The 144179-nt window shown below is 42.8% G+C and overlaps 5 protein-coding genes and 2 pseudogenes across 6 annotated transcripts; 4 read left to right on the top strand and 3 right to left on the bottom strand.

The window, feature by feature from the left end:
- Positions 1–1092: 1092 nt before the first annotated feature.
- LOC129514695 (uncharacterized) lies at positions 1093–16174 on the bottom strand (the record flags this gene model as incomplete). The annotated part of the gene is made up of 15 exons (XM_055333427.1): positions 15959–16174; positions 15707–15865; positions 15457–15555; positions 14317–14478; positions 13323–13488; positions 9835–10016; positions 9583–9741; positions 9335–9433; positions 8195–8356; positions 7207–7372; positions 3720–3901; positions 3468–3626; positions 3220–3318; positions 2078–2239; positions 1093–1258 (listed from the first exon to the last, which is right to left on the bottom strand). Coding segments are annotated over exons 1-15 (2338 nt in total), but the record flags the coding sequence as incomplete, so codon positions are not given.
- Positions 16175–31929: 15755 nt separating this feature from the next.
- On the bottom strand, positions 31930–60198 carry LOC129514694 (solute carrier family 2, facilitated glucose transporter member 3-like). Its single transcript, XM_055333426.1, is given in 14 exon segments — positions 31930–32200; positions 33389–33625; positions 37819–37888; positions 46152–46336; positions 49594–49832; positions 50123–50285; positions 50576–50677; positions 50679–50817; positions 53086–53103; positions 53105–53244; positions 53818–53951; positions 57511–57590; positions 59338–59402; positions 60190–60198. Coding segments are annotated over 14 exon segments (1797 nt in total). The 3' UTR covers positions 31930–31984.
- LOC129514688 (putative homeobox protein NANOG2) lies at positions 43100–47230 on the top strand (annotated as a pseudogene).
- A 956-nt stretch (positions 60199–61154) lies between the features above and the next one.
- Positions 61155–79129, top strand: LOC129514693 (ELAV-like protein 1). Its single transcript, XM_055333425.1, is given in 6 exon segments — positions 61155–61275; positions 69548–69621; positions 70273–70449; positions 75034–75074; positions 78404–79080; positions 79083–79129. Coding segments are annotated over 6 exon segments (1137 nt in total).
- Positions 79130–79831: 702 nt separating this feature from the next.
- On the top strand, positions 79832–84983 carry LOC129514690 (endogenous retrovirus group K member 13-1 Env polyprotein-like). Its single transcript, XM_055333424.1, has 2 exons — positions 79832–79915; positions 83747–84983. Exon 2 carries the CDS (start codon positions 83873–83875, stop codon positions 84746–84748), a length of 876 nt encoding a protein of 291 aa, XP_055189399.1. The 5' UTR covers positions 79832–79915; positions 83747–83872; the 3' UTR covers positions 84749–84983.
- A 12207-nt stretch (positions 84984–97190) lies between these two features.
- LOC129514689 (heterogeneous nuclear ribonucleoproteins A2/B1-like) lies at positions 97191–99593 on the bottom strand. 2 transcript variants are annotated; one of them, XM_055333423.1, is made up of 2 exons: positions 98018–99593; positions 97191–97897 (listed from the first exon to the last, which is right to left on the bottom strand). In XM_055333423.1, exons 1-2 carry the CDS (start codon positions 98736–98738, stop codon positions 97713–97715), a joined length of 906 nt encoding a protein of 301 aa, XP_055189398.1. In that variant the 5' UTR covers positions 98739–99593; the 3' UTR covers positions 97191–97712. The 2 variants fall into 2 exon arrangements, with proteins under 2 accessions (XP_055189398.1, XP_055189397.1); XM_055333422.1 differs by having other exon boundaries at positions 97191–99568.
- A 40202-nt stretch (positions 99594–139795) lies between these two features.
- On the top strand, positions 139796–142351 carry LOC129514691 (induced myeloid leukemia cell differentiation protein Mcl-1 homolog; annotated as a pseudogene).
- The last annotated feature ends 1828 nt before the right edge of the window (positions 142352–144179 follow it).

The raw sequence follows: 144179 nt of genomic DNA, 5'->3' as shown, positions 1-144179 counted from the left end.
GTTGGTTACTGGAGGGTATTATGCTGAGTGAAGTAAGTCAATCGGAGAAGGACAAACAGTGTATGTTCTCATTCATTTGGGGAATATGAATAATAGTGAAAGGGAATATAAGGGAAGGGAGAAGAAATGTGTGGGAAATATCAGAAAGGGAGACAGAGCATGAAGACTTCTAACTCTGGGAAATGAACTAGGGGTGGTGGAGGGGGAGGAGGGCGGGGGGTGGGGGTGAATGGGTGACGGGCACTGAGGGGGACACTTGACGGGATGAGCACTGGGTGTTATTCTGTATGTTGGTAAATTGAACACCAATAAAAAATTAATTTATTAAAAAAAAAACTCAGCACGTGTCAGTTTTTCCTCCATGAGCAACAATGAAATAATATTTTTCAAAGAACATCACAATAGGGGCACCAGGGGTGGCTCAGTCGGTTAAGTGTATTCCTTCAGCTCACATGACCTCACGGTCCTAGGATCGAGCCCCGCATCAGACTCCCTGCTCAGCGGGGAGTCTGCTTCACTCTCCCTCTGCCTGCTGCTCCCTCTGCTTGTGCTTGTTCTCTCTCTCAAATGAATGAATGAATGAATGAATGAATAAATAAATAAATAAATAAATACAATCTTTTAAAAAATTACATCATAATAATGGGATGTGTTAATGAGGACAACAGATGGAAAGCAATACGAAATAAAAATCCTCCCACTGCTTCAGTGCTCATGGGGGGACCCCTGTATTTCTGCACCAAAACCCTTATCACACTGGACTGAACCACTCATTTTCTTGTTTGTCCTCTCGGCTTAACTTAATATGACAACTTTAGGAAGTACTTAACATTTCCTGAAGAGACATTATTTATGTTCAGCCAGGGACAGGTTACTTCAGAAGGTAACAGTTTGAGCATTGGATCCTCCTCAAGACAAGGTGGGAATCCAAATTTGGCTCTGCCACTTACTAACTATACTAGCTTGAGAAAGTTACGTGGCCCAGTGTAAATCTGTTTCCTCATCTGCATTTTTATCTTGAGGAAGTTTGTAAAGATTAAATCAGATCACACACAAAAAGCCCAAAATGATATTTAGAGACATGCATTTTACCTTTTAGCTGGGGCACAAGACCCTCCTTTCCCGCATAAGGGTCACAACGAAAGCGGTCCAGACGATCGATGGTGCACTGCCCAACAACGGGCTTCCGCCCGAACTGCCTGTGGTCGATGACCTTGATCACCAGCGGAGGCATGTACAGTTCCTCCTTGGGCAAGAACTGAGGGGTCACAGGGGCAGGCATCACTCCTCTGTACGAAGCCATGCCAATAAACTCACCCAAGGGACCAACCCAGACTCATTTTGCCCATTTGGTGTAGCCCCGGGGACTCAGTGTAAGTAGTTTAGGAATTTATGTGCTAGGCAAGCAGCATAGTGCTTAAGGGCATGAGCTTAAAGGCTCTGACAGAGGATTGTGAACCAGATCTGACGCTGTCCTGTTCTTAACAACCAGGGGAGGACTTCCATGGAGCCAAGTGGGTGCCCTCAAACGGTTCCTGGAAGTGGGGCACAGTCACAGGCTGATAGGGCATGGCCCCACCACCCAAATGGCCTCCTCAGCTGCCCCTTCCCTAGTTTGCGTTCCCAATCTGGAAGGTCCCAGCCAATGGCAGAGCTTCAGGAGCAGGGCTGAGGGTTAGAGTTCTATCCTCCTGGGCATTGACCAAAAGTCTGTTCCTGATAGCTAAACAGATGGACGGTTTATTCAAGAAATACCTAAGCATTTCTCATAAATATTTCTGCATTTTTAGAGATGTGTGAAGCTTCAAGAAACCATTACTATAGTGTGAGAATCTAAGGGAGGAAAGTCACTGGCAAGCTAAAGCCAAGGCAGGGTTTTTCTATTTGCTGTCAGAGTTTGGAAATATATTAACTATGTGTCGTGTGTGTGTGTGTGTGTGTGTGTGTGTGTGTGTGTGTTGGCGGGGGGTGATCAAGGGATGTGATATATATATATTATATATTTTATATATATTCATATTTGGTGTAAAATTCAGCTACTCAACACACATGAACTATTACAGTCTTGATACTGTACCACTTTCATGAAGAGAACAGAACTTGGGAAGTTGGGTGTCTTCTTCAGGTTTTTGATCACCACTGATTCTACCCTTTCCCCTCCACACTCCACAATGAGGCTGGGGGAGGTGATAGAAGCCATCTGGTGGTTTTTCATATTTCTTAAGCCCCAAGCTAGGATCTAAGAAAAACAATATAAAGAAAGAGGAGGAAAACTCAGCACATTACAAATAATATTGAAAAGGAAAAATTTCTTCCTTAGTAACTGGCACACTTTTTCAGATTATAGGCAGATTTGCCTAAAATTTCCAGGACTATTATCCTAGAAAGCCTGTAGGTCATGCAGAGAAAGCACTTTTGCCCCTTTTCTTCTGCCTGAGATGCTAAAAGGCAGAGCAGTGGAGAGTGCAGGAATCGAATCCTGACTGTGAACCCTGGCAAGTTAGGACTCTCTCTAGGTCTTGTCTGCAAGCACGACCAACACTATTATCCACTTACAGGGTCATTCTGGGGATCAAGTGTAAACTCCTTAACACAGTGTCTGATATGTAAGCATTCAAAAATGAAAGCTGTTGTTTTCAGCCGTCTGCTTTGGTCTTTGTGAACTGTTACTAAGACAGCCTGAGTAGGGAAATCCCAAGGTAACAGCCACTTGACTGGACCAGGGGAGACCTTAAGAGTGGACCAGATGCTGTCCATGAAGCTACCAGTTAGCTCCATCAGCCTGTCTGCCATGTCACCATTTCCTCTTGCTCCCATCCTTCTTCCCTCCTTGGCCCCCTTTTGGGTCCCCTGCTCTCTGCACACACACACACACACACACACACACACACACACACACCCATATGCGTGCACACACACACACATGTGCACACTGCTCTGTCTGCTTTCCCTCTTCCTTTTCTCCAGTTGACATGAGAAATCCAGCAGTCTCCTAGCTCCTAGTAAATAAGAACTCGAGATTTCCTCAGTAATGCTGGAATTGACCTGTTTTTTTTTTTTCAACAAGCCTTCTGTTTCCATGAATATTTCAAAGTTTTGGACAAATTCTCTTGTTGGAGACAGCAAGCGAATATGTACCAAGATCCATTTCCTATGAGAGAGTACAGTTCTGTAGCTATGAAATCTGACTTGATCAATAAAACTGAGGGAGCGGCATACCTCAATAGCAGTGAGTTGGACCACAGGCCTGATCCCTTGTGGGACCATGTATAGATTTGGTGCCCTTTGTGAGGGAAGGATGGGAAGATTGGAACCATCCTGTAAAACAAACATGGAGACATCAACGTTTCTCCTTAGTTCTAGGAAATGGTGTCTCGCATTATTAGCAAGTTTTTTTTTAATTATTATTACCAAGTTTTTTAAACAGCTACCAGGAAAGAACATATACATGAGAACTCAGCAAGTACCTTGTGCCTTAGAATCAGCTCTGCAGTTACAAGGACATCCCCACAGGCTCTGTCTCCATTCATTACAGGGTGCCAGAGAAGTTTGGGTGTGACATCCATTTCTGAGTTTAGTTTTAGCAGAGGAGAGCACATGCTTTGTCCTAAAAATTCATCTTTGCCCTAGAGAAACAAGCAATCCTTAAATTCCCCAACAAATATCCCTCTAAACCTCCATCATTCCCCAAGCCATCTTAGAAATTCTAAATTATCTACCACTTGGTCATTGTCAAAAAGTTCGATGATAACTTTGGGTGGGTTCTGTAGAACTGTCTGGGGTTCCCCATAGATTTCGATTTCATCAAATATAATTGTCTGGTCCCATGTGGGATTCAGGGTCGAGTGGATGATCTCAGTGGTTTTGCTTCGATGGAGGAAGGAGACATGTGCATATGGATCTAAAACAGAAAAATACAGTACCCGTGAGGCCATGGCTGAAGTCCAGCTCCCCAGGAGCACTCATTTCAATCACATGGTCTACCTCCAGTTGCACTGATCACAGACTCTCACCACCACCTGAGAGATAGACTGCCAGAGCAATATTGAGAAAGAACAAACCTTGAGGCATCACACTTGCTGGTTTCAAACTATATTACAAAACTATAGTAATCAAAACAGTATGGTCTTAGCATAAAAACAGACACATGGTCCAACAGAACAGAATAGAGAACCCATAAATAAATGCATGCATATGTGATCAATTAATCGTCAACATAAGTACCAAGAATACACAGTGGAGAAAGGATAGAATTAATTTTTGATAAAGCCACCAAGAATGCACAGTAAAGAAAGGATAGTCTCTTTGATAAATGGTGCTGGTAAACTGGACAGCCACATGCAGAAGAATGAAACTGGAGCCCTGTTTTACACCATACAGTCAATCAACTCGAAATAGGCTAAATACATGAACATAAGACCCGAGGCCATAAGACTCCTAGGAGAATATATAAGGGGCAAGCTTCTTGATAGTAGTCTTGGCAATGATTTTTTTGGATTTGACACCAAAAACAAAGGCAACAGAAGCAAAAGCAAACAAATGGAACTGCATCAAACTAAAAAGCTTCTGCACAGCAAAGGAAACGATCAACAAAATGGAAACCCACGGGATGGGAGAAAATATTTGCAAACCACATATCTGATGAGGAGTTAATATCTAAAATACTCAAGGAACTCATACAAAATACCAAAAGGCCCAAATAACCCAATTTAAGAATGAGCAAAGGACCTGAAGAGATGTTTCTCTCAAGAAGACATACAAATGGCCACAAGGTACATGAAAAGGTGCTCAATGTCACTAATCACCTGGGAAATGCAAATCAAAACTAGAATGAGATATCCCCTCACACCTGGTAGGATATCTCTCATCAAAAAGATAGGAGACAGTCAGTGTTGGTGAGGATGTGAAGAATAGGGGATGCTTGTGCCTACTGGTGTGAATGTAGACTGAGGCAGCCACTGCAGAAAACAGTATGGAGGTTCCCCAAGAAATAAAAAATAGTGCTATCATATAATCCACCAGTCCCATTTCTGGGTACTTATTCAAAGCAAATGAAATAATTATCTCAAAGAGCTATCTGTATTCCCATGTTCATTGCAGTGTGAGTCACAAGAGCCATGGTATGGGAGAAACTTCAGTATCCACTGATGGATGAATAAATAAAGAAAATGTGGTATTATGTATATACCATACATAGATATAATTCAGTCATTTAAAAAGAAGGGAATCCTGTCATTTGTGACAACACAGATGAACCTGGAGGGCATTATGCTAAGTGAAACAAACCAGACTGAGAAAGACAAATACTACAAGGTATCACTTCTATGTGGGTGTCCCCCCACACCTCCTCAAAAATCAAACTAATAGAAACAGAAAGGAGGAGGATGTTTGCCAGGGGCTGGGAGATGGGTTGAAATGGGGAGAGGTTAGTTGGGGGGTACACATTTCGGTTATAAGATGAATAAGGCCTGGACCTGAGTGAGGACTATAGTTAAGAATGTGTATTGTATAACTGAAATTTGCTAGGAGAGGAGAACTTGAATGTTCTGTCTCACACACATGGAATTAACTACGTGAGGTGACAGGTGTGTTAATTAATGCAGTTTTGGGAACATTTCATAACATATTTGTATATCAAATCATTACTTATACTTTAAGTGTAAAACCTTATTTGTCAAGTATACCTCAATAAGCTGAAGAAAGATAAGGCAAAAAGAAGCAATCTGTTTCTCTTCCATGCTAAATAACTTCACCAAAACTTTTGCAACTGCCTGGGAGCTGACCCTTCTGAGCAACAGCCTAATATCTAACCTGAAAGTGTTGCATCATCCAAAAGGCTGTTTCAGTTTTAGCACTGAGGCATCACACAAATGGGACGCTTTGTTTTTGCTCCGATCATATATCCTCTATCTCAAACTGCAAGGCATGTGTTGAGTTTTATGCAACTCTAGTCAAGAATTTGGATTAGGATTCTAACTTTGACTTTCAATGATCGAGTGCCCCCTGGTGGTAAATATTCAGAAAAAATGTCTTCAAACCCCTTTTGGAGATGCATTTTAGAAGGATAACTTTGAATCTGCTCTAATATATTAGAAAAGGAAACCATGCACAAATGTTGGTTACTGGAGGGTATTATGCTGAGTGAAGTAAGTCAATCGGAGAAGGACAAACAGTGTATGTTCTCATTCATTTGGGGAATATGAATAATAGTGAAAGGGAATATAAGGGAAGGGAGAAGAAATGTGTGGGAAATATCAGAAAGGGAGACAGAGCATGAAGACTTCTAACTCTGGGAAATGAACTAGGGGTGGTGGAGGGGGAGGAGGGCGGGGGGTGGGGGTGAATGGGTGACGGGCACTGAGGGGGACACTTGACGGGATGAGCACTGGGTGTTATTCTGTATGTTGGTAAATTGAACACCAATAAAAAATTAATTTATTAAAAAAAAAACTCAGCAGGTGTCAGTTTTTCCTCCATGAGCAACAATGAAATAATATTTTTCAAAGAACATCACAATAGGGGCACCAGGGGTGGCTCAGTCGGTTAAGTGTATTCCTTCAGCTCACATGACCTCACGGTCCTAGGATCGAGCCCCGCATCAGACTCCCTGCTCAGCGGGGAGTCTGCTTCACTCTCCCTCTGCCTGCTGCTCCCTCTGCTTGTGCTTGTTCTCTCTCTCAAATGAATGAATGAATGAATGAATGAATGAATAAATAAATAAATAAATAAAATCTTTTAAAAAATTACATCATAATAATGGGATGTGTTAATGAGGACAACAGATGGAAAGCAATACGAAATAAAAATCCTCCCACTGCTTCAGTGCTCATGGGGGGACCCCTGTATTTCTGCACCAAAACCCTTATCACACTGGACTGAACCACTCATTTTCTTGTTTGTCCTCTCGGCTTAACTTAATATGACAACTTTAGGAAGTACTTAACATTTCCTGAAGAGACATTATTTATGTTCAGCCAGGGACAGGTTACTTCAGAAGGTAACAGTTTGAGCATTGGATCCTCCTCAAGACAAGGTGGGAATCCAAATTTGGCTCTGCCACTTACTAACTATACTAGCTTGAGAAAGTTACGTGGCCCAGTGTAAATCTGTTTCCTCATCTGCATTTTTATCTTGAGGAAGTTTGTAAAGATTAAATCAGATCACACACAAAAAGCCCAAAATGATATTTAGAGACATGCATTTTACCTTTTAGCTGGGGCACAAGACCCTCCTTTCCCGCATAAGGGTCACAACGAAAGCGGTCCAGACGATCGATGGTGCACTGCCCAACAACGGGCTTCCGCCCGAACTGCCTGTGGTCGATGACCTTGATCACCAGCGGAGGCATGTACAGTTCCTCCTTGGGCAAGAACTGAGGGGTCACAGGGGCAGGCATCACTCCTCTGTACGAAGCCATGCCAATAAACTCACCCAAGGGACCAACCCAGACTCATTTTGCCCATTTGGTGTAGCCCCGGGGACTCAGTGTAAGTAGTTTAGGAATTTATGTGCTAGGCAAGCAGCATAGTGCTTAAGGGCATGAGCTTAAAGGCTCTGACAGAGGATTGTGAACCAGATCTGACGCTGTCCTGTTCTTAACAACCAGGGGAGGACTTCCATGGAGCCAAGTGGGTGCCCTCAAACGGTTCCTGGAAGTGGGGCACAGTCACAGGCTGATAGGGCATGGCCCCACCACCCAAATGGCCTCCTCAGCTGCCCCTTCCCTAGTTTGCGTTCCCAATCTGGAAGGTCCCAGCCAATGGCAGAGCTTCAGGAGCAGGGCTGAGGGTTAGAGTTCTATCCTCCTGGGCATTGACCAAAAGTCTGTTCCTGATAGCTAAACAGATGGACGGTTTATTCAAGAAATACCTAAGCATTTCTCATAAATATTTCTGCATTTTTAGAGATGTGTGAAGCTTCAAGAAACCATTACTATAGTGTGAGAATCTAAGGGAGGAAAGTCACTGGCAAGCTAAAGCCAAGGCAGGGTTTTTCTATTTGCTGTCAGAGTTTGGAAATATATTAACTATGTGTCGTGTGTGTGTGTGTGTGTGTGTGTGTGTGTGTGTGTGTGTGTGGCGGGGGGTGATCAAGGGATGTGATATATATATATTATATATTTTATATATATTCATATTTGGTGTAAAATTCAGCTACTCAACACACATGAACTATTACAGTCTTGATACTGTACCACTTTCATGAAGAGAACAGAACTTGGGAAGTTGGGTGTCTTCTTCAGGTTTTTGATCACCACTGATTCTACCCTTTCCCCTCCACACTCCACAATGAGGCTGGGGGAGGTGATAGAAGCCATCTGGTGGTTTTTCATATTTCTTAAGCCCCAAGCTAGGATCTAAGAAAAACAATATAAAGAAAGAGGAGGAAAACTCAGCACATTACAAATAATATTGAAAAGGAAAAATTTCTTCCTTAGTAACTGGCACACTTTTTCAGATTATAGGCAGATTTGCCTAAAATTTCCAGGACTATTATCCTAGAAAGCCTGTAGGTCATGCAGAGAAAGCACTTTTGCCCCTTTTCTTCTGCCTGAGATGCTAAAAGGCAGAGCAGTGGAGAGTGCAGGAATCGAATCCTGACTGTGAACCCTGGCAAGTTAGGACTCTCTCTAGGTCTTGTCTGCAAGCACGACCAACACTATTATCCACTTACAGGGTCATTCTGGGGATCAAGTGTAAACTCCTTAACACAGTGTCTGATATGTAAGCATTCAAAAATGAAAGCTGTTGTTTTCAGCCGTCTGCTTTGGTCTTTGTGAACTGTTACTAAGACAGCCTGAGTAGGGAAATCCCAAGGTAACAGCCACTTGACTGGACCAGGGGAGACCTTAAGAGTGGACCAGATGCTGTCCATGAAGCTACCAGTTAGCTCCATCAGCCTGTCTGCCATGTCACCATTTCCTGTTGCTCCCATCCTTCTTCCCTCCTTGGCCCCCTTTTGGGTCCCCTGCTCTCTGCACACACACACACACACACACACACACACACACACACCCATATGCGTGCACACACACACACATGTGCACACTGCTCTGTCTGCTTTCCCTCTTCCTTTTCTCCAGTTGACATGAGAAATCCAGCAGTCTCCTAGCTCCTAGTAAATAAGAACTCGAGATTTCCTCAGTAATGCTGGAATTGACCTGTTTTTTTTTTTTCAACAAGCCTTCTGTTTCCATGAATATTTCAAAGTTTTGGACAAATTCTCTTGTTGGAGACAGCAAGCGAATATGTACCAAGATCCATTTCCTATGAGAGAGTACAGTTCTGTAGCTATGTAATCTGACTTGATCAATAAAACTGAGGGAGCTGCATACCTCAATAGCAGTGAGTTGGACCACAGGCCTGATCCCTTGTGGGACCATGTATAGATTTGGTGCCCTTTGTGAGGGAAGGATGGGAAGATTGGAACCATCCTGTAAAACAAACATGGAGACATCAACGTTTCTCCTTAGTTCTAGGAAATGGTGTCTCGCATTATTAGCAAGTTTTTTTTTAATTATTATTAGCAAGTTTTTTTAACAGCTACCAGGAAAGAACATATACATGAGGACTCAGCAAGTACCTTGTGCCTTAGATTCAGCTCTGCAGTTACAAGGACATCCCCACAGGCTCTGTCCCCATTCATTACAGGGTGCCAGAGAAGTTTGGGTGTGACATCCATTTCTGAGTTTAGTTTTAGCAGAGGAGAGCACATGCTTTGTCCTAAAAATTCATCTTTGCCCTAGAGAAACAAGCAATCCTTAAATTCCCCAACAAATATCCCTATAAACCTCCATCATTCCCCAAGCCATCTTAGAAATTCTAAATTATCTACCACTTGGTCATTGTCAAAAAGTTCGATGATAACTTTGGGTGGGTTCTGTAGAACTGTCTGGGGTTCCCCATAGATTTCGATTTCATCAAATATAATTGTCTGGTCCCATGTGGGATTCAGGGTCGAGTGGATGATCTCAGTGGTTTTGCTTCGATGGAGGAAGGAGACATGTGCATATGGATCTAAAACAGAAAAATACAGTACCCGTGAGGCCATGGCTGAAGTCCAGCTCCCCAGGAGCACTCATTTCAATCACATGGTCTACCTCCAGTTGCACTGATCACAGACTCTCACCACCACCTGAGAGATAGACTGCCAGAGCAATATTGAGAAAGAACAAACCTTGAGGCATCACACTTGCTGGTTTCAAACTATATTACAAAACTATAGTAATCAAAACAGTATGGTCTTAGCATAAAAACAGACACATGGTCCAACAGAACAGAATAGAGAACCCATAAATAAATGCATGCATATGTGATCAATTAATCGTCAACATAAGTACCAAGAATACACAGTGGAGAAAGGATAGAATTAATTTTGGATAAAGCCACCAAGAATGCACAGTAAAGAAAGGATAGTCTCTTTGATAAATGGTGCTGGTAAACTGGACAGCCACATGCAGAAGAATGAAACTGGAGCCCTGTTTTACACCATACAGGAAATCAACTCGAAATAGGCTAAATACATGAACATAAGACCCGAGGCCATAAGACTCCTAGGAGAATATATAAGGGGCAAGCTTCTTGATAGTAGTCTTGGCAATGATTTTTTTGGATTTGACACCAAAAACAAAGGCAACAGAAGCAAAAGCAAACAAATGGAACTGCATCAAACTAAAAAAGCTTCTGCACAGCAAAGGAAACGATCAACAAAATGGAAACCCACGGGATGGGAGAAAATATTTGCAAACCACATATCTGATGAGGAGTTAATATCTAAAATACTCAAGGAACTCATACAAAATACCAAAAGGCCCAAATAACCCAATTTAAGAATGAGCAAAGGACCTGAAGAGATGTTTCTCTCAAGAAGACATACAAATGGCCACAAGGTACATGAAAAGGTGCTCAATGTCACTAATCACCTGGGAAATGCAAATCAAAACTAGAATGAGATATCCCCTCACACCTGGTAGGATATCTCTCATCAAAAAGATAGGAGACAGTCAGTGTTGGTGAGGATGTGAAGAATAGGGGATGCTTGTGCCTACTGGTGTGAATGTAGACTGAGGCAGCCACTGCAGAAAACAGTATGGAGGTTCCCCAAGAAATAAAAAATAGTGCTATCATATAATCCACCAGTCCCATTTCTGGGTACTTATTCAAAGCAAATGAAATAATTATCTCAAAGAGCTATCTGTATTCCCATGTTCATTGCAGTGTGAGTCACAAGAGCCATGGTATGGGAGAAACTTCAGTATCCACTGATGGATGAATAAATAAAGAAAATGTGGTATTATGTATATACCATACATAGATATAATTCAGTCATTTAAAAAGAAGGGAATCCTGTCATTTGTGACAACACAGATGAACCTGGAGGGCATTATGCTAAGTGAAACAAACCAGACTGAGAAAGACAAATACTACAAGGTATCACTTCTATGTGGGTGTCCCCCCACACCTCCTCAAAAATCAAACTAATAGAAACAGAAAGGAGGAGGATGTTTGCCAGGGGCTGGGAGATGGGTTGAAATGGGGAGAGGTTAGTTGGGGGGTACACATTTCGGTTATAAGATGAATAAGGCCTGGACCTGATGTATAACAGAGGACTATAGTTAAGAATGTGTATTGTATAACTGAAATTTGCTAGGAGAGGAGAACTTGAATGTTCTGTCTCACACACATGGAATGAACTACGTGAGGTGACCGGTGTGTTAATTAATGCAGTTTTGGGAACATTTCATAACATATTTGTATATCAAATCATTACTTATACTTTAAGTGTAAAACCTTATTTGTCAAGTATACCTCAATAAGCTGAAGAAAGATAAGGCAAAAAGAAGCAATCTGTTTCTCTTCCATGCTAAATAACTTCACCAAAACTTTTGCAACTGCCTGGGAGCTGACCCTTCTGAGCAACAGCCTAATATCTAACCTGAAAGTGTTGCATCATCCAAAAGGCTGTTTCAGTTTTAGCACTGAGGCATCACACAAATGGGACGCTTTGTTTTTGCTCCGATCATATATCCTCTATCTCAAACTGCAAGGCATGTGTTGAGTTTTATGCAACTCTAGTCAAGAATTTGGATTAGGATTCTAACTTTGACTTTCAATGATCGAGTGCCCCCTGGTGGTAAATATTCAGAAAAAATGTCTTCAAACCCCTTTTGGAGATGCATTTTAGAAGGATAACTTTGAATCTGCTCTAATATATTAGAAAAGGAAACCATGCACAAATGTTGGTTACTGGAGGGTATTATGCTGAGTGAAGTAAGTCAATCGGAGAAGGACAAACAGTGTATGTTCTCATTCATTTGGGGAATATGAATAATAGTGAAAGGGAATATAAGGGAAGGGAGAAGAAATGTGTGGGAAATATCAGAAAGGGAGACAGAGCATGAAGACTTCTAACTCTGGGAAATGAACTAGGGGTGGTGGAGGGGGAGGAGGGCGGGGGGTGGGGGTGAATGGGTGACGGGCACTGAGGGGGACACTTGACGGGATGAGCACTGGGTGTTATTCTGTATGTTGGTAAATTGAACACCAATAAAAAATTAATTTATTAAAAGAAAAACTCAGCAGGTGTCAGTTTTTCCTCCATGAGCAACAATGAAATAATATTTTTCAAAGAACATCACAATAGGGGCACCAGGGGTGGCTCAGTCGGTTAAGTGTATTCCTTCAGCTCACATGATCTCACGGTCCTAGGATCGAGCCCCGCATCAGACTCCCTGCTCAGCGGGGAGTCTGCTTCACTCTCCCTCTGCCTGCTGCTCCCTCTGCTTGTGCTTGTTCTCTCTCTCAAATGAATGAATGAATGAATGAATGAATATAATAAATAAATACAATCTTTTAAAAAATTACATCATAATAATGGGATGTGTTAATGAGGACAACAGATGGAAAGCAATACGAAATAAAAATCCTCCCACTGCTTCAGTGCTCATGGGGGGACCCCTGTATTTCTGCACCAAAACCCTTATCACACTGGACTGAACCACTCATTTTCTTGTTTGTCCTCTCGGCTTAACTTAATATGACAACTTTAGGAAGTACTTAACATTTCCTGAAGAGACATTATTTATGTTCAGCCAGGGACAGGTTACTTCAGAAGGTAACAGTTTGAGCATTGGATCCTCCTCAAGACAAGGTGGGAATCCAAATTTGGCTCTGCCACTTACTAACTATACTAGCTTGAGAAAGTTACGTGGCCCAGTGTAAATCTGTTTCCTCATCTGCATTTTTATCTTGAGGAAGTTTGTAAAGATTAAATCAGATCACACACAAAAAGCCCAAAATGATATTTAGAGACATGCATTTTACCTTTTAGCTGGGGCACAAGACCCTCCTTTCCCGCATAAGGGTCACAACGAAAGCGGTCCAGACGATCGATGGTGCACTGCCCAACAACGGGCTTCCGCCCGAACTGCCTGTGGTCGATGACCTCGATCACCAGCGGAGGCATGTACAGTTCCTCCTTGGGCAAGAACTGAGGGGTCACAGGGGCAGGCATCACTCCTCTGTACGAAGCCATGCCAATAAACTCACCCAAGGGACCAACCCAGACTCATTTTGCCCATTTGGTGTAGCCCCGGGGACTCACTGTAAGTAGTTTATAGGAATTTATGTGCTAGGCAAGCAGCATAGTGCTTAAGGGCATGAGCTTAAAGGCTCTGACAGAGGATTGTGAACCAGATCTGACGCTGTCCTGTTCTTAACAACCAGGGGAGGACTTCCATGGAGCCAAGTGGGTGCCCTCAAACGGTTCCTGGAAGTGGGGCACAGTCACAGGCTGATAGGGCATGGCCCCACCACCCAAATGGCCTCCTCAGCTGCCCCTTCCCTAGTTTGCGTTCCCAATCTGGAAGGTCCCAGTCCATGGCAGAGCTTCAGGAGCAGGGCTGAGGGTTAGAGTTCTATCCTCCAGGGCATTGACCAAAAGTCTGTACCTGATAGCTAAACAGATGGACGGTTTATTCAAGAAATACCTAAGCATTTCTCATAAATATTTCTGCATTCTTAGGGATGTGTGAAGCTTCAAGAAACCATTACTATAGTGTGAGAATCTAAGGGAGGAAAGTCACTGGCAAGCTAAAGCCAAGGCAGGGTTTTTCTATTTGCTGTCAGAGTTTGGAAATATATTTACTATGTGTCGTGCGTGTGTTTGTGTGTGTGTGTGTGTGTGTGTGTGTGTGTGTGTGGCGGGGGGTGATCAAGGGATGTGATATATATATATTATATATTTTATATATATTCATATTTGGTGTAAAATTCAGCTACTCAACACACATGAACTATTACAGTCTTGATACTGTACCACTTTCATGAAGAGAACAGAACTTGGGAAGTTGGGTGTCTTCTTCAGGTTTTTGATCACCACTGATTCTACCCTTTCCCCTCCACACTCCACAATGAGGCTGGGAGAGGTGATAGAAGCCATCTGGTAGTTTTTCATATTTCTTAAGCCCCAAGCTAGGATCTAAGAAAAACAATATAAAGAAAGAGGAGGAAAACTCAGCACGTTACAAATAATATTGAAAAGGAAAAATTTCTTCCTTAGTAACTGGCACACTTTTTCAGATTATAGGCAGATTTGCCTAAAATTTCCAGGACTATTATCCTAGAAAGCCTGTAGGTCATGCAGAGAAAGCACTTTTGCCCCTTTTCTTCTGCCTGAGATGCTAAAAGGCAGAGCAGTGGAGAGTGCAGGAATCGAATCCTGACTGTGAACCCTGGCAAGTTAGGACTCTCTCTAGGTCTTGTCTGCAAGCACGACCAACACTATTATCCACTTACAGGGTCATTCTGAGGATCAAGTGTAAACTCCTTAACACAGTGTCTGATATGTAAGCATTCAAAAATGAAAGCTGTTGTTTTCAGCCGTCTGCTTTGGTCTTTGTGAACTGTTACTAAGACAGCCTGAGAAGGGAAATCCCAAGGTAACAGCCACTTGACTGGACCAGGGGAGACCTTAAGAGTGGACCAGATGCTGTCCATGAAGCTACCAGTTAGCTCCATCAGCCTGTCTGCCATGTCACCATTTCCTGTTGCTCCCATCCTTCTTCCCTCCTTGGCCCCCTTTTGGGTCCCCTGCTCTCTGCACACACACACACACACACACACACACACACACACACCCATATGCGTGCACACACACACACATGTGCACACTGCTCTGTCTGCTTTCCCTCTTCCTTTTCTCCAGTTGACATGAGAAATCCAGCAGTCTCCTAGCTCCTAGTAAATAAGAACTCGAGATTTCCTCAGTAATGCTGGAATTGACCTGTTTTTTTTTTTTCAACAAGCCTTCTGTTTCCATGAATATTTCAAAGTTTTGGACAAATTCTCTTATTGGAGACAGCAAGCGAATATGTAGCAAGATCCATTTCCTATGAGAGAGTACAGTTCTGTAGCTATGTCATCTGACTTGATCAATAAAACTTAGGGAGCTGCATACCTCAATAGCAGTGAGTTGGACCACAGGCCTGATCCCTTGTGGGACCATGTATAGATTTGGTGCCCTTTGTGAGGGAAGGATGGGAAGATTGGAACCATCCTGTAAAACAAACATGGAGACATCAACGTTTCTCCTTAGTTCTAGGAAATGGTGTCTCGCATTATTAGCAAGTTTTTTTTTATTATTATTATTAGCAAGTTTTTTTAACAGCTACCAGGAAAGAACATATACATGAGGACTCAGCAAGTACCTTGTGCCTTAGATTCAGCTCTGCAGTTACAAGGACATCCCCACAGGCTTTGTCCCCATTCATTACAGGGTGCCAGAGAAGTTTGGGTGTGACATCCATTTCTGAGTTTAGTTTTAGCAGAGGAGAGCACATGCTTTGTCCTAAAAATTCATCTTTGCCCTAGAGAAACAAGCAATCCTTAAATTCCCCAACAAATATCCCTATAAACCTCCATCATTCCCCAAGCCATCTTAGAAATTCTAAATTATCTACCACTTGGTCATTGTCAAAAAGTTCGATGATAACTTTGGGTGGGTTCTGTAGAACTGTCTGGGGTTCCCCATAGATTTCGATTTCATCAAATATAATTGTCTGGTCCCATGTGGGATTCAGGGTCGAGTGGATGATCTCAGTGGTTTTGCTTCGATGGAGGAAGGAGACATGTGCATATGGATCTAAAACAGAAAAATACAGTACCCGTGAGGCCATGGCTGAAGTCCAGCTCCCCAGGAGCACTCATTTCAATCACATGGTCTACCTCCAGTTGCACTGATCACAGACTCTCACCACCACCTGAGAGATAGACTGCCAGAGCAATATTGAGAAAGAACAAACCTTGAGGCATCACACTTGCTGGTTTCAAACTATATTACAAAACTATAGTAATCAAAACAGTATGGTCTTAGCATAAAAACAGACACATGGTCCAACAGAACAGAATAGAGAACCCATAAATAAATGCATGCATATGTGATCAATTAATCGTCAACATAAGTACCAAGAATACACAGTGGAGAAAGGATAGAATTAATTTTGGATAAAGCCACCAAGAATGCACAGTAAAGAAAGGATAGTCTCTTTGATAAATGGTGCTGGTAAACTGGACAGCCACATGCAGAAGAATGAAACTGGAGCCCTGTTTTACACCATACAGGAAATCAACTCGAAATAGGCTAAATACATGAACATAAGACCCGAGGCCATAAGACTCCTAGGAGAATATATAAGGGGCAAGCTTCTTGATAGTAGTCTTGGCAATGATTTTTTTGGATTTGACACCAAAAACAAAGGCAACAGAAGCAAAAGCAAACAAATGGAACTGCATCAAACTAAAAAAGCTTCTGCACAGCAAAGGAAACGATCAACAAAATGGAAACCCACGGGATGGGAGAAAATATTTGCAAACCACATATCTGATGAGGAGTTAATATCTAAAATACTCAAGGAACTCATACAAAATACCAAAAGGCCCAAATAACCCAATTTAAGAATGAGCAAAGGACCTGAAGAGATGTTTCTCTCAAGAAGACATACAAATGGCCACAAGGTACATGAAAAGGTGCTCAATGTCACTAATCACCTGGGAAATGCAAATCAAAACTAGAATGAGATATCCCCTCACACCTGGTAGGATATCTCTCATCAAAAAGATAGGAGACAGTCAGTGTTGGTGAGGATGTGAAGAATAGGGGATGCTTGTGCCTACTGGTGTGAATGTAGACTGAGGCAGCCACTGCAGAAAACAGTATGGAGGTTCCCCAAGAAATAAAAAATAGTGCTATCATATAATCCACCAGTCCCATTTCTGGGTACTTATTCAAAGCAAATGAAATAATTATCTCAAAGAGCTATCTGTATTCCCATGTTCATTGCAGTGTGAGTCACAATAGCCATGGTATGGGAGAAACTTCAGTATCCACTGATGGATGAATAAATAAAGAAAATGTGGTATTATGTATATACCATACATAGATATAATTCAGTCATTTAAAAAGAAGGGAATCCTGTCATTTGTGACAACACAGATGAACCTGGAGGGCATTATGCTAAGTGAAACAAACCAGACTGAGAAAGACAAATACTACAAGGTATCACTTCTATGTGGGTGTCCCCCCACACCTCCTCAAAAATCAAACTAATAGAAACAGAAAGGAGGAGGATGTTTGCCAGGGGCTGGGAGATGGGTTGAAATGGGGAGAGGTTAGTTGGGGGGTACACATTTCGGTTATAAGATGAATAAGGCCTGGACCTGATGTATAACAGAGGACTATAGTTAAGAATGTGTATTGTAAGGAGGGGCAAGATGGCGGAAGAGTAGGGTCCCCAAATCACCTGTCCCCACCAAATTACCTAGATAACCTTCAAACCATCCTGAAAATCTACGAATTCGGCCTGAGATTTAAAGAGAGACCAGCTGGAACGCTACAGTGAGAGGAGTTCGCGCTTCTATCAAGGTAGGAAGACGGGGAAAAAGAAATAAAGAAACAAAAGGCCTCCGAGGGGGAGGGGCCCCGCGAGGAGCCGGGCTGAGGCCGGGGCGAGTGTCCCCAGGACAGGAGAGCCCCGTCCCGGAGGAGCAGGAGCTGCACCAACCTTCCGGCGGGCGGAAAGGGGCTCGCAGGGAGTTGGAGCAGGACCCAGGAGGGCGGGGATGCCCTCGGGCTCCCGGGGACACTAACAGACACCTGCGCGCCGGGAGAGTGCGCCGAGCTCCCTAAGGGCTGCAGCGCGCACGGCGGGCGGAGCAGCTCGGAGGGGCTCGGGCGGCGGCTCCAGCGGAGGGGGCTGCGGGGCGGGAGCGCGAATCCAACAGCGCAGGCCCCGGAGCACAGGGCGCCGGGACACAGCCCAGGATCCGGCCTCCCCCGGGACAGGCAGAGGCCGGGAGGGCCCAGGACAGCAAGGACGCTCCTGCCCCGAGCTGAGCAGATCAGCGGCCCCGCCCCGGAGCCTCCAGGCCCTGCGGAGGAGCCGAGAGCCCCGTAGTTCCTGCGGAGGCTGAATCCAGGCTTCCAGAGTTGCCATAGCAACTGCGGCTGTTCCTCCTGGGCCTCACGGGGTAAACAACCCCCGCTGAGCCCTGCAGCAGGCAGGGGCAGAGCAGCTCCCCCAAGTGCTAACACCTGAAAATCAGCACAGCAGGCCCCTCCCCCAGAAGACCAGCTGGACGGACCAGTTCCAGGGGAAGTCAAGGGACTTAAAGTCTACAGACAGAAGATACTCCCCCGTGGTTTTTTTTGTTTTTTTTTCTTTTTTCTTTTCTTTTTGATTTCTGATTGCTTCCCCCACCCCCTTTTTTTTCACCTTTCTTTCTTTTTCTTTCCCTTTTTCTTCTCTTCTTTCCTTTTTTTTTCTTTTTCTTTTTTCTTTTTCTCTTTTCTTTCCTTCTCTCTCTTTCTCTCCTTTTCCCAATACAACTTGTTTTTGGCCACTCTGCACTGAGCAAAATGACTAGAAGGAAAACCTCACCTCAAAAGAAAGAATCAGAAACAGCCCTCTCTCCCACAGAGCTACAAAATCTGGATTACAATTCAATGTCAGAAAGCCAATTCAGAAGCACTATTATACAGCTACTGGTGGCTCTAGAAAAAAGCATTAAGGACTCACGAGACTTCATGACTGCAGAATTTAGATCCAATCAGGCAGAAATTAAAAATCAATTGAATGAGATGCAATCCAAACTAGAAGTCCTAACGACGAGGGTTAACGAGGTGGAAGAACGAGTGAGTGACATAGAAGACAAGTTAATGGCAAAGAGGGAAACTGAGGAAAAAAGAGACAATTAAAAGACCATGAAGACAGATTAAGGGAAATAAATGACAGCCTAAGGAAGAAAAACCTACGTTTAATTGGGGTTCCCGAGGGCGCCGAAAGGGACAGAGGGCCAGAATATGTATTTGAACAAATCCTAGCTGAAAACTTTCCCAATCTGGGAAGGGAAACAGGCATTCAGATCCAGGAAATAGAGAGATCCCCCCCTAAAATCAATAAAAACCGTTCAACACCTCGACATTTAATAGTGAAGCTTGCAAATTCCAAAGATAAAGAGAAGATCCTTAAAGCAGCAAGAGACAAGAAATCCCTGACTCTCATGGGGAGGAATATTAGGGTAACAGCAGACCTCTCCACAGAGACCTGGCAGGCCAGAAAGGGCTGGCAGGATATATTCAGGGTCCTAAATGAGAAGAACATGCAACCAAGAATACTTTATCCAGCAAGGCTCTCATTCAAAATGGAAGGAGAGATAAAGAGCTTCCAAGACAGGCAGGAACTGAAAGAATATGTGACCTCCAAACCAGCTCTGCAAGAAATTTTAAGGGGGACTCTTAAAATTCCCCTTTAAGAAGAAGTTCAGTGGAACAATCCACAAAAACAAGGACTAAATAGATATCATGATGACACTAAACTCATATCTGTCAATAGTAACTCTGAACGTGAACGGGCTCAATGACCCCATCAAAAGGCGCAGGGTTTCAGACTGGATAAAAAAGCAGGACCCATCTATTTGCTGTCTACAAGAGACTCATTTTAGACAGAAGGACACCTACAACCTGAAAATAAAAGGTTGGAGAACCATTTACCATTCAAATGCTTCTCAAAAGAAAGCAGGGGTAGCCATCCTTATATCAGATAAACTAAAATTTATCCCGAAGACTGTAGTGAGAGACGAAGAGGGACACTATATCATACTTAAAGGATCTATCCAGCAAGAGGACTTAACAATCCTCAATATATATGCCCCGAATGTGGGAGCTGCCAAATACTTAAACGAATTATTAACCAAAGTGAAGAAATAGTTAGATAATAATACACTTATACTTGGTGACTTCAATCTAGCTCTTTCTACCCTCGATAGGTCTTCTAAGCACAACATCTCCAAAGAAATGAGAGATTTAAATGATACACTGGACCAGATAGATTTCACAGATATCTACAGAACTTTACATCCAAACTCAACTGAATACACATTCTTCTCAAGTGCACATGGAGCTTTCTCCAGAATAGACCACATACTGGGTCACAAATCGGGTCTGAACCGATACCAAAAGATTGGGATCGTCCCCTGCATATTCTCAGACCATAACGCCTTGAAATTAGAACTCAATCACAAGAAGAAGTTTGGAAGGACCTCAAACACGTGGAGGTTAAGGACCATCCTGCTAAAAGATAAAAGGGTCAACCAGGAAATTAAGGAAGAATTAAAAAGATTCATGGAAACTAATGAGAATGAAGATACAACCATTCAAAATCTTTGGGATGCAGCAAAAGCAGTCCTGAGGGGGAAATACATCGCAATACAAGCATCCATTCAAAAACTGGAAAGAACTCAAATACAAAAGCTAACCTTACACATAAAGGAGCTAGAGAAGAAGCAGCAAATCGACCCGACACCCAGCAGAAGAAGAGAGTTAATTAAAATTCGAGCAGAACTCAACGAAATTGAGACCAAAAGAACTGTGGAACAGATCAATAAAACCAGGAGTTGGTTCTTTGAAAGAATTCATAAGATAGATAAACCATTAGCCAACCTTATTAAAAAGAAGAGAGAGAAGACTCAAATTAATAAAATCATGAATGAGAAAGGAGAGATCACTACCAACACCAAGGAAATACAAATGATTTTCAAAACATATTATGAACAGCTCTACGCCAATAAATTAGGCAATCTAGAAGAAATGGACGCATTCCTGGAAAGCCACAAAGTACCAAAACTGGAGCAGGAAGAAATAGAAAACCTGAACAGGCCAATAACCAGGGAGGAAATTGAAGAAGTCATCAAAAACCTCCCAAGACACAAGAGTCCAGGGCCAGATGGCTTCCCAGGGGAATTCTATCAAACGTTTAAAGAAGAAATCATACCTATTCTACTAAAGCTGTTTGGAAAGATAGAAAGAGATGGAGTACTTCCAAATTCATTCTATGAGGCCAGCATCACCTTAATTCCAAAACCAGACAAAGACCCCACCAAAAAGGAGAATTACAGACCAATATCCCTGATGAACATGGATGCAAAAATTCTCAACAAGATACTAGCCAATAGGATCCAACAACACATTAAGAAAATTATTCACCATGACCAAGTAGGATTTATCCCCGGGACACAAGGCTGGTTCAACACTCGTAAAACAATCAGTGTGATTCATCATATCAGCAAGAGAAAAACCAAGAACCATATGATCCTCTCATTAGATGCAGAGAAAGCATTTGATTAAATACAGCATCCATTCCAGATCAAAACTCTTCAGAGTGTAGGGATAGAGGGAACTTTCCTCGACATCTTAAAAACCATCTACGAAAAGCCCACAGCAAATATCATTCTCAATGGGGAAGCACTGGGAGCCTTTCCCCTAAGATCAGGAACAAGACTGGGATGTCCACTCTCACCACTGCTATTCAACATAGTATTGGAAGTCCTAGCCTCAGCAATCAGACAACAAAAAGACATTAAAGGCATTCAAATTGGCAAAGAAGAAGTCAAACTCTCCCTCTTCGCCGATGACATGATACTCTACATAGAAAACCCAAAAGCCTCCACCCCAAGATTGCTAGAACTCATACAGCAATTTGGTAGCATGGCAGGATACAAAATCAATGCCCAGAAATCAATGGCATTCCTTTACACTAACAATGAGACTGAAGAAAGAGAAATTAAGGAGTCAATCCCATTTACAATTGCACCCAAAAGCATAAGATACCTAGGAATACACCTAACCAAAGAGGTAAAGGATCTATACCCTAAAAACTATAGAACACTTCTGAAAGAAATTGAGGAAGACACAAAGAGATGGAAAAATATTCCATGCTCATGGATTGGCAGAATTAATATTGTGAAAATGTCAATGTTACCCAGGGCAATTTACACGTTTAATGCAATCCCTACCAAAATACCATGGACTTTCTTCAGAGACTTAGAACAAATTATTTTAAGATTTGTGTGGAATCAGAAAAGACCCCGAATAGCCAGGGGAATTTTAAAAAAGAAAACCATAGCTGGGGGCATCACAATGCCAGATTTCAGGTTGTACTACAAAGCTGTGGTCATCAAGACAGTGTGGTACTGGCACAAAAACAGACACATAGATCAATGGAACAGAATAGAGAACCCAGAAGTGGACCCTGAACTTTATGGTCAACTAATATTCGATAAAGGAGGAAAGACGATCCACTGGAAGAAAGACAGTCTCTTCAATAAATGGTGCTGGGAAAATTGGACATCCACATGCAGAAGAATGAAACTAGACCACTCTCTTGCACCAGACACAAAGATAAACTCAAAATGGATGAAAGATCTAAATGTGAGACAAGATTCCTTCAAAATCCTAGAGGAGAACACAGGCAACACCCTTTTTGAACTTGGCCACAGTAACTTCTTGCAAGATACATCCACGAAAGCAAAAGAAACAAAAGCAAAAATGAACTATTGGGACTTCATCAAGATAAGAAGCTTTTGCACAGCAAAGGATACAGTCAACAAAACTCAAAGACAACCTACAGAATGGGAGAAGATATTTGCAAATAACATATCAGAAAAAGGACTAGTTTCCAAAATCTATAAAGAACTTCTTAAACTCAACAGCAAAGAAACAAACAATCCCATCATGAAATGGGCAAAAGACATGAAGAGAAATCTCACAGAGGAAGACATAGACATGGCCAACATGCACATGAGAAAATGCTCTGCATCACTTGCCATCAGGGAAATACAAATCAAAACCACAGTGAGATACCACCTCACACCAGTGAGAATGGGGAAAATTAACAAGGCAGGAAACAACAAATGTTGGAGAGGATGCGGAGAAAAGGAAACCCTGTTACACTGTTGGTGGGAATGTGAACTGGTGCAGCCACTCTGGAAAACTGTGTGGAGGTTCCTCAAAGAATTAAAAATAGACCTGCCCTACGACCCGACCCAGCAATTGCACTGTTAGGGATTTTCCCCAAAGATTCAGATGCAATGAAACGCCGGGACACCTGCACCCCGATGTTTCTAGCAGCCATGTCCACAAAGCCAAACTGTGGAAGGAGCCTCGGTGTCCATCGAAAGATGAATGGATAAAGAAGAGGTGGTTTATGTATACAATGGAATATTACTCAGCCATTAGAAACGACAAATACCCACCATTTGCTTCAACGTGGATGGAACTGGAGGGTATTATGCTGAGTGAAGTAAGTCAATCGGAGAAAGACAAACAGTGTATGTTCTCATTCATTTGGGGAATATGAATAATAGTGAAAGGGAATATAAGGGAAGGGAGAAGAAATGTGTGGGAAATATCAGAAAGGGACACAGAACATAAAGACTCCTAACTCTGGGAAACGAACTAGGGGTGGTGGAAGGGGAGGAGGGCGGGGGGTGGGGGTGAATGGGTGACGGGCACTGAGGGGGACACTTGACAGGATGAGCACTGGGTGTTATTCTGTATGTTGGCAAATTGAACACCAATAAAAATTAATTTATTAAAAAAAGAGCTGTTTGTTGAGTGAATGAATTCATGGATTCCCTAAAATATAGCTTGCACAGAGAAAATAAAGTGGCTAACATTTGTGGAGAACTTCCAATATGCTATGTCCACATCCAATTAGTTTGTATGTATTCTAATCCTTACTTGTTACTCATATGAAGGAAACTGAGGCACAGAAATGTGAAACTACTTTTCATACAGCTAGTCGATAAAAGGGGGATTCAAACTGAGGCTGGTGGAGCTCCTGGCTAGCTCAGTCCCTAGAGCATGCAACGCTTGATGGTCAGGTTCCTGAGTTCAAGTCCCATGTTGGGGCATGGAGCCTACTTTAAAAAAGAGGGGGTAGGGCACCAGGGTGGCTCAGTGGTTGAGCATCTGCCTTTGGCTCAGGGCGTGATCCCAGGATCTGGGATCAAGTCCTGCATGGGGCTCCCTGCGAGGAACCTGCTTCTCCCTCTGCCTGTGTCTCTGCCTCTCTCTCTCTCTCTCTCTCTGTCTCTCATGAATAAATAAAATCTTAAAAAAAATTCAGGCTGTCTTATCTCATGTCTGTTTTTTTTTTATAAATTAATTTTTATTGGTGTTCAATTTTCATGTCTGAAACACACAAAAAAAATGACAAAGATCTAAGGACATTGGATTTTGAGATTCCGAACATTTAACAAAAATGCAAGCTGGCCTACTTGTGTGCTGGAAGTGGCTTCTCTATTTGTTTTTATTTTTAAGATTTTATTTATTTATTCATGAGAGACAGAGAGAGAGAGAGAGAGAGAGGCAAAGACACAGGCAGAGGGAGAAGCAGGCTCCATGCCAGGAGCCCCATGTGGGACTCGATCCCAGCACTCCAGGTTCACGCCCTGGGCCAAAGGAAGGCGCTAAACCACTGAGCCACCCAGGGATCCCCTTCTCTCTTTATTTGGACGGTTGTCATTTGATCTGTATATATGAGTAAAAAATTCATCAAGTTGTACAACTTGAGATTTGTTCATTGTATGCAAGTTATTTCTCAATTTTAACTTAAAAAAAAGGGGCTTTGCCTCATCTTTTTGTGCTAACCCTTTCTAGTACAGTCAACAAATGCTTTCCTGAATTTGAATTTCTAGGGTGCCTGGCTGGTTCAGTTGGAAAATCATGCAACTCTCGGGGTTGTGAATTCAAGCCTCAGGTTGGGCCTAGAGATTACTCAAAAAAAAAAAAAAAAAAAGGTTTCAACATCACACAATTTGCTTTTAACTTTGAGCTCTTTCACACAATTTAATTCATTTACTCCTGGAGGGCAGAACACTCTTATTCCCTCTCCTTTTATTCCTCTTACAATATTAGAATACTCTGGTGTCCTGAGATATTACAAGTAAAACATTTAGATGCGGTATTTTGAGGGTTAACAGCTTTATTTCATCCCACTACAGCTAATGAAAGCAACAAATAAGGTGCTAGATTTTTCCCTCATTCTCCCCCACACAGACTTCCTTTGGCCCCTCCCACCCTCTAATTTTTCCAAATTCTTTCTCCTGCTCTCACACCCACTGAGAAACCCAGGAGCCTGTCTCTTTGGGGCCAATTATATCACATTGTTCCAGAGCAATTTTATACTTCCCCTAAATTTTGGTAGGCATTCCTAGGTATTCCTCCCCTCCCTGGGGGCTTGCCCAAATAGGAGTGAAAAAAGGAATCCCTTTTCAAGTTGGGTTGAAGGTCCCCGGAGGGTAGGGTGGGAAAGAGGGAGTCACACCTTGATATCAATAGTGTTGCTCTAGGTCAGGGCTCTTTGACAATTCAGTTTACCCTTCAGAACTCTCCCCAAGAAGAACTTAGAATTTGCTACACGTACAATTTAGTTCTTAAATATGAAAAGCCTTTGGTTAAACATTGACAAATACAAAACAGAATCACACCAAAGAAGTTGGTCTTTGGATTTTTTTTCTTTTGGAATTCTTGTAATTTCCCAATTTTCTGAATATCTGTTTTAAACACAAGAGCTGATTAATTTAGTAAATATGTATTGAGATTTTTTGCTATTGCTAAGCACTGTATTCTAGAGCAGTGGCTTTCTTTCTTTCTTTTTTTTTTTTTTTTTGAACAGTGGCTTTCAAACTTCAGGATGCACAAGAATTAGATTCCTAAAAGACAGATTCTTGGGTCCCACTCCCAGAGATTCTGACTCAGTAGGTCTAGGGTATCACCAAGCCTATGATCTGAATTTCGACTAAGTTCTCAGGTGATGTTGTTGTTGCCGGAAAGGACTATACTTTGAGTCAGCATCACATTAGGTTACAGTAACAAATAAGGCCCTTAAGGAATTATTATTCCAGCCAGTTATTATTATTATTATTTTTTTAAACTGTGATAGACGGGGCGCCTGGGTGGCTCAGCGGTTAAGCATCTGCCTTCAGATCAGGGCGTGATCCCGGAGTCCTGGGATCGAGTCCCACATCGGGATCCCTGCATGGAGCCCGCTTCTGCCTCTGTCTCTGCCTCTCTCTCATGAATAAATAAGTAAATAAAATATTTTTAAAAAACTATATTTTTTTGATAGACTATATTTTTTAAAGATTTTTTTATTTGTTTGTTTATATGAAAGAGAGAGAGACAGAGAGGCAGAGAGGCAGAAAGGTAGAGACAGAAGCAGGCTCCACACAGGGAGCCCGATGTGGGGCTCCATCCTGGGTCTCCAGGATCAGGTCCTGGGCTGAAGGAGGCCCTAAACCGCTGGGTCACCGGGGCTGCCCCACCAGCCAGTTATTATTATTCCAAACACAAAAACTTATAACTAAAATGCATAGTGACCACTGCTGTTGGAGATTTAGGCACAGAAGAGAGACACCTAATTTATTGGGAGAAGGGGGGTGGAGAAGCTGACACCTGATCCATGTCTTAAAAGATAACTAAGGGGGGACTTAAAAAAAAAGTTGGGGATCCCTGGGTGGCTCAGCGGTTTAGCACCTGCCTTTGGTCCAGGGCGCGATCCTGGAGTCTCGGGATCGATTCCCGCATCTGGCTCCCTGCATGGAGCCTGCTTCTCCCTCTGCTTGTGTCTCTGCCTCTCTCTCTCTCTGTCTCTCATGAATAAATAAATAAAATCTTAAAAAAAAGTTTTAATTAATTTATTTAAGTAATCTCTATACCCAATGTGAGGCTTGAACTCACAACCCTGAGTTGAAGAGTTACATGCTTTTCCGACTGAGCCAGCCAGGAACCCCATCACATAGCTTATACTTTAACAATTATTTTAAGTATATTATTTATTTTAGTAATCTCTACATCCAGTGTGGGGCTCGAACCCATAACCCCAAGATCTTCTGACTAGGAGGAACCCATAACCCTTAGTCTTCTAAGCTTGCCAGGTGTCCCTTAGCTTGTATTTTAGTTGTAGGGAAATAGAACATGATAGATGATATAGATAGGTGGATGCTAGGTAACAGAGATACTATGCACGATGGTGACAAAAGATATGAAGGAAAATCAAGAGGAAAATGATAGGGGGTGGGAGATGTTACTGAGAAGGTAATATTAGGGGACCCTGGGTGGCTCAGAGGTTTAGTGCCTGCCTTCGGCCTGGGGTGTGATCCTGGGGTCCGGGATCAAGTTCCACATCAGGCTCCTGCGTGGAGCCTACTTCTCACTCTGCCTGTGTCTCTGCCTCTCTCTCTGTGTCTCTCATGAATAAATAAATAAAATCTTAAAAATAAATAAATAAATGAAGGGTAAATATTAAACTAAAAACAAAAGAGAGAGAGAGAAGGTAATATTAGAGATGGAAAGGAGGTAAGAGATCAACCTGCTTAGATTTCTGGGGGAAGAACAGATCAGCAAGAGATAAGAGTGATAGCAAAAGCCCTGAATCTGGAGATTTCCTGGCTTGTTCCAGAATCAGCAAGGAGGTCAGTGTCATGGTGGGCAGAGGAGAACACAAGGTCACAGGACAGAGGTTAAGTACAAAGCAACAAAAGGGTTCACGTAATCCAGGACTTTAACTTATTCCTTGAAATGTGAGAATGCCGAAAGAGGATTTTGAGTAAAGGAATAGCTTGATATAACTTGTCTTTTTTTTCTTTTTTAAAGATTTCATTTATTTGAGAGAGTAAGAGAAAGAGCACAAGTGAGTGTGCATGAGGGGAGGGCAGAGGCAGAGGGAGGAGGAGACTCCCTGCTGAGCAGGGAGCAGACTTGGACTTGGGGTTTCATCCTCCTGGGATCATGACCAGAGCTGAAGGCAGATGCTTAATTGACTGAGCCACCCAGGTGCCCTTGATATGACCTGTCTTTTTTTTTATTTATATGATAGTCACACACAGAGAGAGAGAGAGAGACGAGAGACAGAGAGCAGAGACATAGGCAGAGGGAGAAGCAGGCTCCATGCACCAGGAGCCCGACGTGGGATTCGATCCCGGGTCTCCAGGATCGCGCCCTGGGCCAAAGGCAGGCGCTAAACCGCTGCGCCACCCAGGGATCCCCCCCAACACATATTCTTAAAGGAACCTGTCCCAAACGCTTTGGCAAGACCATTTACAGGAATATCATTTGCTAAGGGGATGTTCTTCATGACCTCCCTCTTTTCAATTGAGTTGGTTTACAGGTCAATACATTTCATTATTTTACATCTAGGAATGTCCCAGATAAAATAAGAAGGGGGTGCTCCCAATCTATCATGTTGTTCACTATATTAAAATAATAATTGTTAGGTTTTTAGTAACTAAATGGAAATGAGACCGCCAAGGCAAGCGAGGGTCCAAGAACAGATTTTATTGCAGGCACCCTCGGGCGAGGTTCCAGGACTCACGGAGGGAAAGAGTGAGTCGGGGAAGTCGCGCCAAGACAAGATGGCAGGGGGTTTACGTAACGTTGTAAGGCAGAACGGTTTCCTATTGTTTGGCTCATATGCAAAGGAAGGATTGCAGTTCGGTCAGTCAAAGGTGACTTCCTCCTCTGGGGTTTGAAGGGCATTGGGTCCGGTTGGGGAAGTCCAAAGGAGAGGTCTAAGGGTCTGCGTCAAGCTGTCAGCAGGTCATTGATGCACAAACACTGAGCCAACCAGGTGCCCTAAAAAAAAAAAAAGGATTTTCTTTGACAGAGACAGGAGTGCACAAGCAGAGGGAGAGGGAGAAGCAGGTTCCCTGCTGAGCAGGGACCAAGGGCTCAATCCCAAGACTCTGGGATCATGACCCCAGAAAAGGCAGATGCTTAACTGACTAAGCCACTAAGGTGCCCCTAAATCATTTCTTCTTGAGAGTGTTAAGCCCAATGAAGTTTTCTCAGTAGATGGTGCTGGAAAGATACTGTAGAAAGAAGGGTGTTTTCCTGCTATTTCCAGTGGCTACACCATAGATAACAGAACATTTGGTGGCACCCTGCTTCAGCCATGCACCCAGAATGCAAGTTCCCATAATCTCCTCACAGCCCCAGCCCATGTCTGGCAATCACTTCTCAAAAGGCCCCAAGTACCGCCCCCCACCCCACAATATTGGTGCCCTGACTTCCTCTGTACACTCACATATCTGGCCACCAGCTGTGGCTCACCTGGAGTGACCTTGCTTCCCACACCACAGCCTCAGGGGATGCCTGGGTGGCTCAGTTTTAGGTTAAGCATCTGAACCTCAGCCTTGGGGAGGTGGCTTCTCTCCCAAGTGTGTCTCTCCTTGGGTACTCTCCCTTAGCTCTAGGGTACCATATCGAGTTCTGCTATTATTTTTTCTTTTTAATTATAAATATATATATTTGAAGTACACTCCTCAGGGCACCTGGTGGCTCAGTGGTTGAGTGTCTGCCTTTGGTTCAGGTCATGATCCCGGGGCCCTGGGACGGAGTTCTGCACTGGGACCCCCACAGGGAGCCTGCTTCTCCCTCTGCCTATGTCTCTTAAAAAATAAAGTACGCTCTTCGTCCAATGTAGGGCTTGAACTCACAGCTCCAAGATCAGATTAAGAGTCGCACTCGGACTGAGCCAGCCAGGTGCCCCTCCTATTATTTTTTACTTAAAAAAATCAAGTATTCTCTACATCTAATGTGGGGTTCAAATTCAACACTGAGATTGAAGGATCCCTGGGTGGCGCAGCGGTTTAGCGCCTGCCTTTGGCCCAGGGCGTGATCCTAGAGACACGGGATCGAGTCCCACGTAGGGCTCCCGGTGCATGGAGCCTGCTTCTCCCTCTGCCTATGTCTCTGCCTCTCTCTCTCTCTCTCTCTCTCTCTCTCTCTCTCTGTGTGTGTGTGTGACTATCATAAATAAATAAAAATTAAAAAAAACAACAACAGTGAGATTGAGAGTCACAAGCTCTTCTAAGCCAGCCTGGTGCCCCAGTTTGACAATATTTTTTTAAAAAGATTTATTTATTTATTCATGAGAGACACAGAGAGGCAGAGAGAGAAGCAGGCTCCATGCAGGGAGCCTGATGTGGAACTTGATCCCACAAGCCCGGGATCACGCCCTGAGCCAAAGGCAGGGACTAAACTGCTGCGCCACCCAGGGATCCCCTATATTACACTGTTTAAATCATTGTGTGGTTTTTGTCTTCTGATAGGAGCCAGCCATGTTCCGCTGTGTTCACAGTAGCAGTGAGACAGACAAGGTATTTGCTTTTGAGTTTATATTTCAGTGGTTGTTAATTAAGACCTAACTTACAAAATAGACTGAGCCATACAAAATTTTGAGGCAAAATGTTCTTTTTTTATCTTTTAGGCAAAATGTTCTTTTCTTTTTTTTTTTTTAGGCAAAATGTTCTATGCACAATGGGACAAATATAAAAAAAGCTATTGATAATGAACTTGAGAACTATAATGGCCAGTGGGGCTAGACTTCTGTGAGCAGAATAGTAAGAGATGAAGTTGGGGAAGCAAACCTTTTAGGTAGAGTAACCGTTAAGATATCTTTAAAGTGATTTTGATAATGAATGAGAAGCTAGAAAACACCCATTTCACTTCATCCATTAACACCTTTAACACACCCACTTCACTCATTAACACCTTCACACCTTCATTTATGTATTTCTGACATTCTCTACATTTCCTTTCACTTAAGCTATTTGAATGGCTTTTTATTTCTGTTTAGCTCAGGCATGAGCTCCATAAAGACTGCCTTATTGGGATCCCTGGGTGGCTCAGTGGTTTAGTGCCTGCTTTTGGCCCGGGTCCCCACATCGGGCTCCCTGCATGGAGCCTGCTTCTCCCTCTGCCTGTGTCTCTGCCTCTCATTAATAAATAAATAAAATAAATAAAACCTTTAAAAATTAAAAAAAGACTGCCTTATTGGCAAACAGTCCCTCACACTTCTCTGTTAGTGAATGAGAATGAAACCCTGAATGTCCTGAAAGAACTTGGTGACTGCACCATAACCCCCATAATTGTGGGGATCTTAGCTCCCTTTTTCCATCTTTTATTTATTGATTGGAGAAAGAGTGGGAGAGGGAGAACCAGACTCCCCAGTGAGCAGGGAGGTGGAGACACAGGTATGGATCCCAGGACCCAGAGATCACGACCTGAGCAGAAGGAGGAGGATTAACTGAGCCACCCAGGTGCCCCTCCCTTTTTCCATCTTTTAATTCATTCTCCAGGGGCACCTGAGTGGCTCAGTGGTTGAGTGTCTGCCTTCGGCTCAGGTTGTGATCCCAGGGTCTTGGGATTGAGTCCCACATAAGACTCCCTACACGGAACCTGCTTCTCCCTTTGCTTATGTCTCTGCCATTCTCTGTCTCATAAATACATAAAATATTTAAAAAATAATACTGCATTCTTGAATAACCAGAGTAATCAAAACAGATCCTGTCACTGCCCTTAAAGCCTTCCCATTACATCTTGTCACACTTAAAATATCATCCAAACTCCTTTACTCTGGCCTGTAGATTCTGTGACCGTACATCCCAGCTCACTCCTAGTGAAGATTGAAGATACAATTAACTCCAGCATTGGGTTCTTCTGAGTGCTCATGGAGTGTGTGGGGAAGGGAAAGGAATCAAGTAGCAGCATCCAGAAACAGTCCTGGGTTACAACCTGATTCGATTTCTCCCTCATCCGGGAGAGGTGGTTTTTCCATGTTGGGAGGGAGGCGGGAAGGAGGCATGGCTTAGACAGTGGCGGTCTCCTTCACTGGCTGCATGCTGTTCATCTCCACAATGGGGCCCTTCTCCGCTCTGTTGGCATCCTGCGCCTGCCCTTCGAAGGCTCGGGTGACTTCCTCAAAAGTCCTGCCATGGACCTCAGGGACTTTGAAGAAGGTGAAGACCAAGAAGACGATGAGGAAGCCATTGAAAATGATAAATACATAGGCTCCTAAGTAGAACTAGTGAAAAGATACAGAAAAAGGAGTATCAGTGTAAGATCTGTTCATTGCCCAACTCCTCTCCTTCCCATCTCAATGAGCCTTTAAGGTCATGAAGTCATTAACACTAGCTAATCCAAATTGTGGATTTTATTTTATTTTATTTTTAATTTTTTTTTATTTATGATAGTCACAGAGAAGGAGAGAGAGAGAGACATAGGCAGAGGAAGAAGCAGGCTCCATGCACCGGGAGCCCAACGTGGGACTCGATCCCGGGTCTCCAGGATCGCGCCCTGGGCCAAAGGCAGCGCCAAACCACTGTGCCACCCAGGGATCCTCCAAATTGTGGATTTTAAGTGCTGGTTTGGAATCCTTTGAGACTTATCATGATCATTGTATCTAGGCAGAACTATGCCTTTGTAATCACCTCAGACTAGTGGTCTTTCAAAAGTTCCCAGTTTTGGGACGCCTGGACTGCTCAGTGGTTTAGTGCCCACCTTCGTCCCAGGGTGTGATCCTGGAGTTGGGGGATGAGTCCCACATTGGGCTCCCTGCATGGAGCCTGCTTCTCCCTCTGCCTGTGTCTCTGTCTCTCTCTCTGTGTCTTTCATGAATAAATAAACAAAATCCTCTAAAAAATTAAATAAATAAATGTTCCCAGTTTTGGGGTACCTGGCTCCCTCTGTCAGCAGAACATGCAACTCTTGATTTCTAGCTCTTGAGTTTGAGCCCCATGTTATAGGTGGAGTTTCCTTTAAAAAAATAAAAGTTCCCAGTTTTGCCTTCCTGCTTCAATCTTTTTTTACAACCATTCCTTTTTCTATAGGTCATTGAGAACAAGAAAGAAAATCTGGTTTAAAACATTTGATATCTGGGATGCCTGCGTGGCTTAGTCAGTTGAGCATCTATCTGACTCTTGGTTTCAGCTCAGGTCCTGATCTCAGGGTCGGGAGATGGAGCCCCATGTCAGGCTGTGTTCAGTGCAGTGTCTCCTTGAAATTCTCTCTCCCTCTTTCTCTGCTCCCCCTTACCCCTACCTCCACGTTTGATCTCATGCTCTCTCTAAAATAAATAAAATCTTAAAGAAAACACCAAACATGAAACACTTGACAACTAGTCCTGTGGTGTCAGTAACCAGATTTTAAACCTGTTGGCTTAGGTGAGCTGGTTTCAAAATGGACTTGGTTAGTTTTGTTTTAATTTACTTACTGCAGCAGAAGGAAAGAGCAGCCCAACCAGAAAATTGGAGGTCCAGTTGGAACAACCAGCCACTGCCATTGCAGCTGGGCGGGGTCCTTGGCTGAAGAGTTCGGCCACAATAAACCAGGGGATGGGGCCTGGGCCAATTTCAAAGAAGGCTACGAAGACCAAGATAGCCCCGATACAAACAAAGCTCAGGAAGAAACCTCCCCCCTTGTAAGTAGGGCCAGCCCTAATCCAGAGGCAGCCCATCCAGGCGCCTTCCTGAAATTTTAGCAACTAAAAGCATTCTGTTCACAGTAAGAAAACCATTTCCCCCCACACCCTGATTGGAATGTCCCTGAATAGGTTCAAGTTGACCCTCTGTGAAATCAACCTGGATGCTATGCGACTCCCGCGGTTCTTTTGTCTTTAGGGGGGTTCTTTCCTTTTGCCTTTAAAAGATCCCTGTAATTGCTAATCGGGGCTCTTTTCCTCCTCGGAGGCGGAGAGCCCGTTTGGGCAAACGTTCAATAAACCCTCTTGCTGACTGCATCTGCCTGTCTGGGGTCTGAGTCTCTGGGGCGTCCACCGGGACACGTTGGCACCCGTGAGCCAGGGTCCAACAATGATTATGATGGTGGCCTATAGCCCATACTCTTCTAGGGCTAGAGATACCACACTGAACAAAATCGGCAAAAATTAAAATAATTGCTCTCACATAGCTTATATTTATTTTATTTTTAAGATTTTTAAAAAACGTTTTAATTAGGGCAGCCTGGTGGCTCAGCAGTTTAGCGCCGCCTTCAGGCCAGGGAATGATCCTAGAGACCCGGGATCGAGTCCCAAGTCAGGCTCCCTGCATGGAGCCTGCTTCTCCCTCTGCTTGTGTCTCTGCCTCTCTCTCTCTCTCTGTCTCTCATGAATAAATAAATAAAATCTTTAAAAAAGTTTTAATTAATTTATTTAAGTAATCTCTATACCCAATGTGAGGCTTGAACTCACAACCCTGAGTTGAAGAGTTACATGCTTTTCCGACTGAGCCAGCCAGGAACCCCATCACATAGCTTATACTTTAACAATTATTTTAAGTATATTATTTATTTTAGTAATCTCTACATCCAGTGTGGGGCTCGAACCCATAACCCCAAGAACTTCTGACTAGGAGGAACCCATAACCCTTAGTCTTCTAAGCTTGCCAGGTGTCCCTTAGCTTGTATTGTAGTTGTAGGGAAATAGAACATGATAGATGATATAGATAGGAGGATGCTAGGTAACAGAGATACTATGCACGATGGTGACAAAAGTTATGAAGGAAAATCAAGAGGAAAATGATAGGGGGTGGGAGATGTTACTGAGAAGGTAATATTAGGGGACCCTGGGTGGCTCAGAGGTTTAGTGCCTGCCTTCGGCCTGGGGTGTGATCCTGGGGTCCGGGATCAAGTTCCACATCAGGCTCCTGCGTGGAGCCTACTTCTCACTCTGCCTGTGTCTCTGCCTCTCTCTCTGTGTGTCTCTCATGAATAAATAAATAAAATCTTAAAAATAAATAAATAAATGAAGGGTAAATATTAAAATAAAAACAAAAGAGAGAGAGAGAAGGTAATATTAGAGATGGAAAGGAGGTAAGAGATCAACCTGCTTAGATTTCTGGGGGAAGAACAGATCAGCAAGAGATAAGAGTGATAGCAAAAGCCCTGAATCTGGAGATTTCCTGGCTTGTTCCAGAATCAGCAAGGAGGTCAGTGTCATGGTGGGCAGAGGAGAACACAAGGTCACAGGACAGAGGTTAAGTACAAAGCAACAAAAGGGTTCACGTAATCCAGGACTTTAACTTATTCCTTGAAATGTGAGAATGCCGAAAGAGGATTTTGAGTAAAGGAATAGCTTGATATAACTTGTCTTTTTTTTTCTTTTTTAAAGATTTCATTTATTTGGGAGAGTAAGAGAAAGAGCACAAGTGAGTGTGCATGAGGGGAGGGCAGAGGCAGAGGGAGGAGGAGACTCCCTGCTGAGCAGGGAGCAGACTTGGACTTGGGGTTTCATCCTCCTGGGATCATGACCAGAGCTGAAGGCAGATGCTTAATTGACTGAGCCACCCAGGTGCCCTTGATATGACGTGTCTTAATGAAAATTCATTCTGGCTGGTATGTTGAAACTAGATTATGGGAAGGCTAGGATGCAAACACGGAAACCAGTTGGGTGGCTATTGGAATAATCCAAGGGATAGAGAGAGTGGTAGCCTTGGAGATTCTAGAAAAAGTCAAATGCAGCTTGGATTGGCACACTTGCTAGAGGACACAGGTAATCTCAAGCCCCCAGCTCTCCTGGGATGCAGGCAATAACAAATTAAATAAATGTTCTTTAAAAGAAATAACCATTTCTTGCTATTCTGCTGGTTCCCAAGCACTAGTCCATGTGATGATCAAAACTCACTCCAGCAATTGAAAAATGAAACACTGGAGGACACAAAAATCAAAAGAAAAAAGCAATTGCATTCTTTTTTTTTTTTTTACGATAGACAGAGGGAGAGAGAGAGAGAGAGAGGCAAAGGCAGGCAGAGGGAGAAGCAGGCTCCCTGCAGGGAGCCCGATGTGGGACTTGATCCCCGGTCTCCAGGATCACGCCCTGGGCCAAAGGCAGGCACGAAACCGCTGAGCCACCCAGGGATCCCCAGCAATTGCATTCTAAATATATTTTGAAGAACAGTCAACAAGGATGTTTTTAAGGTTTTGGTCTGAGCAGCTAAAAAGATGAAATTGTCGTACACTGAGATAGAGAAGACTATAGGAGGCATATTGGGAGTTTGGTTTTTGAAATATTAATTTTGTGATGCCCTTTAGAATTCCAAGTGGGGAGGTTAAGTAGGCAGTTGAATATATGAGATTGAGTTTGCAGAATAGGTCTGAGTTAAAGATGTACACTTGAAGGTCAAAAGCATACAGAAGGTATTGAAAGTCAAGAAGACAGGGTAAAATCACCAATATAGTGAGTGTGGATAGAAAAGAGGTTTGAGAACTAAGCTTTGGTACACTCTAACTTTTTGATGTCTGGGATGAGAAGAACCAGAGAGGAGACAGAGAGAGAACCATTAAGTTAGCAGGTACAACACCAATAGAGGATAAACTGAGGAAAGGAGATTTAATTAAAAACTTAACAAGGTTGTTTTGCTTTCTTTTTTTTTTTTAAGATGTTATTTATTTAAAAAAAGATTTTATTTATTTATTCATGAGAGATACAGACAGAGGCAGAGACACCGGCAGAGGGAGAAGCAGGCTTCCCACAAGGAGCCTGATGTGGGACTTGATCCCAGATCTCAGGATCATGCCCTGAGCCAAAGGCAAATAAATGCTCAACTGCTGAGCCACCCAGATGTCCCTGTTTTGTTTTTTTTAAGATTTTCTTTATTTATTCATGAGAGACACAGAGAGAGGCAGAGACACAGGCAGAGGGAGAAGCAGGCTCCTCACAGGGAGCCCAATGAGGGACTCATCCTGGGACTACTACCTGAGCGGAAGGCAGATAGATGCTCAATCACTGAGCCACCCAGGCATCCCGAGTTTGTTTTTGTTTTGACCACTAGTTGTGGTCACTTCATTACCTCTTAGGTCTCTCAACTGTACTTTCCAATAACCCGTCATTTTCTCTAAGACACTGATACTGCCTTTGCCAAAAGTGTTCATATTCTGGAATTTGCTTCCCTATGCTCTCAACCTTTTTGCAATCTCTGCCTCAATGGAAAGAACATCCTCCAAGAAGTCTTTCCTGATTCCCCTCCCTGGCCACACCTCCCCTTATTTGTTCATTAGCATCTAATGCATACCTCCTTTTTGGTTTTTTACTTTTTCTCATCACACGACATTATAACTGTCTTTTGGGGTATTTTTATCTACTCTACTGAACCGTTAGCTCCTCAAAAGTGGAGATGATGTTTAATTATTTTTCTCTCCAGCACATGACAGGCACTCATGAACTATTAGTTGAATAAGCAATAAATAAATACTTCCTGGCCAATAAAGTGTTAAAAATCACTAACTATATCTATATACACACATATGTTTGTACATATGGGGACAAGAAACAATTATACACTGGGTTTATTAGGTAGAGTGAAACAATGTAAAGAAGAGAGAAACAGGAACAGAAATGTACACAAGAATTGAGTAGAAACAGGGACACCTGGGTGGCTCAGTGTTGAGCATCTGCCTTCAGCTCAGGTCATGATCCAAAGTCCAGGGATCGAGTCCCACCTAGGGCTCCCTGCAGGGAGCCTGCTTCTTCCTCAGCCTGTGTCTCTGCCTCTCCCTGTGTGTCTCTCATGAATAAATAAATCAAATCTTTTAAAAAATACTTATAATGATTGTCACTTCCTCCTTATCCTGACAGGTCACCAAACTCTGATGCAAAGTTGGGACATCTGTGCTCTTAAAACATCACATTGCCTGCGGTGCATTTCTTACCTTTAAGTGAAAATATTTTTCATTTTTAATATTCAGCTCTTGTTTTTCCTCCCCCTTCTGGATTACGCTCCTAGGAAGACAAAATCTAAAATCACTTTTGCATTTACAGCCCTGGACTCTAAGCACATTATAACACACCCCTCCTCCAACACACAGCCCACCCCACAAATTCAAGGTCTCTGACACCTTCCCAAGCATTCTCAACCTTATTCAAATTGCTTTCCTGGGCAAAGAATGTAGTGAGTTTGCCTTCTAGCTACCAGCCCCCTTCCCTTTGGTCTTTCACTGCAGAGGGCTCTGACCCTAAATACAAGAGACACGGGTGGGGGATGGGGGTGAATTCAGCCCAGGCTTTCAGGCAAAGACCCCCATCAACAAAGAACAAAGCTTCTGGTACCTGCCCTTTAGAGAGCTGCGGGCAAACTAAGGTGTTTGGTGGCCTTGACTGCACTCATTTACCAACTGTGCTAATTGAAAGCCAGGAAGTCAAGTTTTCTGCATTTTTAAAAATTTAAAATTTAAAAAATTTCCTCCAATTTTTTCCTCCAATTTTATTTAGATGTAATTGACATATGACATTGTATTAGTGTAAGGTGCACAACATAATTGTTTGATACACATAGATGTTGCAGAAGGATTACCACAATCAGTTCCCATCCATCACTCATGTTCCCCCTTTTATTTATTTTATTTAATTAATTTATTTATGAGAGACACAGAGGGAGAGGCAGAGACATAGACAGAGGGAGAAGCAGGCTTCTCACATGGAGCCCGATGCGGGCCTCAATCCCAGACCAGGATCCTGACCTGAGCCGAAGGCAGACGCCCAACAGCTGTGTCACCCAGGCATCCCATGTTCCCCCTTTTAATGAAATCCTATTTTGGGGATGCCTGGCTGGCTCAGTGGTTGAGCGTCTGCCTTTGTGATCCTGGGGTCCCCTGATCAAGTCCCACATCGGGCTCCCTGCATGGAGCCTGCTTCTCCCTCTGCCTGTGTCTCTCCGCCTCTCTGTGTGTGTCTCTCATGAATTAATAAATAAAATCTAAAAAAAAGAAAAAGAAGAAAGAAAGAAAGAAAGAAAGAAATCCTCCTCTGTAACGAGACAGAGACTGTCTGCCTGAGCACATTGCATTTCCACCCACCTTTTCCTTGACACTCCTGTTCCTCCTCTTTTCCCTTCCAGAATGATGGTCTGAGAAGACAAAAGATTACATAGAATTGATCTCCATGCTTTGGTGCAGGCAATACTCCTATGCTCACGAATTGGCATCCTTAAGAACAAAAAATCTCTTTTCGTGCAACCAAAGCAGCAGCTCTAGGTGGAGACCCAAGTGGTGAAGTACACAGGGGGATTAGTCAGACTCGCATCTCTGAAAAATATATAATTGGAATTGGCTAAGGGTATACTTTTAGGAGGGGGAGATTGGAAAAGAGGAAGAAATCTTAGGTTTCTCGATTATTGAATTTGAGAGTGGGGAGGAAGATTGAAGCTACACAGTCATCTCTGTCTTAGGGCTGAAACCTAACTCTAAACACTGGTCCTTTGGAAAGCATACCGGAAACAAAAACCAAAACGGAAAAACAACTACAAAAAAAAAAAATGAGAGTGGGGATGGAGTGGGATTGCCCGACATTGACAGAATTGCCAGGCCAGAGAAAGAACATTTAAAAAAGAACCAGAGGAGGAAGAAAAGCCAGAAGAGGCTTGCTTAGGAAGAAGAGATAAGAGGCCCAACACATATTCTTAAAGGAACCTGTCCCAAACGCTTTGGCAAGACCATTTACAGGAATATCATTTGCTAAGGGGATGTTCTTCTTGACCTCCCTCTTTTCAATTGAGTTGGTTTACAGGTCAATACATTTCATTATTTTACATCTAGGAATGTCCCAGATAAAATAAGAAGGGGGTGCTCCCAATCTATCATGTTGTTCACTATATTAAAATAATAATTGTTAGGTTTTTAGTAACTAAATGGAAATGAGACCGCCAAGGCAAGCGAGGGTCCAAGAACAGATTTTATTGCAGGCACCCTCGGGCGAGGTTCCACGACTCACGGAGGGAAAGAGTGAGTCGGGGAAGTCGCGCCAAGACAAGATGGCAGGGGGTTTACGTAACGTTGTAAGGCAGAACGGTTTCCTATTGTTTGGCTCATATGCAAAGGAAGGATTGCAGTTCGGTCAGTCAAAGGTGACTTCCTCCTCTGGGGTTTGAAGGGCATTGGGTCCGGTTGGGGAAGTCCAAAGGAGAGGTCTAAGGGTCTGCGTCAAGCTGTCAGCAGGTCATTGGTCCATTGACGTCCCAGGTGGAGGTGGTGGCAGGAACCTCAGCCATTTTGGGGTATCCGCCATCTTGAGGAGTTTCTCTTCCCGCCTGGCCCCAACAATAATCATGACAAAAAGGTAATTTAGAACTTGGAGATCACAAGCATAGGATAAAGATAGAATTTCTACTAACAGAAATGTGTAGATCTGATGTTCCAAATATTATAGATCACTGATGTGTCAAATATTATGAGGATTTAGCTTGTATTTTCTTCACTCTTTACACAATACAGAAGAGGGACAGATGAGGAAACTGAGCCAAGAGTCTATCCAGCAATGTGTATATAAAAACTACTTTAAAATTTTCCATATGGATGGCCTGTGCGTAATTACCCTCAGGGCACCAAAGTCAGCTGATCAGCAGGCCACAGCTCCTTTCCTCTGGCTTTTGCTTTTTTTTTTAAAAGAGGAACAACAGTCCTGGGGGAAAGACTTGCCTGTCTCTCTGAAAGCTAAGAAACATTAAGAGGGCCTTGAAAATAAGTACTGTTTTTAACACCAACTGACACCTTAGCAACATACCATATGCTTTTTACTGTGACCGTAGGGGGACTCGAAGGGGAAAACAGCTCCCTGGTTGAAGTTTCTGTCAGCACGAGCTCGAGTTTGAGACCCTAGGGGGTCTGAAGTGGAGAAATGAATTGTTCTAGCATCAGTTTCCATCACCTGAGGTGGCTTCAGGGGTATCTTTGATTTTAAAGGATGGAAACGTGGTGAACCCAGAAATATTTAATTGTGGGGTTCGCTTTCTCTCGAGGTTCTGTGGCCAGGGTTTCCCGTTCCCCACCCAGTCTGGACTACCCGGCAGCGACCTTTTCCATTACAATGGCCTCGGTGAGGCTGGCAGATAGGATTAACTGCGAATTTGCAAGGGTGTGTGTGGGCGTGGGGCTGAGGGTGGCGGAGCCCTCCTTATAATATCCGGGGCCTCCAAAATAGTCACCTTCTGCCGAGGGGCCGGCCTCTCGCTGTCGCCCGTGCCCCACTGCATCTTGTCTTTCACCTACTCTTTACATGTGGAGGCCTTCGTCCTTCTCTCCGCTCTTCCACCTAGAGCCGTAAGCCTGGGCCTTTCTTACCACCTCGCTCTTTGTTTTTGTTTCCCCCCCTCTACCCTCAACCCAGCGACATGAGTGCGGATCCAGCTCCGCCCCAATGCCCGCCTGGCCCCCAAGCACCCAACTCTAGGGACCCTTCTCCAATGCCTGAGATTTACGGGCCCCGAGAAAATCCTGCATCCTTGCCAATGTCCTCTGCTGAGACGCCCCGCGCGGAGACCGGTAAGGGGGAAGTCAGTTCCTCGAAAAGCTGATCTCCTGGAGGGAAAAGTGATGGGGGGGGGCAGGGCCATTCGTTTCCCTCCTGAGCAATTGTAGCGCATTAATCTAAGCAGGTGTCCTCCATTAGACCTCTGACACCTGTCTCCGTTGTACTTTGGTGGCGTGTCCTTTCACCTGTCTCAGATGTCAGTCAAGAGACGAGGGCCGCAGGACGCTGGCCTTTCGATAGTAGACGGGGTATTTGAGGGCTCGCGTGCGCAGGCGCTGTGGAAAGCCCATGGGTTGTGATAAATGAGCTGATGCCCGAGTGGTCACGGAGTGCTGAGCCCACAGTCACCGTAAATACTAATACTAATTACTACTAATTAGTATTAGTACTAATACTATTAAATACTAATGCTACTGCCAAGCCAGAAATCCTAACATCACCGCTGCAGGTGGGGGTGCGAGGAGCATCACCTTTCTGACTCGTCTGTCTTTCCGGGAGTGCCAGAAGTAGCGTGGCTAGTTATGGATGTCACCTGGTTGAAATATCTTGCCTTTGTACGACACTAGTGGTTGGTTTGGCTCTGTGGGTGTTAACTAGGGGGCGGTTCTGAGTTTCTGGGAGGCTGCTATGCCCAGTCTCCAACATCCCGAAGAAATGTCCATCCCATTTTATGGTAGATAATTCCAGAAGGTTTAATCTTCTGACAGTCAAAGTGGCTAGAGCCCAGATCTGAAACCCAGTTCGGCTTCTGAATGGTAACCACATGTGGGAGGGGATGTGCTGAGGACACTGTAGAGGTAAGTAAGGCAGTACCACTTTTTTGGTAAATCAATCCCGCAGTAGTCGTTAAAAATGAAAATGTAAAACTAGCTTTTACCATTTTTTAAAAGCTTTGTGGTAAAAAGATCATCTCTTAAAAGCTTCTGATAAAAAGTGACTTAAAAGTTATTTACATGTTACCCTGTTTTCCTAAGCTTCATGTTGATGTCCTTTCATAATTTCTAATGTTGAAAATACAGTGCTGGATCGTGAGACCTCCCTGGGGTGTGAGCAAGTAGGAATAAGCAAGTGGGCACAATCTCCTTAGCGAGCCAAGTGCTAGTTTGTAGAGCTGATTTTTAGGCGATGCCCCGCTGTAGTCCTTGGTCTACCACCACTTTCTTTCCTTCTCGATCTATTTACAAAAAGCATAAAATTGTGAATTCTTGCCCCATAAAGGCTGTCACTTTATTCCATGACTAGGGGAGAGCTGAATTTGAGCATGGGGAATAAATACTGCATTGTAGTTAAGACTACGTGGCTACCAAATGTAGGCAATATAGGAAGTTAATTAGTAATTAGAAAGTCCATATATGCCAGGTCCTGTGCTAGCCAACTTTCTCAGCCACTTTGCTTTACTCAATTTAAGGAACTCTGGGAGGGAGACAAATAATTCAGGAAATGCGGTGACAGAGCTAGTAAAGGGCAGAGTCTGTATTGAAACAGAAGCCTAGCAGAATTCCCAGTTCCTGCTAGTCCTGGGGTTTAGAACTGGGAAGTAAGTAATAAACTGGATTTTAAAGGGTCCCCAGAATCTGCTGTGGGTGATGGTTACGTTTACCGAAGGGAGTCCCGCGATCATTCCCACCTTTCTGAGTAGCCACAGCCTAGGCTCTTGAGCATCAATTTGCAGTAAAAAGCTTTTGTCAAAAGAGGTTCCAGGGGTGCCTAGCTGGCTCAGTTGGTGGACCATGTGACTCTTGATTTTTTTTTTAAATGACTCTTCATCTTGATGTGAGTTTGAGCTCCATGTTGGGTGTGTATATATGTGTGTGTGTGTGTGTGTGTGTGTGTGTATACTTTTTTTTAAGGTGCCAACTAGTATACTTACTGTAGTGGCATCACACAAAGGCTAGAAAAAGTGTTCAGGGTCATGTAAGAGTTAAATTTTTACTTACTCCCTAATTCTGAGGTTGTGAGGACTTTAAAAATGCTTTGAAAACAATAAATTTGCAAAGATAATTTAGTATTTGAAAAGTTTTAGAGAAAAGTGTCTTTTTTATTCCCAACAGTCTCTCCTCTTCCTTCCTCCATGGATCTGCTTACTCAGGACAGCCCCGATTCTTCCACCAGTCCGCGGGTAAAACTCCCACCCACCTCTGGAGAGGAGAGAACAGCTAGGAAGGAAGATGCGACCCAGGGCAAGAAACGGAGGAGAGGACTGTGTTCTCTCAGACCCAGCTGTATGTTCTCAATGATCGATTTCAGAGACAGAAATACCTCCGTTCCAGCAGACGCAAGAACTTTCCAACATTCTGAACCTCAGCTATAAGCAGGTAGGGTTGGTTTTGTTGTCCTTGCAGTGAGAAATAAAAACGCTAATTTGCAGATGAGCGTTACTAACATCCGTGTGTAGCCTGTTATCTGTGCACACCCTACAAATAATTTTAAGATGAAAGTGAGATCTTTGTAACATTTCACGATCATCTTTAATGTTCTCTTTAGGGCACCTGGGTGGGTCAGTCGGTTAAGCGTCTGCCTTTGGCTAGGGTCGTGGTGCCAGGGTCCTGGGACTGAGCCCCACATATTGCTCCCTGCTCATCAGGAAGCCTGCTTCTCCCTCTGCCTGCCGCTGCCCCTGCTTGTGCTCTTTCTCTGTCAAATAAACAAAATCTTTTTTAAAAAGTTCTCTTGGGACACCTGGGTGGCTCAGCAGTTAAAGTGCCTGCCTTCAGCCCAGGGCTGATCCTGGGGTCCTGGGATCGGGTCCCACGTTGGGCTCCCTGCATGGAGCCTGCTTTTCCCTCTGCCTGTGTCTCTGCCTCTCTCTCTCTCTCTCTCTCTGTTCTCTCATGAATAAATAAATAAAAATCTTTAAAAAAAGGTTCTCTTTAATATGCCATAATTTACTTAACTAGTTTTTCTATATTGCACATGCCAAGATCATAAAAATATTTCCAATTTCTCCTTGATCAAAGGAGTTATATAATCTCATCTTCCGGGATAGGGAGAGTCCTTAACCAACACTGCTTATTAAATTAAAATGGAATCTTTTATCTGTATGCATGATTACTAATGAGGTTAATTATTTTTCATATTGTTATTATTCAGTCAGATATTTTATGGTGTTTTTCTATCACTGGTGCCATACTTAGACAAAGTCCTCCATTCCTTTTTTTAAGATTTTATTTCTCTATTCATGAAAGATGCAGAGAAACAAGCAGAGGGAGAAGCAGGCTCCACGCAGGAGGGCCCCATGTGGGACTCTGATCCTGGGACTCCAGGATCACACCTTGAGCCAAAGGCAGATGCTCAATCGCTGAGCCACCCAGGCATCCCCAAAGACCTCCATTCCATAAGTTATTGTGTGTGTGTACACCTGTACATACATACTTCTGGTCCTTCTTAATTTCATTTTCTCATTTATCATTGTAAATCATTTGGAAGTTTAAGTTTACTGTGTGCTCCTACAAAACTTGATATTTTCTCAATAGTTGTCCTAGTGGTATATTTCATAATTTTTGAGTTAAAATTACCACTATTATTGTATTAAATGGAAGTGTGCTTATGGGGATGCCTGGGTGGCTCAGCGTCTGCCTTCAGCTCAGGGTGTGATCCCAGGATTCAGGATCGAGTCCCACATCGAGCTTGGTGCGTGAAGCCTGCTTGTCCCTCTGCCTGTGTCTCTGCCTCTCTGTGTGTGTCTCTCATGAACAAATAAATTAAAAATCTTTAAAAAAAAGTGTGCTTATGGAGGAGGTTTTTTAATCACAAAGTACATTTAACCAACTAGGGGCGTGAGTAAGTATGAATAAAGAGGTGGGTAGACATTCATTCATTCATTTTTTAATTTTTATTTTATTTATTTATTTTTATTTATTTGAGAAAGACAGCAGGACATTCAAGGAAAAGGAGAAGCAGACTTCCCGCTGAGCAGGGAGCCTGATATGGGGCTGGATACCAGGACCTTGAGATTATGACCCAAGCCTAAGGCAGCCGCTTAACCCATTGAGCCACACAGGCACTCCTAGACATTTATTTAAATGTGAATCTTCTAGGGGTACCTGGGTGGCTCAGTGGTTGAGCATCTGCCTCTGGCCCAGGGTGTGACCCTGGGGTCCTGGGATCAGAGTCCCATATCAGGCTCTCCATGTGGGGCTTGCTTCTCCTGCCTGTGTCTCTGATTCTCTGTGTCTCCAATGAATAAATAGATAAAATCCTTTAAGAAAAGTAAACGTGAACTTCCTAGTGAATAGATATGTAATGTGTCTTCTCTAAACTGGTAGGCTCATTGAAAAAGGGCGTTGACATCCATCCCTAGAACATTGTTTCCGTGAATGAAAGGAAGGACTCTAGAAGTTTGTCTTGTTCCTGAGCTTTAGATAGCTGTTGTCGGGGGAAACAATGTCAACAATAATCTTTGATCCCTAGCATATCCGCACTACTGGTATTTCATGTCTTCCTGTCACTTTTACCTTGTAGGTTAAAACCTGGTTCCAGAACCAGAGGATGAAAAGCAAGAGGTGGCAGAAAAGCAACTGGCCAAAGGAGAGCAACAGTGTGACTCAGGTAACAGGAAGCTTTTATTTTTTTCTGCTTTCTTTTCAAGGACTTTCCCGTTCTGCTCATTGCTAAAGCTTAAGACGCGGCCCACACACAATTCTGATTTTCCTTAGAGCTCTTGGGTTAACCCGCCATTCCCTTTCAGAACAGCTCTGCCACCACGGAATACGCAGGCTTCTACCCCTGTTGCCAGGGGTACCTGCCGAACCCTTCTGGAAACCTCCCACTGTGGAGCAGCCAGTCCTGGAATAACCCAATTGGAGCAGCCAGACCTGGAACAGCCAATCCTGGAGCAACCACTCCTGGAACAGTCAGACCTGGTGCCCCCAAGCCTGGAACAACCAGGCCTGGAACAATCCGCTCCACAACTGTGAAGAGGAATCGCTGCAGCCCCCGATCCAGTTCCAGCAAAATTCTATGGGCGATCTGGAGTCCATCTTCGAAACTGCTGGGGAGGGATCCCTGGGTGGTGCAGCGGTTTGGCGCCTGCCTTTGGCCCAGGGCGCGATCCTGGAGACCCGGGATCGAATCCCACGTCGGGCTCCCGGTGCATGGAGCCCGCTTCTCCCTCTGCCTGTGTCTCTGCCTCTCTGTCTCTGTGACTATCATAAATAAATAAAAATTTAAAAAAATTTAAAAAAAAGAAACTGCTGGGGAAAGCCATGGTGTCCTACAGCAATCCACTAAGTATTTTAGTACTCAGCAAATAATGGATTTTTTCCCAAATTACTCTGAACATTCAACCTGAAGATGTGTGCTGATAAGTATATTATTCGATCTCAATTTGGGCAGTATTATTTCTGATTGGATTTGTCTTTTAGGGTCCTATATCTCTGCCTCGATAGTGTCCTATTATGCTGAATGTATCCATTGAGGGGATATGATTGGAGTCAAAGGTTTCAGTAGCGTTGGCTGCTATGGACAACATGATAAGATGTTTCTGGCTATAGATAACTAGATGTAATACTAATTCAGGTATCTTTAGGCTGTAGATTATATCAAGAAAAGGAAGTAAAAATACAAAGACCGGTGATAAAGGATAATTGTATTTTCTGAGATTGTGAGTCTTGTTTTCATCACCTCCATTAACGGTGAAGGGTTAAGCTATATACAATATGCTTCATTGGTTTCCTCTGCCCTTTGTGATTTACTAGAATTGTTAATTTGTTCATTCTAGTAGTTGTAGAAAGATGTCTTGTATTTTAATGTATCATGATAATACTACCAGTTTGGATGGCTTAAGTACAAATAAAATACCCACTTTTACCTTCTGTTGTCTCTACCCCGATTTCACCAGTCACTCAGTGAGTAAAAATTGGACTAAACATGGGTCTTTATAGTCCAATGGGACAGGAAACAACTGAAATTTCTCTAGCCATTGGGGGGAGGCTGCTATTAGAAATGGGTAAAAGTGAGGGATCCCTGGGTGGCTCAGCTGTTTAATGCCTGCCTTCAGCCCGGGGCGTGATGCTGGAGACCCAGGATCGAGTCCCACGTCGGGCTTCCTGCATGGAGCCTGCTTCTCCCTCTGTTTCTGTCCCTCAAGAATAATTAAGTAGAATCTTAAAAAAAAAGAAAGAAAGGAAAGGAAACCAAGTATGCAATGCTAAGTGACGGACCAATTAATCTGAACTAATTTATTTCCCTTATGTGTATAATAATGAAACAATAAAATTTGTGGTTATTTGCAGTTAAAAGAAGAATGTTGGGGATGCCTGGGTGGCTCAGCGGTTGGGTGTCTGCCTTCAGCTCAGGGCGTGATCCTGGAGACCTGGGATGCAGTCCCGAATCGGGCTCCCTGCATGGAGCCTGCTTCTCCCTCTGCCTGTGTCTCTGCCTTTCTCTCTCTCTGTCTCTCATGAATAAATAAAATCTTAAAAAAAGAGAGGGAAAAAAGAAAAAATAAAAGTGTCAGGAGGTTAAGGAGTCCTTTCCGGGTTTTTTTTGGTTCAATTACAGTATCTTTTCTGCAAATAAATTATCTTCTGTATCTTTGTTTTTAGTTCTTTTCAATTCTAGCTACTCATTTCCATTTTTTCTTCTATGCTCATTCCTTCTGCTCATGAAGTCTCTTCCTTACCTCTATTTTATTAACTTAGATATAAAGGTTTTAGTCCCATTAATTTTTTTCAATTAAGCTTTTTTTGGTTCATTTTAAAGTTTTGGGTTTGTTTTTAGTAATCTCTACCCCCAATGTGGGGCTCAAACTCATACCCTGAGATCAAGAGTTATGTGCTCTTCCAACAAAGCCAACCAGCAGCAAGTTCCTCAATTATACTTCCTCAATGGACAATTCCCCTAACCCCTAAAACAGTGATAAGACCACACCAATATGTTAATTTGACAGTGAAGAAATTGAGAAATAATCTCAGCCTGCTCATGTAATTAGAAACCGAACTTGGGCTGGAATCCCTAGCTCTAGGTCCCTTCCAAGTGTTCTAGCAAATGATACCAGCTATCCTTTTAACATATACTATTAAATAAACTACTCTTTAGTATATATTATTTTTAATTATTTACTGGTCAGTGTGCTGAAATGTAAAGTTGCTATAGCTACCATAGTTAAACAGATGTCAAAATATTGGACTCAAACCTCAAAGTAACAAGGGAACAGGATCTAGATCATCTAGGTTCAGTCCCTAAGGTTTGGGCCAGGAATTTATTATTTCATCCTGTGTTTTTGCCTCTATAGCTGTATTTGTCAGACTTTTTTGTGTCTACGCTGGGATTTACCTTCTCAGGAAACAACTCTTCAAATACATATAACCTCGGATAGAAACTATGTATATTTGTATTTTCTAAAATAAGACTCTGGACGTCTGAGTGGCTCAGTGGTTGGGTCTCCCTTCGGCTCAGGGCATAATCCTGAAGTTCTGGGATCGAGTCCCACATTTGTAATGTCCTATATACTGAAAAAAGTTTGAAAGGACAAATGTTTAGAAGTTCGAGACTAAAGGTGATGAATTTTTCGTTTATTATTTATTTTCTTAATTTTTTCCACATGGAAAATACATACTGCAGATAGAATCTTAAATAAAAACAGGGGCACCTGGCTGGCTCTTGATCTTGGGGTTCTGAGTTTGAGCCCCACAGTGGGTGCAGAGATGACTTAAATAAACTTAAAAATGGTAAATAAATAAAAACAGGGGTATTTGGATGGTGCAGTTGGTTAAGTGTCCTACTCTTGGTTTTGGCTCAGGTGGTAATCTCAGGGTTGTGAGATTGAGCCCCATGTCGCACTCTGCACTTAGTGCAGGGTCTGCTCAAGGTTCGTTATCCCTCTGCCCCTCTCTCTAAAATAAATAAATCTTTTTCTTTTTTACGATTTTATTTATTAGAGAGAGAGAACATGAGCAGGGTGAAAGGCAGGCAGAGGGAGATGGAGAAACAGGCTCCCTGCTCAGCAGGGCACCCGATTTGGGGCTCGATCCCAGGACCCTGAGATCATGACCTGAGCTGAAGGCAGATCATTAACTGACTGAGCCACCCAGGTGCCCCTAAAATAAATCTTATAAAAAAAAACTAAGTTAAAATTGGGTAATCAACATTTTTGGAGTGGCTGCTGTGTGGCAAGCATCACTGGGGGACTCTGGCTCTGTAGATGGAACAAAGTGAGCAACTGCCTGTGCTCAGCCCCTCTAGTGAGTTAAGTGCAGTGGGCAACCCCCGCTGGCCACAGAGTAGCTACTCACAGCATTGATTCCAGAGAGCTGCTGGGAGAGCTGGAGCATGATGGAAATGATAATGGGTTGTCGGTAGCTGCGCGATCTGAAGAGCTCCAGCACAGTGACTTGCTTTTCTTGTGCCATCCTAGCACTCTCATCTTTCATCTCCTGGATGTCCTGACTCACATCCTGGGTGCCCCACAATCGTTGGAGGACTGGTCAAACAAAAGATAAAGATTAGGTGCTATTCCATCTTCATTTCCCCTCTAATACAGCTGGACAAAAGCCACAGAGATGAGCTCTGGATATGGCTCATCAATTAGCATCTGTGCCTTAACCTGCTTCTCACGTCACTCTTTAGGGGTTGAAAGTTTCTGACTCGAGAGCAATCAGGCAAGTCTCCATTTGGGTTCTGAGGGGGCAAGGAAAGGAGAGGACCAAACAGATCCAATGCCCTAAACCACAACCCTAAAATCCCTACAGTCAAAGTGTGAAGGATACTCACTCTCCTTAGCATTCTCCTCTTCCTTTCTGTTAATGAGCAAAAATCTAGGGCTCTCGGGGCAAAATGGAAGGGCAGTGCTTTGCAGGACAGCTGGAATGATGGTGAAGCCCAAGAGCAGGGGCCAAAGCTCTTCAGTTCCCATGATGACTTTCAGACCGAAGATCTAGAAACCAGATCAATATGATACTGTAAAGCTCACTCTTTATATAAGCCACAAGTTGGTTAAAAAAAAAAGTCAGAAAAAACACATTTCAGCAAATCATCCATTTTTTTTACAGCAGGAACAAAGTTTCTTTCTCTACCCTTCCTGCTTCTTTAGCTGTCTGTGAGCTGCAATAAGAAAAGTACCTGCAACTTCCATATAGTTGAATAGATGCAGATATTCCTGAGCTTATCTATGTCACCTCATTTAATGAGCCATGACTGAAACTCAAAGCATGAGTTCTAGAGTACCTGAGCTACCAGGATCCCGATGACGATGCCCAGCTGGTTAAGAGTGCCGAAGGCCCCCCGTAGGGCAGTGGGAGAGATCTCTCCAATGTACATGGGCACAAAAGCCTGTGCAGAGGCCGCAGAAGAGGCCAATAATCAATCGGCCCAGGATCAGCATTTCAACCGACTGCGCTATTTTGCAGAACCCCATAAGGCAGCCACCAGCGACAGCCAAGAGGTTGACCATAAGCATTGAATTGCGCCTGAAAGGTTAAATGAAGACAAGAGAAGTTAGCAAAATAGGCCTGATCTCTTTCCTCCTTTCCTTATCTCTCTACCCTTCTCCAGGTTCACAGATCTTCTCTTGTGGTCTAACTTTTCCTCTTACTATTATCAGAACATCTCTGGCTGGGATAAGATCAATGGTTTTTATACCTCTGTATGCATAAAACTCACCTAGAAAGCTTGTTTAAGTTGTCCACTAACTAACAGCATTAGCTTCAAATCTGCAAGAAATTAAAATTGTCCCACCCCATCCCAATTTACTAAATCATTAAGTCTGACTCTGGGACAGAGGCCAGCAATCTGTTCCCAAAAGCCATCTGGGTGATTGGATTCTAGCTAAGGTTTGAGAACCATTGGTACTGGGCAATCCTGATACAGCTGGTCCCTGAACACATTCAAGAGAAATTTCTGGACCAGTGCTGATCCTTTTATGCTTCTTCTTTTTTTAAAAGATTTTATTTATTCATGAGAGACACACACACAGAGGCAGAGACACAGGCAGAGGGAAAAGTAGGCTCCACGCAGGGAGCCTGACGTGGGACTCGATCCCGGGTCTCCAGGATCAGTCCCTGGCTAAAGGCAGCGCTAAACCGCTGAGCCACCCAGGCTGCCCTCTTTTTATGCTTCTTACTGCATTTTATTATAATATAGTTGTTTGGATGCCACCAACATACTAATGAAGACTGATTTCAGACTAAAGTTTTTTTTTTTTTTTTATGGGCAGAAAGTGGACAGCCTCAGCTCTCCTGGCTCCAGGCTAGCTTGTGGGGAGGCCATTTTCAATTAGTATTGATAGCCAGTATAAAATAACAAATTACTGCATCTATGTGTTAAATGTGGGAGGCAAAGCCATGGAAACAGCTAACCGAAAATGCAAGTAAGAGATTAACACTGAAAATTTACTGCAGATGTTGGGAAAAACTAGAGCTTCAGCAACTCTCCCCTTGGGTGGTCTGCTGGAATTATCCAGGGAGTTCTGAAACCCTGGCACTTTTAAAAGCTCCCAGGGAGATCCTAAATATGCAGCCAAAGAGAGCCTACTGTTAAAGGGTAAAATTTCATCCCTCATTCTGTTTTTACCTTTCTCTGCATTCCTTTCCTGGGAGACCCCACTTCCTCTATTAGGTTCTTTTGCTAATAAAATAACAATAGGAAGAAAGTCACAGGGAGTTATGGGAAAGGCACATTAAAATTTCAATGACTTGGGACACGGTTGAGCATCTGCCTTTGGCTCAGGGTGTGATCCCAGTCCAGGGAGGAGTTTCACTCACGTTGGGCTCCCTGCATGGAGCCTGCTTCTCCCTCAGCCTGTGTTTCTGCCTCTGTGTCTCTCATGAATTAATAAGCAAAATTTAAAAAATAAATTAATTAATTAAAAAAATAAAATTTCAATGACTTGAGTAGCCACATTGTGGCCTTAAAAATGCAAACACAACAAACATCAAACATTATCAAATAAAATGGGTTGCTTTAATTTTTTTATTTTTATTTATTTTTAATTTATTTTAAATATTTTATTTATTTATTCATGAGAAACACAGAGATACAAGCAGAAACACAGGCAGAGGGAGAGGCAGGCTCCATGCAGGGAGCCCGATGGGGGACTCGATCCCTGGTCTCCAGGACCACACCCTGGGCTGAAGGTGGCGCCAAACCACTGAGCCACATGGGGTACCCGCTTTAAATTTTTTTTTAAAGTTAAATTCTACTTGTGTTTCCAGAACATCTAATTAGCAACTGAAATGATTTCTTCACCAGTTATAACTGAAAATATTCTACAATGTTTTATTAAGTCAGTGTGGAATGAGAAGATTCAATGTTCTTTTTTGGGGAAAAAATGTCAGTAATTTGGCCATTATCCACATTTACCACAGGCCAAGGATTATAAAATGTTTCCTCCCAATCCTGCTTTATAAAATAATGAAAACACTTGCATGAAATCCCAAAATTTTTAAGAAAAGTAAACAACTCCTGACCTTGTAAATCAAGTATGTTTCTGGGAAATTCCATAGTGCACTTTATTAGAGACTACTGAATTAGCTTCAGTTGGACTGCAAAGGCGACTCTCTTTGATGGGCAGCATAGCTTCAAGCAGTCCTATTCAGTGCCAGTTGGCTTAGTTTACCTCAATTCGAATTGGGGATGTTTTCATTCAAATGCATCATGGCCTCCCCATCCTATTTCTCAATACCTGTTCCCAATGCAACCAGTATAGCCCCCTTCCTTACCCAGTTTCTGCTCAATACCTGCCAAAGCGGTTGACAGAGTCCAACAGAGAAGGAGCCAATCATACCACCAACAGAGAAGATGGCCCCAGACAAGGACCAGAGGGAAGTGAGTAACACTTCAGTGGGAAGGTTTTCCGATTTCTCTTCCAAGGTGTAATTGAGAAAGTCCTTTATTATCTGCAAATTAAAATGATTGGTGGGCAGACAGACTGTTACAGTTGAATGAGAGAAGGGGCAAATATTGGGGGGGATCTTTCTCTAAGAAAACAGCATTATGGATTAACAGCAAAGAATCAAGTAAATGGATGCAGATGGAAGAGATAGAGAACATACTGGAGGTTAATGGTAGCTCTGAAAAGAACAATTTTGATTTGTCCTGAAAATCCAGAAAGGTAGTAGCACAGATGTTCAGTAGACTACCCCTAGTCCTCCCCTAAGACCCTCCCACCCCCGTTGTAACTAACCCCCTGAGGGATAACAAAAGAAGTGTGCCATGATAAGGTGAGAGGAAGAATGGGTACAGTCCAGTCAAGGGTATAGAGAGCAACTGAGCTTTTTGCTTTGATTAATGATTCAGTTAGCCTTCCCCACCAATATTATTCTGTCTCTCCAGCCTTCACCAAGCTAGATACCAAGTTTTACTGAAACTCTTCATTGTTGAACCCCACTTTATTATTTTTTTTTTGGAACACCACTTTAAAGGAATAATTTCCCAATTCCAAATTCTAACTCTAGTTGCCTGGCACTCACCGTTTCAGGAGCATTGATGACTCCGGTATTATAGCCAAACTGGAAAGAGCCTATTGTAGCAATGGAGATGGCAAAGATCAGAGACACCGTGACCTGGGGTGGGGGGCAGAAGAGGGAGAAGGGAAGAAACTTTCCTTAAACCTCTTGACTAATGATGGTTTCTTCTCGATTAAGGAGATATGTAAAGAACAAAAACTTAATGAAATTTAGGTAATAAATGGAACACAAAAGAACTGGTTATCCTCAAGAACTTATCCAGAGATATACAGACAACCACGTACACTTGGGAAAAGTGCCAAGAAAATTTGGCTAGAAAGTTAAGAACAACTGGGTTAATCTGTTTGAAACTATTAAAAAAAAAAACTGCCCCAGGTAAAAGCAAGCATAGAACTGCAGGAAAAGAGAGCCCTGGGATTCCTAAAAATGGACTATTTTGGAAACAGCTAGATCCAGTGTTGTCTTATCCTGTACCCCAGGATCCTACTGAAGGCCAGAGTGGTGGTGGTATCTTCACCATTCGGCTGTTCTTATTGCTCAGGATAACGTAATCTATAAAATCTACCCACGGTATCCTGGTCACATTTGAAATTCTTCCCGTTTACTTCATTTTGTACCGCTACCCCCACCCCACAAAGGGAGAACACAAGTTCACTCCCAACCTAACAGACAGGAGTCGTGGGGGGGAGGAGGGAGTCATCTCTCACCTTGCTGGGAGTAATTTAAGTGAGTGTTAGATTTTCAGTTCAAGATAAGCTCAATTTTTATGGCTGAGGACATCTTCTGAGGCGACTGCCCAACCCTTCCTTACCTTTAACTCCCTCCTCCTTTTAGGTTAGACAGAGTGGCCAGGAGTTTTGCTTCTCCGAAGCTGACCCTGCACCCCAGGCCACCAGGTATAAGCACCAAAGCACCCTCGCCCGCACACAGCTGTGTAATCTACTTCTCATCAGTAAGGACCTCTTCTTCCTTTCAGCCTGGCCTCATCATCATTTACTATCCTTGAGGGCCTTTTCATTTTCCACCCTGTTTTTTCATCCCTTATCTTCCTTCATTTTCAAATGTTCCGGGTTGAGCAAAGGCTCCTTGTCATACCTGGCCAACCCGCTGGGACTGCACCTAGCTCTTCCCCCTTATGGAAGTAAAAGTACATATTTGCTTCTCCTTTAAAATGTCATCGAGACAAGTTCCCATAAAGTAAGCAAGGAGGTGGCCTGACACATGACCGCTTGGCAGACATTACTTAATAAACAAACCTCACTGTTTAGTCTAAATGTGGCCTTCCTGCTCTATTGCTTAAACAAGTAACAGGTGTTAGTTTTAAAAACAATGTATGTTTGTGCGCGAGATGTACTTCTCCTTAAATAAATAAAAAAATAAATTAAAAAAATGAAATAAAGAAATAAGCCGCCTGCTTACGGACGCTATATAAACTCTACATGCAAAAATAAAGCTTGTCCATTGTGGCCATCAGCTGCATGGAACCTCCTATCCCATGAACTTTTAGTCTCTTGTTTCTTTCTCATCCCCTTGCCCTCGGTTCCTGAATCCGGACCTTCTCGCGCCGCCGCGACAAGTGGCGCCCGAACAGGGACCCGAGACAGAGTGAAAGAAGAAGTGTTTACGTTACAGGTAAGGGGATCACGGCGGCTCCGTGAACGATAGGAGTAAAATAATCATGGGACAAAGGCAATCTGTAGAACATGGGTATTTTTTAAAAGTTCTACAGGCTCTTTTAAGGGAGAAGGGGTTTAAGGTTTCTCATAACTCTTTGGATAAGTTCTTTGATACAGTTAGAATAATATGCCCTGGTTTCCTGATCAGGGCTCGGTGGATCTTTCGGATTGGCAGAGAGTTGGACAGACTCTAAAAAATGAATTAAAAATAAGAGGGGAACAATGCCTCCTGATATATGGACTACATGGAATTGTATAAAGGAGGTTCTGGATCCTACAGACTCTATTGAGATCATCTCCTTGAACTCTAAAAGTGAAAAAGAGTCTCCACCCTCGATGGGGGGAGCTTAAAAAATCAAAAAATCCATACTCCCCCTTTACATAAACTGTCCCTTAGAATAGATGATGAAGAAGAGGATCCGTTTGATGGTCCCTACCTTGAAGATAGAAGGGAGGAGGTTTTTGTTTTAAATCATGCTGAACCTCCTCCCCCACCTTTATTACACTCCTCTGCTGTGCAAACTGAGAAGGCTCCTCTAAGCCTTTTTCCTGTTCAATCAGACGATTCTAACCCAATAAAAGGAGTTACTCCATTACAAAGAACTCTATTTCAAGCCTCACAGAGGGGAGAAGATGTATCTGAGTTTCAGTTATTTCCTGTTACTGTGCAGGGGGGACAGAGAGAGCATACACTGCCTTAAGCTTCAAAGTACTAAAGGACTTGAAACAAGCATGTACTCAGTATGGCCCTACAGCGCCTTTTACTCTATCTATGTTAGACAATTTGACACGAGAAGCGTTATGTCCTGGAGATTGGAGGGTCATTGCACAAGCATGCCTCTCCCCGGGGGACAATTTGTTATGGAAAACGCAATTCTCTGAAAATGCCGAAAAACAGGCCAGCTACAATAGGAGAACTAACATTCCTGTTGATTACAACATGTTAACTGGTTCTGGTCCGTATTATGACGTAGGCTTGCAATTGGACTTTCCTGAAGTAGCTTATACCCAAATTAATAGTTGTTCTCTGTCAGCATGGAAAAAGCTACCTGCCACAAATACAAGGTCACAGGAACTGTCAAAAATCAGGCAAGGTCCCGAGGAAAATTATTCTGATTTTGTGGCCAGATTGTTAACCGCAGTCAGTAGAATAGTCACCGATGCGGAAGCTGGCACTTTTAAGAGTTAAACAATTGGCCTATGAGAATGCTAATGCCGCCTGTCAAGCAGCCATAAGACCTTGGAAGAACCAGGGAACTCTTGAAGATTATGTGCGCCTTTGCGCAGATATAGGGCCCTCGTATTTGCAAGGAGTCACCTTGGCTGCTGCTTTCAAAGGCATCCCTCCTGCAAAATTGCATGCTCAGATACTAAAACAAAATAAGAACCCAAACATGAAAATAAATCAAAAATGCTTCTTATGTGGCCAATTGGGACATTTTAAAAATCAATGCCCTCAGAAAAAGACTTCTCAAACTACAAAAAAACCTCAAAACCTTTGCCCTAGATGCCACAGAGGATATCATTGGGCTAATGAATGTAGATCAAAGACTGACTCTAACGGGAATCCCCTCTCGGGAAACTGGAAGGGGGGCTTGCCGCGGCCCCAACAAACAATAGCGGCCCTCTTTCCCCGACAAACATCACTCCCGTCTCCAACACCGATGACCTCCCTCGAATTGACAGATTATACCGCGGTACCCCCGCCAGTGCAGGATTAGATTTAGCTCCTGTTCATACTCACTATTTGGAGGGAGGCCAATTACCTAGAAAAATTCCTACAGGCATATGGGGGCCCGATGTGGGATTCTGCCTAAGGAAACTTTTGGATTACTCCTTGGGCGTTCTAGTTCCACCATGAAAGGTTTAATTGTTTATCCAGGTGTTATTGACCCTGACTATACGGGTGAAATTAATATTATGGCATCCCTGAAGACTGGTACTCTCTCTCTGAACCTGGGATGCCTATTGCTCAACTAATATTGCTCCCTATAATAAAAACCTCTAATCAAGCGCTTACTAGGGAGCGAGGAGATAAAGGTTTCGGATCCACCAATATATTGGACCAAAATGATTTCACCTGATAAACCTCTTTTTAACCTGGAAATAAACGGAAAGGTTTTTCCGGGCCTTTTTTGGACACTGGGGCAGATGTTTCAGTCATATCTAATCATAATTGGCCTAAAACCTGGCCCAAAAAGACAGTTGATGTACCTATTCGAGGGGTAGGCTTTGCCTCCTCCCCTGAACAAGGTTCTGATTTACTTACATGGAGAGATTTGACGAATGATTCACAAGGAGTATTTCAGCCCTTTATATTAGATATAGAATTAAATTTATGGGGCAGAGATGTTTTGTCTCAAATGAATCTCTCCCTTTCCGATGATTGGTCTTTTAATCAATTGATACAGCATGGATATCAGCCTGGAAAAGGTTTAGGTAAAAATTTGCAAGGGGACCCAGCCTTTATAGCCCCCATTCCTAATCCGGCCCGACAAGGTTTGGGTTTTCCCCAGGGCCATTGAATCCTCCCCATGCATTGCCTCTCAAATGGAAAACTTCCACTCCTGTTTGGGTAGATCAATGGCCCTTAGTGAAAGAAAAAAGAGAGGCTGCTGAGATCTTGATACAAGAACAATTAAACCTCGGCCATTTAAAACCTTCTACTAGCCCATGGAACACCCCTATTTTTGTCATTAAAAAGAAAACAGGAAAATGGCGGCTTTTACAAGACCTAAGAGCAGTCAACCGGGTAATATTTCCCATGGGGACCCTACAGCCTGGCCTCCCTTCTCCCTCTGCCATTCCGCTAAATTTTCAGATGTTGGTTCTAGACCTAAAGGATTGCTTCTTTACCATATCTTTAGCCCCTGGTGATGGGGAGCATTTTGCATTTTCTTGCCCTCTACAAATTTGCAAGAACCCTACTATCGATACGAATGGACTGTTTTACCTCAGGGAATGGTTAACAGTCCCACCTTGTGTCAAGAATATGTAAAAAGAGCTATAATCCCTTTCAGGAAACGATTCCCTGAGGTATATTGTATTCATTATATGGATGACCTATTACTGGCAGCAGAGGCCAGTGAACACCTGGCTAAGGCCTTTCGGGTTCTTTCCCAATGTCTTAGCTCTGCTGGACTTCAAATAGCTCCTGAGAAGGTACAGAGAGAAGTTCCCTTTGAGTATTTAGGATATCTTATTAGTAAACAGAGTATTAGGCCACAGAAAATCGCAGTTAGAACCTCGCAATTAAAAACTTTAAATGACTTCCAAAAATTATTAGGTGATATAAATTGGCTCTGCCCTTCGCTGTCTCTCACCACTTCTCAGTTACAGCCCCTTTTTTCTATTTTAAAAGGGGACTCCTCCCCTTCATCTTTGAGACAGCTTACTCCAGAAGCAGAGGATGCCTTGGCTTTAGTAGCAAATAAAATTTCCTCTGCGAGCTCCAACAAAGAGATTTGACAAAGAATGTTAACTTAATAATCTTAAAACCTGATGCTCTCCCTATGGCAGTGTTGTGGCAAACCCATGGGCCTTTGGAATGGCTCCATTTAGCTATGCATGTTTTGCATGTCATCAACCCAACGATTTTCCCTTATATCTTTATTAATTGCTAGGGGACGGAAGAGATGCATCCAATTATTTGGACATGAGCCTCATAGTATTGTATGTCCTCTTTTAACCGCCTCAGTGGTAGAGGATGCATATCAAACCTCCCTGGAATGGCAAACATCTATGGCAAATTTTCCTGGTCAATTTCTTTTTCATCTTCCCAATGACAAACTCCTTCAGGGACTCTCCATCATTCCTACTATATTTGTCTCTCCAATTTCAAGTCAACCGATTAGAGACGCTCCCATCATATTTCCGGACGCCAGCAAAGACGGGCACATTGCCATTGTCTATCTGCATAAACAACATAAAAATGTCATTCAGTTGTCCTATAAGACAAAATCTGTCCAGAGGGCTGAACTTTATGCTGTCATAAAAACTCTTGAAATCTATCAAGAACCCTTTAATCTCTATTCAGATAGTCAATATGTCACCAGGATATTACCCATTCTTGCTGATTCTTTCATAAATCTAATGATGAGGAACTTTCGTGCCTTTTTCATAAAATACAGCAGCTGCTCTTAAAAAGAGTTTCACCTATATTTGTTTCTCATATTAGAGCACATTCTGGTTTACCTGGGCCTTTATCCTCGGGAAATGACTTGGCTGACAGATATACTCATTTATATTCTGTCATTGCTAATAAGGATTCTGTCGGTATGGCAATGAAAAGTCACTCTCTTTTCCACCAAAACGCTCGATCCCTACGAAAGCAATTCCATATAACTAGAGAACAAGCTAGGCAAATTGTTAAAAATTGCTCCCTATGTCCCCAATATGTTAACACCCCTTCCTTTGCCATTAATCCGCGAGGCCTTTTGCCCAATGATCTCTGGCAAATGGATATAACACATTATTCATCTTTTAATAAATTACAATTTGTGCATGTTTCTATTGATACTTATTCTGGCATGATCGTAGCTTCCGCTCATTCTGGTGAAAGTTTTACTGAATTTCAAAATCACCTTTTTCACGCTTTTGGTTACATGGGAATGCCTAAACGATTAAAAACTGATAATGGGAGTGCTTATATATCCCAAGCTTTTAAAACCTTTTGTAAGACATTTCACATCCAGCATACCACAGGCATCCCTTACAACTCTACAGGTCAAGCTATTATTGAAAGAGCTCATCTTACACTTAAAAATACCTTACAAAAACTAAAAAAGGGGGAGATTATGGCAGGAAAAATGAAATATTCCCCCCACATGCACCTAGACTTAGCAATATTCATTTTAAATTTTTTGATTGTGCATGAGGATGGATATACACCATCAGAAAAACATTGGGGAAAAATACTGATCCACCCCTTATGGCAAAGTGGAAGGATCCTATGACAGGACAGTGGAAAGGCCCTGACCCCTTGCTTAGACAGGGTCGGATATGCTTGTATCTTCCCACAGGATGAGGAAGCGCCACGCTGGGTTCCAGCCAAATTTGTTAGAGATATCAAAACTGAGAAGGAAGATGAGTCGGCTGAACTTATGCCCTCCTCGGAGGAAGAGGACTCTTAAAACAGATTTGCCATCATGGGGACAAATAAAGAAGTTAACCTCACAAGCCACAAGTTTGATAAGAAGATTGATTTCAACACAAAGTTATTCCTGGTGCAACAACCTCCATATTGGATGATCCCTGTTGACGTGAGAGGACCTTGGTACACGAACTTTGGCATGCAGTTAGCTCAAGAATTGGTGAAGAAGCTATGAAGAACTCGAAGATTTCTTGGACTTTTTAATTGCAGGGATAGTGGCTACTATTGCTCTTATTGCTTCTGCTACTGTATCTGTTGTATCTTTGCATGAAAATGCTCAGACCGCTGAACATGTAAATGAACTTGCTAGAAATGTAACTATTGCTCTTGATGCTCAAAAGAGAATCGATGAAAAAATTGAAGCGCAGATTGAAGCTTTAAAAGAAGCCGTTTTATATCTTGGTGATCAATTTGTTGTATTAAAAACTATAACCCAATTGACTTGCCATGACGCTTATAAACATATTTGTGTTACCCCACTGCCTTTTAATGGATCATGGGAAAATGTACGTATGCATTTACAAGGGGTTTGGAATCATGCTAATATTAGTCTGGATCTCTTAAAATTACAACAAGAAATAGACGCCATTAGTCAAAGTATGTTGCATTATGAAGACCCCGGCGATTTAGCCGGTGAGATCTTAAATCAGTTAAATGGCTTTAATCCCTTCAATTCGCTGAAACATTCTTTTTGGATATTTTTGGCATTAATAATCGGATTAATCCTGATGTATGTAATGTTTGCCTGCTCTTGCAAAAATTCAATAATCAATTAAACTCCTCTAAGGCACAACTTCACTTTTTGCATTTGAAAAATATAGGGGGAGATGTTGGGAGCCGTCCCGCGGTGCGAGGCAGGGTTCCAAGTTGAGCAAAGGCTCCTTGTCATACCTGGCCAACCCGCTGAGACTGCACCTAGCTCTTCCCCTTATGGAAGTAAAAGTCCAGGTTGAGCAAAGGCTCCTTTAAAATCATTATCGAGACAAGTTCCCATAAAGTAAGCAAGGACTGGCCTGACAGCTCTTCCCCTTATGGCAGACATTACTTAATAAAACAAACCTCACTTCTAAATGTGGCATTCCTGCTCTATTGCTTAAACAAGTAACATGTTAGTTTTAAAAACAAGGTATGTTTGTGCCTGACACATGACTTCCTTGGCAGACATAAGCCGCCTGCTTAATAAAGGCTATATAAACTCTACATGCAAAAATAAATTGTCATTGTGGCTCTCATTGCATAAACAAATAACAGGTGTTAGTTTTTTTATATATAAATTAATTTTTATTGGTGTTCAATTTACCAACATACAGAATAACACCCAGTGCTCATCCCGTCAAGTGTCCCCCTCTGAGTGCCCGTCACCCATTCACCCCCACCCCCGCCCTCCTCCCCCTTCCACCACCCCTAGTTCATTTCCCAGAGTTAGAAGTCTTTATGTTCTGTCTCCTTTTCTGATATTTCCCACACATTTCTTCTCCTTCCCCCTTCCCTTCCCTATTCCCTTTCACTATTATTCATATTCCCCAAATGAATGAGAACATACACTGTTTGTCCTTCTCCGATTGACTTACTTCACTCAGCATAATACCCTCCAGTTCCATCCACGTTGAAGCAAATGGTGGGTATTTGTCGTTTCTAATGGCTGAGTAATATTCCATTGTATACATAAACCACATCTTCTTTATCCATTCATCTTTCGATGGACACCGAGGCTCCTTCCACAGTTTGGCTATTGTGGACATGGCTGCTAGAAACATCGGGGTGCAGGTGTCCCGGCGTTTCATTGCATCTGAATCTTTGGGGTAAATCCCTAACAGTGCAATTGCTGGGTCGTAGGGCAGGTCTATTTTTAATTCTTTGAGGAACCTCCACACAGTTTTCCAGAGTGGCTGCACCAGTTCACATTCCCACCAACAGTGTAAGAGGGTTCCCTTTTCTCCGCATCCTCTCCAACATTTGTTGTTTCCTGCCTTGTTAATTTTCCCCATTCTCACTGGTGTGAGGTGGTATCTCATTGTGGTTTTGATTTGTATTTCCCTGATGGCAAGTGATGCAGAGCATTTTCTCATGTGCATGTTGGCCATGTCTATGTCTTCCTCTGTGAGATTTCTCTTCATGTCTTTTGCCCATTTCATGATTGGATTGTTTGTTTCTTTGCTGTTGAGTTTAATAAGTTCTTTATAGATTTTGGAAACTAGCCCTTTATCTGATATGTTATTTGCAAATATCTTCTCCCATTCTGTAGGTTGTCTTTGAGTTTTGTTGACTGTATTACTTTGCTGTGCAAAAGCTTCTTATCTTGATGAAGTCCCCAATAGTTCATTTTTGCTTTTGTTTCTTTTGCTTTCGTGGATGTATCTTGCAAGAAGTTACTGTGGCCAAGTTCAAAAAGGGTGTTGCCTGTTCTCTCTCTAGGATTTTGATGGAATCTTGTCTCACATTTAGATCTTTCATCCATTTTGAGTTTATCTTTGTGTATGGTGCAAGAGAGTGGTCTAGTTTCATTCTTCTGCATGTGGATGTCCAATTTTCCCAGCACCATTTATTGAAGAGACTGTCTTTCTTCCAGTGGATAGTCTTTCCTCCTTTATCGAATATTAGTTGACCATAAAGTTCAGGGTCCACTTCTGGGTTCTCTATTCTGTTCCATTGATCTATGTGTCTGTTTTTGTGCCAGTACCACACTGTCTTGATGACCACAGCTTTGTAGTACAACCTGGTTCAACAATCAATGTGATCAATTCATCATCATCAGCAAGAGAAAAACCAAGAACCATATGATCCTCTCATTAGATGCAGAGAAAGCATTTGACAAAATACAGCATCCATTCCTGATCAAAACTCTTCAGAGTGTAGGGATAGAGGGAAATTTCCTCGACATCTTAAAAGCCATCTACGAAAAGCCCACAGCAAATATCATCATTCTCAATGGGAAGCACTGGGAGCCTTTCCCCTAAGATCAGGAACAAGACAGGGATGTCCACTCTCACCACTGCTATTCAACATAGTATTGGAAGTCCTAGCCTCAGCAATCAGACAACAAAAAGACATTAAAGGCATTCAAATTGGCAAAGAAGAAGTCAAACTCTCCCTCTTCGCCGATGACATGATACTCTGTTAGAAAACCCAAAGTACTCCACCTCAAGATTGCTAGAACTCATACAGCAATTTGGTAGCTGGCAGGATACAAAATCAATGCCCAGAAATCAATGGCATTCCTATACACTGTGGCCAATGAGCTGAATGAAAGAGAAATAAGGAGTCAATCCCATTTACAATTGCACCCAAAAGCATAAGATGCCTAGGAATGAACCTAACCAAAGAGGTAAAGGATCTATACCCATCTAACAATAATTCTTTTCTGATATCATTGAGATTAAGATTGAAACTGGAAAAATGCTTCATGCTATTTTTGGCAGAATTAATTGTTCAAATCAGGCAATGTTACCCCCGCTGCAATGTGCAATGTCTATATATTGTGTTTGATGGATATATCTCTTAATCCATTACAACAAATTTGTTTTGTGATTTTTGTGCAATCTTTCAAGACTGCAAATAGCTTTCATGCAAATTAAAGAGAAAACCATATCTAGGCATGTACAATGCCAGATTTCAGGTTGTACTACACAGCTGTGGTCAGCAAGCAGTGTGGTACTGGCACAATCCTGGAGACACATAGATCAATGGAACAGAATAGAGAACCCAGAAGTGGACCCTGAACTTTATGGTCAACTAATATTCTGATAAAGGAGGAAAGACTATCATGACTGGAAGAAAGACAGTCTCTTCAATAAATTAAAGCTGGGAAAATTGGACATCCACATGCACTCAGAATGAAACTAGAACAGTTTGCAGACATACACAAAGATAAACTCAAAATGGATGAGCAATCTAAAGCTGAGACAAGATTGATACAAAATCAAAAGTTTCATGCAATACAGTTAGATAATAAAAAATGATGTAGAACAACATCAATCATATTCAAAAAATGGATTATTATCATCAACCTATATATATATATATATATATATATATATATATACACACATATATACATACATACATAAGGCATATAACACATACACACACATACACACACATGGGATGTAGTTTTTTTGAGCTCTATACCCAATATGGCTACTCAAACTCAAAGGAAGAAGATCAAGAGCAGCATGCTCTAATGACTAAGCTAGACAGGTGCACCTCAGTGACTATATTTTTTCTGCTGCATCATCTCACACTCCTTAATGCAAAGTATACGGAGGATGAATGCAAGTGCTTCCCCGTTTTAGAGCAAAAACACAAAACAAACACAGGCTTATTTATCAGTTTGTTTGTTTTAGTTTAAAAAAAATGAATAAGCAAAACCCATATGAACACTAATTATAGATATAGTAGAAAATGAGGTAAATAATCTTCAAGCTCACATCTGTGATGTATACCCCTGTGTGTGTGTACATGAGATATGTACATACATATACATAAGTATATAATAACAAGGCAGGAAACAACAAATTATACAAACTTTTAAACATGATATTCTTACTAGAATATATTCAGATAAATGAAAAAATGGTTATTTAAAATAATGCAGGCCCACTGAAAAACATCTACCTGGTAAGAAGACACAAAAAGAAAATTATCTATTATACCATTATATGTACCATTTAATGGTTACCCTATTATGGTTATTTAAGCAAATTTTTCAGATTTCATTATAAATAAATGCAACAAATATCTTGCATATGTGTCAAATAATTTCATGAGCTTTCAATTTTTCTAAATTTCTAAACTTTGAGAACTAATCTTCCCAAGCTTTCCCATTTTTAATGGACCTCTTTTTGTGTGATGTATACAATTTACAATACATAGAAAATGTTGAAAATACATTGACATTAATGAAAATAACAGAATATCTAACATTTGCTTCAACATGGATGGACAGAAGGAGTGTTATGGGAGAGTGAAGTAGTTCAATCGGAGAAGGACAAAAAAGGGAAATATAAATCTGGATATATGGGAAGGGAATATAAGGGAAGGGAATGAAGGAAAGAAGAAATGGGGGATAATATCAAAGGGAGACAGAACATAAAGACTCCTAACTCTGGGAAATGAACTAGGGGTGGTGGAAGGGGAGGAGGGGGGGTGGGGGTGAATGGGTGATGGGCACTGAGTTGACACTTGAGGGATGAGCACTGGGTTTTAGGTCTGTATGTTGGTAAATTGAACACAATAAAATTTAATTTATGCTATAAAAAATCACAAATGTCACTACCATCTGTCCCCATACATCTCTCTTACAATAAGTTTAAGGGTGGTTTTTGATTCTGACAGTTCAGGGCAATGAAATAGAAGTTAATTAAGAGTTGGGTCTTTGCAGTTATTTGGATTTGTTAGTTTCAGTCCTGACTTTACTACTTGCTAATCATGTGAATTTAGACACAGTCATAATCTCTAAATCAGTTTTCTCATCTGTAAAATAGGTATTATAATAGTAGTACCTTATGGGATCACTGGAAGAATTAAATATGATAATACAGGCAGAGTTCTTAGCTCAATGCCTGGGCACACTGTAATTATAAAGTAATTTTACATATGTATAACTTAAACTATCATACATTTAGCCAGAAGATAAAAGACTTTACCATCTTGATGTGTAATGTAGTCATCAAGCTGTAGTCTTGAATATTTAGTCTTTTTGGAGGAATTTGAATATTTCGTGGATGACATTTTTGCCTTCATATTATTTTATATGATGGAAAGTAGAATGAGAACAGTTTAATAGGTCAGAGGATGAACTATATAAGAATTTCCAGAGGACTCATGTGACTGGAGGAGGAAAAGTAGAGGTGGGCTCCCTGGTGGCCTTTTCAGTCTCTGGGTGGGGGGTTTTCTGGAAAGGGCGGAGAAGAACATGCTATACTGGGTGACATTCAGGATAAGATGGGTTACAAGCCCGTCAATGAGAAACCATGTTTTGCAACCTCTGTATACCGTACAGTTTAAAAAGCTGTTCACGTCAGTCATCTCATGAGGTCTCTGCACCAGCCCTCGTGGGTACTCAGGGCGAGTCTCGAGGTCCCCTCTTCGCTAAGATTCCATAGACCAGGGGCCTTGCTCAAGTTTATACAGAGTTTGGTCTGCAGTGTTCTCCGTTGCATGCTCCTTTATCTCTTTACACGCCCAGGCGTTTGCTGAACTCCAGGATGCTGTCAGGGTAACCGGTTAACCCCGACCCAACGCTAGTTTGCTTGTTGTGGGGGGATCTTTGCTGGTCCTGCCTGGGCACACACATGAGGAGGAGAGCCTCATGCCGGGCACAATCTCCCTTTGCCAATAACCTTTCACCACCTGGTATATCTTGGTGGAGGAAAGGAGATTCAGGATCTTTGGAGAAGGCAAACTTCCCTCATCACTTATTGTCAGTGGCGCTTTGAAAGAAGCCCCCTTGCCAGTGCTGCCTGGTTTACCTGGTGTTGCTGCTAAGATTGGGGTTTGATTTGGGAGAAGATTGAGTCTACCTGGTCTACCTTCTGTTGCTAGCTTGGAGATTGGGAAATAGTGGCTCTGAATTGCCTTTCTGTGGGTTGTGGTATAGTGAGCCACTGGCCATTATGTCATTCCTCCTGTCCTGGGGCCCCTCACCAGCCCTTTTTTCTTTACACCTTTCAGAGTGCTTTGGTTTTCCTTGGATTCTGGGTTATTTTTGGAGTTGGTTATACTTAGATGGGAGGAACGGAGGAAATAAGCCTATACTATCTTTTCCAGACAGAAATCCGTGGTGGTATTTTTTTTTTAATTTTAGTTTTAGTGTGGTTAACATACATTGTTATAATAGTTTCAGGTGTACAATATAATGATTCAACAGTTATGTATATTACTCAGTGCTCATCATGACAAGTGTCCTCTTAATCCCCCTATTTCACTCATCTCCTGACCACCTCTCCTCTGGTAACCCTTGATTTGTTCTCTATAGTTAAGAGAGATTTTTGGTTTGTCTCTTTTTCCCCCTTGCTTCTTTGTGACTTATATTCTACATATGAATGAAATCATATGGTGTTTGTCTTTCTCTAACGAATTTTCCTTAGCATTGTACTCTCTACATCCATTCATATTGTTGCAAATGGCAAGATTTCATTCTTTTGGATAGCTGAATAAAATCCATTATTGTGTGTGTGTGTGTGTGTGTGTGTGTGTGTGTGTACACCACATCTTCTTTATACATTCATCTATCGATGGATGCTTGGCCTACTTCCATAATTTGACTATTGTAAATAATGCTACAATAAACATAGGGATGCATATATCCTTTCAAATTAGTATTTGCATATTTTTTGGATAAACACCCAGTAGTGCAATTACTGGATCATATGGTAGTTGTATTTTTAACTTTTTGAGGAACCTCTATACTGTCTCCCTGCACCAGTTTGCATTCCTTCCAACAGTGCACAAGAGTTCCTTTTTTTCCATGTCCTTGCCAACACTTGTTTTCTGTGTTTTTTATTTTAGCCATTCTGACAGGTGTGAGTTAGAGCTCCTTGTGGGTTTGATTTGCATTTCCCTGATGATGAGTGATGTTGAACATCTTTTCATGTGTCCCTTGGCCAGTGGAGAAATGTCTATGTCTTCTGCCCATTTTTAATTGAATTACTTGCTTTTTTTTGATGTTGAGTTATATATATATATAGTATATGTATGTATATATATATTTGTATATGTATATATATGTATATATATAGCCATATAGAATCATATGTATATATATATATATGATTCTAACCCTTTATTGAATATGTCATTTGCAAATATCTTCTCCCATTCAGTAGGTTGTCTTTTCTTGATGGTATTTTTTATTAGAACTGTGACAAAGGGAGAATTGACATCTTTCTGATATTGAGTCTTCTTTTTCCAATATATGCAAATCTTTATTTGTTCAGTAGATAATGTTAACAATACCTACTTCATTGGGTCATGTTGAAGAATGTAGTTAATGGCAATTAAAGTATTTAGAACAGTACCGTGTCTGTAAAGCACTTGACAGTGTTAGCTCATGTCTATTCCATGTGTTTGGTAGCATATTAAAGTTTTTTAAGTTTTTAAAATAAAGCTCCAGCACATTTGTTGTTAGGTTTATTCCTAATTATTTTATCCTTTTTTTTTAAACAACCAGAATCTTCCCATCTGTTTTATCTTCTTTGGTTCTTTGGCTCTTTCTTATATGAAAATGTTTTATCTAAACATTGCTTCCCAAAGGAGTTTTAGTGTCTTTTTCTTTTAAGGATAGAACCCATAGCTAAACTTAGAGCTTTAAAAACATGGAATTAATGAGTTCTTCATGTGGTTCAGCATTGTTTTGGGTATGATTCTTACTCTAATTACTGTAATTTATTTAATCTAAGATTTTTCCTAGGTATGCCATACATCGTTTAGTGTTGCTCTTACTACTGAGACTCTGCCCTATGTGCTGTTAATCAAGCCATGGTTTTTTCATGTTTTGTTTTTGTGTGTGTGTGTGTGTGTGTGTGTGTGCATGGGTTTTTTTTTTTTTTTTTCATGTTACTGTTGATCTCGGGGACTCCCCTCTAGGGCCATGCATGTATCTCTGCATCTCTGCTATGAAGTGTTTACTACCTGTATTAGAAAAATAGCTCTTGGCTAAGTGGGATATCAAAGAAAAGTAAGGAAACATGGATTGAGTCCATGTGCTTCATCCAAAAAGGTGATGAAATACTGACAGTTTAACAAGAAAAAGAATCCAGTGCAAGTACAGGGTTCTCCTAGGGTATATAGTAATAAGAGGGATAAAAACGAAATTTGGGCTTCAGAGTACACAGTGAACCTGGTGGTGCTGCAGTGTCATATGCAAGCCCTATTCATAGAAGACATTTGGGTGTTCTTTTCCCAGAAGAGCTCTATGGTGACTTTGAAGACCTGGAAACAGGGGACGTACACAAGGGAAAATCAGACCCAGATACTCAGGTATGATTTTGCCATGGCTGGCAGCCAGTCACTGGCCACTATGTTCTGAGAGAGGCCCATATTAAGAAATGCAGATCTTACTTATCTGTGTAGATTATAGAGTGGATAGATTCCTTCCTAAAAATATGGAGATTGGGAACAAATCCAAGTTGTTGGTTTGTTATTCGTGAACTTTTGGGTGACACCTACTTACTTCTTGTTGTCATTATGATTCTTCAGTCATTGAAAGTTTAGCTCCTGAGTCACCATCTTTCTTTCTAACATTCCTTTTGCCATCATTCTCCTCTTCTTAAATTTAAGTACCATTTAAAAGAATTAAATACCTATTCTCCCTAATATTTCTTTAAAACCGTGTCTGGGGAGTATCTGAGTGGGGACACTTGCTGTTATTTTTATTCATATTTGGCAATCCCAGCAAGATTAAGAAGCCACACAGTTTATTGTAGTGTAGATGTTTAAATGTCTCTTATGGTAGTACATGTTATTTAGAACCAAAGGCTGTGTTTTGGTTTGGTTTGTTTTTGGTTTTGTTTTCATGATGATCATAACCAAGATTTTTGCAGCTCAGATAGAACTTTAAAAATACACTTTAATGTTTAAAGAAAAGATTTCCACAGACTTTTACAAAATTTTCTCTTCTCTAAATTTAAGATTGAAGATGTAGAAGAAGTTAATAAGGAAGAAATTGACCCCAGTACAGAGGAAAGTGCCAGGAAAAAGCATTTGGATAAGAAGAGAAAATTGAAGGAGATGTTTGATGCAGAATCTGATGAAGGAGAAAGCACATGTTTTGATGATCTTAAAGGAGAAATGCATAAACAAGCACAGGTAAGAAAACTTGGTTCCTATCGAGTTTTATTTCAAGCCTTTATTTCAAGGCTATAATTGTGTTGTGAATACATAATTTTGTTTAGGTCTCTGCTTCCTGACCTGCTTCTGTGCCTCTGGTTTGGACTCTTAGGTCAAGATGCAGATGAGTCTGTTTATTCATGCAGTCGTCTGATTATGATCACTGGCGAAGATATCGGTGTCTATTTTGTACCAAGCATTGAGGAAGCAAAAATGACTGAGACAGGCAGCAAGTGTTGAGGATTACATGCTGTTAGTGACTTGAGACAGTGTGTTTCATTAGTGTAGGCATTGCCGAAGCATTCTCATGACTGCTCCCTGGAACCATAATTAATTTGAATGGCTGGGTGATTCTTGCACCTACCACTGCTTGTGCACACACCTGTGCTCTCCAGGGAAGCTTTTCTAAAAACCTATCCTGGTCAGAGTTCAGAGGATATTTCAAGTGCCAGGTTAGATGAGGAGATAAAGGGAACATGTGGAATACTGGAAAGAAGATGGTCTGGCCCCCCTGCCGGGGATGCAGAACAGACTGAGTTGATGATGTGCCTCTGAAGGAGACACAAAGATGTGTATGCCGTTGATGGCGAGTGTTTGAGTTGTGCTTTGACAAAGGGGTCCCAAGGATTCCTGTAAGCTAGAACATACCTCAATACACTTATATAGGTTAAGGATATGATTTGTGAAAATGTGGTCACAGGCTTTGCCCAACTTAGGCCTTCATCTATTCAAAGAAAGTATCTCTTGTTTAGTCATTAACATAGTGGCTCAAACTCTATACTGGCCTTTGACAGAAGTGACGAAGACATGTAAAGCTAGTTCTGAAGCCTTTGCTTCAGTCCATTTATAACTTAAAATCACCTAGAATCTTGTGTCCTGGTGTAAAGGGTTTTGAATTTTTTATTCTGAGTGAAATGGTGAACCATGGGAGTTTTTCTTTTTTAAAGATTTATTTATTTATTTATTTATCATTTATTTGTTTGTTTGTTTATTTGTTTATTTATTTACGATAGACAGAGAGAGAGAGAGAGAGAGAGAGAGAGAGAGAGGCAGAGACACAGGAGGAGGGAGAAGCAGGCTCCATGCCAGGAGCCTGACGTGGGACTCGATCCCGGGACTCCAGGATCGCGCCCTGGGCCAAAGGCAGGCGCTAAACCGCTGAGCCACCCAGGGATCCCCCATGGGGGGTTTTGAGCAGAGGAAAGACAGGTATGACCTGCATACCTTTGAAAGGATTGCTGTGGCAAGAGTTCAGTAAGATTAAGGTGATTCATCCTGGGGGGTAAGGAGGTATGTGGAAGTGAAAGAGAAAGAGTCAAATTCTGGATATACTTTTGAAAGGTATATCAAAGGTAGTTTGACTGTGGGGCATGTGAGAGGAAACAAGGATGACTTGCTGGAAGGATTGAGTTGTCAGTAAGGTAGGAAAGACTCTAGTTAGCGTAGGTTTGTCTAGGAAGCTGAAGTGTAGAGCTGTCAGGTTGGAGGTCTCTCTCAGACAAGTGGAGCATCAAGTAGTCAAGGAGGAGCCCTTGAGAGAGGTTGGGGCCAGGGACTTAGATGGACAGTTCTCAGCATCTTGATGCTACTTAAAGCCATGGAATAGATGGAATGCCCTGGGAAGTGAGCGTGGAGTCAGGAGAGGACTGATAGTGGGTACTCCATTGTCAGAGGCTGGGTGGAGAGGATAAAGCAGCAGTGGAGATTGAGCAGTGTTCAAGAGAGAGAAAGCTAAGAGAACACAGAGTATGCTGGAAGCCACTGGAGAAAGAGGGATACAGTATTTAAATCCTGCTGATGTGTTAACTACAATGAAGATAAAATTGACAACTGGGTTAGAATGTGGAAGCCCTATGTGATTTTGGCAAGCATTTTTATGGAATGTGGGTTAAAGTCCACGTTGGGGGAATTTAAGAGAATGGGAGCAGAGGAACTGGAGACTATGAGCACAGAAAACTTATGAGCCATTTTACTTCAGAGAGAAGCAGAGAAATTGGGCAATAGTTGGAGGAAGTAGAGCCAAAAGAAGATGTTAAGATGAGAAATAATAGGCAAGACCTGTTGGAATAAAGTTCAGTAGGAGTGGATATTATCTAGTACATAAATGAAGTTTGGCATAAAATAATCTGTAGCAACTGCTTAGTAGACCTTTCTATAATAATGGAAATGTCCATCTGTGCTGGCTTATAGGATAGCCACTAGCCATGTGTTGATACTAATCACTTGAAATGTGACTGCTGTGACTGGGGAACTGAATTTAAAATTTCTACTTAATTTTAATTATTTTCATTAATATAATAAGTAATAAATATTATAACAATAACAAGATATAATAAAAGTCTGGATGTGGGTGTAAACCCTGGTACGGGTGGCTGTGGAAATTCTCTTAGACTGCTTAGCTTTGGGGGCGCCATGGTGGCTCAGCTAGTTAAGTGTCTGCCTTCAGCTCAGGTTGTGATCTCCGGGGCTTGAGGGTCTTGTGATCAAGCCCCAGGTCAGGCTCCCAGCTCAGTGGGGAGTCTGCTTCTCCCTCTTCCTCTCTCCCTGCGACTATATGCAGTCACAGGCACTAGGATAAACCAGTCTATTTTTTTAAAGTTTTTATTCATTCATTCATGAGAGACAGAGGGAGAGGCAGAGACAAAGGCAAGAAGTACGCTTCCCTCAGGGAGCCTGATGTGCGACTTAATCCCAGGATCCCACCCTAAGGCAAAGGCACACGCCCAACCACTGAACCCCCAGGTGCCCAAGGCATCTACTTTAGAAAGGAAAACTGCTTCTATTCATAGATGATAGGATCTTATCTATACAAAATCCTAGGAATGCTCTGAAAAACGTTCGGAATAAATGAGTTTAGTGGGGTTGCAAAATATACTAGATTAATATATAACAAACAAATTTTATTTCTATATTTTTTAACAATGAACAATCCAACATGAAATTGAGAAAACAGTTACAATGGCACTAAAAACAATAAAATGCTAGGAAGAAATTCCACCATAAAAGAAATGCAAAGCATATACTCTCTGATAATGACAAAACGTTCCTGAAAGAAATCAAAGATCTAAATAAATGGAAATTCATCCCACATTAATGAAACAGAAGACTTAATATTGTTAAGATATCAATACTATCCAAAGTGATCTAAAGATTCAACACAATCCCTATTAAAATCCCAACTTGCTTCTTTGGGGAAATAGGAAAGCTGCTCCTACAACATAGAAAACCCAAGGGATCTGAAGACAAGACTTAATATTGTTAAGATATCGATACTATCCAAAGTAATCTAAATATTCAACACAATCCCTATTAAAATCCCAACTTGCTTCTTTGGGGAAATCCTACAATCAAAGAACAAAGCTGGAGGACTCGCATTTTCCAATTTCAAAACATACTACAAAGCAGTAGTAATCCATCAGGTACGAGCATAAAGAAAGATAGAAGTCAGTGAAATATAATTAGGAGTCCATCAATAAACCCTCGTCCCTACGGTCAAGTGATTTTCACTCAGAGCGTCAAGACAAGGGAATGGGGAGAATAGACTTTTCAACAAATGGTGCTAGGACATGGGATAAAAGAATGAAGTTGACCTTACTTCACACCAAATACTAAAATCAACTTGAAATGGATCCATGACCTAAATGTAAGAACTAAACTAAATGAAAACATAGGAGTGAAGCTTCAGGATCTCGGACTCAGCAATGGTTTCCTAGATTTGATACCAAACATAAAAAGCAGAAATATAAGTTAAACCTCATCAAAATTTAAAACTTTGTTGGGGACCTGGTTGGCTCAGTCATTTAAGTGTCTGCCTTTGGCCCAGGTCATGATCTCAGGGTTCTGGGATCCGGCCTTGCATGGGGCTCCCTGCTCAGCAGACAGCCTACTCCTCCTTCCCCCTCTGCACTTTCCCTCCCACCCCGCACAAACTCATGCTCTCTTTCACGCACTCACTTTAATTGAAAATAAAAATCTTTTAAAAACATTTTATTTTATGTGCTGCCGAAGCGAGCACTTTAAAAAAAAACTTTTAAATTTTTCACTTCAAAGGGCACAGAAAAGACAACCTACAGAATTTGTAAATCATATATCTGACAAATTGAATATATAAAAACTCTTACAACTCAATGACAGAAAACACATTTTAAAAAAAAAAAAATGAGCAACCCAATTGAACAGACATTTCTTCAAATGGTCAGGAAGCACATGAAAAGATGCCCAATATCGTTTAGCTATCAGAAAAAAGCAAATCAAAACTCTAGTGAGGTACTACTTCATACCAACAGAATGGCCATAATAATACTAATGAAAAGAACAGGGGATAACAAGTGTTGGTGAGGATGCAGAGAAAATCAGAAGCCACATACACTGCTGGTGGAAATGTAGCCACTTCTGAAAAGAAAAATGGGGGAAAAAGAAGAAAAAATTTGTTTTCAGTAATCATATTAACAGTAACATGTGTAAAAAAAGAAACAGTAACATGCGTAATGTTATTCTGACACCATTTTTGTGCATAAGTGGGATAAAGCAAATTACACACTTTTCTAATTTCATCATCTTCAGAGTCAAATGGAATTAATTCCCCAGTGGAAAAACAGACAAATGTAAGCTGAAAGAGTTTAAATAAAGAACCTTACAAATTCTGAGTCTGAATTGGAAATAATTCTATGAATTCTCCTAGCTCTGGTCACTGAAAGGCCTAGAAACAATGACCAATTCATAGCAGTGTGTATTCCTATGTCTAGATTATGACACCAGAATATCACTTTGCACTAAAAGAAATCAGGACTTCTTATGGCTGCTTCCACGTTGGGCATCAGAAATGTAGATGATGATCCTGGAACACCTCATCATAACAGATGGCAAAGAAGCAATCAAACACTCCTAGGAGAATGTCAAAAGAATTCAGAAACCAAATTAAAGAGACTCCCACTGGCCAGAAATGGGATACATATGAGTATCCATAAAGGATAACAAGTTCAGTGGAAGGAAATAATTATATTAAATTCCATGAGTTCAAAATGATACTTAAAAAGAAAGAAAAAAGAGTCACCTTTGGAGAATCATTCTGAAAACTGATAAAAAGAATCAAGTATTTATCCTGCTCTTACGGAACTCTCCCTCTGCCCATGTCTCTGTCTCTCTGTCTCATGAATAAATAAATAAATAAAATCTTAAAAAAAAAGTAGTCGGTGACACTTGCCTTTAAATACTTTTCAAGAGGGCAGCCTGGGTGGCTCAGAGGTTTAGCACCTCCTTCGGCCCAGGGCGTGATCCTGAAGACCCTGGATCAAATCCTACGTCAGGCTCCCTGTATGGAGCCTGCTTCTCCCTCTGCCTGTGTCTCTGCCCACTTCTCTCTCTTTCTGTCTCTCATGAATATAGATAGATAGATAGATAGATAGATAGATAGATAGATAGATAGATAGATAGATAGATAATAAAATCAATCAATTTTAAAAAAAACTTTTTTTTTTTTTTGGAATTCTCATTCCAAGTAGACAAGTGAAATAACTTCATCTTTGATATATATGGTATAACCATAGACGTAAAGACTTAAATGTCCTAACATTAAGCAGTGGATGAAGAGGTACTATTAGCTCATTGACCTCTCATAAGTAAACAAACAGATACTCACTAACACAACTGATTTTCAAAGTTTATTAGTGTTCCTGAGGCAATGCAGACAGTATTTAGAAAGTTGGTCTTACCATTTGTTAATCCAGACTTATTGTGGCTATTTGAAAATTTAATTATTTGACCAATGATAATATTCTGACAAAGACTAAATGTCCTGGATAATAACAGGGCAGAAAGTACTGATGAGGCTCCCAGTCTCAGACCTGCTAGATCATCTAGTATATACATGTAGTGGATGTTGGGGGCCCTGCTTAAATATAAAGTAAAAATTTATATACAACTCTGTTTCAGAATCTCTTTCCTTGGGGAAACTGACCTAAGACAGCACATGTCATTCAATGCCAAGACTTCAAAAGGACACTTATAGAAATCTTCAGATAGGTCATCTCAATCACATTTTGGTCAGGAATCATTATTTTTCTCACTCTCAAAGAACAGCTTTGAGACTCGCATTACCATGGATGGATGCAAAAGCAAATCTGTTCATTTACTCATTCTATCATCACTCACTAAATATTTATTTGAATGACATCTGCTCTATACCAAGAAGGTTTGTAGGCACTGAAGGATGGCAAACTCTTAAAAAAAAAAAAATTCTTACTTTCATGAAGATTCACAATTGATTTCGGGAAACCAAAGACCAAAAAAAACTAAAAAATAGACCCCTGTGTAATAAAAACAATAAACAAACCAAGAACAGAAGGGAACTTCCTCCTCAATCTGATAAAGAGCACCCATAAAAAACCTGCAGCTAGCATTATCCTAAGTGGTTAAAACTGAGAACTTTCCCCCTAAGATCAGGAGTAAGACAAGGCTGTCTCTTCTCACTACTTCTATTCAACACCATATTAGACATTCTAGCTAAGACAATTAGGCAAGAAATAGAAATAAAGCTATCTATTTTTTTTTTAGTTTTTATTCATTCATTCATTCATGAGAGACAGAGGGAGAGGCACCTCCTTCCCCTCCCGGGGACCACCACCCTCTTCTCCCCCTGCACAGCCACAGAGGGGCTGCTCTATCCTCTCCTTCCCTCCCCTCCTGCCTTCTGTCCTCCCTCCTAAAGCTAAACCACTTGCTATTTTTTTCCTTTTTATTTTTTAAAGATTTTATTTATTTATGAGAGACACAGAGAGAGAGGCAGGCTCCCTGCAGGGAGCCTGACGTGGGACTCAATCCCAGGACCCCGGGATCACACCCTGGGCCAAAGACAGACAGATGCTCAACCGGTAAGCCACCCAGAGGCCCCCTCACTTGGTATTTTTAAGAATGTTCATTTGATGTGTTATCATTTTGCTTTCAGACCTTGCAGTAGCTACACGCTCGCACACACACACACACACACACACACACACACACACACACGATAACATTTGAAAATCCTGAATATGGCCTATAAGGCCCACCACCCCTGCATGCACACACACACACACAGCAACAACACATACACTTATACACACTTCCCTTGGGTAACTTTAACAGGTACCTTATGTCTCAGCTTAAATGCCAGGTCATTACTTCTTTGGAGAAGAATCTAAGTCCCTTTACTTCTCTTACCTGATGTTTATATCTGTTAGTATGATTATTTGTCTGCTTCACCCATACCTGTGGGAAGGAACTGGGCCTGTCTCAATTACATCTGTATTCCAAATACAGCCCATGTGTGCTGGTTCGTGATGAGGAATGAGTGAATGAATGAATGAATGAATGAAGTTTGCATTCCTTGAGTAGCATGTGATTGCAGGGTTGCCCAATGACCTAGAGCTCTTTCTAGCACTTCACAGGCCCTGACACATAAGAACACAGCTGCAAGGGTGGCGCAGCAGTGCCTGCCCTTGACCTAGGAGCTCTTTCTAGGACTTCACAGCTGCCTGCTTCCATGACACATAAGAAAAACAGCTGCTGCTGCTATACTGCCTGGGCCCAGTCCAGTGGGTCCAGTCCCAGCTCTGCATCCCTGGGGTCAAGGGCATAAACTCTTCTTCTCTGCTGCTTCTCTGAATGGGCAGAGTGCCAGTGGTGTCTACCTCGTGGTATATCTGCAAGTCACTTAAAAATTAAAAGTGCCCTGGCCCCAGCCCAGCAGGTTGTATTGGCCACTACTTTTTGTCCGGTGGTCAATGAAACCAGTTAAGTGAAGGAGTGAGCTTGGCCTTAGGGGTCAGTTCTGGGTCCTGATGCTGGTTTCCTTCATATTTCATCTTTGCAAACTCTGGCGAGTCTTTCAACTTCTACTAGCCAGAAAATGAGGAGAAGCAGTCTGACCATTCTGAAAAGTTTGGCATTTTCTGAGGCTCCAGTCAAAAACCATTAAGGTGTCGTATGCTCGCCCTAGCTCAGAAGCCATCAAAAATGCCAACCTGTACATCAGGGGTCTCCCGCGGACCATGACCCAGAAGGACGTGGAGGATATGTTCTCTCGGTTCGGGCGAATCATCAACTCCCGGGTCCTTGTGGATCAGACCACAGGTTTGTCCAGAGGGGTTTCGTTTATCCAGTTTGACAAACGGTCGGAGGCAGAAGAGGCAATTACCAGTTTCAATGGTCATAAACCCCCAGGTTCCTCTGAGCCCATTACAGTGAAGTTTGCAGCCAACCGCAACCAGAACAAAAACATGGCACTGCTCTCCCAGCTGTACCACTCGCCTGCCAGATGGTTCGGAGGCCCCGTTCACCACCAGGCGCAGAGATTCAGGTTCTCCCCTATGGGTGTAGATCACATGAGTGGGCTTTCTGGTGTCAATGTCCCGGGCAACGCGTCTTCGGGCTGGTGCATCTTCATCTACAACCTCGGGCAGGACGCCGATGAGGGGATCCTCTGGCAGATGTTTGGCCCCTTTGGGGCAGTCACCAATGTGAAAGTGATTCGCGACTTCAACACCTACAAGTGCAAAGGCTTTGGCTTTGTGACCATGACAAACTATGTAGAAGCCGCCATGGCCATAGCAAGTCTGAACGGCTACCGCCTGGGGGCAAAATCTTACAGGTTTCCTTCAAAACCAACAAGTCCCACAAATAACTCGCTCATGTGTTGGGAGCGGTCCTGCGGTGCGAGGCAAGGTTCCAGGTTGAGCAAAGGCTCCCTGTCATACCTGGCCAACCCGCTGGGACTGCACCTAGCTCTTCCCCCTTATGGAAGTAAAAGTACATATTTGCTTCTCCTTTAAAATGTTATCGAGACAAGTTCCCATAAAGTAAGCACTGAGGTGGCCTGACATATGACCGCCTTGGCAGACGTTACTTAATAAGCAAACCTCATTTAGTCTAAAGGTGGCATTCCTGCTCTATTGCTTAAACAAGTAACAGGTGTTAGTTTTAAAAACAATGTATGGGGGATCCCTGGGTGGCGCAGCGGTTTGGCGCCTGCCTTTGGCCCAGGGCGTGATCCTGGAGACCCCGGATCGAATCCCACGTCGGGCTCCCGGTGCATGGAGCCTGCTTCTCCCTCTGCCTATGTCTCTGCCTCTCTCTCTCTCTCTCTGTGACTATCATAAATAAATAAAAAATTTAAAAAAAAATAAAAAAAATAAAAACAATGTATGTTTGTGCGCGAGACGTACTTCTCCTTAGAGATATAGGCCGCCTGCTTACGGAGGCTATATAAACTCTACATGCAAAAATAAAGCTTGTCCATTGTGGCCATCAGCTGCATGGAACCTCCTATCCCATGAACTTTTAGTCTCTTGTTTCTTTCTCATCCCCTTGCCCTCGGTCCCTGAATCCAGACCTTCTCGCGCCGGCCGCGACAAGTGGCGCCCGAACAGGGACCCGAGACAGAGGGAAAGAAGAAGTGTTTATGTTACAGGTAAGGGGATCACGGCGGCTCCGTGAACGATAGGAGTAAAATAATCATGGGACAAAGGCAATCTGTAGAACATGGGTATTTTTTAAAAGTTCTACAGGCTCTTTTAAGGGAGAAGGGGTTTAAGGTTTCTCATAATTCTTTGGATAAGTTCTTTGATACAGTTAGAATAATATGCCCCTGGTTTCCTGATCAGGGATTGGTGGATCTTTTGGATTGGCAGAGAGTTGGACAGACTCTAAAAAATGAATTAAAAATAAGAGGGGAACAACTGCCTCCTGATATATGGACTACATGGAATTGTATAAAGGAGGTTCTGGATCCTACAGACTCTATTGAGATCATCTCCTTGAACTCTAAAAGTGAAAAAGAGTCACCACCCTCGATGGGGGGGGAGCTTAAAAAATAAAAAAATCCATACCCCCGCTTTACATAAACTATCCCTGAGATGATGAAAAAGGATCCGTTTGATGGTCCCTACCTTGGAGATAGAAGGGAAGAGGTTTTTGTTTTAAATCATGCTGAACCTCCTCCCCCACCTTTATTACACTCCTCCACTGTGCAAACTGAGAAGGCTCCTCGAAGCCTTTTTCCTGTTCAATCAGACGATTCTTACCCAATAAAAGGAGTTACTCCATTACAAAGAACTCTATTTCAAGCCTCACAGAGGGGAGAAGATGTATCTGAGTTTCAGTTATTTCCTGTTACTGTGCAGGGGGGACTAAGAGCATACACTGCCTTAAGCTTTAAAGTACTAAAGGATTTGAAACAAGCAGGTACTCAGTATGGCCCTACAGCACCCTTTACTCTATCTATGTTAGATAATTTGACGCGAGATGCATTATGTCCTGGAGATTGGAGGGTCATTGCACAAGCATGCCTCTCCCCGGGGAACAATTTGTTATGGAAAACACAATTCTCTGAAAATGCCGAAAAACAGGCCAGCTACAATAGGGGAACTAACATTCCTGTTGATTACAACATGTTAACTGGTTCTGGTCCGTATTATGACGTAGGCTTGCAATTGAATTTTCCTGAAGTAGCTTATACCTAAATTAATAGTTGTTCTCTGTCAGCATGGAAAAAGCTACCTGCCACAAATACAAGGTCACAGGAACTGTCAAAAATCAGGCAAGGTCCCGAGGAAAATTATTCTGATTTTGTGGCCAGATTGTTAACCACAGTCAGTAGAATAGTCACCGATGCGGAAGCTGGCACTTTAAGAGTTAAGTAATTGGCCTATGAGAATGCTAATGTCGCCTGTCAAGCAGCCATAAGACCTTGGAAGAATCAGGGACCTCTTGAAGATTATGTGCACCTTTGGGCAGATATAGGGCCCTTCGTATTTGCAAGGAGTCACCTTGGCTGCTGCTATTAAAGGCATCCCTCCTGCAAAATTGCATGCTCAGATACTAAAACAAAATAAGAACCCAAACATGAAAATAAATAAAAAATGCTTCTTAAGTGGCCAATTGGGCATTTTAAAAATCAATGCCCTCAGAAAAAGACTTCACAAACTACAAAAAAACCTCAAAACCTTTGCCCTAGATGCCACAGAGGATATCATTGGGCTAATAAATGTAGTTCAAAAACTGATTCTAACGGGAATCCCCTTTCAGGAAACAATTCCCTGAGGTATATTGTATTCATTATATGGATGACCTATTACTGGCAGCAGAGACCAGTGAACACCTGGCTAATGCCTTTCAGGTTCTTTCCCAATGCCTTAGCTCTGCTGGACTTCAAATAGCTCCTGAGAAGGTACAGAGAGAAGCTCCCTTTGAGTATTTAGGATATCTTATTAGTAAACAGAGTATTAGGCCACAGAAAATCGCAGTTAGAACCTCGCAATTAAAAACTTTAAATGACTTCCAAAAATTATTAGGTGATATAAATTGGCTCCGTCCTTCGCTGTCTCTCACCACTTCTCAGTTACAGCCCCTTTTTTCTATTTTAATTTTTTTTTAAATTTTTAAAAATTTTTTAAATTTATTTACGATAGTCAACAGACAGAGAGAGAGGCAGAGACACAGGCAGAGGGAGAAGCAGGCTCCATGCACCAGGAGCCCGACGTGGGACTTGATCCCGGGTCTCCAGGATCGCGCCCTGGGCCAAAGGCAGGCGCCAAACCGCTGCGCCACCTAGGGATCCCCCTTTTTTCTATTTTAAAAGGGGACTCCTCCCCTTCATCTTTGAGACAGCTTACTCCAGAAGCAGAGGATGCCTTGGCTTTAGTAGCAAATAAAATTTCCTCTGCGCAGCTCCAACAAAGAGATTTGACAAAGAATGTTAACTTAATAATCTTAAAACCTGATGCTCTCCCTATGGCAGTGTTGTGGCAAACCCATGGGCCTTTGGAATGGCTCCATTTAGCTATGCATGTTTTGCATGTCATCAACCCGACGATTTCCCTTATATCTTTATTAATTGCTAGGGGACGGAAGAGATGCATCCAATTATTTGGACATGAGCCTCATAGTATTGTATGTCCTCTTTTAACCGCCTCAGTGGTAGAGGATGCATATCAAACCTCCCTGGAATGGCAAACATCTATGGCAAATTTTCCTGGTCAATTTCTTTTTCATCTTCCCAATGACAAACTCCTTCAGGGACTCTCCATCATTCCTACTATATTTGTCTCTCCAATTTCGAGTCAACCGATTAGAGACGCTCCCATCATATTTTCGGACGCCAGCAAAGACGGGCACATTGCCATTGTCTATCTGCATAAACAACATAAAAATGTCATTCAGTTGTCCTATAAGACAAAATCTGTCCAGAGGGCTGAACTTTATGCTGTCATGAAAACTCTTGAAATCTATCAAGAACCCTTTAATCTCTATTCAGATAGTCAATATGTCGCCAGGATATTACCCATCCTTGCTGATTCTTTCATAAACTCTAATGATGAGGAACTTTCATGCCTTTTTCATAAATTACAGCAGCTGCTCTTAAAAAGAGTTTCACCTATATTTGTTTCTCATATTAGAGCACATTCTGGTTTACCTGGGCCTTTATCCTCGGGAAATGACTTGGCTGACAGATATACTCATTTATATTCTGTCATTGCTAATAAGGATTCTGTCGGTATGGCAATGAAAAGTCACTCTCTTTTCCACCAAAACGCTCGATCCCTACGAAAGCAATTCCATATAACTAGAGAACAAGCTAGGCAAATTGTTAAAAATTGCTCCCTATGTCCCCAATATGTTAACACCCCTTCCTTTGCCATTAATCCGCGAGGCCTTTTGCCCAATGATCTCTGGCAAATGGATGTAACACATTATTCATCTTTTAATAAATTACAATTTGTGCATGTTTCTATTGATACTTATTCTGGCATGATCGTAGCTTCCGCTCATTCTGGTGAAAGTTTTACTGATGTTCAAAATCACCTTTTTCACGCTTTTGCTTACATGGGAATGCCTAAACGATTAAAGACTGATAATGGGAGTGCTTATATATCCCAAGCTTTTAAAACCTTTTGTGAAACATTTCACATCCAGCATACCACAGGCATCCCTTACAACTCTACAGGTCAAGCTATTATTGAAAGAGCTCATCTTACACTTAAAAATACCTTACAAAAACTAAAAAAGGGGGAGATTATGGCAGGAAAAATGAAATATTCCCCCCACATGCACCTAGACTTAGCAATATTCATTTTAAATTTTTGATTGTGCATGATGATGGATATACACCATCAGAAAAACATTGGGAAAAAATACTGATCCACCCCTTATGGCAAAGTGGAAGGATCCTATGACAGGACAGTGGAAAGGCCCTGACCCCTTGCTTAGACAGGGTCGAGGATATGCTTGTATCTTCCCACAGGATGAGGAAGCGCCACGCTGGGTTCCAGCCAAATTTGTTAGAGATATCAAAACTGAGAAGGAAGATGAGTCGGCTGAACTTATGCCCTCCTCGGAGGAAGAGGACTCCTAAAACAGATTTGCCATCATGGGGACAAATAAAGAAGTTAACCTCACGAGCCACAAGTTTGATAAGAAGATTGATTTCAACACAAAGTTATTCCTGGTGCAACAACCTCCATATTGGATGATCCCTGTTGACGTGAGAGGACCTTGGTACGCGAACTTTGGTATGCAGTTAGCTCAAGAATTGGTGAAAAAGCTAAGAAGAACTCGAAGATTTCTTGGACTTTTAATTGCAGGGATAGTGGCTACTATTGCTCTTATTGCCTCTGCTACTGTATCTGTTGTATCTTTGCATGAAAATGCTCAGACCGCTGAACATGTAAATGAACTTGCTAGAAATGTAACTATTGCTCTTGATGCTCAAAAGAGAATTGATGAAAAAATTGAAGCGCAGATTGAAGCTTTAAAAGAAGCCGTTTTATATCTTGGTGATCAATTTGTTGTATTAAAAACTATAACCCAATTGACTTGCCATGATGCTTATAAACATATTTGTGTTACCCCACTGCCTTTTAATGGATCATGGGAAAATGTACGTATGCATTTACAAGGGGTTTGGAATCATGCTAATATTAGTCTGGATCTCTTAAAATTACAACAAGAAATAGACGCCATTAGTCAAAGTATGTTACATTATGAAGACCCCGGCGATTTAGCCGGTGAGATCTTAAATCAGTTAAATGGCTTTAATCCCTTCAATTCACTGAAATATTCCTTTTGGATATTTTTGGCATTAATAATCGGGTTAATTCTGATGTATGTAATGTTTGCCTGCTCTTGCAAAAAATTCAATAATCAATTAAATTCCTCTAAGGCACAACTTCACTTGCTGCATTTGAAAAATATAGGGGGAGATGTTGGGAGCGGTCCCGCGGTGCGAGGCAAGGTTCCAGGTTGAGCAAAGGCTCCTTGTCATACCTGGCCAACCCGCTGGGACTGCACCTAATTCTTCCTCCTTATGGAAGTAAAAGTACATATTTGCTTCTCCTTTAAAATGTCATCGAGACAAGTTCCCATAAAGTAAGCAAGGAGGTGGCCTGACACATGACCGCCTTGGCAGTCATTACTTAATAAACAAACCTCACTGTTTAGTCTAAATGTGGCATTCCTGCTCTATTGCTTAAACAAGTAGCAGGTGTTAGTTTTAAAAACAATGCATGTTTGTTCGCGAGATGTACTTCTCCTTAAAGAAATAGGCCGCCTGCTTACGGACGCTATATAAACTCTACATGCAAAAATAAAGCTTGTCCATTGTGGCCATCAGCTGCATGGAACCTCCTATCCCATGAACTTTTAGTCTCTTGTTTCTTTCTCATCCCCTTGCCCTCGGTCCCTGAATCCGGACCTTCTCGCGCCGGCCGCGACACTCATGCTTTTTTTTTTTTTTCCTACAGAATAGATAATTAAGATTGAAGAAGTTGAAACCTTTTTGATAGTGTACAACGCATTTTGCGCCAATTTTCACAAGTGTTTGTCTTAGTCTACATGAGAAGTGAAAAGGTTTTTATACTCGGGGATGCAACCAACATGTTCAAATGTTTGAAATCCCACAATGTTAGACCAATTTAAGTTTCTTAAGTTATTTCCTTTAAAATATATATTAAACAGAAATCTAAGTAGACTGCATTGACTAACCAGTCCCTCGGGACGGTGGTGAACCTGAAGCATGCTTTAACTTCTAAGACTGTCTAACACTCATTTCATTCGGTGTCTCCACAAACTGGTTAAAAAACATAAAAAAAAGACATGACCTTTTAGTTTTAGTTTTCAAACTAAAGACGTTAGACAGATGCTGAGTGTGCGTTTTCTCAACCGCTTCAACATTTTAAGCGATTTCTGCTTTGGTTGACAGGAAATTGCTTTCCCAAGCAGGTGCCATTGCCACCTCCCGCTCACTCAGCCCCAGGGCTCTGCAGCGCTCCTGGCAGTGGCAGCAGGCCATCCAACAGGGGGGCCGCCACCGGAGAGGGGGGCCGTATTCCGGGCCATACCGGGCCCTCCAGAGAAGGACATGCACGGGTTTCATAAGCCCAGGCGCCAATGGGAACGGACCAAAGAGTTTCAGGGAAACTCCAGTATATTCCAGAGTCAGACCTAACTCCAGGGCGCGCCTGAAGACGTGCTGCTCCTCTGACATCCCGAATTTCTGTGCACACATGCATACACGGTGCCCCGCACACCGGGCGCTGGTGTTCCCAACCATTTCTCCACTTTCCAAGAGCAGTTCACACAGCTTGAATGCCTAAGATCGCTCTATATTTTAAGAACACAGAAACATTTGAGCATTGTATTTCTCGCATCCCTTCTGGTGAGCGCTAGACTTGTTTCTATTTTTTTTAATAAATTAATTTTTATTGGTGTTCAATTTACCAACATACAGAATAACACCCAGTGCTCATCCCATCAAGTGTCCCCCTCAGTGCCCGTCACCCATTTACCCCCACCCCCCGCCCTCCTCCCCCTCCACCACCCCTAGTTCATTTCCCAGAGTTAGAAGTCTTCATGTTCTGTCTCCCTTTCTGATATTTCCCACACATTTCTTCTCCCTTCCCTTATATTCCCTTTCACTATTATTCATATTCCCCAAATGAATGAGAACATACACTGTTTGTCCATCTCCGATTGACTTACTTCACTCAGCATAATACCCTCCAGTTCCACCCACGTTGAAGCAAATGTTGGGTATTTGTCGTTTCTAATGGCTGAGTAATATTCCATTGTATACATAAACCACATCTTCTTTATCCATTCATCTTTCGATGGGCACCGAGGCTCCTTCCACAGTTTGGCTATTGTGGACATGGCTGCTAGAAACATCGAGGTGCAGGTGTCCCGGCGTTTCATTGCATCTGAATCTTTGGGGTAAATCCCTAACAGTGCAATTGCTGGGTCGTAGGGCAGGTCTATTTTTAACTCTTTGAGGAACCTCCACACAGTTTTCCAGAGTGGCTGCACCAGTTCACATTCCCACCAACAGTGTAAGAGGGTTCCCTTTTCTCCGCATCCTCTCCAACATTTGTTGTTTCCTGCCTTGTTAATTTTCCCCATTCTCACTGGTGTGAGGTGGTATCTCATTGTGGTTTTGATTTGTATTTCCCTGATGGCAAGTGATGCAGAGCATTTTCTCATGTGCATGTTGGCCATGTCTATGTCTTCCTCTGTGAGATTTCTCTTCATGTCTTTTGCCCATTTCATGATTGGATTGTTTGTTTCTTTGCTGTTGAGTTTAATAAGTTCTTTATAGATTTTGGAAACTAGCCCTTTATCTGATATGTTATTTGCAAATATCTTCTCCCATTCTGTAGGTTGTCTTTGAGTTTTGTTGACTGTATCCTTTGCTGTGCAAAAGCTTCTTATCTTGATGAAGTCCCAATAGTTCATTTTTGCTTTTGTTTCTTTTGCTTTCGTGGATGTATCTTGCAAGAAGTTACTGTGGCCAAGTTCAAAAAGGGTGTTGCCTGTGTTCTCCTCTAGGATTTTGATGGAATCTTGTCTCACATTTAGATCTTTCATCCATTTTGAGTTTATCTTTGTGTATGGTACAAGAGAGTGGTCTAGTTTCATTCTTCTGCATGTGGATGTCCAATTTTCCCAGCACCATTTATTGAAGAGACTGTCTTTCTTCCAGTGGATCGTCTTTCCTCCTTTATCGAATATTAGTTGACCATAAAGTTCAGGGTCCACTTCTGGGTTCTCTATTCTGTTCCATTGATCTATGTGTCTGTTTTTGTGCCAGTACCACACTGTCTTGATGACCACAGCTTTGTAGTACAACCTGAAATCTGGCATTGTGATGCCCCCAGATATGGTTTTCTTTTTTAAAATTCCCCTGGCTATTCGGGGTCTTTTCTGATTCCACACAAATCTTAAAATAATTTGTTCTAAGTCTCTGAAGAAAGTCCATGGTATTTTGATAGGGATTGCATTGAACGTGTAAATTGCCCTGGGTAACATTGACATTTTCACAATATTAATTCTGCCAATCCATGAGCATGGAATATTTTTCCATCTCTTTGTGTCTTCCTCAATTTCTTTCAGAAGTGTTCTATAGTTTTTAGGGTATAGATCCTTTACCTCTTTGGTTAGGTTTATTCCTAGGTATCTTATGCTTTTGGGTGCAATTGTAAATGGGATTGACTCCTTAATTTCTCTTTCTTCAGTCTCATTGTTAGTGTATAGGAATGCCATTGATTTCTGGGCATTGATTTTGTATCCTGCCATGCTACCAAATTGCTGTATGAGTTCTAGCAATCTTGGGGTGGAGGCTTTTGGGTTTTCTATGTAGAGTATCATGTCATCGGCGAAGAGGGAGAGTTTGACTTCTTCTTTGCCAATTTGAATGCCTTTAATGTCTTTTTGTTGTCTGATTGCTGAGGCTAGGACTTCCAATACTATGTTGAATAGCAGTGGTGAGAGTGGACATCCCTGTCTTGTTCCTGATCTTAGGGGAAAGGCTCCCAGTGCTTCCCCATTGAGAATGATATTTGCTGTGGGCTTTTCGTAGATGGCTTTTAAGATGTCGAGGAAAGTTCCCTCTATCCCTACACTCTGAAGAGTTTTGATCAGGAATGGATGCTGTATTTTGTCAAATGCTTTCTCTGCATCTAATGAGAGGATCATATGGTTCTTGGTTTTTCTCTTGCTGATATGATGAATCACATTGATTGTTTTACGAGTGTTGAACCAGCCTTGTGTCCCGGGGATAAATCCTACTTGGTCATGGTGAATAATTTTCTTAATGTGTTGTTGGATCCTATTGGCTAGTATCTTGTTGAGAATTTTTGCATCCATGTTCATCAGGGATATTGGTCTGTAATTCTCCTTTTTGGTGGGGTCTTTGTCTGGTTTTGGAATTAAGGTGATGCTGGCCTCATAGAATGAATTTGGAAGTACTCCATCTCTTTCTATCTTTCCAAACAGCTTTAGTAGAATAGGTATGATTTCTTCTTTAAACGTTTGATAGAATTCCCCTGGGAAGCCATCTGGCCCTGGACTCTTGTGTCTTGGGAGGTTTTTGATGACTTCTTCAATTTCCTCCCTGGTTATTGGCCTGTTCAGGTTTTCTATTTCTTCCTGCTCCAGTTTTGGTAGTTTGTGGCTTTCCAGGAATGCGTCCATTTCTTCTAGATTGCCTAATTTATTGGCGTAGAGCTGTTCATAATATGTTTTTAAAATCGTTTGTATTTCCTTGGTGTTGGTAGTGATCTCTCCTTTCTCATTCATGATTTTATTAATTTGAGTCTTCTCTCTCTTCTTTTTAATAAGGTTGGCTAATGGTTTATCTATCTTATTAATTCTTTCAAAGAACCAACTCCTGGTTCTATTGATCTGTTCCACAGTTCTTCTGGTCTCAATTTCGTTGAGTTCTGCTCGAATTTTAATTAACTCTCTTCTTCTGCTGGGCGTCGGGTCGATTTGCTGCTTCTTCTCTAGCTCCTTTATGTGTAAGGTTAGCTTTTGTATTTGAGCTCTTTCCAGTTTTTGAATGGATGCTTGTATTGCGATGTATTTCCCCCTCAGGACTGCTTTTGCTGCATCCCAAAGATTTTGAACAGTTGTATCTTCATTCTCATTAGTTTCCATGAATCTTTTTAATTCTTCCTTAATTTCCTGGTTGACCCTTTTATCTTTTAGCAGGATGGTCCTTAACCTCCACGTGTTTGAGGTCCTTCCAAACTTCTTCTTGTGATTGAGTTCTAATTTCAAGGCGCTATGATCTGAGAATATGCAGGGGACGATCCCAATCTTTTGGTATCGGTTCAGACCCGATTTGTGACCCAGTATGTGGTCTATTCTGGAGAAAGTTCCATGTGCACTTGAGAAGAATGTGTATTCAGTTGAGTTTGGATGTAAAGTTCTGTACATATCTGTGAAATCTATCTGGTCCAGTGTATCATTTAAAGCTCTCGTTTCTTTGGAGATGTTGTGCTTAGAAGACCTGTCGAGGGTAGAAAGAGCTAGATTGAAGTCACCAAGTATAAGTGTATTATTATCTAAGTATTTCTTCACTTTGGTTAATAATTCGTTTAAGTATTTGGCAGCTCCCACATTCGGGGCATATATATTGAGGATTGTTAAGTCCTCTTGCTGGATAGATCCTTTAAGTATGATATATTGTCCCTCTTCGTCTCTCACTACAGTCTTCGGGTAAATTTTAGTTTATCTGATATAAGGATGGCTACCCCTGCTTTCTTTTGAGAACCATTTGAATGGTAAATGGTTCTCCAACCTTTTATTTTCAGGTTGTCGGTGTCCTTCTGTCTAAAATGAGTCTCTTGTAGACAGCAAATAGATGGGTCCTGCTTTTTTATCCAGTCTGAAACCCTGTGCCTTTTGATGGGGTCATTGAGACCGTTCACGTTCAGAGTTATTATTGACAGATATGAGTTTAGTGTCATCATGATATCTATTTAGTCCTTGTTTTTGTGGATTGTTCCACTGAACTTCTTCTTAAAGGGGAATTTTAAGAGTCCCCCTTAAAATTTCTTGCAGAGCTGGTTTGGTGGTCACATATTCTTTCAGTTCCTGCCTGTCTTGGAAGCTCTTTATCTCTCCTTCCATTTTGAATGAGAGCCTTGCTGGATAAAGTATTCTTGGCTGCATGTTCTTCTCATTTAGGACCCTGAATATATCCTGCCAGCCCTTTCTGGCCTGCCAGGTCTCTGTGGAGAGGTCTGCTGTTACCCTAATATTCCTCCCCATGAAAGTCAGGGACTTCTTGTCTCTTGCTGCTTTAAGGATCTTCTCTTTATCTTTGGAATTTGCAAGCTTCACTATTAGATGTCGAGGTGTTGGACGGTTTTTATTGATTTTAGGGGGGATCTCTCTATTTCCTGGATCTGAATGCCTGTTTCCCTTCCCAGATTGGGAAAGTTTTCAGCTAGGATTTGTTCAAATACATATTCTGGCCCTCTGTCCCTTTCGGCGCCCTCGGGAACCCCAATTAAATGTAGGTTTTTCTTCCTTAGGCTGTCATTTATTTCCCTTAATCTGTCTTCATGGTCTTTTAAGTGTCTGTCTCTTTTTTCCTCAGTTTCCCTCTTTGCCATTAACTTGTCTTCTATGTCACTCACTCGTTCTTCCACCTCGTTAACCCTCGTCGTTAGGACTTCTAGTTTGGATTGCATCTCATTCAATTGATTTTTAATTCCTGCCTGATTGGATCTAAATTCTGCAGTCATGAAGTCTCGTGAGTCCTTAATGCTTTTTTCTAGAGCCACCAGTAGCTGTATAATAGTGCTTCTGAATTGGCTTTCTGACATTGAATTGTAATCCAGATTTTGTAACTCTGTGGGAGAGAGGGCTGTTTCTGATTCTTTCTTTTGAGGTGGTTTTCCTTCTAGTCATTTTGCTCAGTGCAGAGTGGCCAAAAACAAGTTGTATTGGGAAAAGGAGAGAAAGAGAGAGAAGGAAAGAAAAGAGAAAAAGAAAAAAGAAAAAGAAGGAAAAAAAGGAAAAAATGAAGAAAAAGAGAAAGAAAAAGAAAGAAAGGTAAAAAAAGGGGGTCTGGGGGAAGCAATCAGAAATCAAAAAGAAAAGAAAAAAGAAAAACAACAACAACAACAAAAAAACCACGGGGGAGTATCTTCTGATTCTGTAGACCCTAATCCCCTTGACTTCCTCTGGAACTGGTCCGTCCAGCTGGTCTTCTGGGGGAGGGGCCTGCTGTGCTGATTTTCAGGTGTTAGCACTTGGGGGAGCTGCTCTGCCCCTGCCTGCTGCAGGGCTCAGCGGGGTTGTTTACCCCGTGAGGCCCCAGGAGGAACAGCCGCAGTTGCTATGGCAACTCTGGAAGCCTGGATTCAGCCTCCGCAGGAACTACGGGGCTCTCCGTCTGCAGGGCCTGGAGGCTCCGGGGCGGGGCCGCTGATCTGCTCAGCTCGGGGCAGGAGCGTCCTTGCTGTCCTGGGCCCTCCCGGCCCCTGCCTGTCCCGGGGGAGGCCGGATCCTGGGCTGTGTCCCGGCGCCCTGTGCTCCGGGGCCTGCGCTGTGGGATTCGCGCTCCCGCCCCGCAGCCCCCTCCGCGGAGCCGCCGCCCGAGCCCCCCGAGCTGCTCCGGCCCCGCCGTGCGCGCTGCAGCCCTTAGGGAGCTCGGCGCACTCTCCCGGGGCGCAGGTGTCTGTTAGTGTCCCCGGGAGCCCGAGGGCATCCCCGCCCTCCTGGGTCCTGCCCCAGCTCCCTGCGAGCCCCTTTCCGCCCGGGAAGGTTGGTGCAGCTCCTGCTCCTCCGGGACGGGGCTCTCCTGTCCTGGGGACACTCGCCCCGGCCTCAGCCCGGCTCCTCGCGGGCCCCTCCCCCTCGGAGGCCTTTTGTTTCTTTATTTCTTTTTCCCCGTCTTCCTACCTTGATAGAAGCGCGAACTCTTCTCACTGTAGCGTTCCAGCTGGTCTCTCTTTAAATCTCAGGCCGAATTCGTAGATTTTCAGGATGATTTGAAGGTTATCTAGGTAATTTGGTGGGGACAGGTGATTTGGGGACCCTACTCTTCTGCCATCTTGCCCCCCCTCTCTCATAGAAATTTCATACTATAACTTGCTCAAAATGTTACAGTCAGTAACAACTGAGTCAGATTTAAAATCCAGGCTACAAATCCAGGCTTAACCTTTCTCCGGAGACTGAGCAGTAATTTAAAAATTTTTTAATTCTCTATTATAATTAAATATACATAACATAAAGTTTATCAATTTAAGTGTAAAGTTCTGTGCCACTGAATTTTTTTTATTCACATTATTAACAATATTCACATTGTCATACAACCATCGCTACCATTCATCTCCAGAACTTTCCTCTTTTCCAGTGGAAACTCTGAATCCATCAAACACTAACTCTCCATTCTTATCTTCCTCCAGCCCTTGGCAACAATCATTCTACTTTCTGTTGCTATAAATTTGACTACTCTAGGTATATTATATACGTGGAATCATACAATATTTGTATTCTTCTGACTGGCTTATTTTTATTAGTCTAATGTCTTCAAGGTTCATCCACATTATAGCATGTGTCAGAACTTCCTTTTTAAGGCTGAATAACACACACACACACACACACACCACATTGTGTTCGTCCACTTATCAGCTGGTGAATACTTGGGTTGTTTCCACTTTAACTTTTTTATTTGCAATTTATCTTATTTACAAACTTTAGTACCTACATACATCCATTTATTTATTCATACATTCAACAAATATTTGTAGTTTTTATTGTAAACTCCTTGCTTTTACACAACTTTTATACTGGTGGGAAAAGGAAATGACAGACAAACAAATGTATAAATAATCAAGGAAGTCAGTCACTATGATAATTGATATGCATAGAATTAAGATAGGGTGATGTGATAGACGTGAGCTCGAGACTACTTTAAACAGGGTGCTCAGGGAAGACATATCTGAGATGGTAACACTGAATGTAAAACAAAGGCTAATGTCTAAAGAGTATTCAAGGTAGAGAGACAGCAAGTATACAGGCCTTAAAGAAAAAATAAGGTTGTGTGTTCAAGAAAAAAACAAAAGTCCTGCACTTAGGTCCCAGTAAATGAGAGGAAGAATGGTGAGGAATGAAGTAGACATGGTAGGCAGTACATTTTAAGACAGGATAGAAAGTTCTGATTTTTTGATAGTAGGATGGAGTGGTAGACATTTGGGTGTCCTACCTGTATCTTCTCAGCATTCATATCCAAATACAAAAGATTGCTTACTATGACTGTCTGCCTGAGGACTACATGCAGGGCAGACCAAAAGTTCTGGGGATCAATACCCCTGGAACCATCTTTCTGGCAGGGCATTGGTGTATTAGTGCCACCACCACTGATGAATAAATACAGGGAGTTGGTGGATAAACACCCTATCATATACATTGTTTGGGATAACTGAGGCATGACCTCACTCTCTCTCAGAGTTCCTCAGCAGATTTGAACTTCAGTCATAGCTCATTACTTAATAACACATCCTTTGTGGACGTCTATGTCTCATATCTCCACTACCTTATAGGTGTTTCGTGGAATCATCTCCCCCCCCAAAAAAAAAACTAAAATCATTTAAAAATCACACTAAAATCCTTATCTTATTTTTTTTTATTTTTCAAATGTTTTTTTTTTTAATAAATTAATTTTTATTGGTGTTCAATTTACCAACATACAGAATAACACCCAGTGCTCATCCCGTCAGGTGTACCCCTCAGTGCCCGTCACCCATTCACCCCCACCCCCCGCCCTCCTCCCCCTCCACCACCCCTAGTTCATTTCTCAGAGTTAGAAGTCTTTATGTTCTGTCTCCCTTTCTGATATTTCTCACACATTTCTTCTCCCTTCCCTTATATTCCCTTTCACTATTATTCATATTCCCCAAATGAATGAGAACATACACTGTCCTTCTCCGGTTACTGTGGCCAAGTTCAAAAAGGGTGTTGCCTGAGTTCTCCTCTGGGATTTTGATGGAATCTTGTCTCACATTTAGATCTTTCATCTATTTTGAGTTTATCTTTGTGTGTGGTGCAAGAGAGTGGTCCAGTTTCATTCTTCTGCATGTGGATGTCCAATTTTCCCAGCACCATTTATTGAAGAGACTGTCTTTCTTCTAGTGGATTGTCTTTCCTCCTTTATCGTATATTAGTTGAGCATAAAGTTCAGGGTCCACTTCTGGGTTCTCTGTTCTGTTCCATTGATCTATATGTCTGTTTTTGTGCCAGTACCACACTGTCTTGATGAACACAGCTTTGTAGTACAACCTGAAATCTGGCATTGTGATGCCCCCAGATATGGTTTTCTTTTTTTAAAATTCCCCTGGCTGTTTGGGGTCTTTTCTGATTCCACACAAATCTTAAAATAATTTGTTCTAAGTCTCTGAAGAAAGTCCATGGTATTTTGATAGGGATTGCATTATACGTGTAAATTGCCCTGGGTAACATTGACATTTTCACAATATTAATTCTGCCAATCCATGAGCATGGAATATTTTTCCATCTCTTTGTGTCTTCCTCAATTTATTTCAGAAGTGTTCTGTAGTTTTTAGGGTATATTTTGAGAACCATTTGAATGGTAAATGGTTCTCCAACCTTTTATTTTCAGGTTGTAGGTGTCCTTCTGTCTAAAATGAGTCTCTTGTAGACAGCAAATAGATGGGTCCTGTTTTTTTATCCAGTCTGAAACTCTGCGCCTTTTGATGGGGTCATTAAGCCCATTCACGTTCAGAGTAACTTGAACTTCTTCTTAAAGGGGAGTTTTAAGAGTCCCCCTTAAAATTTCTTGCAGAGCTGGTTTGGAGGTCACATATTCTTTCAGTTCCTGCCTGTCTTGGAAGCTCTTTATCTCTCCTTCCATTTTGAATGAGAGCCTTGCTGGATAAAGTATTCTTGGTTGCATGTTCTTCTCATTTAGGACCCTGAATATATCCTGCCAGCCCTTTCTGGCCTGCCAGGTCTCTGTGGAGAGGTCTGCTGTTACCCTAATATTCCTCCCCATGAAAGTCTGGGACTTCTTGTCTCTTGCTGCTTTAAGGATCTTCTCTTTATCTTTGGAATTTGCAAGCTTCACTATTAGATGTCGAGGTGTTGAACGGTTTTTATTGATTTTAGGGGGGGATCTCTCTATTTCCTGGATCTGAATGCCTGTTTCCCTTCCCAGATTGGGAAAGTTTTCAGCTAGGATTTGTTCAAATACATATTCTGGCCCTCTGTCCCTTTCGGCGCCCTCGGGAACCCCAATTAAACGTAGGTTTTTCTTCCTTAGGCTGTCATTTATTTGCCTTAATCTGTCTTCATGGTCCCTTAATTGATTGTCTCTTTTTTCCTCAGTTTCCCTCTTTGCCATTAACTTGTCTTCTATGTCACTCACTCGTTCTTCCACCTCGTTAACCCTCATCGTTAGGACTTCTAGTTTGGATTGCATCTCATTCAATTGATTTTTAATTTCTGCCTGATTGGATCTAAATTCTGCAGTCATGAAGTCTCGTGAGGCCTTAATGCTTTTTTCTAGAGCCACCAGTAGCTGTATAATGGTGCTTCTGAATTGGCTTTCTGACATTGAAGTGTAATCCAGATTTTGTAACTCTGTGGGAGAGAGGGCTGTTTCTGATTGTTTCTTTTGAGGTGAGGTTTTCCTTCTAGTCATTTTGCTCAGTGCAGAGTGGCCAAAAACAAGTTGTATTGGAACACGGGGGAGTATCACTGGTCCGTCCAGCTGGTCTTCTGGGGGAGGGGCCTGCTGTGCTGATTTTCAGGTGTTAGCACTTGGGGGAGCTGCTCTGCCCCTGCCTGCTGGGCTCAGCGGGGGTTGTTTACCCCGCCAGGCCCCAGGAGGAACAGCAGCAGTTGCTATGGCAACTCTGGAAGCCTGGATTCAGCCTCCGCAGGAACTACGGGGCTCGGGGCTCTCTGCTCTCCGTCCGCAGGGCCTGGAGGCTCCGGGGCGGGGCCGCTGATCTGCTCAGCTCGGGGCAGGAGCGTCCTCGCTGTCCCGGGGGAGGCCGGATCCTGGGCTGTGTCCCGGCGCCCTGTGCTCCGGGGCCTGCGCTGTGGGATTCGCGCTCCCGCCCTGCAGCTCCCTCCCTGGAGCCGCTCCCGAGCCCTCCGAGCCCTCCGAGCCCTCCGAGCTGCTCCGGTCGGTCCCGCCGTGCGCGCTGCAGCCCTTAGGGAGCTCGGGGCACTCTCCTGCGCTCGCAGGTGTCTGTTATTGTCCCAGGGAGCCCGAGGGCATCCCCGCCCTCCTGGGTCCTGCTCCAACTCCCTGCGAGCCCCTTTCCGCCCGCCCGGGAAGGTTGGTGCAGCTCCTGCTCCTCCGGGACGGGGCTCTCCTGTCCTGGGGACACTCGCCCCGGCCTCAGCCCGGCTCCTCGTGGGGCCCCTCCCCCTCGGAGGCCTTTTGTTCCTTTATTTCTTTTTCCCCCCGTCTTCCTACCTTGATAGAAGCGCGGACTCTTCTCACTGCAGCGTTCCAGCTGGTCTCTCTTTACATATCAGGCCGAATTCGTAGATTTTCAGGATGGTTTGAAGGTTATCTAGGTAATTTGGTGGGGACAGGTGATTTGGGGACCCTGCTCTTCCGCCATCTTGCCCCTCCCCTTTCCTAAAATCCTTATCTTATAATCTGTTTCTGAAAGAACTCAAACCAAAACAGGAAGCCATTGCAAAATCCAATTTAAATTTTTAAAGAATCACTCAGGAACTTCTGGCTTCCAGTAAGGACGGAGTAGTTTATATTGGACTATCCTTCTTATCAATAATTAGGAGCTCTGGACACAACACAAATAACAACAGTTCAGAGGCACAAGAGAGCAACCAAACCAAAGCCAGCAGAAACTGGAGGGGACAGACTCTAAAAGATAGAAACTGAAATGGATGAAATCTACTTTTTTTTCCTTTAGAATTATTTTATTAAATCATAAATGTACAACAGCTTCTTAACTCTACACACGCACTTAAATTTTTTTAGAGGAAAAACGTTATGTCTTATTACACCATGATCCTGGCTAATAGCTTTTCAAAACTTTGAGAAAAATCTTAAAAAAGGTTTCACATGTCACCTGAAACTGACAAATTTAACATTATCAAAGAAGGAATGCTTCTACACTCTTACAAAGACCACTAGAAAGAAACAGCAATTAAAAAGCTAAGAAACTGTCTCAAAGGCATTTTTTTTTTACAATCCTTCCTCCACAGTAAGGTAATGTTATTAAATAATCCAATCCATTCACAAAATGGCTCTCTGCATCTGCTCTGGTGTCTTCTGCCATATCACTGCATATTTATGCATGACTGAGATAAGAGTTTCCTTAACATTGTTATTTCGATAACCTGAAGCTGTTCTGTTACCTCTGGGCTCTCATCCTCTCCTATTTATACAGTGAAGCCCATGGCAAGTAGGAAGAAGCTCAATATCGGCTTCTCCCTCCATAACCCCCACTTCCTCCACTGCCTCCAGGACCATAGTTTCCTCCACCATATGGTCCCCCCATGTTTCTGCTACCACCAAAGTTTCCACTCTTCATTGGACCATAGTTAGAGGGTTGCTGGTTATAATTTCCAAAATCATTGTAATTTCCACTTCCATAAATTCCTCCTCCATAGTTGTCATAACCACCTCTGTAGCCCCCACCCTGGTTGCCATATCCAGGTCCTCCACCACCATATCCTCCTCTTCCTCCTCCATAAGCAGGGCTACCTCCAAAATTGCCACCTCCAGGTCCTCCTCCATACCCATTATAGCCATCCCCAAATCCACGGCCACTTCCATATCCATCAGATCCTCCTCTAAAGTTACTTCCTGGTCCTGGTCCAAAATTTCCACCACCACCACGAGAATCTCCAAAACCAAAGTTGCCTCCTCTTCCACTTCTAGAACTTTTGACTTCCTGCATTTCTTGTCTAGACAAAGCCTTTCTTACTTCTGCGTTATGACCATTGATGGTATGATATTTCTGCAACACAATCTTATCCACAGGATCATGATCATCAAAGGTAACAAAACCAAAGCCTCTTTTCTTTCCAGACTGCCTATCAGTAATTATCTCAATGGTATCAATCTTACCATATTCCTCGAAATAATCTCTAAGATGGTGTTCCTCAGTATCTTCTTCAATTCCACCAACAAAGAGCTTCTTCACAGTTACATGAGCCCGTGGTTTTCCAGATTCCTCTCTTGCAACAGCACGTTTTGGCTCAACCACTCTCCCATCAATTGAATGAGGTCTTGCAGCCATAGCAGCATCAGCCTCAGCCATGGAGGAAAAGGTCACAAAACCAAATCCTCTTGGTCTTTTGCTTGCAGGCTCTCTCATAACCACACAGTCTGTAAGTTTTCCCCATTGTTCGTAGTAGTTCCTCAAACTTTCTTCTGTGGTTTCAAAGCTCAAGCCACCAATGAAGAGTTTCCGGAACTGTTCCTTTTCTCTCTGCATCGCGGACTCAGTCGCTTCAGCCCGATTTCCCGCAGCCGAGCGCGATGAGAGAGATCTCCGCGGACGAACACGAACCGGACTCGTCCTGGCGCTGTAGTGAGAACTGCCGCTGCTCGAGAAACAGCACCGCTAAGAGCACCTCCACGCGGGACCCGGCGCTGCTGCTACTCGAAATCTACTTTTATATAGATTTTTACCTGAGGGCACTCCTTAGTCTGCGTGGTGCAGAACAGATAGAGCTCAAGCAGAAAGTATCAGTTCCGTCAGGCTAACGAGTCAGAGTTTGGAATTCAGGGCTGTCACAGCAGCTGCAAAATGAAGGAAAACATGAGTCCAAAGCAGAGGCCTTAAATTTTCCATATAAATTATCCTCAAATCTTTGACCAACCCTCGAGCTATGCATGCATGGGAAAGTCTACAGGAGCCCAGCGGAAAGTAACAACTGGAAGACTGAAAAAGTTAAGTAGCTATCCAGTAGGGGTTCCAGAGTTGAGAGTTCAAGTCCCAGCAAGTTACAGGGAGTTGGTAAATACCTTGAGCCTTCCATTGAAACCCAAAAGGGCCACACCTTAGGGTAAGGTTCACATCTCAATACTAAAGGTTATACTCTAATACTAAAGGTTATGCTCTAAAACTCAGGGCAAAATCCAAATAAATCCACTTAACAAAGCATAAACCAAGCTCTCACAGGATCAAGATGTTCTGCTTACTAGAACCAAATTCAATACTTTTTATAAGACAAAGATAGAACAAGAATCTCTGTGATGCATTTTGTAGTTTTTGATTTTATCAAACAAAAATTACTAGATATGTGAAAAAAGGAAAATGTGATTAAGACATGGAAAGAAAAGCAGTCAATAGAAACAAATCCAGAGATGACTAAATGTTGGAATTAGCAGACAACAATCTAAAAATAACTCTGACAAATATGAATAGATAATAAAAATAAATAAAACTAACAGATAAAATGGAATTTATTGGAAAAGATGAATATAATGGGTGAAGAAATGAAGAATTTCAGGAAAGCTATGCCAACTCTAAAAAAAAAATCAAAAGGAATTCCTAGAACTGAAAATACAATACTTGAAATAAAAAATTCATTGAGCATTAAAAGCAAATTTGGCAACATAGGAAAAAGGATTTATGAACTTGATGACAGATTACTAGAAATTACACAAACTGAGTAACAGAGAAAAAGATTGGGGGAAAAAATAGAGCCTTAATAACCCCTAGGAAAGTATCAACTGGCCTAATGTGTAACTGAAATCCCAAAAAGTGAGAAAAGAGAACTAGGTAGAAAAAATATTTGAAGAAATGCTGGCCAAAATTTTTCCTTATTTGATCAAGTCACAGATCTAAGACACTAAGGAAACCCCAGACAGAATAAAGTCAAGGAAAGCCACACTTGGGCATATCAAAGTAAAACTGCTGAAAACCAGAGATAATGATCATATCTGAAAAGCAGTCAGAGGAAAAAATGTAATACATATAAGGGAACATCCATAAGCAGATTGCTCATAGGAAATAGTGGATTTCAGAAAACAGTGAGATATGATTTTGAAATGTTGGAGAGGAAAAAAACACCTGTCAATCTAAAAATCTATATGTAGAGAAACTACTCCTTAAAAATTATGGTAACATCAAGACATTTTTAGATAAAGGAAAGCTGAGAGAACTCATCACCAGCAGTGCTACACTATTAGAAATGCTAAAGGCATTCTTTGAGGTGAGAAATGATACAAAATGTAAATATGGATCTATCTGACAGAATGAAAAACACTGGAAATGGTAAATATATGGGTAAAGAGAAAAGACTATTTTTCTTCCTTTTCTTAAGTACCCTAAAAGATAATCAACTATGTAAAGCAAAAATAAGAGTAATTAATTGTATAGCTTAGGGATCCCTGGGTGGCTCAGCGGTTTTGCACCTGCCTTTGGCCCAGGGCGATCCTGGAGTCCCTGGATCGAGTCCCACGTCAGGCTCCTGGCATGGAGCCTGCTTCTCCCTCTGCCTCTCTCTCTCTCTCTCTTCTCTCTCTCTCTATCATGAATAAATAAAATCTTTTTAAAAATTGTATAGTTTACAATTTATGTTTTAAAAAAAGTAGAAAATAATTGCATGAGGATAGGTAAAGGTAAATGAAATCAAGTTGTGTTTCAAGTTCTTAGATGTAAAGCAGTAGAATATTAACTTAAGGAAGACTGTGGTTAAGATAAAGATGCATATTATAGTCCCTAGAACAACCAATAAAAGAACACAACAAAAAGATGTAGCTAAAAATTCAATGTAAGAAACAGAATGGTATACTAAAATAAATTTTAGTTAACCCAAAAGAAGGCAGAAAATTAGAAACCAAGAAACAAAAAACAGAAGGGATAAATAGAAAACAAAGAGCAAGATAATAGATTTTAACACAATCATATCAATAATTACATCAACTATGAATGGGATAAACAATCCAATTAAAAGTCAGAGACTGTCAGACTCAACTTTGTGCTATTTACAAGAGACACAAAATATAAAGGCACAGACAGGTTGAAAGAAGAAGGATGGAAAAAGATACAAGAACTAACCATGTTAACATCGGATAAAGTATACTTACTCAACCTGTTTCTGCTTTGAATAGCACCTTTGGTATTCTACAATGGCATACATTTTCTTGTTTTCAGGTTTAATTTTTGATTAGAGATAAAGCAATGCTTTAATTTATACTAAAAGTATTGTGTTTCCTCCTGTTAAGAAACAAAGAGGCCCTTCATTTTGTACAGCCGCACCCACAGCCTTCAGTTCCCCATTAGCACCTGCTCCCCGAGTGTTGGTCAAGTGAATTTGTCATTTATATCTCAGTTCATCCCTCCCATTCCCATTACTATCCTCTCCTTTGTCCCAGGGTGTACATCACCTTTGCTTCCCTTACTCTAGACTCTCTTCCATGTATACATACTAATGACTAACATCATGCATAATGAGAATAGCCCTGTCATCATCTCCTCCTTTTTATGGCTGTTTATTCAGAAGTCTCTGAATTAATCAAGAATTTATGAGATTCACATAACATAAAACTATCTTAAAGTGTACAATTTAGCAACATTTAGTATGCAAATTGTACATACCTTCCAAAACATCCAAAACTTTTTAAGTTTACTTATTTAAGTAAACCCAATATGGGCCTCCATCTCATGACCCAAGATCAAGAGTTGCACATCCTTCTGACTGAGCCAACCAGGTGCACCTCTATTTCCAAAGGTTTTTCATCACCCCAAAGAAAAACTCCATATCCATTATGCAATTACTCTCAATTCCTCCTCCCTCTAGTCCCTGGGAAGCCACCACTCTGCTTTCTGCCTCTCAGGATTCACCTATACTGAATATTTTCATATAAATGGAATCATATACGCTGTGACCTATTGTATCTGCCATAACCCTGCTTGTTAAGATTATCTGTAGCCTGGGTGGCTCAGTCAGTTAAGTATCTATCTCTTGGTTTTAGCTAGGGTCATAAGCCCCATATCAGGCTCAGAGCTCAGCAGAGTCTATTCATCCCTCTCCCTCACCTCTGCTCCGCTCCTCCCCCTGCTTGCATGTGTACGCACTCACATATTCTCTCTTTCTCAAATAAATAAAATATTTTTAAAAAGATTGTCTGTATGGGGCATAAGCAACTAATTACAGAGCATATCCAAAATAACTGTCCCAATAGGGAGAACTTTGACTTTACTTCTTTCAATCTGTAGCCATACCTCTTCTATGGAACCTGTGGATGGAGGTCTAAAGTAACCAGAATGTGTGGGAGCCAGGACCATGCTGAATGAATTAATGAAAATGCTGAGTGTACTAGTCATGTTTTTTTTCTAGTATCAGTGATGTAGTTAGCTCTTCCAGTTCCCCTCTGGTAAAGTGAAGAGATCTTTGTTGGTACTTTTAGCCACATGTTGATTGAGTGGAGGAGGAGGAAAGATGTGAGGGTCATGGGGGAAGAGGAAACCAGGTAACACAATTTGGAGCTACTGATATCAAGCAGTTCTTTCTCAGATCTCATCAAGAATACTGAATATAATAGGGATGACTGGGTGGCTCAGTGGTTGAGTGTCTGCCTTTGGCTTGAGGCATGATCCTGGGGTCCTGGGATAGAGTCCCACATCTAATTCCCTGCAGGGAGCCTGCTTCTCCCTCTGCCTATGTTTCTATCTCTGTGTGTCTCTCATGGATAAATAATTTTTTTAAAGAACACAATGTAATAAAACCAAGAGGGTTGTGATTTAATTAGTGACAGAACAATTATTGAGAAGAAAGGCAATGATCAGCACAGACTCTATAAAAACAGAGAAAGATTTTGCAAATATGGTGCCAGGACTTCCTTAGAGCAGAAGGTGATTTTATTTCAAGTGTCCCAGACTAGTTAAAAGAGAAATAGGAAAATGGCAATTCTATGGGTAACATACTGTTTATCATATGTCATTCTTTCTTTAGGACTGTCCCTTATCCACTTTAGAGATATTTTGTCATGATTGCAATTATCCTTCCTTATATTGTATCACTGAGCAAACAAATAACATGGAATTTGGTCTTTGGAATGCACCTACCCACAAAAAGAGAAAAGATCTCCATGTTATTTGGAGCACCTCTAATTTTCCCTGGCATTCCAAATGGCTAAAAAGCAATGAAGCAAACACACACCAATTTTTCAAAACTCTGAAGTCATACAAACACAAAATTTTAGAGTGAGGTCATACAAACAGAATTTTAGAGTTGGGAGAAAATTGAGCTCCTCTCAGCCAACATTTTTCAAATTTAGGTCCAACCAGACCACCTGCTTTGGAATGAAAGGCTGCTTGTCAGGAAGGCAGAGAACCTGGGCTGCATTCCAGACTTACTGAATAAACTCTTTAGGGATTAAATACTGGAATCTGCAATTTTATACACTCACTCACACTGAAGTGTGAGAACCACAAAACTCCTCACTCATACTTTGTTACTAATCAGAAAACCATGTTCTCCCATAACGTGCTGATGATCACAATTGATATTTTGAAAGATCTTCCCTTCTAAATATATCCATTCTATGATATTTTATAAAACCAGGTGTTCTTTATAGATTATCTGCCATGCACTAGGCAACAGGAGGAGTCCCTTGCTTACATTATATTTAAGAATTCTGCAAGATAATAGTTTCAAATCTGAGCTTCAGTGCTCATGCCTGAAAGTTGGGATAATAGTTTCTATCTCCTATACTAAAGTAAAATATATGTAACATGCTTGGCACAAAACCTGACCTAAAGTATGTGCACAATAAAGGTTAGCTGTTTCTACTATTTTTGTTCACATTTTACACGTGGGGAAACTGAAACACATTCAGACACTTTGCTAGGAAGTGGTGGAGACAATTCAACTCTTAATGTACTTAATTTCAAAACCTAACTTTTCCCACTACCCTATACTATTTTTCATTATGTGCATGATCAATGAAGCTTCTTCCGTGACTTTTCCCATCAAAAATAACTTTTTCTTCAGCCCTTTGCCCAGCACTAGGCTTTTGATGAATACTTGTTTTTTTGGTTCTCTCAACCTCAATGAGACCTGGGCAGCTGCACAGCAGAAGGTGAGTGAGTAATTCCTGTAAATGTTTAAAGATCTGTCCCTCAGTTTCTTGATACCCCAGAGAAATTCAGTAATGTGTCTGGAAATGCAGAAGTTGAAGCACTCCAAAACCCACACTTTACCCACAAGGATCCCTTTTTTGGGCTTTTTCAAAAACAAGAAAGTATCATATTGAACAATCTACCTGGTGTCCAAAAATAGTGGCCTGGGGAGTCATTATCTGAGCATCTTGGCTCACAGACCCAGGAATGTGTGCCCTGGAGGATTCCCAGGGGGGCCTTTTGGCCTCCTGTGCTGGCCAGAATGAAACTTCACCTCTGGCTTCCCATGGTGAAGATCAGTGGTGGTGAAGTCCAGATGTCCAAACCTTCACCCAGTCAGAGGCATAATTTCCAAATCTTGTTGTTTTTGTCAAAAATAAACTCACCAGGTTGTCCTGTGGTTTTTCAAGGAAGTTGGTGAGGAGAGAGGGTAATTAGTAAGGAAAGTTTTAAAAATAGCAAAATGAAACCCTGCAGAATTGTCTTTTTAACTGCACCAGCTCCAAATGCCAATGAAAAATGCTTAGAAGAGATGTCATTTTCCTTCCTTTAAAAGAAAGGGAAGCAGGAATACAGCTTTCTGAGAAAAAAAAATTATTTTCTTATGCTGGACAAGTCATGCCTCTATAGTAAAGCTTTTGATTTACAGCCATTATGCAAGGTATATAATTCTCCACTTTGTTCAAAAGCTTTCCTTAAAGGGCACTTGGGTGGCTTGGTGGTTGAGCATCTGCCTTTGGCTTGGGTCATGATCCCGAGGTCCTGGGATCGAGTCCCACATCTGGCTCCCTGATCCGTGGGGAGCCTGCTTCTCCCTCTGTCTGTGTCTCTGCCTCTCTGTGTCTCCCATGAATAAATAAAATCTTTTTTAAAAATATTTATTTATTTATTTATTCATGAGAGACAGAGAGGCAAAGACACAGGCAGAGGGAGAAGCAGGCTCCATGTAGGAGGCCCAATATGGGACTCGATCCAGGAGCCCAGGATCACACCCTGAGCCAAAGGGAGATGCTCAACTACTGAGCCACCCTGGTGATCCCAATAAATAAAATCTTAAAAAAATATATCCAAAAGCATTCCTTAAGAAGATTACATGATAAAAAAAAATAAAATAAAATAAAAAAGAAGATTACATGAAATATGAATAACATCTCAATTTCACCTGTGATCATTATTTTGTTGTGAGCCATCATTCATACCAAACTAAGCTACTCATTGTTGCTAAAAAAAGATGAAATACATCAAAATAGTCCCTGCTTTTGCTCATGGAGCTTCTGTTACCTGGATAGAGGATGAAAAGTTTTTTTCAGGCGTATTCCACAAATTCCAAGTATCTCACTTTCAGGTTCACACACAGTAGGTGTCTGAGCTCACTTTCTACAGCTAAGTGGGTGATGTATGTCCTGTGACTAGAATTATACAAGAGGTTAGGAGACCACTGTTTGGGATGCTTTAGGATTCATGCTTCCTATGGAGAATTAGAGAACCATTGTTCCTCAAAATCTCCCCCCCCATTCAAACATCCTATAAAAGAGCAAATAAATGCTGAGCATCTGAGGATCCAATCCCAAACAGCCCACATTAGGCTGAAATTTCCCTGGGATCTGTTTAATTCTTAATATTTACATGATGTTATATTAGCTGTCACACTTGTGTGCCTGCCAGATGTGGGCTTACTCTACATACATACAAGGGAGAATAATCATCTCTGAAATCCTCCATGTTTTAAGAACTTTTACATTTTACATATTAGGGAAAAGCTATAAACATAAGAAAAACAAATGTGCGTATTATATTCTACTTCAAATAATCCTTGCTTTTTTATTAAACATAATCCAAGGTGGCCAGGATTCTTTCATACACTAGCACCAATATGGACCTGCTTTTCCATTGTATTTGCAGCATGAGCCAAGTAGAGCCAGCCTGCTGTGAAGTTAACATCAACAGATGGGGACACCTGGGTGGCTCAGTTGGTTGGGTGTCTGCCTTCGGCTCAGGTCATGATCCAGGGTCATGGGATTAAGTCCTGAATCTGGCTTCTTGCTCAGCGGGGAGCCTGCTTCTCTCTCTGCCTGCCTCTCCTCTGCTTGTGCTCCTTCTCTCTTTGACAAATAAAACATTTTTTTAAATCTTTAAAAAAATATGGCCAAGGGGATCCCTGGGTGGCGCAGTGGTTTAGCGCCTGCCTTTGGCCCAGGGCGCGATCCTGGAGACCCAGGATCGAATCCCACATCGGGCTCCCAGTGCATGGAGCCTGCTTCTCCCTCTGCCTGTGTCTCTGCCTCTCTCTCTGTGTGACTATCATAAATAAATAAAAATTTAAAAGAAAGAAGAAGAAAGAAAGAAAGAAAGAAAGAAAGAAAGAAAGAAAGAAAGAGCAGTCTCATTTAAAAAAAATATATGGCCAAGATGAATCTTCCACAAAATAATTTCAATTTTTTTCAGTATTTAGTAGTGAGAGATATTAAAGCATTAATGGTAATCCATTTCTCGTTTAATACAAACTGAGGATGTTTTCCCAGTTGTTCTTTAATGCTGGCAACTTAGTAAATTTTGACAGTTGTTTAAATATGTAATATTAAGGAACACCTGGGTGGCTCAGCAGTTAGCATCTGCCTTTGGTTCAGGGTAAGATCCCCTTCTGGGGATCAAGTTGCACATTGGGCTCCCTGTGAGGAGCCTGCTTCCTCCCTCTATGTCTCTGCCTTTCTCTCTGTGTCTCTCATGAATAAATAAATAAAATAAATAATATTAAGCTTCAGTTTAAAAAACTAAAGCTGGTAAACTAGGTCTTTGTCATTTGCTTAAGAAAAGCACAAAGTATGTTTGGTACATTCTTTCCACTTAGGAAAAAATAAGTAAATACATAAAATAAAAATGCTATTTCCCCCTAATCTTTGGAAACCTTTTGTGTTCTAGGATAGCATGACATATTTATCCTACAGTTTTGATCTGCTCCCTAATATCCTGTCATGCACTCATATTTAGGAATATCTCCAAATATGCATGTCATTTCGAGAAGCATAAGGCTAGATATACACTAAGATTCCTCCAACTCTGAGATACTATGATTCTATAATTTTTATTTTTTTAAGATTATTTATTTATTTGAAAGAGAGAGACAGAGAGTGTGGGGAGGAGCAGAAGGAGAGGGACGGGTGGGGGGAGTGGGATTCCATGACCACCCACAATGGACTGAGCCACCCAGGCACCCCTGATTCTGTAATTTCAGATTTGTCTTTCATTGACATTTAATTCTTTCATATTGTCATCTCATTATCTATTTTTGAAGCTTTAAACGAAAATGAATTCCTTGAAGAATTACAGTATGCATCATTGTTCCCCTTCAAAGCTAAGCCTTATGCTTTCTCATAGTAAGCCTTCAATAAATATTAATTGGGGGTTGCCTGCGTGGCTCAGCAGTTGAGCATTTGCCTTTGGCTAAGGGTGTGATTCTGGAGTCCTGGGATCGAGTCCCACATTAGGCTCCCAAGAGGGAGCCTGCTTCTCCCTCTGCCTATGTCTCTGCCTCTCTCTCTCTCTGTCTCTCATGAATAAATAAAATCTTTAACAAAAATTAATTGAATGAATTTCAGTTTATAACTTACAAGAGCACTTTCTAAATTGCTCCAAAGCAGAAAATCAAAACAGATTTTTTTCTCTCCACCACCTTCATTTCCAAGTAATAAATATTTAAAGTATTTACATCTTTTGGAGAAAATCTTTAGTCTATACAGTGAAAAGTATGATATTCAAATGCAAGATATACAAGAATGTACTCATGTTGTATTAATAGATTTTGCCAACACCGTATCAAATCTACATTACAGATGAAATAAATATCCACAGATAATTCTGCTTCAGAAACCAGTTTGGAGGAATTGACTCCACCTTTTTGTTTGTTTTTTAGATTATTTATTTATTTGTTTATTTATTTATTCATGAGAGCACACACACACACACAGAGAGAGAGAGAGAGAGAGAGAGAGAGGCAGAGACACAGGCAGGAGAAGCAGGCTCCATGCAGGGAGCCTGATGTGGGACTCGATCCTGGGACTCTAGGATTACACCCTGGGCAGAAGGCAGGCACTAAACCTCTGAGCCACCCAGAGATCCCTGACTCTACCTTTTAAAAAGTAATCTCCACACCCAACGTGGGGCGCAAATTTAAAACCCAGACTGGAGATCAAGTTGTATGCTTCAACATATAACCAATCAGGTGTCCCCCATAGCCACCTTTCTATTTTCTCTCCCACGACCCCTATTCTTTGGTTCCTGATACACAGCATTTCATTTCCCCTTGGTATGGCTGAGACTCAAGCCTCATCATTGAGCTGAGATGAGAAAAACACTCCGGCTGAAAATGAGACCCACAGATACTCTGTTGACAAAATAAAGAGCTCCAAACATATTTCAATTGGATTTAGATTAAATTACTTGCTAGTCATGTACATGTTTTATGTGGGAAAGATATTATATCTTCTGTAGGTAATTCATGAAATTATATCTTCCATAAGTAATTCATTGAGTTTGCCTGACATATATAGCCAAACCCAATTCTAAGTGACACAGTAATACAGGGGAAAATCCTTCTCTGTAGCTCTGAGAAAGCTGAGTTGATATGGTCAATCTGATTACAGCCTGTGGGATTGGTTTAACCACCATGACAGTATTGCATGGATACTATGGAGGAAAGGGCTGACTTGAGTTCAGATCTCAGGTATAGTTATTCTACTTCCCAGCTACTGGCTGGGCTTGTTAGACATGTAACATTATGAAAAGAATGAAAATCTCTCCCGGCAAAAGGCTGAGCAGAAAAGAGGGCTCTTATGTGAGGAACCATTGGATTTTAAAACTATAACTTCATAGTTTGGTGCAGATTTTTTTTAGGTTTTTAATTTTTTTAGTAACCCCTATGCCCAAACATGGTGCTTGAACTTACGATGCTCAGATCAAGAGTCCTACATTCCAGGATGCCTGGGTGGCTCAGTGGTTGATCCCACTGCCTTCAGCTCAGTTCGTGATCCCAGGATCCCAATTCAAGTCTCACATCCGGCTCCTTGCATGGAGCCTGCTTTTCCCTCTGCTTGTGTCTCTGCCTCTCTCTCTGTCTCTCATGAATAAATAAATAAAATCTTAAAAAAAAGAGTCCCACGTTCCACTGACTGAGCCAGCCAGGGGCCCTTAGGCCAGAATTTGTATGTGCATGTATATGTGTGTACATGTACGCAAGTGCCTATATGTGTGTCAGAGTTGTCATTCAGAAGGTGATTACACACACACACACACACACACACACACACACACAAAGAAGGTGATTCTACTTCTAGATTTGAAAACAATGACTCAGGCAAATCTTCATTGCAACACTATGAACAATAAGCAAAAGATGGAAATACCTGGAGTGTCCATCAACAAATGAATGGATAACTAGAATGTGCTACATACATACAATGGAACATTATAAATGTATAAACCATAAAAAGGGATGAAGTTCTGATACATGCTATAACATGGATGAATCTTGAAAACATTATACAAGGTAAAATAAACCAAACTCAAATGGACAAACATTGAATATTTTTCACCTATATGCAATATCTAGAGCAGGTAAATTAAGAAAGCAGATTTGAGGTTACCAGGATGTAGAAAGAGGGAATGCTGAGCTATTGCTTAATAGATATGAAGCTCCTTTTTGGGTCATAAAAACATTTTGGAAACACATAGGGGTGATGGTTGTACAACATTGTGAATGTAATCAATGCTACTGAACCATACACTTAGCAATGATTAGAATTGCCCAAAGTGAACACAAATCAAACCAAAACCAAAGAGGCATGTGAATCAGCAATAGGCTAGTTTTCTTATTTCTGGCTGGAACAGAGGGACACAGTTGTTTTTAAAGATTTATTTATTTATTCATGAGAGATATAGAAAGAGAGACAGAGACAAAGGCAGAGGGAGCAGGGAACCCAGTGCAAGACTTGATCCTGGATCCTAGGATCACACCCTGAGCTGAAGGCAGACATTCAACCATTGAGTCACCCAGGTGTCCCTCAGAGGGACATAATATATAAAGGAAACTAATACAGCTTTGCATAATCATGAGAAGTGCAAGCAGCAATATCATTTGTGCAGTTGGGAAATTTTTTTCTCTTCTATTTTTTGGATTTAGAAATACCACCACCTCTAAAAATTAATATTTATCTTTTAGTAAGATGTGTGTATGTGTGCATAATTCTCTGGATAATTGGATGAAAATAGGGTAAAGGCCCAACCCATATCTGAGGAGACAACTTAATTAAAGGGATCAGATTGTCCATGGCCATGCCTCACTGTAGTCTCTGCAGAGGAATTTGTGAAGTGCCCTCCCCTTCTTTCCCCATTCACCCATTCTATGGAATTCAGAGTGGTTATCATTTTTCTGGTGCCCTCAGAATCTGTTTCAGAAATAAAGATTTGGAAAAACAAATGTCTAGATAGGAAATGGACCCATGAGTAAGAATAATCCAGGAGAATACAAGGTAGAATTTCCCCGTGGAAGTGAGAAAAAGAGGCTTTTTGACCAAGAGGAGTAGACTGGACAGCAGGAGAACAAAACTAGGAATGAGGTGTGGTCTTGAGCAGAGCCTTGTGAAGAAACTAATTTTTTCAAAAAAAATTTTTAAAGATTTGATTTATTCATGAGAGACACAGATAGGCAGAGGGAGAAGCAGGCTCCCTGTGGGGAGCCTGATGCGGGACTCAATCCCAGGACCCACAGATCACAACCTGAGCCAAAGGGAGATGTTCAACCACTGAGACATCCAAGTGCCCTGAGAGAGAGAGAAAGAATCTTAAATAGGCTGTATGCCCAGTGAGAAGCCTGAGGCAGGCAGGGCTCAATCTCACAACCCTCACTGAGATGATGACCTGAGCTGAAATCAAGAGTCTGATGCTTAACCAACTGAGTCACCCAGGAGCCCTGTGGATTTGAAATATTAACAAAATTTGCAAATGTTTGACAAATGGCAGATCTATTACAAGTGCTAAAGTACTAGTCAAATTCTAAACCCACACCAAGAACCACCCACCTAGCCACTCCCAAGTTCTTGCCACAGAAACTGAAAGTGTGTCTTGACTCAGCCACAAGGTTTTGGGGGTAATTTATTATACAGCAATAGATGACTAATGGCGTAGAGAAATAGAAGTTTCTGACTTCAATCTTCCCTTTCCTTAAGCCATATATCATCTTAATCTTTTCCTTAAGCCATGATCACTAAAATTTATAGATGATTAAATTAAGGCCCAGACGAGTTAATATACTTATTCAAGGTTACAGTGTTTAAGTGACAGAGCTATGAACATTTTTAGGTTTTCTGACATACAGTGTTCCTTGTACCTTCTCATGTCGCCTTTAGTAGTTTTAAATTATTGGGGTTTTTTTCCTAATGAAATGATTGTTTAGACAGGGAGGTCCTATATTTGCCACTGACCTAGTCACTGTGGAAATAAAGATGAGTGAGGCAAGTCAAGTGGATTTTGCATAAGGTAGAATGGTGAGATGAAGGAACAGTACAGGGAAAAATTTGATGAGAGTAGTGGATGTGAAAAGGTTCAGACACACAACAGAAATTAAACGACCAGATTGAGTATATTTGAGCAAGATGGAGATTTCAAAATTGAAAACATTTATATTGACCTCAGAGATTAACTAAGGGTCAATCTAAACTTATTTTTCTTCAAGAAATGTGATGATCATAGGTGTATCCTTACTTAATATGTTATGTGTCTATTTAGAGTTTTAAGTCTTTCCCATATTGTTCTATAACTTTGTCATGTAATTCTTGTGTTACTTATGATTCACACTTTAATGACTTATCCATTACCAACTTCCCAAATCAAATTAACAAAACCTTTTTTTAAGATTTTATTTTTAAGTAATGTCTACAAGTGACAGGCTTGAAATCATCACCCCCCCAAAAAAAAGAAATCATCACCCCAAGATCAAGATTCACATTCTCTATGGACTGAACCAGCCAGGTGTCCCATCAAGTTAGCAGGAACTTTTTTTTTTTTGAGGGAGGGAGAGAGAGAGAGAGAGAGAGAGAGAGAATGGGTTGGAGGGTGGAAGCAGAGGGAGAGGGAGAGAACCATAAGCAGATTCCGGGCTGGGCATGGAGCCCCAACAGGTTCTCACAACTCTAAAAAATGAAGTGAACTGAAATCAAGAGCCAGATGTTTAACTGACTGAGTCACCCAGGCGCCTCATAGTTAGCAAAAACTTTTATTTTTTGAAAGATTTTGTTTATTTATTCATGATAGACACACAGAGGGGGAGAGAGAGAGAAAGAGAGAGGGAAAGAGAGAAGCTGGCTCCCTGCAGGGATGCTCCATCCCAGGACCCTGGGATCATGACCTGAGCCAAAGGCAGATGCTCAAACACTGAGCCACCCAGCTGTCCCTAGCAAAAACTTTTAAAGCAAGAATAAAATGACAAAAGGTAAGTGATTGGGGGTGTGGACTATGGAGGAATATATTTAATATACAAGACAAGGCAGGGTGGCTGGCTGGCTCAGTAGAGGATATGACTCTTGATCTCAGAGTGATTAATCAAGCTCCACATTGGGCATAGAAATGACTTAAAAATAAACTATTTCTTTTAAAGATTTTATTTTGGGCAGCCCCCGTGACGCAGCGGTTTGGTGCCGCTTGCAGCCCGGGCATGATCCTGGAGACCCTGGATTGAGTCCCACCTCAGGCTCTCTGCATGGAGCCTGCTTCTCCCTCTGCCTGTGTCTCTGCCTCTCATTCTCTGTGTTTCTATGAGTAAATAAATAAAATATTTTTAAAAAAATAAATAAATAAAGGTTTTATTTTTATTTATTCATGATTTTAGCTCAGGTCATGATCTCAGGGTCATAGGATCCATCCCCATTCTGGGCTCCAGCTCAGCAGGGAATCTGCTAGAGATTTTCTCTCTCTCTTCTCTCCCCTCTCCCAGGTTGCACTCTATGTCTTTCACTCTCTTTCTCTAATAAAGAAATAAATCTTTAAAAAAAATTTTAATTAAAAAATGCATATAGGGGATCCCTGGGTGTTTCAGCGTTTTGGCGCCTGCCTTTGGCCCAGGGCGTGATCCTGGAGACCGGGATCGAATCCCACATCGGGCTCCTGGTGCATGGAGCCTGCTTCTACCTCTGCCTGTGTCTCTGCCTCTCTCTCTCTCTGTGTGTGACTATCATAAATAAATAAAAATTAAAAAAATAAAAATAAAATAAATAAAATAAAAAATGCATATAATTTTCATATGGACATTTCCATAAGTTCCCAACCTCGGGATGCCTGGGTGGCTCAGCAGTTGAGTGTCTGCCTTTGGCTCTCTCATGAATAAATAAATAAAATCTTAAAAAAGTTCCCAGCCTCTATTTATGCCCCCCCCACACACACACCCAGAAAACTGAGTTACATTCCCATGCTAACCCAGGAGGGCAAGCAAAGCAAGTATGAGCCAGTCTGACTCCATTATGAAAGTTGTTTTTTCTTTTTAAGATTTTACTTATTTATTCATGAGAGACACAGAGAGAGAGAGGCAGAGAGAAAAGCAGGCTCCACGCAGGGAGCCCGATGTGGGACTCGATCCTGGGTCTCCAGGATCATGCCCGGAGCAGAGGGCCGATTTTAACTGCTGAGCCACCCAGGCGTCCCTCCATTATGAAAGTTGGTGAGATGTTGGTTACTGGCATATTCTGAATGCCCAAACAAAAAAAATTTTTGATTAAATAATTTTTTTAAAAAAGCACACTGGCTTTATTTAGTCCCATGGTGTTCTTTTTCTGACCCTGGCTAAATTGCATAATCTTTCCATTTCCTAGTTTCCTCATGTGGCAGGCACTTTATGTGTTCACCAAACTCCATTTTCTTCTTTTCCTGGACCATGTTTCTGTCTTTCTTAGAGTTGAGTGGAGCCACATGACTGCTTCTGCTTAGTAGAACTGAATCAGAAGTGATGTTTGTCATTTCCAGTCCTTGATTCTAGAAGTACTCTTTCAAGACACCTGGGTGGCTCAGTCAGTTGAGTGTCAGACTCTTGATCTCACCTTGGGTCTTGATCTCAGGGTCATGAGTTCAAGCCCGTGTTGATTCCATGCTAGCCATGGAGTTTGTTTGCTTGTTTGTTTATTTATTTATTTATTTATTTATTTATTTATTTATTTATTTATGAGAGGCAGAGAGGAGAGGCACAGAGGCAGAGACACAGGCAGAGGGAGGAGCAGGTTCCATGCAGGAGGCCGATGTGGGACTCTATCCCAGGTCTCCAGCATCATGCCTCGGGCGGAAGGCGGCACTGAACCCCTGAGCCACCGGGGTTGCCTGACATGGAGCCTACTAAAATAAAATAAAATAAAATAAAAATAAAATAAAATAAAATAAAATAAAAAAAAAATAAAATAAATAAAAAAATAAAATAAAATAAAAAAATAAAATAAAAAATATAAATAAAATAAAATAAAATAATAACTTTCACGCAAATTAATGCTTTCTGTCTCTGTCTCTCTATTCTCCCATGTGTGCTCTCTCTCCAATGAGGGGCTGAATGTGGAGAAATCCAGAATTCTCCGAAGGCCATAGGTCATGAAAGGAATTTGGGTCCCAAAAAACTGCACAGATCCACGACACTCTCATCCAGTTTACATTAGGCTGCAGTTTGAGGAAGAAATAACTGTTTTTTTGCATTTAGCCACTCAAAGTTTAAGATGTTGATAATTACGACAGTAAATCATCTATAAATTCTGACTAGTAAATCTGTTAAATCTTACGATGTCCTGGGACGCCTGGGTGGCTCAGTGGTTGAGTGTCTGCCTTTTGCCCAGGGTGTGATCCTGGAGTCCCGGGATCAAGTCCCACGTCGGGCTCCCTGCATGGAGCCTGCTTCTCCCTCTGCCTGTGTCTCTGCCTCTCTCTCTCTCTCTGTGTGTCTCATGAATAAATAAAATCTTAAAAAAAATCTTACGATGTCCTGAGTCAGAAATAAGTATGACCTGTTCCTTGTTTCCCTTTGGCATCTTAGAAATTGGTTCCATGTAATTATTTGTCCCAAACACACGGCAAAAGTCCCTACAGTTAAAATGCAAGAAGGCCTCCAGTGATTCTCACCTCCTGGGATTCAAGTCCTTGTGTAGTCCCCTCCCACATGAATCATGACTGTCTGGCATTACCAATATAACACTGCAGAAGAAGTGGTGCATGATTCCAAGACTGAGTCATTAAAGACGGGGCAACTTCCAGCTTGGTCTCTCTTAGGCAACTTTCTCTGTAGAGAGCTGGCTGCTTTAAATGAGGACACCTAAGCAGCCTGGGGAGAGGCATCCTGGCAATAAACAGACCTCCCATCAACCACTAGCACCTACTTTCCAGTCTTGCGACTGTGCCATCTGGGAAGCATATTCTCTAGCCTCAATCAAGCCTGGAGATGACTGCATCCCTGGCTGACAGCTTCACTGAACCCTCTTGAGAGATCCTGAGCCACAAACACTCTGATAAGTTACTCATGAATTCCTGATGAAAGTGACACAATAATGTCGGGGCGGTCCCGCGGTGGAAGGCAGGGTTCCGGGTTGAGCAAAGGCTCCTTGTCCCACCTGGCCAACCCGCTGGGACTGCACCTAGCTCTTCCCCCTTATGGAAGTAAAAGTACATATTTGCTTCTCCTTTAAAATGTCATCGAGACAAGTTCCCATAAAGTAAGCAAGGAGGTGGCCTGACACATGACCGCCTTGGCAGACGTTACTTAATAAGCAAACCTCACTGTTTAGTCTAAATGTGGCCTTCCTGCTCTATTGCTGAAACAAGTAACAGGTGTGAGTTTTAAAAACAATGTATGTTTGTGCGCGAGATGTACTTCTCCTTAAAGAAATAAGCCGCCTGCTTACGGACGCTATATAAACTCTACATGCAAAAATAAAGCTTGTCCATTGTGGCCATCAGCTGCATGGAACCTCCTATCCCATGAACTTTTAGTCTCTTGTTTCTTTCTCATCCCCTTGCCCTCGGTCCCTGAATCCGGACCTTCTCGCGCCGGCCGCGACAAGTGGCGCCCGAACAGGGACCCGAGACAGAGTGAAAGAAGAAGTGTTTACGTTACAGGTAAGGGGATCACGGCGGCTCCGTGAACGATAGGAGTAAAATAATCATGGGACAAAGGCAATCTGTAGAACATGGGTATTTTTTAAAAGTTCTACAGGCTCTTTTAAGGGAGAAGGGGTTTAAGGTTTCTCATAACTCTTTGGATAAGTTCTTTGATACAGTTAGAATAATATGCCCCTGGTTTCCTGATCAGGGCTCGGTGGATCTTTCGGATTGGCAGAGAGTTGGACAGACTCTAAAAAATGAATTAAAAATAAGAGGGGAACAATTGCCTCCTGATATATGGACTACATGGAATTGTATAAAGGAGGTTCTGGATCCTACAGACTCTATTGAGATCATCTCCTTGAACTCTAAAAGTGAAAAAGAGTCTCCACCCTCGATGGGGGGAGCTTAAAAAATCAAAAAATCCATACTCCCCTTTACACAGAAACTGTCCCTTAGAATAGATGATGAAAAAGAGGATCCGTTTGATGGTCCCCACCTTAAAGATAGAAGGGAAGAGGTTTTTGTTTTAAATCATGCTGAACCTCCTCCCCCACCTTTATTACACTCCTCTGCTGTGCAAACTGAGAAGGCTCCTCAAAGCCTTTTTCCTGTTGAATCAGACGATTCTTACCCAATAAAAGGAGTTACTCCATTACAAAGAACTCTATTTTTCAAGCCTCACAGAGGGGAGAAGATGTATCTGAGTTTCAGTTATTTCCTGTTACTGTGCAGGGGGGACAAAGAGCATACACTGCCTTAAGCTTCAAAGTACTAAAGGACTTGAAACAAGCATGTACTCAGTATGGCCCTACAGCGCCTTTTACTCTATCTATGTTAGACAATTTGACAGGAGAAGCGTTATGTCCTGGAGATTGGAGGGTCATTGCACAAGCATGCCTCTCCCCGGGGGACAATTTGTTATGGAAAACGCAGTTCTCTGAAAATGCCGAAAAACAGGCCAGCTACAATAGGGGAACTAACATTCCTGTTGATTACAACATGTTAACTGGTTCTGGTCCGTATTATGACGACGTAGGCTTGCAATTGGACTTTCCTGAAGTAGCTTATACCCAAATTAATAGTTGTTCTCTGTCAGCATGGAAAAAGCTACCTGCCACAAATACAAGGTCACAGGAACTGTCAAAAATCAGGAAGGTCCCGAGGAAAATTATTCTGATTTTGTGGCCAGATTGTTAACCGCAGTCAGTAGAATAGTCACCGATGCGGAAGCTGACAAAGCACTTTAAGAGTTAAACAATTGGCCATTGAGAATGCTAATGACGCCTGTCAAGCAGCCAAAAGACCTTGGAAGAATCAGGGAACTCTTGAAGATTATGTGCGCCTTTGCGCAGATATAGGGCCCTCGTATTTGCAAGGAGTCACCTTGGCTGCTGCTTTCAAAGGCCTCCCTCCTGCAAAACTGCATGCTCAGATACTAAAACAAAATAAGAACCCAAACATGAAAATAAATCAAAAATGCTTCTTATGTGGCCAATTGGGGCATTTTAAAAATCAATGCCCTCAGAAAAGACTTCTCAAACTACAAAAAAACCTCAAAACCTTCGCCCTAGATGCCACAGAGGATATCATTGGGCTAATGAATGTAGATCAAAGACTGACTCTAACGGGAATCCCCTCTCCGGAAACTGGAAGGGGCTTGCCGCGGCCCCAACAAACAATAGCGGCCCTCTTTCCCCGACAAACATCACTCCCGTCTCCAACACCGATGACCTCCCTCGAATTGACAGATTATACCGCGGTACCCCCGCCAGTGCAGGATTAGATTTAGCTCCTGTTCATACTCACTATTTGGAGGGAGGCCAATTACCTAGGAAAATTCCTACAGGCATATGGGGGCCGCTGCCTAAGGAAACTTTTGGATTACTCCTTGGGCGTTCTAGTTCCACCATGAAAGGTTTAATTGTTTATCCAGGTGTTATTGACCCTGACTATACGGGTGAAATTAATATTATGGCATCCCTGAAGACTGGTACTCTCTCTCTGGAACCTGGGATGCCTATTGCTCAACTAATATTGCTCCCTATAATAAAAACCTCTAATCAAGCGCTTACTGGGGAGCGAGGAGATAAAGGTTTCGGATCCACCAATATATATTGGACCAAAATGATTTCACCTGATAAACCTCTTTTTAACCTGGAAATAAACGGAAAGGTTTTTCCGGGCCTTTTGGACACTGGGGCAGATGTTTCAGTTATATCTAATCATAATTGGCCTAAAACCTGGCCCAAAAAGACAGTTGATGTACCTATTCGAGGGGTAGGCTTTGCCTCCTCCCCTGAACAAAGTTCTGATTTACTTACATGGAGAGATTTGACGAATGATTCACAAGGAGTATTTCAGCCCTTTATATTAGATATAGAATTAAATTTATGGGGCAGAGATGTTTTGTCTCAAATGAATCTCTCCCTTTCTGATGATTGGTCTTTTAATCAATTGATACAGCATGGATATCAGCCTGGAAAAGGTTTAGGTAAAAATTTGCAAGGGGACCCAGCCTTTATAGCCCCCATTCCTAATCCGGCCCGACAAGGTTTGGGTTTTCCCCAGGGCCATTGAATCCTCCCCATGCATTGCCTCTCAAGTGGAAAACTTCCACTCCTGTTTGGGTAGATCAGTGGCCCTTAGTGAAAGAAAAAAGAGAGGCTGCTGAGATCTTGATACAAGAACAATTAAACCTCGGCCATTTAAAACCCTCTACTAGCCCATGGAACACCCCTATTTTTGTCATTAAAAAGAAAACAGGAAAATGGCGGCTTTTACAAGACCTAAGAGCAGTCAACCGGGTAATATTTCCCATGGGGACCCTACAGCCTGGCCTCCCTTCTCCCTCTGCCATTCTGCTAAATTTTCAGATGTTGGTTCTAGACCTAAAGGATTGCTTCTTTACCATATCTTTAGCCCCTGGTGACGGGGAGCATTTTGCATTTTCTTTGCCCTCTACAAATTTGCAAGAACCCTACTATCGATACGAATGGACTGTTTTACCTCAGGGAATGGTTAACAGTCCCACCTTGTGTCAAGAATATGTAAAAAGAGCTATAATCCCTTTCAGGAAACGATTCCCTGAGGTATATTGTATTCCTTATATGGATGACCTATTACTGGCAGCAGAGACCAGTGAACACCTGGCTAAGGCCTTTCGGGTTCTTTCCCCCAATGTCTTAGCTCTGCTGGACTTCAAATAGCTCCTGAGAGGTACAGAGAGAAGCTCCCTTTGAGTATTTAGGATATCTTATTAGTAAACAGAGTATTAGGCCACAGAAAATCGCAGTTAGAACCTCGCAATTAAAAACTTTAAATGACTTCCAAAAATTATTAGGTGATATAAATTGGCTCTGCCCCTCGCTGTCTCTCACCACTTCTCAGTTACAGCCCCTTTTTTCTATTTTAAAAGGGGACTCCTCCCCTTCATCTTTGAGACAGCTTACTCCAGAAGCAGAGGATGCCTTGGCTTTAGTAGCAAATAAAATTTCCTCTGCGCAGCTCCAACAAAGAGATTTGACAAAGAATGTTAACTTAATAATCTTAAAACCTGATGCTCTCCCTATGGCAGTGTTGTGGCAAACCCATGGGCCTTTGGACTGGCTACATTTAGCTATGCATGTTTTGCATGTCATCAACCCAACGATTTCCCTTATATCTTTATTAATTGCTAGGGGACGGAAGAGATGCATGCATCCAATTATTTGGACATGAGCCTCATAGTATTGTATGTCCTCTTTTAACCGCCTCAGTGGTAGAGGATGCATATCAAACCTCCTTGGAATGGCAAACATCTATGGCAAACTTTCCTGGTCAATTTCTTTTTCATCTTCCCAATGACAAACTCCCTTCAGGGACTCTCCATCATTCCTACTATATTTGTCTCTCCAATTTGAGTCAACCGATTAGAGACGCTCCCATCATATTTTCGGACGCCAGCAAAGACGGGCACATTGCCATTGTCTATCTGCATAAACAACATAAAAATGTCATTCAGTTGTCCTATAAGACAAAATCTGTCCAGAGGGCTGAACTTTATGCTGTCATAAAAACTCTTGAAATCTATCAAGAACCCTTTAATCTCTATTCAGATAGTCAATATGTCGCCAGGATATTACCCATCCTTGCTGATTCTTTCATAAACTCTAATGATGAGGAACTTTCATGCCTCTTTCATAAATTACAGCAGCTGCTCTTAAAAAGAGTTTCACCTATATTTGTTTCTCATATTAGAGCACATTCTGGTTTACCTGGGCCTTTATCCTCGGGAAATGACTTGGCTGACAGATATACTCATTTATATTCTGTCATTGCTAATAAGGATTCTGTTGGTATGGCAATGAAAAGTCACTCTCTTTTCCACCAAAACGCTCGATCCCTACGAAAGCAATTCCATTTAACTAGAGAACAAGCTAGGCAAATTGTTAAAAATTGCTCCTTATGTCCCCAATATGTTAAACACCCCTTCTTTTGCCATTAATCCGCGGGACCTTTTGCCCAATGATCTCTGGCAAATGGATGTAACACATTATTCATCTTTTAATAAATTACAATTTGTGCATGTTTCTATTGATACCTATTCTGGCATGATCGTAGCTTCGCTCATTCTGGTGAAAGTTTTACTGATGTTCAAAATCATCTTTTTCACGCTTTTGCTTACATGGGAATGCCTAAACGATTAAAGGACTGATAATGGGAGCGCTTATATATCCCAAGCTTTTAAAACCTTTTGTGAAACATTTCACATCCAGCATACCACAGGCATCCCTTACAACTCTACAGGTCAAGCTATTATTGAAAGAGCTCATCTTACACTTAAAAATACCTTACAAAAACTAAAAAAGGGGGAGATTATGGCAGGAAAAATGAAATATTCCCCCCACATGCACCTAGACTTAGCAATATTCATTTAAAATTTTTTGATTGTGCATGATGATGGATATACACCATCAGAAAAACATTGGGGAAAAAATACTGATCCACCCCTTATGGCAAAGTGGAAGGATCCTATGACAGGACAGTGGAAAGGCCCTGACCCCTTGCTTAGACAGGGTCGAGGATATGCTTGTATCTTCCCACAGGATGAGGAAGCGCCACGCTGGGTTCCAGCCAAATTTGTTAGAGATATCAAAACTGAGAAGGAAGATGAGTCGGCTGAACTTATGCCCTCCTCGGAGGAAGAGGACTCCTAACAGCCATCATGGGGACAAATAAAGAAGTTAACCTCACAAGCCACAAGTTTGATAAGAAGATTGATTTCAACACAAAGTTATTCCTGGTGCAACAACCTCCATATTGGATGATCCCTGTTGATGTGAGAGGACCTTGGTACGCGAACTTTGGTATGCAGTTAGCTCAAGAATTGGTGAAAAAGCTAAAAGAACTCGAAAATTTCTTGGACTTTTAATTGCAGGGATAGTGGCTACTATTGCTCTTATTGCTTCTACTACTGTATCTGTTGTATCTTTGCATGAAAATGCTCAGACCGCTGAACATGTAAATGAACTTGCTAGAAATGTAACTATTGCTCTTGATGCTCAAAAGAGAATCGATGAAAAAATTGAAGCACAGATTGAAGCTTTAAAAGAAGCCGTTTTATATCTTGGTGATCAATTTGTTGTATTAAAAACTATAACCCAATTGACTTGCCATGATGCTTATAAACATATTTGTGTTACCCCACTGCCTTTTAATGGGTCATGGGAAAATGTATGTATGCATCTACAAGGGGTTTGGAATCATGCTAACATTAGTCTGGATCTCTTAAAATTTACAAGAAATAGACGCCATTATCCAAAGTATGTTACATTATGAAGATCCCGGCGATTTAGGTGAAATCTTAAATCAGTTAAATGGCTTTAATCCCTTCAATTCACTGAAATATTCCTTTTGGATATTTTTGGCATTAATAATCGGGTTAATTCTGATGTATGTAATGTTTGCCTGCTTTTGCAAAAAATTTAATAATCAATTAAACTCCTCTAAGGCACAGCTTCACTTCCTGCATTTGAAAAATATAGGGGAGATGTGTCGGGCGGTCCCGCGGTGGGAGGCAGGGTTCCGGGTTGAGCAAAGGCTCCTTGTCATACCTGGCCAACCCGCTGGGACTGCACCTAGCTCTTCCCCCCCTTATGGAAGTAAAGTACATATTTGCTTCTCCTTTAAAATGTTATCGAGACAAGTTCCCATAAAGTAAGCAAGAGGTGGCCTGACACATGACCGCCTTGGCAGACATTACTTAATAAGCAAACCTCACTGTTTAGTCTAAATGTGGCATTCCTGCTCTATTGCTTAAACAAGTAACAGGTGTTAGTTTTAAAAACAATGTATGTTTGTGCACGAGATGTACTTCTCCTTAAAGAAATAAGCCGCCTGCTTACGGACGCTATATAAACTCTACATGCAAAAATAAAGCTTGTCCATTGTGGCCATCAGCTGCATGGAACCTCCTATCCCATGAACTTTTAGTCTCTTGTTTCTTTCTCATCCCCTTGCCCTCGGTTCCTGAATCCGGACCTTCTCGCGCCGGCCGCGACAGCGGTGCTAAGCCAATGAGCCACCAGGGCTGCCCCATCAATGATCCTTTTAAAAAAACATCTGAAAATTTTGGGTCCTGTAACTGCTGAGCTCTGCACTTGCTCAGCCCTTCCCCTTTGGCCCCTCTCCCTGGCCCAGCCCCCTCTGCCCATGCCTTGAGGTCATTTAAAACAAATTGAGGTGGGAAGGCTCCCTCCTAGTCTGATTTTCCTGGTGGATTTTCCCTCGTCCTCTGGCAGAAATCTACCCGGTTTCACTGGAAGGAAACTGAAAAAGCCTGAAGGTGAATTTTCTTGCCCTCTGCTAAAGTCCCTTCACATTCATTTCACAGCATGTGGAACAGGAGCAACTGAATTCAACTCTGTAAGGTTCCAGATTACAGGACCCCTGATCAATTTAGAATTCAGGCTGTAGGCAGAGTGGTAGTTCCTTCAGCGCTGATCAGCTGGCTCTTGCCTGGGTTTCTCATTCTTGTTGGATTCGAAAGAGCTGAGCCAGCCTATGCGAATATTCTGTTCCCTTTCCGACCATGAGCCCTGACCTACTGCCTTGGTTGGCACAGAGGCCAGTTTCCAAAGCATCAAAGGCAACAATCTGACCAAATATTTCACTACCATATAACCAAAGGTAACAAGTTTCCGGCCTCCTGGCCTCTCACATCTGTACCTTCCAGCCCCAAACTTGACCATTTCCTTTCAGCCAATTCCAAAACTTTAGATTCTGTACCTTGCAGCCCCCACTCCGAGGTATCAAATGAGGGTCAATTAATGTCAGTGAAGATTTGATGAGCAATCCAGAGCTGAAATGGTGTCTTCATGAGGTTTTTAGGGAGGTAGGCTGCTTTTGTATTTTTGTTAAGACAATGTTAAAATGGGCATATAGCCTTCACTAGATGGCAGCTTGAGCTCCAGCCTTCATATCTGCATTCAAGGCAATAGGGAGGAGGCAAAGGCAAGGGCAAAAGGTTAAGCTCTCCCTCCTCTTGTTCTTTGCTATAAAAATTTACTTATATGAGCACTGAGTCACTCTTAGGTGGGAAAGATGATACTCAGATTTCACTACTAAGTTCAACAGAATATACTGTGGAAAAATGCTATATCCAGCGTGGAATCCAGCGTGGAATCGGTGGTGGCACACTGAAACAAATGTGAAAGAACACTTAATCTGCAAACCTTATAATAACAATTTAAAACTTCATCAAGTGGTATTATTTCAATTTGAAACACTAAGAAATAGGACCTTTAGGAAAACAAAATCAACTTCTGGAGGTACCAAAGAGATGTAGAACAAACTAGGTGGAAAGTTAGTATTTGTCAAGTTATAAATATGGGTTTTTCCATAAGACAGACATTAATATTCCCCTCAACGTTATTGAGGAATAATTGACAAACATAATTGTATATGTTCAAAGAGTACAAAGTGATAATTCGATATACATATACACTGTGGAATGATTACCCAAGTATAATTAACACATCCATCACCTCACTTAGTTGAGGATGTTAATTATCATTCAATGACAAATCCTGCAACTACAAAATAAAACTCAAATCTGTGGTTGGGTAATTAATAATGTAACTAGAAAAAAAAGGCAATAAACTCAGATTCTAGCCTGTCCCAGATTTCCTGCACTGACATTATCTACAGAAGCACTTTGCCAATTGTGCCAAGTGACTCCTTCCGCAGCTGACTGTGGTTCAGACACAAGGCAGTAAGCCTGAACATTAGTATAGAGCCAAAAGATCATTCTTCGCCAGCTATGGGGGTTTTCAATAGACAGCAAGTGACCTAAGGTTCCCTATCTTTGTTGTCTTAGGGTAATTCCAAACACGCGTTTTTGAGGTGGTTAGTTTTGAAGACATTCCTCTTGAATAGGTGCCCTATGACCACAATTAACAATAATAAATGAAACTCTAGCTTTGAAGAGTTGACCCATACCAACCCAACCCACGGGAGAGACATGACCTTGCGGGACACCCTGAAGTCCGCTCACCCTCTGCGGAATTTCTCCAAAACCTCCACCCACCAACTTCATCTTAGGTCTCATTGGCCAGAACTTAGTCATGTGGTTAGCCCTCTCTTTGAAGGAGCCTGGGACATGTAGTTGTTAGCCCGGCACAAATTGCTAAGACCCAACAAAATCAGGGTTTTGTTAACAAAGAAGGAAAGAAAAGATATTTAGGGTGGGTTATTTTATTTTTTTAAGATTGTATTTATTTATTCATGAGAGACACAAGGAGAGAGGCAGAGACCCAGGCAGAGGGAGAAGCAGGCTCCTCAGGGACCCTGAGGTGGAACTGATCCCAGAACTCTAGGATCACGACCTGAGCCAAGACAGACACTCAACCACTGAGCCACCCAGGTGCCCCTGCTTTCCCCATTTCTCTAGAGTAGCAGCCCCTGGGGAAGAGGTGCCAAATCAGGCCTCCCTGCAGAGGCCAGCACTTGTAACTGGGGAAGTCTGTCGAAGGAGGCTTAAAGCAGGTAACAGGGCCCTTGTCTGGCCCCTGGAGAGAAGGCACTGTGCCAAAATACGTGTGGCTGTCTCTGCCCAGGACACTTGGCTGTGTGGGGCGTAGGGCAGTTCTCATCAGAATGAGGATACTTGACTGCCCAAAAGACTGATGAGAGAATCTAAATAGAGCGGGAAGAGTCAGTAGAAGGCAGTAGCAGAATCTTTGGAGTGAGAGGGCCTGGGGCTCAAATCCCAGCTCCTCCACTTGTTAGCCATGTGCTCCTGTGAAGGTTGCCTAACCTTTCAGATCTCCACAGCCTCATCTGTAAAATGGGCATAGAAGCTGCCTCCTAAGGCCATTTGTGAGAACCAGGCTAGCTCGTAAACCTAATGCTCCCATACAACTCTTGGGACATGCTGAGGGCTGGATGTACACTGGTTATTTGTTGGAATATATCTACCCTTTCTGGGCTGTTTGGTGAATGATAAATGTTAGTGGTGGGGATGCGCCTTGCTTTAACAAAACCAAACCTCTCACGAGGAAATGTATCAACTTGACTATTTGAATTCTGGAGGAAGATTTTTTTAGACATTGTCTCCCCTTAGTCCTCCCAACAGCTCTGAGATGCAGGTGTCATCATCTTCATTTCACGAATGAGACTCAGCTCGGAGAGCCTGGTGGGTGCTGTGCCCAGCTGAGGTCCCCACCGGCTGAGGCACTCAGGCCCCCACTGGCCATTCTTACCATTGACTGGGTCCCTCTCCAGGACTTGCCTCCAGCTGAGTCACTTTGCTTAAGGTCATGTCCCTGGGGGCAGCCTGTGCCTGTCATTGCTGAGTGTGGGTATAACCTTTGCTCAAATTCTGGACCATTCTGAGGACAATCCCAGCCCCAGAGCTCCCATAGGATCCACTGAGACCTCACAGCTTAATTCACTCCTCTACCCTCACTCACTCCCCGACAGCTGCTGATCCCAAGAGCACTCCTCAGCAAACATCCATCATGCACTCAACAACAGAGAAGTTAAATGACTTGCCTAAGGTGACATAATCAGTCCCCTCCCCAGAAGTCAGAGGTCACTGAGGCTTACTGTCACTTGGCCCTTTCTTACTCCAGGGGGCTGCCCCCATTATTGTACCCTAGGGAAGCACACTGGTTGCTCCCTCTGGACCTTTGCACACACTGTTCCTCATGCCTGGAGAATCCCTTCTGTTCTTTCACTGCAGAAATCCTACCTCTCTTGGGGGGGGGGGGGGGGCCCAGCTCAAATTGCGCCTCCTCTTGTCCCCCCCCCCCACCTCCAGGAAGCCTGTCTGGGTTGCCTAGCTCTAACATCTCTAGATAGCTTGAAATGCCGAGTGTGCCTCCCAAAATCTGTGGACACACATATTTGGGAAGAGCCCATGGAAACTGCTCACCCTGAAAAGGTGAATGAGGGGAGAATTGGGGGGCGGGGGGTAGGGAAGAGATTGTCCTTTCTGGATACCACCCTTTGAATTTTGGGCGCATTTCTATGTTATTCCTAGAAGATTAGTTAATTATGTAATAGACTATACTAGTGAGTTTCCTATTTGAAGCATCCACCAGGGTGTCTCATGGTAGTTTTTGTCAATCAGATTAATCCAGCAGCTCCTAAGTAGCCCCTCTGTGATGACCCCATGTCAGGTGCAGGGCATACATTTTGGGAGAGGACACGGCCCCTGCCTGGGAGATTCCAGAGCCTGATGGGGCACAGACTCAAGGAAGACTGTGGTCTTCCCAGTAGGGCCGTCAGCTCCTGAGGGCCTCTGACACCCTAGCCTTCCCCAGCTGTTGGGTGCAGGTTGGGCGTGGCCTGAGTTGGGCACAGCTGCCTCTCCCATATCCTGGCCTAAGCTGAGGGTCAAGGGGCTGTGCCAAAAAGAGGACTGAGTGCAGAGGTCCAGAGTCAGATGGCCTGGGTTCAAACCTTGAATCTTAGGCACCTTGCCTCAGATCACTGCCGCCTTTGGTGCCTGTTTCCCCTCCTGGCAGAGATGCAGTAGGGATTGAACGAATTAAATTTACACCTGTGCAGAGCCAGCGCTCAGCAGGTGGGAGCTTCCTCCCTATCCCCCACACCCCCTGCCTAGGGCGCTGCCTCTCAGCAGGAGTCAGAGTCTGAGGGCCCAACAGCCCAAAGACCAGGGCTAGGAGGCCTCCCTCCTGCCAGCCCCGGGCCCATCCAATTTTCCTGTTGGGCTATGTGCACAGCAGTGAGAGCTGCACGCTCTGTGTTTTGGCCACACACTATCTACCAAGCCTGTGGGGCATAACGGCACCCATGGGGGAGGCTCTCCCCGAGAGGAAACCTCTGCTTATGAGCTCTGCAGAGGCAGCCTACCCAGGGGAACCTGCCAGAAGAATTGCCAAGGGGCAGATGAGGTGTCCCCCTAGGGAGGGGTGGATAGGCAGGCACCGCAATCCGTACCTCCTCTTGGCCCTCTGGTCTTTTCCTTCCACCTGTGACCTTACACACTCCGGCTGCTCTCTTGCTCTATTGAGGCTCTCCTTCCCCATCTGCAAAAGGGCACACAGCCTCTCCCTCCCAGGGCTACTGGGGAAAGCATCCCACCCAGAGTAGGTATTCCCAAAATAACAGCGGGCATCTCAGTTCTTCTCCCCTTCAGGGAGCCCAAGTCAGGAAAAGCAATGGCTTTTTATCATCCGACATGGTTAACTAACCACTAACCCTGCCCTCCCGGGATGTGGACAGCGGGCGTGGATGCCTCCTTCCCACACACCCCCCAAACAAGCAGGCTCTCCTCTCTGTGTGGGCTCTGAGGGGCTGACATCAGGACATGGGGCACAGCCCATCCGGGAAAAGGTCATGGAGTCTGGGCAGATGCGAGCTGCTTGCTCCCTGCAAATACCTGGGGGCATCAATACCTGTGCCCTACCTCCCACAGGCAAAGCATGTGAAACTCATGATTTCTGGTGCTGGGCAAATACAATCCTTTTCTTTCCTATGCCACACCTTGGGCTGCCGATGCTTCTGGCCTTTGCATATACTCAAAAATAAATCTATTAATGAGGGGCGCCTGGGTGGCTCTGTCGGTTGAATGTCTGCCTTTGGCTCAGGTCATGATCTCAGGGTCCTGGGACTGAGCCCCACTTTGGGCTCCCTGCTCAGCAGGGAGTCTGTTGCTCCCTCTCCCTCTATCCCTCCCCCTGCTCATGCTCTCTCTTTCTCAAATAAATAAGACCTTTAAAAGAATAAAATAGATCTAGTAATGAAATATTTCAGATTGCCAGCATATATAAAGAAGGTTCTAATGGCTACTTATGGAAATGGTCTACAGGTGAAGGCTCCTGGGTGAGCCTCTACATGAGCCCTCCTCCCCAGGGTAAGCCCTGCTCTGAGAATTGTGTTTATTACTTCCTAGCCACTACTTCCTAGCCATGTAGGTAGACTCCTGTACAAGAGCTACTGTTATTCTGCATGTTTCTAAACCCAATGAAGCGTATTATACAATATGTAACCTACCTCTTGCTTCTCTTTGCCCTACCTTACGTTTGTGAGCGTCATCCATGGAGCTCTAATTCATTTTCAAGTTTGTAGAGTATTTCATGTCAACAGGCCACAGATGATGTATGTTGCCTCTGAGTGATGGACATTTAGCTTATGTCCAGTTTTTACTATTATAAACAATACTGGGATAAACATAATTATACAGCTTTTCCCTCTGGCTAACATACCTGCCCCTCACCCCACTACCTTGGCCATCCTTAAACTCCTATTCATTTGTCAAAACCATCCTTTCTGGCATCAGGCCCAGATCCTTCATGGTGACCTCCTCCAAGGGCAGCTGGAACCCCTCTGGAGCTGCCAAGAGGGTGTTGTCCTTTGAGGACACTGTGGGGCCCTGGGCTGCTACTCAGGAGCAGATATACATCTGGATCCCAGCACGTTTGCCCCACCTTGTTCCAAGAAAGGAATGCAGGGCCTTTTGGATAGGAATTGATGGTGGCCAAAGAGCATGGGCTCTCACGTCTGTAGTTTGGGCAGGGCTCGGTGGCAGGGCTCACACTTGTTCCACGTGGCGTCTGCTGGAGCAGATCCATTGCCAAATCTGAGATGGCTTCTGCTAGAGGCCAGAATGGTTGGGAGCTGGCAGGGCTTTGGTCCCCACTCTACACAGTGGGGAAAAGCAGAGGCAGAAGCTGCCTGGCCTCATAGGGGCCAGCCTGGAACAGGGCCAGCACCATTTCCACCACATCCTATGGTCAAAGCAAGTCACAGGGCCCTCCTGATGGGAGAAGCAGCAGGCAGTCAGTTTACTCCACCCAGGGTCACAGATCCTGACAGCATCAGGTGGAAAACCCAGGTCTAGGCCACTGTAATCTGTTTCCCATGTCCGGTGCCCCTCCTCTGGGCTTTTGCATGTGTGCTCAGCTGGAGACCCTCCTCCAACCCCCCCCCACCGCTTCACAGATTGGCCTAACTTCCACTTACCCATCCATCAGGAGACATCACTGTCTTTCCAGAGGTCTGCAAGCCTCCTTCATACCCCCAGAGCAGCCTCTACTGCTGCTTTCCTACCAGCCTTCCCAGTTGGAGCACAAGCCCACACCCTGTGCCATGCTTGGCACAGGGCAGGTGCTCTGGGGTATTTGTCCAGTGAAGGGTGTGCTCTTTGCGCACTACCCCCGAGAGTCTCCCGTTTCGATGCGGTGCTGGTCATGGGCTCTGAGATAGAGCTTAGTGTTCAGGATGTTCATTAGGATGTTTCCCTGAGATTAACACCTGTGTAAGGCATAGGAAGGAAGCCAGAGTGGACCGAGGAGGTCCCATGGGAGGAACCCACAGCACGTTGGGCCCCTCGAGGGAGTCCTGGGGCTGAAACAGCCAATCCGCAGAGATGGCCAGACTTTCACTCTCCTGTCTCAATAGCCATTTGGATGTGGACGCCCCTACCTGGGTGGCCTTGGGTGAAGAGGCTCTCACAGCCAAGGCTGTCCCTGACCCAGTTGACGGCTGAGAGCTACCTGCTTACAGCACTCCCTGTGGCTCACACAGAAAGTCCGTCCTCGTCCTGGCAGGGGGATCGGAATGACACACTTTTGTTTCCCTCATGGGATAGAGGAGCAGCGGGGAGGTAGTAGTCCCTGAGGGTGCCAAGAGGAAGTGTCTCGCCAGCTGAGGCCTGTGCTGGAGGAAGAGTTGCTGTGAGCGCAGTGTGAGGGGGGTCTTACCCACATCCATGCTTGGGGGAGCTGGGAGTTTCAGGACTGGATCTTCGTGGGTCTTCATTCCATTCCATCGACACTCAGAGACAACATCTAGCCCTTCTGTGCCAGGCGCTGTGCCATGTGCTGGGGGTGAGTCCTGGCTCGATGGCCTCCACTCTCTCCCTACTGACCGCAACCCACTGTCGATACTTCTTCCAGACTGATCTTTCCAAAAGGTAAATCACATATTCGACTCCTCTCCTTAAAGCGCACTTAGAAATCCCAGCTAGGAGCCGGGGCCTGCCAGGCCCTCTGTGCTCTGCCCTGCCCGCCTCTGTCGCCTTATTTCCTAGATCTCCTCGGTCACCCAGCCCCAGCCATGCTAGGTCGGTCTGCCTCGGCAATCACTGGGGCCACTTTCCCTCCAGATGTTCAGAGATGCTTCCTCCCAGTCTGTAAAGCGTGGGCTCAAAGTCGCCTCCTCCAGGAAGCCTTCTCGGATTACCCACTCGATGCATTTTTTTTTTTTTCATATTTATTCAGCAAATATTTACGGAGCGTTAACTAGGTCGCAAGCACTTTTTAGGCAGTGGGAAAACACGGTGAGTTGAGAGTCCAGGCCTTGCCGTCTTGCAGCTTACATTCCAGGGGAAAAGACCATCAATGAACAAAATAAAGAGTACTGTGGCTTCCGAGAGTGGAAAGGGCGATGAGAAAAACGAGAGTAAGTAAGAGGGGCGGGGCGGAGAGCGTCCGGTCCGGGGTCCCTAACGTCCACGCGCGGAGCCGCGGAGCCGCGGGGGCTCCCTCCGGCGGGCGCGGGCCGGGGGAGGGAGGCCGGGGAGGCGCCGAGGGTCGCCCGGGCCCGCCCCCGGGGAGGGGGGGCCGGGGGCCGGGCCCGCCGCGCCGCCCCGCAGCCCCCGCAGCCCCCGCAGCCCCGCAGCCCCCGCGCCCCGCGGCCCGAGGCGCTCGCTCCCGGGAAGGGCGCGTCCCCGTGTGGGTCGGCCAGGTGCGCGGCCCCGGAGGAGGCCCCGCCCCCGCCACCGCCTGGGGGCGGTCCCGGCCGTGGCCCCGCCCCCGAGCCGTCCATAAAGCGCGCGGGCCGCGGGGCGCGCGCGCCGAGCTGCAGTCCCTGTTCTGGCTCACGCAGCCCGAGCACTACAACCAGGACAGCTCCGGCAGCTACCTGAGGTAAGGGCTGCGCTAAGGGCTGCGCCGGGGCTGCGCGGGGGGGCGCGGGCGGGGGGCCGGGCGCGCGGCGCGCCGTCCGGGCTTCCCGGGCCGGGCGGCGCCCGCAGCCCCCGGCCCCAGCGCCCCCGCCCCCCCCGGCTCCCCGGCTCCTGGCGAGCGGGGGTCCCGGGGGACGGACGGACGGACGGATGGACGGAGAGAGTGCACTGCTGGCTGGCCGCTCCGTCCGTCCGTCCGTCCGTCCGTCCGTCCGCCTGCGTGCGCGGAGAGGCTTCCTGCCTGCCGTGAGTCGGGGGGCGGGGGCGGGGGGGTCTGGCCCCTGCCCCCCTCCCTCCGGCCCTGCGCCCTTGGGCGGCCTTGGGCGAGAGAGGAGGGGGGGGCGGGGGGGGGCGCGGAGAGGACGGGCGGCCCCCACCCCGCCCTCAGGTGGTCCACCTGGCCCCTGGGGCGCGCACGTTTACTCCTTTTTTTTTTTTTTTTTTTATTTTTTTTTTATTTATTTATGATAGTCACACAAAGAGAGAGAGAGGCAGAGACATAGGCAGAGGGAGAAGCAGGCTCCATGCACTGGGAGCCCGATGTGGGATTCGATCCCGGGGTCCAGGATCGCGCCCTGGGCCAAAGGCAGGCCAAACCGCTGCGCCACCCAGGGATCCCACGTTTACTCCCTTGATGGAAATCTTTCTTCCTCTGCAGGGACTTGACTAGTGCTCTTCAAAGGGAAAAGTAAGTCCTGCTTGTGTTTTCGAAGTTCATTCCTGCCCCCTTCAAGGAAGTGGGAGCCCCGTTAGCTTCGGTTCCTGGAGGATTGTTGTTCCCTGTTCCGCAGCTGGCCGGGCGCTAATGGGCAGTCAGGTCATTTACCGAACTCGCCTGAACCAGCTCTAGCCTGTCTTTACTTGCATCCGAGCCACGGTTTATGAAATGCGCCTCATTTAACCCAAAGGGCATTTGGTGTGGGCTCAGAGAAAGTGAGTCGTGATGCGGAGGGACTCGCTGGCCCTGATAACCCCGAAGCAGAGCCGTTCTGAGCCCCCCCCCCAAGTTCCCGCTCAGATTTAGCAGCGCGCGTCATTTGGAAATCCTGGTTCTGGTCCTGTGTCCACGGACCCTCTCTGAAGACATCACCATGCCTGAAGCAGAGAAATGATTGGGTTTAACTGCTGTGGCTTCTGCTTTTTATTCATGGGCCTGAGTAGTAGGAGGTGTTGGAAGTAAGTCTCACATCGTAAGGAACAGTAGCCTTCCCTGCAGACCATGGAAATGTCACCAGAGGGACGTTCCTCTGGGAGATGTCAGACGTCCACCGGGCAGATGTTAGTCTCTGCAGAAAATGTATCCACTTACCTGTGTGAAATGCTACAGTGGAGCATTTATTTATTTATTTATTTATTTATTTATTTATTTATTTATTTATTTATTTATTTATTTATTTATTTATTTATTTATTTTTGGAGTCCATTTAGATTGTACTGTGTGATGATGGGTTGATGATGGGTTATGGTTGGGGTTTTGCCTAAATTTTAGCTTGTGGCTGTTAAATATGTTGCCCTATCTTAAAAATGAGTTTGAAGGTGACCTTGAGGGGAATGTGAGGGTTTTTAAAACTTCCTGGATACTTAAAATGTCATCCCATTAGGGGATAATTTTCTCCTTGTATGGGAGGTGCTTCTGCTTCTGAAATTGGAAATTGGTCTGTGGAATTCCTCAGGTACAGTTTTTTAGGATTTTGGTATTGTTTTGAGCGGGTTGGGATGTGGGGAGGAAATTGAGGTGAAAGGTGCCATAAAGCCAGATTGGTTTCTGGGGTCATTTAGGGACCGTGGATAAGGAAGCATTTAGTCCACGCTAAAAAAAAAAAAAAAAAAAATTTTTTTTTTTTCTTTTTCACATCTTGGAAGCTGGGGGTTTCACCCTTTATAGAAGCTGACCTCAGTGAAGGCCAAAGTGGAGGATCAGTAAATATGCTACTGGCTCCCCAAACTCCAGAGTGAGAGTCTTCTCCTTTTCCTTGGTTTTTATTTTCTTTTCCATCATCTCCTTATGCTACAGAACCTCTGCAAGCTGTCTGACCTTACCAGGATAGTGACCTATACTCCTTTCTTCCCCTTTTCTGTTTGATGTTCTTGTGACTTTTATTCTTGGCAAATAAGGATGCCAGACTTGACACAAGTTACTGCTGAGTGATGGTTTTTACCACCCCTGCTTTTTCTCTCTCTTTCTTTCATTCTTATTTTAATTTAAAGGCAGCCCATGGATTATTAACTTAACACGGTCTGGGCAAACATGGAATTATGCAATCCCCAGGTGAGCAGGCCTGCCTGCTTCTCCTGTGTTCCGAGATAACCATTTGGGCTGGGAGTGTGGGTTGGTGTGGTGAAAGGAAGGTGAGTTGTGTGGGAGAGGGACCAAGAGAGCACTGTGCCTCTTGTCTTTGGGCTGGGGACAGTGGCCAGGGAGGCCCCCACACAGGAGAGTTTCCAGGTGTGCTCCACACCAGACTTTAACGTCTAAGAATTGTTTGGGATTACTGGGGTGTGTGTTCCTGGTTTGTGTTTTAGACTACCCGTTTATTGTGTTGTACCAGGAACAGATTGTACCAGTGACTGCTGTTTATACACTGAAGTGGGGTCGGTGGATCTGACTCATAACCTGGGATCTTCAGGGAGGAAATTATCAAGATAAGGGCACTAGCATTTTTGGGGCACCTGCTTCTATGCTACTTAGGATTCAGAGTTCTTAAATGAACCTCTCCTGCTCACAGGCGCTTTATGTTCTCAAGAATTTCTTTTTCCCTTGTAAGGGCATTTAAAAAGTACATCTAGAGACCAGTCCTAGGCTGATATGAGGCTGATTGTTTTTGGAGGTGGAAGCGAGTTTTGTAATCCCTGAACATCTTATTTTGCATTTGGATAAGAAAACGGAATTAAAACCGAACTCTTAAAAAAAAAAAAAAAAAAAAAACACCGAAGTTTTCTTCTCTCCTCCTTTTGCATTTAGGAGATCTTAGTATGATCCTTAAAATAAAGATTATGGGCCATCTGGCCCTTTTGGATGATTGGGGTGGTCTTGGCCTGGATGAGTGAAATGCAGTTTCATTTGCATAGTTTACTACGGAGCCTGAGGACAGGGTTGAATTGGTCTGAGAATCCACCAAGGAATGGAAAGAAGGGTTTACTTAAAAAATGAAAAAGTTTTGCTCAGGTTCTTCTGCTGAGAGCAAGACCCCATAATGAGCAGTCTCTTGGGGATGGAAACCAGGTGACATTTAAAGTTCACTCGTCTGCTGCCAGTCCCCTTGTCACAGAGAAGATTTCTCTTCTCTGTAATTTGTAGATATTAGATAACTTTGCATTTTTACCTCCTTTGATTTACTCTCTGGAGGGCCGTTGAGTGAAAGAATCGTGGAGGATTGGTTGACTCGTTTGAAATCAGCATCTGGGCGTATGGGGGTGACCGGGAGGTGAGGTCGCGTGCTGTGCCGCGTTGCCCTGGAGGCCCCCGCGAGTCAGGGTCCCTGTCCCCGTCTTGGCTCTGTCTGTGCCCGCGGGCTCCCCGGGGCTCTGCTCCTGACCGCCCCACCCTGTGTTGCAGTGATGTGCTCGCGCCTGCCCATCTTCAAGCCACAGGAGCCCCAGCTGTCCCCCGAGAACGAGGCCCGCCTGCCGCCGCTGCAGTACGTGTTGTTTGCCGCCACGTCCCCGGCCGTGAAGCTGCACGAGGAGACTCTGACCTATCTCAACCAAGGTAGTGGCCGGCGCGGGGGCCGCAGCGGGGCCTCCTTACCCGGTCACCGTGGGGTCGGCGGGGACCGAGACTGTTCTGTCCGCTTCCTAGCCCTGTGCCCTCCCCGAGCCTCCGCATCTTCATCTGATCCACTTTCCTGTGTCATGCAATTAGGCAAGCCTGGGGAGTGGTTGAGTGGTGTGATGTGATAATGAGGAGGACACCCCCCACCCTGGCCTGGCCTGGTACTTCCTACCAGGCAGTATTCCCAGCTGGGCGTTTCTGGGAGCGGTGCCTGCCACCTGTTACTCCCAGTGCCGCTCTGAGGATAGTCAGGGAGACCACTGAAGGAATGGAGGGGTAGACAATGCCTCCTTGAACAGAAAACCATAATCCGTTGCCCTCCTCCCCCCCCCCTGCTCTCCACCCACGGTGACCTGAGGGAATGGCCAGAGACATAAGAACTGAGGGTGGGGAAGTCCTGTCTTCCTGCCCCTAGACCAGAACAGAATGACAGCTGCCTTTTTACCAGCTTCTACTCTAGGGAAGTCAAACTCCAGAAGCCTCCGATTCGGGATGGTTTCATCGGTGTGTTGCCTTGAGAATTAAGTGAGTCCCAAGTGTCTGGCAAGTGGTAAAAACAGTTATGTTGGGGATCCCTGGGTGTTTGGCGCCTGCCTTTGGCCCAGGGCGCGATCCTGGAGACCCGGGATCGAATCCCACGTCGGGCTCCCGGTGCATGGAGCCTGCTTCTCCCTCTGCCTGTGCTCTGTCTCTGCCTCTCTCTCTCTCTCTGTGACTATCATAAATAAATAAAAAAAATTAAAAAAAAAGCACAGTTATGTTGCTTGCTCTCCCCAGTTATATCGGTGACTCTGAATTTAAGGAATGAGGCAGAGGGTTACTTGTTAGACTTTCTCCGTAGCTGACGTTTTCTTTCCACATTAACTTACAGCTTGGAGTTTGGGAATATGAACTGAGTAAACCACGTGATCCTTAAATATATTACCTTTTTCTTAAAAATGCTTTTTCTCTCTTACTGCTTTTTTTCTGAATAAAAAAGTGGCACATGCTTACTGTAAAACAGAATGTCAAATAGTACACAAATTTGTATTCCAGAAATTTGTCCATAATCCTACTTTCCAGATTTTTCTTACTCCTACATTAACCCATCTGTCTAATTATATAGACATATATGCATACATACTTAATAGAAATGTGTGCCTCCCCCCTTTTTTAGGGTGCCCATGCCCACATGAGTGACTGGGTGGGGGTGAGGGGTGGGGAAGGGGCAGAGGAAGAGGAGAAGCAGCAGACTCCCTGCTGAGCAGGGACCACCCCCAACTCAGGGCTCCTCCATCCCAGGACCCTGGGATCATGACCTGATCCTAAGGCAGCCACTTCACCAACTGAGCCACCCAGGCACCTGGGAGAGAGAATATTAAGCAGGCTCCAAGCTCAGCCCAGAGCCCTGCATCAGCCTCTATCTCATGACCCTGAGATCGTGATCTGAGCTGAAATCCAAAGTCAGGTGCTTAATCAACTGAGCCACCCAGGTGCTCCCTGCCCCTTTCTTTTCAAGAGAAATGGGATCGTATTCTTATTTTCAGCCATTTGCTCTCTTTTCCCCTCAAACAAAAATATTCTCAGTCTTTCCATGTGGGTACATTACAAAAATAAAAAAACAAAAGTTGATCCTTACTTGTTACGTTATGATCCATTGTGTGGATGTCCCATAGTTTGTTTCTGTTGAACATCATCAGGCTTTTCCTCCTTTCTTCTCTTTGTCTTTTTCTTTTTTCCTTATCAGAATTATACACCCAGCACTGCAGTGAGCTTGCATGTGCACATATCTTAGGCTTAAGCAAGAGTGAGAATATCTGTGGGATAAATATTGAGAAATACAATTGCCAGTACAACATTTTGATAGGTATTATTGCCGTGTTGCCCTGTGTGAAGGTGTACTTATTTGTAATTCTACAAAAAATAAGTATCAAATAATTTTTTTCCTCCTGCCTTTTCTTCTCTTCCTTCTCTCTACTACACCTGAAATATAAAGTCCCTGAAGCAGAGACTTTGTTCTCTGCTATTCCCAGCTCAGTGCCTGGCATACATGACTTCTTTGTTTTTTTTTTTTTTTTTTTTATTTTTTAAGATTTTATTTATTTATTCATGAGAGAGACACAGAGAGAGGCAGAGACACAGGCAGAGGGAGAAACAGGCTCCATGCAGGGAGCCTGACCTGGGACTCCATCCTGGGTCCCCAGGATCACACCCTGGGCTGAGGCGGTGCTAAACCGCTGAGCCACCTGGGCTGCCCACATGACTTATTTGAATGAATGAATGATGTCTGTTTTTCTATACCTTTGCCAAAACCTTTTAACCTTAAGAACCTTAAAGTAGTGGGGAAAGTATAAGGTATTCTCATAATTTTTATTGCACTGATGATATTGAATATATGTATGCATATATTTTTTAAAGATTTTATTTTTAAGTAATCTCTGTACCCAATGTGGGGCTCAAATTGACAACCCCAAGATCAAGAGTCGCTTGTTCCGGCCGCTGCCGCCGTCTCGTCGCCGCCGCCCGACCGAGCCGAGCGGAGTTAGCGTTAGCGCGCCGCCGCCGCCGCCCGCCCCCCGAGCAGCCCAGGGCCCGCCGCCCGCGTCCAGATTTTTAAAAAATACAATGTCTAATGGTGATGAAGACCACATGGCCGAAGACTGCAGGGATGATATCGGGAGAACGAGTTTAATTGTCAACTGCCTCCCTCAGAACATGACCCAGGATGAGTTACGGAGTCTGTTCAGCAGTATTGGTGAAGTTGAATCTGCAAGACTCATTCGGGATAAAGTAGCGGGGCACAGCCTGGGCTATGGTTTCGTGAACTACGTGACTGCCAAGGACACAATAACTTAAAAAAAAGGTTTTAATCCTGGATCTCAGGACTCTTAAGATTATGACCTGAGCCAAAATCAGAGGTTGGATGCTTAACTGACTGAGCCATCCACGCACCCCTAGCTATCATATTTTCCATTTCTAATAGTTATTTTCTCATCTCAGATTGATTTCCATACCATGTTTGGTGATCCTTAGATTCCCATTTAAGAATAAAAAAGCTCAATGGAAGTTGCCGTGATGGGCCTGGTGAATAAATGGATTTTGACAAAAGTTGCTCAGTTACAGAGCTGACTGTCTTTTAAAGGATCCTTAATTACCAGTATCTGGAGAACTTTCTTGGCAATTCTTTGTTTTGTTGGAGAGTAATTGTCTCTCCTCTCCCAGGGGCTAATACCTGGCTAGAAATGTTCTGTGAGTTAGAAAGGGGAAGCCTGGGGTTCCCACTGCTGTGTGCCAAATTTAAATAACCTCCCGTTTTCCACTCCATTACTCACTTTTTCCATCTGCCATAGTTGATATGCCTGAAAGAGGGGCATAGGCTGTTCAGTTTCTGTAGAGAATAGATTACTAGTCTCATGTCTGGGGTGGCATACTGTAGGCCAAACTCCTGTAATTCCTGGTATTTGCAACTCTTGGGTCTCCTTTGGTATTTTCTTAAAACAAACAAATGATGGTTATTTCCTTTCTGCTCTGCCTCTCTTTTTTTAACCACCCTCTGTCTCCTTTCTATCTTCCAAAAATGTAGTTATCAGCTCTTTTCTACTGAAGTACTTCTCCCATTTTATTTGGATTTGTAGTTTTAAATCTTCTAAATCCTAGATTGTCTTTTTATGGAGGTCTTGGAAAGGAAGAGATACCTGCATATGGTTGGTCTTACATGTTCAGTTGAAAATTCCAGAGCCCATTATTTATTCACTATGATACACTGCTTTACAGTGCTACTTACTTTGGGGAGCAGTAGAGGAAGGTAGAGCAAGGACCCAGCAGAACAGAGGTTAAACTTGACAAGGAACTCCTTTTCCACTCTACAATTAGTCCTATTTCAGAGCAACTTAGTGTAAATGCTCAATCTTACACAAGATTTCTTTATTATTCTTATTCCATAGGATAATTGGATGTAAGGCATCTGGTGGACAAGTCTTAAGTGATTAGTGTCCATTTTGTTGTGCTGTATTCTCTGGGCCTAGTTAACTATGTGGTGCCATCACTTGCCTGCCCTGGGCATCCAAACGCTGCTGAAGTCCAAGCAAATAAAATCATATGTGTTCTCTGTTCTCCTGCATCAGCACCACCAGAACCATGGAGGCCTTGCCTAACACACATTACTCTGCCATTTCTGTGTGGTTGCTGATGCCCCATGTTGGTATGTGGACCTTGGACAGCAGTTTCTAGCTGGAGTTGCAAATAGGAAATTACAAGAGTTTTCCTTGCTCAGGTTTTCCCCAAGACTATTAAGATTTTGAACCTGCCGCTAGAATCAGGAACCTGGCATCTCACGTCCTAATAATACTATTCCTTGACCTATTATTCATTGATAGTGGAAGATGAAAGATTAGTTCTGCTTTCTTTTCTGTTCTTTTATTTTTTTATAAGCATATCTCGTATACTCTGTATTCTATTTACGCATCACTGACAATCGTGTCCTTTGTTCTAAACTGTCCAGGCCTAGTTTAAATATGCAAAAGAAGCTGAGGAAAGTGAAAGAAGACGATAAAATGAAATGATATAAAATGACGCTTAGTATTATATATCCTCTCATCGTGTCTCAGCTATTCTCTATTTGCATGCTCTGAGTTACACATGAGAATCAGGGCAATCTGTGAGCATATGTTACCTTTCTTAATAACACAGTATTGTACAGACACTTGCTTCTAGAGTTTTCTTCACATTAGAGTGTTCCTCATATCTTTCAACTGATGAGGATTTGCCAGTGTCTTGGTTTTTTATCTTGCTTAGCTACGTGGGGTAGTTTGGGAGGAGATGATAAAAGGTATTCTGCAACGTGTGTCACTTTTAAAATATACATAAAATATTGTGTCATTTATTTTAACTTAGAAGTAAATATTTGGGCGTGGCCGCCTGAAGAGATGGAAGGCCCGGCCGCCGATGCCATCCTGTCGCCCGAAGAGGAGCTGGACGGGTACGAGCCGGAACCTTTGGGGAGGCGGCCGGCGGTCCTGCCTTTGCTGGAGTTGGCGGGGAGGCCAGCAGTGCCCCGGCATGGACGGCTCGCTACCCTCGACGCCCCCGGCGGAGGAGGAGGAAGACGAGTTGTACCGGCAGTCCCTGGAGATTATCTCTCGGTACCTTCGGGAACAGGCCACAGGCGCCAAGGACGCGAACCCCCTGGGCGGGGCTCGGGGCGGCCAGCCGGGAGGGCGTTAGAGACCCTCCGGCGAGTCGGGGACGGGGCACAGCGCAGCCACGGGACGGCCTTCCAAGGTAAGCGGGGAGTGGCGGCGGCTGCGCTGCCTTGCTTCGCCTGCCCCGGACTCACCCAGCCGAGGTGGGTGGTCACCGAAAACAAGGCCGCGTTGAAACGACTTCGCAATCTGTTTCTGAAACTAGAATTTTCTGGCCATTAGTCATTGCTTCCGCCCATCTTAATTCTTTTGGAAATGGCAGCTCTGCTGAAAGCCCGGAAAGGGTGGGGTGTCAGTTTTCAACCGGGGTCGTCCTGAGTTGTATAGACCCCAGAGAGCGATGTCCCCCGCCGTGGGTGGGCAGACAAGTCACGTCCTGCTTTAGACAAAGGAGGTCGTGAGCACCTGCGTGCTTTTCTTCCTCCCAGGCATGCTTCGGAAACTGGACATCAAAAACGAGGACGATGTCAAATCGTTGTCTCGAGTGATTGTCCATGTTTTCAGTGACGGAGTAACAAACTGGGGCAGGATTGTGACTCTTATTTCCTTTGGTGCCTTTGTGGCCAAACACTTGAAGAGTATAAACCAAGAAAGCTGCATCGAACCATTAGCAGAAAGCATCACAGATGTTCTCGTAAGGACGAAACGAGACTGGCTAGTCAAACAAAGAGGCTGGGTAAGTTTGTTTTAAGGTCGAAAGGGGGTCTTCGAGTGGAAATGGAATGAAGGATTATATAGGGAAAGTCTGGGGCTATTTAACTCTTTCTATGATGCACAACTCGGGTTTCAGGCACTAACTTAGGACCTGTTTGCCTGCCTAAAGTTGATGTAAGTAGTGGGTTCACAGAGGTAGTGTGGTATGATAGTCTTGAATTGTTGCATCAAAAAATCCCAGTTTTACTGGTTGTTGAGTCTTTTGCTTTTGGTATTGTAATTCAGCTGGATGCTTCATTGGATTCAAATTATGAAAAAATAAGAATCACTTGAGGATGTTAGTAAACTACATTTCTGAGAGATGTGCCACCCCTCCCCCCTTAATTGAATGTCTTTTGTAGCCTGGGGTAAATAATTGGTTCATTATGTTTGGGGAGAACCTTAGTTGTTTTAATTCATCTTTTCTTTATGGATAGTGTTTTTAAGTCATTGGAAACCCATACTTGAAAATGTGCTTTTCTTTTTTGTTTTCTAGGATGGGTTTGTGGAGTTCTTCCATGTAGAGGACCTAGAAGGTGGCATCAGAAATGTGCTGCTGGCTTTTGCAGGTGTTGCTGGAGTAGGAGCTGTTTTGGCATATCTAATAAGATAGCCTTTTAAGTGCAATAATTAACTTTTAAACAACCCCAGGCACCAAAACCACATATGACTGCTGTGAAAGCAAATGTATTTATGAAGTTGGACTTTGAGCTGTCCAGGCTGTAACCTCGGAGAGTTCTACTCTAGCAACGTAGAAAAGCAAGTGGCAAGAGGATTATGGCTAACAGGAATAAATACATGGGAAAATAGTCCCCCTTGAAGAGTCTTGAAGAGTCACTGTCTAAAAGAAGCAGTTTCTCAGTTTCAGCAAAGGCAAACTTTGGGCCATGGAGGAGGACTTTTAGATTTAGTAAAGTTGGTAGGGAAGAGACTTAATTTCCTTGTCTAGAACAGGAGAGTGGCCAGTAGCCAGGCTAGTCATAGAGTCCATTAAATATGTCCACTGAATTCATTAACTTCCCATATAGTGTTAAAAGAGAAGCACTAACAATGGCATTGATCTGTATGAAATGGATTTAAGCTACAGGTGATAGAACTATGACTAGAAGCCGCAGTACTGTACAACAGTGTGAAGGAAAGCTTTTTCTCTGTAATTAGCTTTCCCAAGTATACTTCTTGAAAGTCCAAGTGCTCAGGACGTTTTTACCTGTTCTACTTTGGCTTGGTTTGAGTGGTTTAGTTTATTAGCCTAGTAATGGCCAACAATACTTGACTTAGGGTCAATAATTACAATTGCAAATGTGGGAATAGCCTCAATTTTTAAGGCAAAAACAAATTGTAAATGTATTTGTCTGTAAAAATTGTGTATATTTTTACAGAAAGTCTATTTCTTTGAAATGGAAAGGGATGAAGAGTCTCAAAATATATTAGTTTTTTTCATGCCCGTTTGAAATTTACAACTTCTGTAGTTAGGAATCTATTTCTTACAGCTTTTCTAAATTTTGTCCTGGTCAGTTCTAGATTGTATACAGAACCAATTGATGTAATTGTATGCAACTTGGTTGTAGTGGAACAATTCCAATTCATAACTCTGCAGACTTTTTAATTTTCTTATCTGGTAAGTATTCTTTAGTGGTTTTGGGTGTTTTGTTTTGTTTTAAACCTGGGATTGAGAAGTTGATGAATGGAAATTCATCCTTTAACTTCATTACATGTGGGTTTACAATAATTGAGTCAAGGTGAAGTTTGAAGTTTGGGGGCAGGGGGCGTGTATGGGTTGATAACTTAAAAAAATAATGGGCTCTGATTGGGCAGCTACTCATTTGAGTTCCTTCCATTTGACCTAATTTAACTGGTGAAATTTAAATTGAGTTTATGAGCTCATCTTCAAAACTTTTGCTAGAAGATTTTCAGCTGTTCCAAATGGGACTTACTAACAGTATGTATATAAAAAGATCACATCAGTGGATGAGAGACATTTGATCCCTTGTTTGCTTAATAAATTGTAAAATGATGGCTTGGAAAAGCAGGCTTATAGTCTAACCATGGTGCTATTATTAGGCTTGCTTGTTAAACACAGGTCTAAGCCTAGTATATCAATAAAACAAATACTTATTTCATTTGTTAATGATTCCCCAAAAAAATAAATAAAAAGAAGTAAATATTTGGCATTTGACTTGTCTGAATAATTTTTGACAACTTCCTATAGACCCCACCTCTAATAATCTGAACAGAAGAGAATTGAGGGAGAACAGAATTTATGAGTGTTCTTAAATTACTTTTTCTACCATGTCTGTTAATTTTCTATAACCTGTACTTTAGAGCGACTCCATTGAATTTCATTCCATCATATTCAATTTTGAAACCCAATTTTATTTCCTGTTGCTAATGTGCTACAGCTGAGTCACATGGAAAGTAAAAATGTAAGGAGGTCAGAAGTTACTGTACATTAATTTTCTCAATTGAATTGATGTAAAGAAATAAATAAGAATAGTTTCCCAACATAGAATATACAATGATTGCAGTTGTATGATTTTATACTGTTAGTATTTAAAATGTATGAATAGGGAGGAGGGGCAAGATGGCGGAAGAGCAGGGTCCCCAAATCACCTGTCCCCACCAAATTA

The sequence above is a fragment of the Nyctereutes procyonoides genome, unplaced genomic scaffold, assembly GCF_905146905.1.
Source record: "Nyctereutes procyonoides isolate TBG_1078 unplaced genomic scaffold, NYPRO_anot_genome, whole genome shotgun sequence".
In the NCBI taxonomy this organism is placed as follows: Eukaryota; Metazoa; Chordata; class Mammalia; order Carnivora; family Canidae; genus Nyctereutes; species Nyctereutes procyonoides.
This window is presented reverse-complemented; position numbering and strand designations above follow the sequence as displayed.

What these genes read in the sequence shown, in the direction of transcription:
- LOC129514689 (XM_055333422.1), bottom strand. Translation starts at nt 98,738, where the DNA reads ATGCAGAGAGAAAAGGAACAGTTCCGGAAACTCTTCATTGGTGGCTTG.
- LOC129514690 (XM_055333424.1), top strand. Translation starts at nt 83,873, where the DNA reads ATGGGGACAAATAAAGAAGTTAACCTCACGAGCCACAAGTTTGATAAG.